At 36.0% G+C, this 144179-nt stretch overlaps 7 protein-coding genes and 1 non-coding gene across 12 annotated transcripts; 2 read left to right on the plus strand and 6 right to left on the minus strand.

Annotated features, from left to right (window-relative positions):
• Positions 1-27859: 27859 nt before the first annotated feature.
• On the plus strand, positions 27860-28534 carry LOC141688227 (uncharacterized). Its single transcript, XM_074492878.1, has one exon. It carries the CDS (start codon positions 27860-27862, stop codon positions 28532-28534), a length of 675 nt encoding a protein of 224 aa, XP_074348979.1.
• Positions 28535-36130: 7596 nt separating this feature from the next.
• On the minus strand, positions 36131-41712 carry LOC141707289 (protein CLP1 homolog). The gene is made up of 11 exons (XM_074510364.1): positions 41560-41712; positions 41253-41458; positions 40539-40607; positions 40373-40465; positions 39420-39661; positions 39192-39330; positions 39039-39095; positions 37695-37829; positions 37354-37589; positions 36787-36831; positions 36131-36708 (listed from the first exon to the last, which is right to left on the minus strand). The coding sequence occupies exons 2-11, from the start codon at positions 41427-41429 to the stop codon at positions 36621-36623; spliced, it is 1281 nt and encodes a 426-aa protein (XP_074366465.1). The 5' UTR covers positions 41430-41458; positions 41560-41712; the 3' UTR covers positions 36131-36620.
• A 1345-nt stretch (positions 41713-43057) lies between these two features.
• LOC141688243 (uncharacterized) lies at positions 43058-43789 on the minus strand. Its single transcript, XM_074492879.1, has 2 exons — positions 43347-43789; positions 43058-43247 (listed from the first exon to the last, which is right to left on the minus strand). Exons 1-2 carry the CDS (start codon positions 43787-43789, stop codon positions 43058-43060), a joined length of 633 nt encoding a protein of 210 aa, XP_074348980.1.
• Positions 43790-45966: 2177 nt separating this feature from the next.
• LOC141688274 (uncharacterized) lies at positions 45967-47127 on the minus strand. The gene has a single exon (XM_074492880.1). The coding sequence runs from the start codon at positions 47125-47127 to the stop codon at positions 45967-45969; it is 1161 nt and encodes a 386-aa protein (XP_074348981.1).
• A 4819-nt stretch (positions 47128-51946) lies between these two features.
• On the minus strand, positions 51947-55796 carry LOC141707290 (scarecrow-like protein 14). Of its 5 annotated transcripts, none has more exons than XM_074510370.1 (3): positions 55571-55796; positions 52540-55162; positions 51947-52382 (listed from the first exon to the last, which is right to left on the minus strand). In XM_074510370.1, the coding sequence occupies exon 2, from the start codon at positions 55160-55162 to the stop codon at positions 52733-52735; it is 2430 nt and encodes an 809-aa protein (XP_074366471.1). In that variant the 5' UTR covers positions 55571-55796; the 3' UTR covers positions 51947-52382; positions 52540-52732. The 5 variants fall into 5 exon arrangements, with proteins under 5 accessions (XP_074366471.1, XP_074366467.1, XP_074366466.1 ...); XM_074510366.1 differs by having other exon boundaries at positions 52662-55194; XM_074510365.1 differs by having other exon boundaries at positions 52662-55162; positions 55571-55795.
• A 2197-nt stretch (positions 55797-57993) lies between these two features.
• Positions 57994-61968, minus strand: LOC141707291 (scarecrow-like protein 14). The gene is made up of 2 exons (XM_074510371.1): positions 61799-61968; positions 57994-61054 (listed from the first exon to the last, which is right to left on the minus strand). The coding sequence occupies exon 2, from the start codon at positions 61043-61045 to the stop codon at positions 58778-58780; it is 2268 nt and encodes a 755-aa protein (XP_074366472.1). The 5' UTR covers positions 61046-61054; positions 61799-61968; the 3' UTR covers positions 57994-58777.
• Positions 61969-84855: 22887 nt separating this feature from the next.
• LOC141709434 (small nucleolar RNA R71) lies at positions 84856-84962 on the minus strand. The gene has a single exon (XR_012570010.1). It is a non-coding gene; the product is annotated as a small nucleolar RNA R71 (small nucleolar RNA).
• Positions 84963-95760: 10798 nt separating this feature from the next.
• LOC141688290 (uncharacterized) lies at positions 95761-96645 on the plus strand. Its single transcript, XM_074492881.1, has 2 exons — positions 95761-95796; positions 96193-96645. Exons 1-2 carry the CDS (start codon positions 95761-95763, stop codon positions 96643-96645), a joined length of 489 nt encoding a protein of 162 aa, XP_074348982.1.
• The last annotated feature ends 47534 nt before the right edge of the window (positions 96646-144179 follow it).

Genomic DNA, 144179 nt, shown 5'->3' on the forward strand with positions numbered 1-144179 from the left:
CTAGTTCTGGACAGTGGATGTTCAGGACATATGACTGGAAATAAAGCCCTGTTATCAGACTTTGTGGAGAAAGCTGACCCAAGTGTTTCTTATAGAGATGGAAACATTGGAAGAACCTTGGGATATGGCAATATCAATCTGGGGAATGTCATCATTGAAAAAGTAGCTCTGGTCTCAGGACTTAAACACAATATGCTGAGTGTTAGTCAAATCTGTGACAGAGGTTATCATGTGGATTTCTTTGAAGATTACTGTGAAGTTGTAAGCAAATCTACAGGCAAAGTTGTTCTGAAAGGATATAGGCATGGTAACATTTATGAAGCCAAGCTTTCAACAAGTACTGATGGTTCTGCAATCTGTCTGTTAAGTAGAGCATCAATTGAAGAAAGTTGGAATCGGCACAAGAAACTCTTTCATTTAAATTTCAACAATATAAATGAACTAGTCAAGAAAGATCTTGTAAGAGGACTGCCAAAGTCAGTATTTGCTCCTGATGGGCTTTGTGATTCATGTCAGAAGGCTAAACAAAGAAAATATTCACTCAAGAGCAAGACTGAATCATCAATTCTTGAGCCTTATCACCTACTACATATTGATCTATTTGGTCTAGTGAATGTCATGTCTATTGCAAAGAAGAAATATGCTATGGTCATAGTGGATGAGTTCACCAGATACACATGGGTATATTTCTTGCACACAAAAAGTGAAGCTGCATCTATTCTGATTGATCATGTCAAGCAACTGGATAAATTGGTCAAAGATTATGTGAAGATTATAAGAAGTGATAATGGCACTGAGTTCAAGAATTTGATCATGGAATAGTTCTGCAAAGACCATGGAATAAAGCAGGAATTTTCTGCTCCTGGAACTCCACAACAAAATGGAGTTGTTGAAAGAAAGAATAGAACTCTTATTGAAGCTGCACGAACTATGCATGATAACGCAAAGCTACCAACCTATTTTTGGGCTGAAGCTGTGCAGACTGCCTGTTTCACTCAGAATGCAACACTCATTAACAAGCATGAAAAGACACCATATGAGATAGTGAAGAAAAAGAAGCCAAATCTGAAGTATTTTCATGTATTTGGATGCAAGTGTTTTGTTCTTAAGACTCATCCTAAACAGCTATCCAAATTTGATTTAAAAGCTGATGAAGGAATTTTTGTTGGATATCCACTTTCCACAAAAGCCTTTAGAGTCTACAATTTAAGAACAAGGGTTGTCATGGAATCTATCAATGTCTCCTTTGATGATAAGAAGATTACTGGACTTGAAGATTTCAATGATCATGATAAGTTGAGATTTGAAAATGAAAATTTAAATTCTGATACTTAGGGCTGAGCATTCGGTCGGTTCGGTCCAAAACCGGACCGAACCGAATAGACCGAAAAACCGAATTACCATTTTTTCTTGGACAGAACCGAACCGAAATTATAATATAGACCGAACCGAACCGAAATAATTCGGTTCGGTCCGGTTTTGGACCGAATGGACCGAATTTTTAAAAAAAAATAAGTTTTTATTGAAATTTTAAACCAAAAATTATAAAATCTAAAATATAATTAAAGTAAGGTGATTTATAGAGTACTAAGAGTGTACTCAAAATATAATTCTTAGTATAAACATCTCAAGAAGCATCAGAACCTACAACTGGCTCTTCAAGTTCTGATTCATCAAGTTCTGATGAGCAAGTTCTGATAATTCTGGAAACTCAAATTCTGAAGAATCCAACTCAGAGAGCATAATTTTAGGGGGAGCATCAGAAAATGTCGATGAAGACAGCATGGATCATGGGGGAGCATCCAGTTCTAGAGAAAACCTTCTATCTGCAAGGAAGTGGACTAAATCACATACACCTGACTTAATTATTGGAAATCCTGATGCAGGTGTCAGAACTAGAACAACTACATCAAATGAATATTTTTATAATTCTTTTCTTTCTCAGACTGAACCAAAGAAAGTGGAAGAAGCTCTTTAAGATGCTGATTGGGTGCAAGCAATGCAGGAGGAGTTAAATGAATCTGAAAGAAACAAAGTCTGGACCCTAGTGCCAAGACCAAAGAACAGATCTGTTGTTGGTATAAAGTGGGTGTTCAGAAACAAAACTGATAGTGATGGCATAATTACAAGGAATAAAGCAAGGCTGGTTGCAAAAGGATATTCTCAATAGGAGGGAATTGATTATGATGAAATATTTGTACCAGTTGCTAGATTGGAAGTCATAAGGATATTTTTGGCTTATGCTGCTCACAAAAAGTTTATTGTCTTTCAAATGGATGTGAAAAATGTTTTTCTCAATGGAGAATTGGAAGAGGAAGTATATGTTGAACAACCTCCAGGCTTTGTAGATTCCAAACTTCCAAATCATGTCTACAGGCTTGATAAAGCACTTTATGGCCTTAAGCAAGCTCCAAGAGCATGGTATGAGACTTTAGCTCAGTTTCTTCTGGAAAGTGGATTTAACAGAGGAACTATTGACAAAACACTGTTCTACCTCAACAATGGAAAGGACTTACTTTTGGTGCAGATATATGTTGATGATATCATTTTTGGTTCTACAAATGACAGACTTTGCAAGAAGTTTGCCAAACTAATGCAATCAAGATATCAAATGAGTATGATGGGGGAACTTAGCTATTTTCTGGGCCTTCAAGTCAAGCAGAATGAAGAAGGCACTTTTATTTGTCAATCCAAGTACACCAGAAATTTGCTGAAGAAATTTGGAATGCAAGATTGTTCAAGTGCATCCACTCCCATGGCCACTGCAACAAAATTGGATAAGGATACTGGTACATCAGTAGATATTACTGATTACAGAGGTATGATTGGCTCCTTACTCTATCTAACTGCAAGTAGACCTGATATCATGTATGCTACCTGTCTTTATACAAGATTTCAAGCAGATCCAAGAGAACCTTACTTAACAGCTGTAAAAAGAATTTTCAAGTACCTTAAGGGTACAGCTGATCTGGGATTGTGGTATCCTAGAGAATCAGACTTTAAGCTAATAGGTTACTCAGATGCAGATTTTGTAGGATGCAAAATTGACTGGAAAAGCACAAGTGGAAGCTGCCAATTTCTTGGAGGCAGATTAGTTTCTTGGTTTAGCAAGAAACAAAAGTCAATTTTCACATCAACTGCAGAAGCAGAGTACATTGCTGCAGGAAGCTGTTGTGCACAGATTCAAGAGTACATTGCTGCAGGAAGCTGTTGTGCACAGATTCTTTGGATGAAGAATCAGTTATTGGATTATGGGTTAACATACTTTAAAATCCCTATTTACTGTGATAATCAAAGTGCTATTGCTATGATAGGTAATCCAGTTCAACACTCAATGAAAAAGTACATCAGCATTAGGTACCACTTCATAAGGGAACATGTGGATGAAGGTACAGTGGAATTGCACTTTGTTCCAACAGATCAACAACTAGCAGATATCTTCACAAAACCACTGTGTGAAGCTACTTTTACAAGATTGGTAAATGAACTTGGAATGGTTTCAGGTTCTTTCTCTAAATCTGCTTAGTTTATGTTCTGATACATCAGACTTTATGATCAGTATTTACAGATATTACTATCTTTGTGTATTCTGTGCTTAAATTAAAAATTGCTTAAGTGTTGATTAATCTCTGATGTGAATTTCTAAACTCTGATAGTGATATGAATGTTTCTGTGAGTATTCAATTCAATGAGGATAACTGTGCTAGATGCTGACCTGGTAGTCTTTAATATACTAAAGTCCCATGTTTGAAGTAATTATTTATGTGGAAATCTTTTAAACACAAGCAAATTCTGATATTGAGCTTAGTTAAGTTTACTTTGTGTATCTTATTACTAAGTCAAAAACTAGAATAGTGCTTCTTATCTGTTAAGTTCTGATGTTAGTAAATCTGATGGATGTACTAAGTGCTGATAAACCTCACTTATCAAAAGAAAAAGGAAAAGAGAAAGAATTAAAAATCAGGTACTACTTTGAGATCTAGAGTAAAAATGTGGAAGGGACGACCCAAGTGCATTGCTGGTATTAAGTAATATGCATCAGAAAAGTAAAATAAATATTTTCTTGGTGACTTTTCACACTCTATGAATACTGCAGAAATACTCTGATAATAGCATAAATTCTGATAAGCAGTCGTGACTCACTTACACTGAGAAGCCACTATAAAATGGAATTTCAAAAGATGCATAAAATGAGCACAAAACAGTTGAGGTGGACTCATGCATAAACTCATTCTTTAGTAGACTTCAGAATAATGACAGATTTTGAGCAAAGTTCTTAGTTATGCCTTATTTCTAAGATGTACTGTAGTGAAACAGACTTTAATCTTTATCTGATATTTGTCTTACTGCACACACATACACTCCATATGAATGATGAAAATTACTGTGGTGATAAATGTTCCTTGAGATGAACAGTTTAAGTGTCAGTTTCATAAATTTTGAGGACAAGTTATGATGGAAGTTCTGATGATTAAGTTCTGAAGAAATGAAATCAGAATTTGTGTGAAGAATTACAGAAATAGGCATTCACCTTTTGAGTTAAGGAATCATGTTCTGATATTAAATCCTGATTCTTTCCTTGACTTATTTGTGGTTAAAAATCTGAAACAGTCATATTTAAAATCAGAATATGTTTGGGTGAGATATTAACAGTCAACATAATTTGGGTTAGTGGTACTCGTAAATGAATAGTAATTTTTACTGGTTTCGTGTGCTCATTAACTCCTGTTCTAAGCTTCCAATGGCTGTCATTATTACTCATCAGTCTAGGGAGACGAGGTATCATTACTTTTACCTGTAACTAATTTAATATTCCTTGCGTCTCTTGGTATTCTATTGGTTATTTAAACCAATGATTCATTCCAGCAAAACATCCTTCACTTTCTCACAAACTCACTCTCTTTTTATTCATATCACCAAAAATGGTTCGTTTCAACATGTTCTTGAACTATGAAACTTTCATTATTGAGTTGAGTTATGCTGACTGACAGCAGGAGTTGCATGTCACTGCCATTCCTGATAAACTCTGGGATTCCTTTCCACAAGAGGTTCACATCGAACTCTTGTTTTTATCAATGGAGTATCATCTCCATCTTGATAGATTGGAAGAAGAAAGGAGAGAAGCTCTCTGTCAGCAAGAACGGATCATTCATCTTGCAGTGCTTTTCGTCTCCAGCAACAGGAACTAGTCGATAGGATCTTCTTAGACTAGGACTAAAGTTGTTGATGTTAGGAATCGTAGCTTAGGACTGTCTTGCAACTTTTTCATGTAATTGCTAAATTTTATCGAATGTATTTGCTTGATATATTAATGAAATTTTATCTTTTTGTAAGATTTTGTCTCTGAGTCGTTTCATATTCTGATGACCTTTTAAATCCTGATACTAACCATATTCTGATGACCTTTTAAATTCTGATCATAATCAAGTTCTGATGTTGACGTGGCAGTATTTATTTACTTGGTTTATTTTTGGTCATTACCTCATTGGTCATATTTTTCCAGAATATTGGTAAAGCAGTAATATCATTTATTTAGTGGGAACAGTTTTTTTTAAAAATTTAAAATAGAACTGAACGTCCTTGATTAATGGGATTACTTGGTAAGTGGAACGGTTTTTCTCCTTGAAAAACTGCATGTGATAAGTAATCATTACTGAATACCCGTGCCCATTAATTATCTTTTACTGCTGCATGTCTGACAGGTGTCACAACGGCTATTTTTTTACCGTGTACAAGTAAAAGAGAGAAAAGATTGTAAAATCTTTTATTCACTTTCATATTTTATCTCTCTCTTTTATTCTCTCTCACATCTACTGACGATTTATCATACAGCCATTTTATCAAACACCTTACAGGCAACTTCATTTCTCACTTATTTCTCATGGCACCCAAGGATTTAATTGTAGATGGAGCCAAGTTTGTACCTTACAACTATGTTGCAATCTTGAACAAGGATGAAGCTCCATCTGATTTGCACTTTGTGCAAGATTTTCTAGCCCATAGTAAGATTGGGTATGCTTTGACCCAACCTCAATATATTTCAAGCCAACAAGTTCTGACGTTTTGACGGACTGGGATTTTTGATGATGGTGGTGCTACTGGTACTCCAAGCATCATTTTTGAAGTGAATGATATTGAGCACGTGGTTACTCCTGGAGCAGTTCGTAAAGCTCTCCAATTACCAGAAGGCTGTACTTTTTCAACAGTGGAGGACCCTGTTCTACAGCAGCTCATGGCCACTTTGGGTTATGAGAAGAGTTTGGGCAAGCTTGGACAGTTGAAAAGGGCAAATATCATGAATGAATGGAGCTTTTTCTTCGATTGTATCACTAAGGCATTCGCCAATAAGTGCTCAAACTTTGATGCCATTCCAATTATGAGTCAGCAAATAGGGTATGCTCTTATTCATCAAACTCACTTTGATTTTGCAAGTGTTGTGCTAGGTTTCATAGGGGATAGGATGACAGAGGATAGGAATGTAGTATACTTTGCTAGATTCTGTCAGCTTATATATAATTTTTGTTGTGCTGATGAACCCCAACCTACCACTGATTTAATTCCACCCTTTAGGCTTGCAAAAACGGCTTTTAATGACTTGTTAAATGCTGACCTTAAGAAGAAAGTGGTTAGACCCTTACAGATACCTCAGTCTGTAAAACATATCCTGGTAAATGCTGATCCTCACACCTACAGATATGTTTACCCTGATGTTCAACCCACCAGCACATCCCAGCCACCACAACAACCATCAGAACATACCACACTTACACCTTAAACTTCTCAACCTCAACCTACTCAACCCTTCATCAGAACATATTTCAAACCATCACAGACATCTCAACCTTCACCATCAGCACATCCTGTGAGGCCTTCATCTTCCAAACCTAAGAGGGTAAAGACTGTACCTCAGACACAATAGAAGAGAAGGAGGATTGTTCTGAGAGATTAGTCAGACAGTGAGGAACAGGTTCCAGTGTCAGAACCTGTTGTAAAAGAAGCTGAGAAGATTTCCTCTCAAAAGGATGTTAAAACTGGGAGTTCTAAGCTTCTCAAAAGACTTAGAAGGATGTATTCTGATAAAACTCCCAAAGTCTCTCCACCTTCAAAAAGACATAAAAAGCAAAGAGCCAGGAGGCCTGTCAGTGTATCATCACATTCTGGAGAAACTCTGGAAGAAGGAGCTAAGGAAGGGGTCAGGAATCTCTGATCCCAACAGAACCAATTGTTGTTGATTTTCTTCCTTCAGCACACCCAGAACCTACTCAAGATAGACTTCCTACTCCTCTTGTGTCTCTGTAATTCATCCAGTACCTACTGAAGACCCAGGAACAAGTGCTGAGATTGATATTCACAACCTGATTGTGCCTGAGGTTCTGTACTTAGAAGCTCCACCAGCTCCAATCACTCCACCACCAACACCACTTCTTGATGCTGATTTTAATCCAGAATTGCCTACAACACCTTCTCTGCATCTAGATACTGAAGATCAGATTTTAGGTGAGCATCAAAATATGGCTGTTGATCAGAACTTAGTTGGAGATCAGCACTTAGAGGATGATGTTGAAGCCTCCATAGCCTCTCATACTATTCTTTTATCAGAGGATGCTGCTGATGCTGATTCTATAAGTTATGATGCTAATGATGAAGTTATTGGTGAAGCTGCTGTTACAAATGTAGATGCTGATGCAGCTAGTCCATCAGGACATGTACCTCAACAAACTGATCATAAAGCTGAGATAGTCAAGAAGTTTGTTACAGGGGAAGCACCAGTACCTTGGAGTGAAACTCCTAGGGGACAGGAGTGGACTAAGGAGTGGAACACAGTTACCTTTGTTCCTTCTGAAAAGATTCTTGCTGAGCATCTTGCAAAAACTGATGAAATGCTGATAAATGATGATTTCAAGACACAGCTGTGAGTCACTGCATTGAGTACAAGAAAAGGTTTTTCCAACCTACCTTTGACAGAATTGCCTACATTGAGAAAACCCAAGAGAAGCAACAGTCTCAGATTGATGAAATTTTGAAGAATCAAGCTTCTCATCAAAATCAACTCAATGAGATTCAATCCTCAGTGGAATTGCTTGTCTCTCTTCTATTACCTGCTGATGCCAAAAAGGGGGAGAAAGTAATTAAGTCCAAATGCAAACCTATTAAGACACTGAAAGGAAAGGATGATGGAAAAGATGACCCGGGAAACTCTAGAATGGGTGGAGGTCATGGTCAAGGTAAAGGTCTTTCATCAAGTAAAGCTGGAACTACAAGTCAAAGAACAAGTTCTGATACTGGGAGAAGAATAACTTCTGATACTGGTAAAAGGATAAGTCTGATGAACATCTGGAAGTTGATAAGGAGATTTCAAGATAGTTATTTCTGAAAGAAAATCCAGGAATGGACTTTGAGAGTCTAAAGGAAGAAGAAGCTAGACTTAAGTTAGAAAAAGTCAACTCCAAATCTGAAGCTTCTGTTGTTGAAAAGAAAATTCCTAAGGCTAAAGGCATTGTGATAAAAGAAAGGGTAAATCCTGAGGCAACCCAGGTCAAATCACAAATACAGATAGATCCAAGGTCCAAGGGCAAAGAAAAAGTTGGTGAACCTGTAAAGGTTTATGTGCCTCCTATGGATGAATAAATATATGTTGAAGATGTTAATCCTACTCTGATTTCAAAGAAGATTTCTCAAACAACCTTTGACATGGCTCAAGTTGTTCAGAGTCAAGATATAGTAAGTTCTGATATGACAATGAAGCAAGCAACCTCTGACATAGCTCAAGTTAACTTGATATCAGAAGATAAGTTAAAGGAAACCTCTGACATTGCTCATGTTAAATCCTCAAGGTTACTCCTACCAGGATTCACTAAAGCTAAAAAACTCAACATTTGAAGACTGCAGCAAGTGGTTTTGAAGCAAGAGTTGTTACAGGAAAGGAAGCAAGGGATAAATCTGGATTGGGTAGTGCTGATGAAAGAAGAGTGCAGAACACAACCAATGATCCAACTTCCTTAAGTAAACCAGGTGTTAGAGCAACTCCTGAAAGATTGAATTAGCTTGAATCTGTACAGATGGTTTACCATACCTTCTTGAAAGAACACATCTTATTATATTTCATGACAGATGGAAGGATTTACCACATAAGGGAGAATGTTATACCACTGAAGTATTTTGAGGAACTAGAACATGTTTTATTCTTACTTCAAGTGAAGAACAGATTAACAGAAAATGCTGCAAATTATTTGAAAACTCAAATTCAGAAATAGAAGAAGCTTTATTCTGTAAAGTCTGACATTACATACTGTCCCAAGTACAGAGATCACAAGGGTGATATTATTGAGATGAAGCCTAACTCTGCTAAGATAATAACTACCTTTCTGGGTTATAAGGCTGTGGAATTCAATCTTGAGTCTGACAAGGCATATTTTATCAGATTGGATCAGGACATAAGGAAAGCCAGAATAAATGATCTCAGGGCTGCTATCTTTCAAATTGGTGAAGATACAGTTGAATTGAAGAATGCTAAAAGGAGGATGATTGATGAACTTAAATATGCTGAGAGATGTTTGTTAAAGAACTATCTCAGAACAAATCCTGATATCAAAGAGATCAGTAATTGAAGCCAAGTCAAGATTTACAACTGCTCAAATTCTGATATGTATACAGACTGAAGCTGTTATCAGAAATTAAAGTTGGTAAAGCTTTAAGGACTATAAGTTGTAGTTATCTAGTCAAATTCTCATGCATTTGTACTTAATGTTTTTGACATCATCAAATATCTGTTAAACTTGTATATTATGCTAATTTAAAAGTTGGGGGAGTTTGTTAGATATATTTGATAATGTCATATCTAATATGATTTGTGTTTAGTTTTCAGATCTTACTTAAACAGGACAAATCAGTACTTAACTGGGAATCAGCACTTATACTGAAGTCAGAACTTAAGTTATCAGGAGATAATATCAGAACTTAAGGGGACTTTCAGATAAAGAAGGCAGCTAATTGAAAGGAAAGAAGATCAAGACAAACGCAAGAAGAGATATGCATGAAGAAGGAATTCTATGAAGAAAAGAAAACTTGGAAGAAAAGATAACTGATTGATATATTTTAGGAAGCAGAATTATATTCCATATCAATTAGCGATTATCTTGTAACTGTGTAGTATATAAACACAGACATAGGGTTTACACTATGTGTGTTATAATTATCGAGAATAATATTCATTGTAACCCTAGCAGCTCTCGTGATATTTGTTCATCACTGAGAGAGGACAGTTCCATATTGTAACAAAGTTTATTATACTGAATAAAGTCTGTTTTCTGTTACTTGAGTTCTTTAATTCGATTTGATTGTGATAAACACTGTATTCAACCCCCTTCTACAGTGTGTGTGAGCTAACACTGTATGTCAGAAACTCTCCACTTGATTAGGCAATGCAAGGTCATGGTAGTGGAGCGAATACAAGTGCTATTTTTAATATTGGTAGCGTTGAATCATTTGAGGAGAAGTTACGGGATGCCCAAGAAGATTTAGTTAGGGATAAACCCCCATGATCATGTTCCAGTTATATACAGCTCCGAAATTGGTTTGATTTTGATATTATTTGCAACAACAGTAGCACTCTTGATTCTGGGGACTATGTACTTGATGCGAAAAATCTCTAGTGGACTTAGTATTGGTGGAAATGATGTTCCTGGATTATCTAGTATGAAGAAGGATCATATTATAAAGGCAGACAAGCATGCAAAAAACAAGGTTAGTCTACCCCGCCCTACGCCAAATAACTAAAGATTGAAGGAAACAGATTCATCAAAAGGCCTGATATTTTAGACAAAGCTTTGTTGGCCTGGTAGGTTTGATAGATAAATTTCTCTCGATAAACCTGATATTAAAGGCCTGGACCAGAGCAGATATTACAGATTCATCTGAAAAAATTAAAACTTGATCACGAGCCTTCATACTACTCTCAAAGACTTGCCGCCCTTATTCTGAGGTTCTCTAGAGTAGATATTGCAAATGTTGTTAATGAAGCTGCTTTAATTGCTGCAAGGAGCGAAGAAACAGTGGTCACACTGGAGCACTTTGATGGAGCTATAGATAGGATCATTGGTGGGCTGGAAAAGAAGAACAAGATAAATCCATCTCTGCATACTCGTGAACATGCAATTATAATTTTAAGTATATTATATGATGCTAAAAATAAGTTAACACCTAATGAATAATATACTTCAACTCCAGCTCAGCACTCTGGGACAGCTCAGCTACTACACATTGCTGCACATTACGGCCATCTTATTTAACGGTTCTGCCTTGCTGGCATAACATAATGATCCACTTGCATTACTTGTATATATATATTCAGTGAGCCTACTAGTTAGAGTAGTAAGAATGTAATAATAGATTTTATAAAGACTGCTAAATACTTACCTTGAATGATAGCCTATATTAGTACATGCCCAATAATAGAGGCCCAGGGCCCAATAAGAAGAGCCCAGGAAAGACTCAGCTTTAACCTTGGAGAGGCCAGGATGCGTGGCAACATCACCACCATCCAGGTACCCCGGATCCATAACATTCCTACGGTCTGGATTCAATAGTACTTCGGCGCATCCTAGGCGTCCACACGCCCTACAGTCCAAAAGACACGCCTACGGTCCAGATTAAAAGGTACAAACCCCTAAACCCTAGTAGGAGGCCTATAAAAGGCAGGACAAAAGGAAGGTTACAGGTTACACTCTCTCACACATATACTTACATATACGCACACGCATACACACCATAAAACACTCGCATAATTCCCGTTGTGCCCCTTTTCTCCTTTAAAACCCTCTCTCATTCTCACACCGAAGGTGCCGCGGGGACGCCACCCCCCTCCTTCTAGCGCCAATGATAATCCCAATTCACCCCGAGTAAAAATTAACTCCCCACCCAACGTGGCACCCTCCGATCGGTCCCATAAAATAACTGCACAACAGTTATTACACGACTTGTCACGTAATCATTATGTGTGCACAACTTTTTAGGAGAAAAAGGGGGGAAATTAAAAACTGGTACACTCAAAAGATACATATATATATATACGTGTGTATCTTTTACCCCGGCTGGAATCCCAACAGTCTTCTGCCGCTCCGGATTTTCAGCATCAGCTTTTCAGAATCCGGTCAAATCAAATGTCAGGATTGTCCTTATCCACCAAACCTTGCCCAAAATTCAAATTTCAAAATCAAATGACTAGTCAAGTCAACACCGGTATCTCATCCCCATTTGACCCCGGGGTTAGAGGCAACAAATCAAATAAACCCCCAAAATTTTTTTAAGTACTTCAAGGAAGCCCACCTTGGAGTAACATCAAGTGACTAGCCAAGTTAACCCCGGAGTCTCATTCCCATTGGACCCCGGGGTTAGGGGCAACAAATCAAATAAACCCCCAAAAATTTCCTAAGTACTTCAAGGAATCCCACCTTGGAGTAACATCAAGTGACTAGCCAAGTCAACCCCGGTGTCTCATTCCAATTTGACCCCGGGGTTAGGGGGCAACAAATCAAATAAACCCCCAAAAATTTTCCTAAGGCGTAGCGGCACGATAATAAATAATCTACTCCCCCATCCGGGTAAACCCGCATAAGGGAGTGGGGGCAAATGATAGCCTATATTAGTACAGGCCCAATAACAGAGGTCTAGGGCCCAATAAGAAGAGCCCATGAAAGACTCAGCTTCAACCTTGGAGAGCCCAGGACGCGTGGCAACATCACCACCGTCCAGGTACCCCGGATCCAGAACATTCCTACGGTCCGGATTCGATAGTAATTCGGCGCATCCCAGGCGTCCACACGCCCTACAGTCCAAAAGACACGCCTACGGTCCAGATTAAAAGGTACAAACCCCTAAACCCTAGTAGGAGGCCTATAAAAGGCAGGATAAAAGGAAGGTTACAGGTTACACTCTCACACATATACTTACATATACACACACGCATACACACCATAAAATACTCGCATATTTCCTGTTTTGCCCCTTTTCTCCTTCAAAACCCTCTCTCATTCTCACACCAGAGGTGCCGCGGGGACACCACCCCCATCCGGTTCTGTTTTGTAGGCTACACCGCACGTCGCCGTCATTTCTACCAAAACGGAGCTTAAATCCGGGCCCAGCAAGGAGAGTACTCAAGGTGAATTGGGATTATCACTGAAAATACAGTTGATTGTTCATCTTGGTAAATACACAATGATCGTCTTTTATGTTCATTAGTTTTGTGTTGTTCTTGATTCAATTTGATGGAACTAACATGGTATCATAGCAAGATTGATTGATCTTTCGATGTGATTCACGACATGATCTTTTCAAACAGCTCCGATCAGATTTTCTAACTGAATCGTTCATCATCAAATCAGGTGCTCTTGTTCTAATCATCTTGATGTTACTATAATCTCATGAAAGTGTTATTGTCAAATTCTTATCAAACACTTGTTATTGTGATCTCTAAAACTTGTTGAAACCTAATCTCTGAATTGATTTGTTGAAACTTTGTACGGATCTTACTTGATTTGCTAAGGTTCATCTTGATGCGTATCATTTACTTGATCTAATCGAACTCATTTGAATCTCTTGATTTGTATAATCTCTCTGATCTGCATAATTTCTCTCGATCTCTTTGTTTCGTTTCAATTTTTGTTGTCAAATCTATCATTGGTTATCAATCTGATCAATTAATCATGACTACTTCATCATCTACACAACATAATCAAAACATTCAAACTAATCAAGATCCTTCAAGTATCTAAAACATCCATCCGTATGATTCTTGCACAAATCAATTTGTTTCCGTTAAATTCAATGGCGAGGGATTTAATAATTGGAAACGGAGTATGATGTTAACTTTGTCTGAGAAAATTAATGCAGGCTTTGTTAATGGCACTTTTGTTGCACCTGCTACTAATTCAGATGAGTATAAAGCTTGGAAGCATTGTAATGATTTGGTAACCACATGACTGTTGTTTAATTTGGATGAAAGCATAGCTACAAATGTTCTGATTCTTAAAACAACCAGGGCAATATTGAGAGATTTTAGAAGAAAGGTTTGGTTATGCTTCAATGCCTCAGATTTCTTCACTGGAACAGAAATTGGTTGAATTGCATCAGGGAAACCTAATTTTGTGTTTGGTTGGGGAGATTGGAATGGAATGAAAAAATCAATAAGAAATAATAGAAGTTGGAGGGATGATCTCAGAAAAAATGAGTGATTGCAAATTTTTTATGATAGAAATTGGGAATAGAATAGGTTGGATAAGGAATGGAGCATTCTTTCTCAAAATGGGGTGTTTGAACTTTAGTTTAGGGTGTTAGGAAATGATTGGAGGAAAGAATGAAAAATGTGAACAATCATGCATATTATAGTCCAAATTTCATTCCATTCCCTCCCTTTTCATTTATCCCAACCAAACACAACCTAAGTGTTTCTGTGTTTTACATAAAACTTAAAACTCTTTGGGATAGCTTGGATGATGCATATCCTTTGCCAAACTGCACCTGTGGAATATGTACTTGTAATTTGACTGGTCGTATCTAAAAAAATTGCAAGAGGAACAGAGGGTACTCCGGTTCCTTATGAAGTTAAATGACAGTTTCTCGACTGTAAGAGAAAACAATTTGATGATGACACCTATGTTGAATATCACACAGGCCTACAGACTAGTGGCACAAGAGAAGAATCGCAAGGAGATTTCTCGCACTAATCAAAATGATGCAATGGCGTTTGTTTCTGATAGAAGGAGGTTTACAGATAATTACTCAGGGGCTAACTTTCAACAATTCCAACATAACTCTAATGTTTTTCAGCGACCACAGAATCAAAGGTTTATCAATAAAAAACCAGGAGACTCATACTACGGTACACATTGCAAAATCAGCAGGCAAGAGTTGAAAGATGTTTCAGAACTGGTTTCAAGAATAACAGAGATAAGAAGGTTGCAGCGTTTTCTCGGAATGTTATTATGTTTGAACAACCTGATGATAATAATGATGATATCAATAAGTCAAATAACTCATTATCTTCAAACTTAATAGAGCAGTATAATCACTTGATTGACTTGCTTAGCAACCAAAAACTCCTTGACAAAGATCAGGATTTTCAATCTAGACATGTTCTTCTTGCAGGTAAAATGTGTCTAATGTCCTTTTTCACTAAGATTTTTTTTGGTTGGTGGTGTGACTTATCACATCAGTCCTTTTTCAGATGATTATTCTGATATTAAACCTATGATAGAAGGAAATAGTTTTATAACAATCCCAGATGGCAGTCAGATTAAAGTTACACACATTGGAACTGTGGTTTTAAATGATAAAATCACATTGACAAACGTTTTACTAGTTCCAACATTTAATTATAGATTGTTGTCTGTTCATAAGTTGTGTGAGGATATGAACTCTAATGTCATGTTTTTCTGCCACACAATGCCATCTTCAGGACCTCTCTCAAAGGCAACCACCACTTCTGTTGGGGTTAAACCCAATAGGTATTATGGGCTTGTTGATAGAAAATATAATTGGATTGGGTAATAATTGTATTGGAGAGACAATTATTATTATAATAGGATTAGGTTATTAGGTTTGGTGGTCAAGTTTGTGATGGCTATATATATAGTCATGTTATTGTTTTGATGTATGCTTAAGTATTGTTTGACTTAAGTGTCTTTTGAGTGAATACCGTTTGGAGAGATTGATTGTATTATTGATAATTGTTTAGATTAGTAATACAAGTTGGGACGTGAGTTTTTCCGCGTTTATATTGTGTGTATTTTGTATTGTATGTTTGTGTGTATTCCCCCTAACAAGTGGTATCAAGAGCCAAGATTAATGATGGAAAAGGTTGGGGGATTTGAGATTGAATTGTTTAATGGAAGAAATAATTTTACCTAATGGCAAAACACGGGGAAAGATCTGTTAATTCAATGATAGTTATATGTGACTCTCGGAGAGAAGAAGCCTACTGAAGTTGATGATACAAAGTGGGGAGACATGAAGTTACGTGCAGCATCCCTGATCCGGTTGGCCCTTACACTGGAAATCAAGTATGATGTTCTTGAAGAGGATAATCCCAAGAATTTGTGGGAGAAGTTAACGAAGACTTATCACTCAAAGTCTTTGGCCAACAGGTTGTTTCTCAAGAAAGATTTATTCGGGCTCAAGATGGAAGAATATGGAGATTTAAGAGATCATTTGAATCGTTTTAATGGCTTAATCAACCAGCTAAATAATTTGGATGAAAAATTAAAGGATGAGGACAAAGTTGTTTTTCTACTACCAAAGAAGTATAATACTGTGATGATTTCTTTATTGGTTGGGAAAACGAAATTAGGTTTGGAGAGACTATTGTTGTTCTTCTGGAGGCCGAAAGATTGATGAAACAAGAATCGAGTGACACATCTGATGGAAGTGCATTTGTGGTACGTGCGCGTGACACGAAAAAGGAGTATGTTAAGAAACATAATCCTAATATCAGGTTTTTTATTGTTAGAAATTGGGTCATATACAATTTATATGTCCAAAGGCAAGAGAAGACTTGAGAGGGTTGAAGAAAAATCAAGGAGGGGGTAGTGTTTCGCTTGTAGAAACTGATGAAGATGTTCTTTTGGTTCAAGAAGAGAAGGGATCAAAAGATGAATAGGTGCTTGACTTAGGATGTTCTCATCACATATGTGCTAGGAGAGAGTGGTTCTCGTCCTACAAAAAATGTGATGAAAAGATGGTAACTTTACCGAACGATAAAAGGGTAAAGGTTGATGGCATTGGTGAGGTAACAATAAAATATCACAATGGTCGTGTTCAGAAGTTAACTCAAGTAAGATACATACCGAAGTTAAATCGAAATCTAATTTCATTGGGTAAATTAGTTGATTTGGGATATACTATTATGATGAAGAAAAGTATGTTGGAAGTCACTAAAGGGGATTTAGCGATACTCAAAGGTCTAAAAGATAAGAGAAATTTTATGTGCTAGAAGGAGGGGTTATTGTTCAAGGGGAGGCATTGGCGAATCGACGTCGATGGCTTGATGGTGACCGTTAATTCGGTTGTGCATGAAACCATATTGGGTTGAAGGGGAGGATTGTTGGGGTTAAACCCAATAGGTAGTATGGGCTTGGTGATAGAAAACATAATTGGATTGGGTAATAATTGTATTGGGTAGACAATTATTATTTAATGGGATTAGGTTATTAGGTTTGGTGGTCAAGTTTGTGATGGCTATATATACATAGTCATGTTATTGTTTTGATGTATGCTTGAGTATTGTTTGACTTAAGTATCGCTTGAGTGAATACCGTTTGGAGAGATTGATTATATTATTGATAATTGTTTGGATTAATAATACAAGTTGGGACGTGGGTTTTTTCGCGTCATATATTGTGTGTATTTTGCATTGTTTGTTTGGTTTTATATTTGTGTGTATTCCCCCTAACAACTTCTTTTTGGTGAGCTCCATACTGGACTTTACACTGTTGCCCTTCATCAACCAGCTTTCGCTCAGTTCTTCACAAATCAAGCTGCACATCCCGGCATCTCAGATGATACTAAATTGTGGCATCTTCGCTTAGGCCATATATCTTTTTCTCAACTAAAGACAATCAGACCCTCTTGTCTTGTTTCACAAGCTGTTGAAAATTCCTTTTGTCAAATATGTTCTAAGGATAAACAAACTCGAAGTCCTTTTTTTCATAGTAGTATTAAAAGTAATGCTAGTTTAGAATTATTACATGTAGACGTGTGGGGGCTTATAAGGTCAATCATAATGCTTGTAACCAGTTTGTTACTATTTTAGACGACTACAGTCGTTTCCCATGGGTACAGTTAATCAAATACAATTCTGATGTTGAATCTATTTTATCTTCATTGTTTATGTTGAGACCCAATTTTCTGGCAAAGTGCTTGCAATTCGTCCGGACAATACCAAAGAATTCATTGAAGGACATCTTAAAATATTTCTACAATCCAAGGGAATTTTACAGCAGAATAGTTGTAGCTATACACCTCAACAAAATAGTGTTTTTGAGCGAAAACATTCTCATCTCTTGGAAACAGCTTGAGCTCTCCAATTATAGTCCAATCTCCCATCTCATTTTTGGGGTGAGTCAATACTTTGTGCTACCTATCGAATGTCCCTTGAGAGTATAGATTATCACACACCTTACTTAAAATTGTAGCTCCTTCTCTAGATAATCTCCGTGTTAATGGTTGTTTATGTTTTGTTTCTACTCTTAAACATAATTGTACCAAGTTTTCTCCTCGTGCTCAACCTTGTGTATTTTTTGATTACCCATCTCAACACATGAGTTACAAAGTCTTAGATTTGTCTACCTCTGAAATCTTTGTGACTAGAGACGTTATTTTTCACGAACGTCATTTTCCATATCATATGTTTACTACCATTTCCAAATCACAATATCTTACTTCTGCATTTCTTCCCACTGTTGCTCGTATTTCTGAGCACACTTTGATACTGATTATATCACTCTTGTTTTAGTTCCCACTGATACATTTAAAACTCCATCTAGTCCTAGTCGTTTGATCAATGTTCCTACTGATTCTAGTGATAATATTGACTCTAATCCTAGTTCCATTTTTAATCTTAATATTTCTCAAGCCACCACTTCTCTTGTTGATCTTATTCCAGTTCCTATTACTCGTCAGTCCACTCAATTAAAAAGGCTACATCTTATCTTCATTCTTATCACTGTAATCTTGCCACTTTACATCACCCATCTCATTGGTGTAATTTGGTAAGTTACAAGGATATGCCTTCTTATCATAAAGCTTTTATGGTTTACCACGAGTATTTACTCGAACCCACTAGTTATATAGAGGCTTCCAGTCAACCATTATGGGTGGAAGCTATGGCCAAAGAGATTCATGAACTTAATGATAATCATACATGGGATCTCATTGATCTACCTATGGGCAAGAAGCCAATAGGCTATAAGTGGGTCTATAAGACCAAATTACATGTTGATGGTTCCCTTGAGCGTTGCAAGTAGACCTGGATAACCGGATCGGTTTCGGATCAGATCTACTTCGGATCGGTTCCACTTTCGGATAATAATATAACTGGAGGTCATTCGGATCGGATCAGATGTGATCCAGTTCGGGTCTAATTCAGATTAAAAGAGGATGAAATTCGGATAAAAATTAGACAAAATTCGGTTCAGATATTTCAGATCATAACTTATTTATTTTTTCATGTTGTGAGACTTAAAAAATATCTTTTTATTAAATGTAGTACTTTTAATATAATTTAATGTATTTCTATATTAATTTATGATTAAATAATTAAATTATCACGAATATAAGATACATTTAAGTATAAATTTTGCTTATTTCAGATCATATTCGGTTCAGATATTATATGAATCGGTTTTGTTCGATTTCAGTGTATAATCGGATCTAGTATTTCGGATCATTTATAGTTAAATTTTCGGTTCGGGTAATTTTTGGATCGATTTAATTTGGTTTTCGGATAATTATCGATTTATAAAATTCGGATATCGGATCCATTGATTTCGGTTCTTCGGATTCAGGCCCATTTTTCCAAGTCTAGTTGCAAGGCACGCTTAGTTGCCAAAAGATTTACTCAACAACATTGCATCGACTATGAGGAGACGATCTCTCCTATCATAAAAATAAGTTCAGTTCGTTGTTTAATAGCCATTACAACAAGCAAAAAAATGGCCTTTATATCAGCTCGACATGAACAATGATTTTCTTCATGGGGATATTAGTGAGGAGGTTTACATGAAAGTGCCCTCGGGTTTTCCTCATCAAGTCAATCAAGTGTGCAGATTAAGGAAGTAACTATACGGGTTAAAGCAGGCCTCCGGTAAGTGGTTTGAGAAATTGGCTAGAGAATTGTTTTTTTTTGGATTACACTCGGTCTAAAAGACTACATTATATTTATCAAACGTTCTACTGCTACCATCACTGTAGTTGCTATTTATGTTGATGATATAATAGTAACAGGAGATAACGACTCTGAAATCACAGAACTCAAATCACATTTACATCATGTATTCAATATAAAAAACTTGGGTATTCTTCATTATTTCCTGGGTATCGAGGTAGGATATGTCATTGATGGTATTTTGCTTAGCGACCGCAAGTTTACCATGGATATTTAGCAGGACTGTGACATTGATATTTCCAAAATTGATGTTACACCATTTACCCTCCACTTGAATTTGTCAGATGCCTGTGGATCTCTTTACTCCCATCCAGAACATTTTCGTTCCTCGGTTGGAAAACTGAATTATCTAACAAACACCCTACCAAACTTATCATATGATGTTCAAATGTTGAGTCAGTATATGCAGTAACCTCGTGTGCCTCATTTTGAAGATTTATGTCACACTTTACGTTATGTAGCTCATACAATTGAGCAGGGTATATTGTTAAAGGTTGTTGATACTCTTACTCTTCAGGCATTTTCAAACTCGGACTGGGCCTCATGTGTGGACTCCAGGAAGTCAATTACTGTTTATATTATGCTTTTTGGTAATTCAACAGTTTCTTGGAAATCCAAGAAATAGTCCACTGTTTCACGTTCTTCTGCAGAGGCCGAGTATCGAGCCATGGCCTCTGTTGTTTCCTAAGTAACCTGGCTAGTTCGTCTTCTAGAGGAACTCGATGTTACCAACTTAAAGCCTATCACTCTCCATTGTGATCATCAATCCGCGTTATACATTACAAAGAATCCAGTTTTTCATGAGCGTACTAAACATATCGAACTCGATTGTCACTTCACTCGTGACAAAGTGCTCGAAGGACTTTTACAACTCTCTTATTCACCAACCCAACATCAACTTGCAGATATCTTAACCAAGATTCTACCTTTGCCGCAGCTTAATGAGTTATTTTCCAAGTTGGGTCCGTCTCAGCCTTTCTAACCTCAGGCTTCTCCACTCCCACCTCGAGGGGGGCATTGGATATATAATTCAACTCCAACTCAGCACTCAACTAGTGCACATTACTGCCATCTTATTTAACGGTTCTGCCTTGCTGTCATAATAAAGTAATCCACTTACATTACTTATATATCTATATTCAGTGAGCTTACTAGTTAGAGTAGTAAGAATGTAATCATAGACAGAAGCCGTTCCTCTGAGGGGTAAGGAGGTCATCTGACCCCCCTTAAATTTTTAATTTAGTTAAATATGTATATACAAATCATATAAAAATTAAAAATGACCCTCTTAATTTTTGCAAAAAAAAAATTGCCCCATACTTAAAGTTTTTATATGTCAAAAGTCTTTTTATTGGGGCAACATTTATGAGTAAAAGTTATATATTTTTTGTTTTAAAAATTTATGAGTTATAACTAAAATTATAAGTTAGGAATATATGAAAAAAAGGATAGGAATAGATATTGAACAAACATTTCTAGTTAAACCACTTTAACACCATTAATTTTGATTTTAATAAAATTATAATGAAGTTAATATGAAATTTATTTATTACCTATCTTGCCTTATTCCACATAATTCTTTATCAGCTTTTGATTAAAATTCTATCCTTTAAAATTTGATCAAATATGTCTTCAAAGCACTTGAAGGTCAGCTTTTTAACTATATAGTTGACACAGGAACCAAAGTTTATTTTTAAAATTCGAATAGTATTTTTGACCTCGTTTAAAAAATGGTTCAAAAATAAAAAGATAGGGTGTAATTTGGTCTGGACGAGTCGGGTTTTGAGCCGGGTGTAATTCGAGTCGGGTTTAATTGAGTCGAGCCGGTTTGTTTAGTTAAATGAGCCTAAACCTCTGCCCAAACCCGACTCTTTAATTTTCACGAGTCGAGTCGAGCCGGCTCGATTAGCTAAACAAGTCGGTTTTAACGAGCAGGATGAGCCGACTCGTTCAATTTTACACTAAATCGAGGTCCGATTTTGTGGGTTTATATGTTGATAAAATTGTCGGTGATTCTAATGGTTGCAACAATTATGAGAATATTCTCAATAATCTAATATATAAGATCGTATTTTTGAATTTGTTTCGAGCCGAGCTCGAACTTATTTCGAGCCGAGCGCTCGGCTCAAGATGGTTAAAAAAAATTAATTCGACCTCCCTTGTATTCGAAACTGGACTGCAAAATACTTACAGTGAAAATACAGTTGATTGTTCATCTTGGTAAATACACAATGATCGTCTTTTACGTTCATTAGTTTTGTGTTGTTCTCGATTCAATTCGATGAAACTAACAACACTCAAAAACTTATTAATTAGAAATGAAATTATCGAATCCTACACTTGTTTCTTCTAGTGATTTTAGTTGCAATATATTTAAAAATACAACATACACATATAAATGTTAGTATTGATACAAGAAGTTTACGAAGAACTAATAATATTTGGGTTTTTTGACGTACTGGTAGTGGAGTGAGTGTTGACAAGGAGTTTAGGACTCCGGAATATATCGACATCCTACACTCTGTCTTTGGTCCTCCGGAATATATCGACATCCTACACTCTGTCTTTGTCTTAACTCTTCTCTTTTTTTCGACTCAGATAATAAGCGAACTTGAACGTCAAACTGTAGCATATCATGAATCAGGGCATGCTGTAGTAGGATGGCTTTTGGAACACAGGGAGCCATTGCTGAAGGTGTCTATTGTTCCCCGTGGTACTACTGCAGCACTCGACTTTGCGCAATTTGTGCCCAATGAGAACCTTCTCATGACCAAGGAACGGCTCTTAGTGATAATACATACAGCTCCTACAGGACCTTGCCCCGGACCCCTAACTCTACATAGCTCCTGGAAGGACTAGTCCTAGAATCCTAACTCTATATAGCTCCTGGAAGGAATACTCCTAGACTCCCAACTCCACACAGCTCCTGGAAGGACTAGTCCTGCACACTACCAATCCTGACTGACCAAGTCCCGCAAGCCCAACCTTGATAAATCCCAGCACGTGAGCCACTGGCCCAAGCACATGATGGGGACAACTGTCACACATCAATCATGGGAATAATCAGGATACGTGTCAGAGGATCCTCAGAATATTCCTTAGACAGTCCCGCACTGACACGTGTAAAGCATCCACTCCAGCCAGGTGTCCTCCGCTCCCAGAACCAATGGCTATGATCTAAAGGTACCAACCCCAAAATCCTACCATTGGGCGATAAATAGTCCAAGAAGGTGAGGTTTTGGGGTTAATCACTCTCTCATACTCATATACATACAAAGCCACCCTGCATTCATATATATCTTCATCTTCTACAAAAGCGAGTTTTTACTCTCACGTCGGAGGCGCCGCGGGACTCAAACCCCCCTTCTGATGTTGTTTTGTAGGAACCCCACCACAGCTACACCTCCACAGCGGCGAAGGATCCAGGCACGGTGTCGAAGGAGCGGCCCCGCCACCAGGAGTTATCATTTGGCGTTAGAAGGAGGGGGTCTCCATCCTTGGGTCTCGGTGCCCCTGGATTCACCTTCATCAGCAAGCTCTTTAAAGAGTCCATTTATTTAACTTGTAAGAACCCAAGTAACCAACCTCTTCCATAATCATGAATGTCATTTTTTTAAGCCACGTTTGTGTGTGCTCGTTATTTTAGGCCACGTTAGTGTGAGCCCGTTTCGTTGATTTAAGCCACGTTTGTATGAGCTATTGTTAGTTTTAATCATTTTCGCTCTAGCTTGAATATTGCATTTGTTTTCTACCACATTGTTGAGTAGTCCTAGGAGATTGTTTAAACTACTCCTAGGAAGCTATTTGTTGGTGTTTGTTGTTATTCTGGGTAGTTTTTGTAATTTACAAAAAGTAACCTTAGATCGATATTTTATGTAGCATATTGTTGTTAGTTGTTATTGGAATTGTTGAAAAATGGCAAGATCATGGAAGCATACCTCTGGGAGACCATCTACTAGTACTCAGGTCCAGGAGCCGGACCACTCCCAGGCCCTTGATCCGGGAGCCGAGAGAAAAATATTCCAGGAGCAACCATTGCACACTCCCGTCGTGGAAAGAATTGTAAACACCAGGGATGCCAGAAGCCTTATTGAGCTTAACCAATACAAATACACCAATATCCCGGTAGCCGAAGAGCACATGGTCAACCTTACAAGTGATGAACTAGCAGAAGCAATCAAATTATACAGGCAGGAGCAGACCCGGCTCCAAGAAGAAGCAGAACTCGAGGAGGAACCGGAGGAGTCCGGGGACTCCCAGCAATCGAAGAGATCTGTGTTTGACCGAATTGGAGCCAAGGGGAAGAAAAGCAAAAAGGATCAAAGCCAGAAAGAAGCAGAAGCTGCTAAGCAGAGAAAGTTGGAAGAGGTCCGGGAGCAAATCAGGAAAGAAGAAGAAGCAAAGCTTGAGCTAAAGATCCAAAAGAGAATGCAGCTAGAAGGAGAAAAGCTACTGGCCAAGTCCAGGAGTACGAGAACCCGGAGAGACCCTACTCCGGAGCTGATCTCTGATGATGAAGAAGAAGAGAGGCAGAAGGACTTGAAAGATATGATCTATGAATTACAGAGAAAGATGGACAGAGACTCAGGAGTAGAGATTGGAGAAACATTAACTCCTTTCAGCCACTCCTTGGAAGCCATCCCCCGGCAGCGGAACTTGAAGCATTACAACGTTGACTCCTTTGATGGTCTAGGAGACCCGGAGGAGCACCTGAACTACTTTGAGCAAATAGCGCAGATATATTACTATAATGACTTGACGAAATCAAGGTTCTTTGCTTCAACTCTTAAGGGAGGGGCCCAGTATGGTTCAGCAGGATCCCCTCCCGAAGCATCCATACTTGGAAGGAATTCTGAGCCTCCTTCCTTCGAAGATTTCGGGCAAATAAAACGCACGAAATGCACATGTGTCACCTGGAGACAATTCGGCAACATGACAACGAGTCCCTCTCTGCATATATGCGCCGGTTCCAGGAAGCAATCAACAAAGTTTCAAGCTTGGATGAGAGGGAAGCTTTGAGCATTTTCAGGAGAAACTTGGACCCAGAGCACAATGAGAGATATATAGTGGAGCTAATCAATAAGGAGCCGCAAAGTCTAGCAGCAGCTTACTCCATGGCTGCCAGATTCATAAAGGAAATAGATGTGCTCCAGGCAATGAGGATGACCCGAAATGGGGGGTCCAGGAGTAAAAACACCGATGACCGACCGAAAGGGGGTTACCATCAGGATAAGAAGTTCAAGCAAAGCAACCAAAGCCAAGAAAAACAAACTACTCCAGTTTTCCAGAGACTTGGTCCTAAGCAGGAGTCAAACAGCGATCCAGGACCCGCGAAGCAGCCCCGGGAGCCGAAGCAGGAGCCAAAATGGATTCCTCTCAACACAACCCGCGAGGAAATCTTGAAAGAGGTAAAAGACAAGCCTTTCTATTATCCTCCGAAACCAATGCAAACTCCTCCGGAGAGCAGGCCTTACAATAGGCAGTGTGATTATCATGAGACCCATGGCCACAAGACTGAGAACTGCTTATCACTCAAGTACTTCATTAAGGACCAAGTGAAGAAGGGGAATATGAACAAGTACTTAGTTCGGGACACCAACAACAGGGGGAGGTACAGAAGAGAGGAAAGAATGTAGTCAATGTAGTCCTAAGAGGCTCCCACTCCCCACCTCGGAGCCCGGACTTCGGCGAAGAAGTGCTCTCAATCCAGTCGCTCCCAGACCTAGCGATATCCTTCAGCAACAAAGACTACGAAGGAGTCAACCCACATCACAATGCAGCTTTGGTTGTCACTCCGGACATCTTTGATAATGAAGTAAGGAGAATGCTTGTAGACAATGGTTCCTCGGTAAATATTCTCTTCAAGCACACAGTGAATCGAATACAGTTAGGAAGCGTCCGCTCAAATGAGTATTGGGAGGACCCACTCAATGGGTTCGGCCACAAGTTAGTCCCGATCCAAGGAACTTTATACCTGCCAGTTATTTTTGGAACTGCTCCTAACCAAGTGACCCATGTCATCAAGTTTTATATGATCAACGCTCCTTCGTCATACAACGGGATCATTGGCAGATCAGCTCTAATAATGATGCAAGCAATAACTTCAATCTCCCATCTCAAAATCAAGTTCCCAATCCCGACAGGATTCGGGGAGATAAAAGGAGATTATGGAGTTGTTGAAACATGCTACACCCAGGGGTTAGTCATGGCAGAAACCCATCAAGACAACAAAAGGAAGGCAATAGTTCTTCGCAAGCAAAAAAGCATGAAAAAGCACCGACCCCGAACAAGGGAAGAAGCAACAAAGGAAGTACAACTCATTGAATCAAGTCCGGAGCAAGAAGGAAATATAACAAGTCCGGAAGGACCGGCAAGCAACCAATTCATGGTAGTCGACAAAGCAAATCAGATCCCAGACCAAGCTAGTCCTACCATGCAAGCAACCAAAATTCTGAACAAGCAAACTTCTATCTGAAGAAGAACTCCGAAGCCCGAATTCATCAAATGGTTTCAAACAAAGAGCAAGCAAAAATTGAAGTTGCAGTAGAAATAGAAGAAGTCCAGATTGATTAGAGCAATCCTAACAAAAAAGTGAAAGTCGGGTCAGGACTCGAGGAGTCCTTCAAGGAGAGATTAACGTCCCTGCTCCGGGAGTACAAAGATGTTTTTGCTTGGAGCTCAAGAGACATGCCAGGACTACATGAGTCCATAGCAATGCACAGCTTGGATGTCAACCCCAACAGAAAACCAGTCAAACAGAAGAGAAGAAATTTTGCCCCGGAGAGGCAAAGAGCCATTGACGAAGAAGTGGAGAAGCTACTCAAAGCAGGAACCATCAAAGAAATCAAATATCCGGAGTGGCTAGCTAATATTGTTATTATAAAGAAGTCCAACAGCAAATGGAGAATGTGTGTGGACTACACTGATCTGATGATGCATGCCCGAAGGACCCATACCCTCTCCCAAATATTGATCAACTGATAGATGCCACCTCCGGACACATCATGCTTAGTTTCATGGACGCCTTCTCTGGATACAACCAGATCAAAAATGAACCCGAAGGACATACCTAAGACAACATTCATAACTCACAGAGCATTCTATGCTTATGTGATGCTACCTTTCGGACTCACAAGTGCAGGATCCACTTACCAAAGAGCCATGAATAAGATATTCAAGTCCCAGATTGGAAGGAACTTGGAGTGCTATGTCGATGACATGATTTCAAAATCAACAACTATATCAGGGCATATGGAAGATCTGAAGGAATGCTTTGACAACCTAAGGAAGAACCAACTCAAGCTGAATCCGGAGAAATGCACCTTCAGAGTAGGAGCAGGTAAATTTTTAGGATTCATGATCAGCAACAGAGGCATAGAAGCCAATCCGGAGAAGATAAAATCAATCCAGGACATGAAGGCTCCCAGGACCCAAAAGGACGTGCAGAAGCTAGCAGGATCCCTAGCAGCACTCAGGAGATTTGTCTCAAAACTAGCAGAGAGGTGCCTACCATTCTTTGATTTACTCAAAGGAGCGAGCAACAAGAAAGAGATGAACTGGAATCCGGAGTGCCAAAAGGCATTTGAGGAAATTAAGTCCTACCTCTCTCAGCCACCAGTCCTAACCAAAGCTCAACCAGAAGAGCCTCTCTACTTATACTTGTCAGCAGGAGCACAAGCCGTAGGAGCTGCCCTAATCAGGGAAGATAATGGAAAACAGCAACCAGTTTACTATGTAAGCCAAGTCCTCAAAGACGCAGATTCAAGATATCCAAGATTGGAGAAGTTTGCCTTTGCCTAAGTCACAACTTCAAAAAAACTCAGGCACTACTTCCAAGGAAGAGAAATCAGAGTGGTGACAAATCAGCCCCTAAGGAAAATAATTCACAAGCCAGATGTCTCGGGAAGACTCGTCAATTGGGCTATGGAGTTGAGCCAGTTCAGTTTAAGCTTCATTCCCAGGACTGCCATTAAAGCTCAAGCACTTGCAGATTTCATAATCGAATGCAACTTCCCAGAAGAAGAGCCAGAACCAATGGACATCGATCCGGAGCCAGAAAAAGATGCAAGTACGGGAGCCTGGACCTTGAAAGTAGATGGTTCTTCAACAAGTGAAAGGTCGGGAGCCGGACTCATACTCAAAAGTCCTGAAGGATTCACGATTCAAACAGCCGTATCTTTCGGTTTCCCCGCAACAAACAATCAAGCAGAATATCAGGCGTTGATCGTAGGACTAAAGCTCTTCAGGACTCTGAGGGTCCAGGACTTAAAAATTTACAGCGACTCCCATATAGTGGTCAAGCAAACAAATGGAGAGTACGTAGCAAAGGACCCTACTATGGCGAAGTACCAAGCACTGGTTCAGAGCTACTTAACCTCAATATCAAAACATCAAGTCCTTCAGATATGTCGAGAAGAAAATGAAGAAGCGGATATCCTATCCAAATTAGTCCAGAACTCATCAGATCTGAACTACTCAGTTTACTTCGAAGAGCTCCACAAACCATCTATTGAATCCGGAGAGGTCTTGGAGATCGAAAGCAACCAAAATTGGATGACTCCCTTCATCAACTACTTGGAGAAAGGAGAGCTCCCATAAGATAAAGGAAAAGCTCAAAGATTGAAAGCAAAAGCAGCCAAGTTCTTCCTCGAAGAAGGACTACTCTACCGCAGGACTTTCTCATCTCCTATCCTGAAGTGTATTGGCCCAGAAGAAGCAAAGTACTGTCTGACGGAAGTGCATGAAGGGATATGCGGAGATCACATGTCGGCAAAGGCCCTAGCTCATAAGATCATAAGACAAGGCTACTACTGGCCAACTGTTCATCAGGATGCAATAGAATTCGTGAAGAAGTGCAAGGAATGCCAGCTTTTCAGCAATGTGTCCCGGATCAGCCCTGTCCTACCATCCTTAGTCCTGTCACCTATCCCCTTTGTTATCTGGGGTATTGACATAATGGGAGATTCAGGTACATGTTAGTCTCTATTGATTACATGACAAAATGGATTGAGGCGAAAGCAATGTGGACAATCAATCAACAAGACTGCATAAAGTTTATGGACAACATTTTGATGAGGTTCGGGATACCACGAGTCTTATTATCAGACAATGGACCCCAATTCATCGGATCAGAGTTCGAGTCCTACCTCCAGGAGCGCGGGATCAAGCACAAAAAATCATCAGTGGCATATCCCCAAGGAAATGGCCAAGTAGAAGTAACCAACAGAATCCTGCTCCGAGAAATTGAAAAAAGACTCAAAGAAAGCAAAAGCAAATGGCCAGAAGAACTACCAAGTGTACTTTGGTCCTACAGGACAAGCCCCAGAACAAGCACAGGGGAAACTCCATTCAAACTAGATTATGGAACAGAAGCAATGCAATCTATTGAAGTGGGATCTCCTTCTCACAGAGCAATAAACTTTGAAAAAAAAGCAAATGAAGAAGGACTCAGAACAAACATGGAGCTAATTGATGAGGTCCAGGACCAAGCTGTAGAAAAGATGGAAAAATACAAGGAGAAAACAAGAGAGCTCTTCAGTATAAAGTCTAGAGTCAAAAACTTCCAAGTTGGAGACTTAGTACTTTGAGACACAGAAGCACCAGATCCCACAAATACTGGAAAGCTAATGCCCAAATGGGAAGGACCATACAAGGTCAAAGAGGTCCTGAGGCCAGGAACCTACAAGCTCCTAGACATGGATGGCTCAGAAGTCCCAAATACTTGGCATGGACTAAGGCTTAGAAAATTCTACCAGTAGAAGAACAAACAAAGCAACCAAAAATCTTGTAGCCAATATGGCAAGCAACCAATTTGTTTCTCCTTACATTTTGTATGAATGATTAATGAAAAGCATTTCCCCTTTATATTTATCAAAGCTGACCACTAGTCCGGACAAACCATTAGTCAGGACTAGTGCAACCATGTTTACTTAGAATTAATTTTCTAACTAAAAACCCACCACTAGTCCAGACAAGCTATTAGTCAGGACTAGAGCAACCATTTTTACTTAGAATTAATTTTCTAACTAAAAAGCAACCACTAGTCCGGACAACCTATTAGTCAGGACTAGAGCAACCATTTTTACTTAGAATTAGTTTTCTAACTAAAAAGCAACCACTAGTCCAGATATTAGTCAGGACTAGAGCAACCATTTTTACTTAGAATTAATTTTCTAACTAAAAAGCAACCACTAGTCCGGACAACCCATTAGTCAGGACTAGAGCAACCATTTTTTATTTAGAATTAATTTTCTAGCTAAAAAACCACCACTAGTCCGGACAAGCTATTAGTCAGGACTAGAGCAACCATTTTTACTTAGAATTAATTTTCTAACTAAAAAGCAAATACTAGTCCGGACAAACTATTAATCAGGACTAGAGCACCCATTTTTACTTAGAATTAATTTTCTAATCAAAAAGCCACCACTAGTCCGGACAAGCTATTAGTCAGGACTAGTGCAACCATTTTACTTAGAATTAATTTTCCAAATAAAAACCCACCACTAGTCTGGACAATCTATTAGTCAGGACTAGTGCAACCATTTTACTTAGAATTAATTTTCCAAGTAAAAAACCACCACTAGTCCGGACAAGCTATCAGTCAAGACTCGTGCAACCATTTTACTTAAAATTAATTTTCCGAGTGAAAAAGCTAACCACTAATCCGTACAAGCTATTAGTCAGGACTAGTACAATAATTTTTACTTGGAAAAATTTTCTAAGGCAAAAACTACCAACAACAGCCAAGAAAAATAACAATAATAAAAGCAAACATTAAAAAGTAACCGGACCAGAACAAGCCCGGAGCAAAGTACGAATATTACAAATATCAAAGTCATCAAAAGTCTTAAAGCAAAACCAAATTACAGTTTAAAGAAAATCAAGACTCCGGAGCATTAGCAGGCAGGAAACTCGGGCAAGGACTATCGTACGGCTCCGGCTCCCCCAATCCAAGCTCTATATCCTCCTTTACCTTGATAAACTCGCTAACAAAGATGTCCCAGCTGGCCTCCGGATCGGTCTTAATATGTCTCTCCGCGACCACCCAGCAACGAGCAATCTCCGGAGCACCAGCATTGGCCATCGCCTTATCATATTCTTCGGATCTCTTAAACTCTTCTATGACTTCAGCTTCCGGCCTCACAGCGGACATTTGCCTCCGGAGCTCAGCCAGTTCGGATTTCAGATCTGAAGCCTCCTTTTCAGCATTCTCAGCCCGGGTAGTGACATCAGAAAGGTGTTTGTTCAATCCGGACAGAGAAGTATCCTTCACAATGATCTGATCCCGGAGCTGACTAATCTCACTGTCCTTATCAGCAATAGCAGTCCGGTAATCCTTGAGCTCATGATAAGCCAGGGAAGCAGAGTCGTCCATATAACAACCAAGCTAAAAAGCGATAAAAGTACTTCTTAAAAATATTCTAAGGCAAAGGAACAAATGCAAAACAAAAGCAGAAGAAAAGTGTACCTGGCCCCAGACCCGGGAGCACTCCTTCATATTTGCATAGAAACCGGCCTGGTTCATCCTCCTCCAGTCAGCTTGAGTAGGAATCCCAGCCATGAAACGAGCAATTTTATCCTCAAGCTCCGGACTACCTGCATCCGGACTCTCATCATCCACAGCTTTTCCTTTACCATCTCCGGACCCAGAACCAACTTCCAAATTTTGAGCCCGGGGAGGCTTCGACCCAAGAGTCCGGAGTCTTTTCTTCTTTCTTCCGGACTCAACATCCGGAACTTCCCCTAGAGGCCCCAAATCCTCCAAATTAGCGTACTCATCACCAATCTCCACATCAACATTCTGCTCCGGAGCAGTCTCATATACATCAGCCCCGGGCCTTGAAACCGCGTTGCTCTGCGAGACCTCCTCCACCGAAGCATTTGATCCGGACCCCCAGCAGTGGCTTTCTTCGGCAGCTTAAAGGCCTTGCCCAAACCCTTAAGTGCATCACTATATGCTAAAGATAACATATCCGGATTATAATGCGGCAAACCTGCCAAAAAGAAAGACAAAAACACAAGTCAGAAACTACAAATAGCTACAACAGAAGAAAGAATACTAGAACCAAAAACAGTCCTGACAGAAAACAAATAAACAGTTCAGAGATAGGAAATAAATAACTTACATGCTATCCTATGCATAGTCCTATACATCATAAAGGTATCCCTGGTCATCTGAAAACCCAAGCATTCACAAAAGGCAAAAATCATCTGGATGGCCTCTCCCCGGAGAACATCCCTTCGGAACCTAGTCCGAACTCCTTCAGCAGCAATATACGGAAGATAAAACAAGTCCAAGCCCCTCAGCATGATAAGCTCACCATTCCAATGCTTCAAGGAAGACTGCTGAATCACTGGCCTATAGGAGCCCCCGTAACCGCACTTAGCAGCCCGGAACCGAAGCTCATAAAGAGGAGTCTGGCTGGACTGGACCAAGTGAAAAATATGATGCCACAATTTGAAAGTCGGCTGAACTTTGAACTGGTTGCAGGAATCAATAAACCAGGTCATCCATTTTATGCCATTAGGAGTTATCTGCATCGAAGAGATCTTGTATACATATTTGCACAGGTGCTTCGGGAACAAGTGCCAATGCAGGTTCCACCTGGACCGGAGATGCTCCAACCACACTGGAACAAACCCATCAGCCGACCTGTGATATATTCTCTCTCCGGGCTCAGGCGACCTCCACTCTATCCGAGGATCAAGCTAGAAAGCAGCTCGGACTGAAGAATCCTGCGCCGCATGATCCAAAGCAGCATACTCTTCCTTCAACTCATAGGGCTCCTTAGCCACTATGCTACCCACGAACTTCCTATCAAACTCATCCTTATTGTAAGGCACCGGAGCCGCGTTCGGCTGCCTAGCGTACCCGGACCTGATACTCCTATAATAGAAGCTATTGTCGATCTCATCACTCTTGGTAATGAAGTACCCCGGAGTCTCAACCCATAGACCCTCCGGACTGCAAGGTACCTTCCTGGAAGAAATCTTAGCTACAGAAAGCTTGGTTATAGCTTTAGAGTCCGAGGTGGAAGCCTTCTTCCCCATCTCAACCCGCTCATATTCGCTGGAAGAATCCAAATCTAAACCTGACGGCCCCGGGTAGCAAGTTATATATGCATTGGCACGAGCTTTAGTCCGGAACATAAACCTAAAACAAGTGATAAAGGTTAGTCTAAATCCATACAGTTTATTTATCTTGAAAGCTAAATGGTCTGAACTATCATATGTTCAATTTTATTTTAAACCCAAAACAAAACATAAAACATAGCAACCACCCCGGACTACAAACCCTAAAACTAGCCTATTACTCCGGACCTAATTCACAACAACACAAAAATAACAAAAAAACAAATATATCAGTCCGGACTAACCAACCATGTCCGGACTCAACCAAAAAACCCTAGCTCCAGAAACACTTAAAAAACAAAATCAAACACCAAAATATAACACAACCACATATACATACAGATATATATACACGCATTCAAGCAAACAAACACAAAACGAACCAACAACTGCAAACCAAAATAAAAGCAAACAAAACTATCCCGCAAAATATATACAAAAGAAAAAGTGCAAAGAAGCGAAAGGAAAGCTTACAAAATAGAGATTAAGGAGCGGTTGGGGACGACCAAGCAAAAATAAAGAACCTCCAAGAACTCTCCTGACCAAACGGCGACGACGGCAAGAAAAAGAAGAAAACACGAAGAAAAAGCAAGAGAAGAAAAGAAGAGAAAGTAAAAAAGAAGTAGGAGGGGAGTAGTGCCTTTTATAAGCACGGTGAAATCTCAACAGGCAGTGCCACGTGGCAAAATCTAGAGCGTCCATCAAAAAAGTAATTAACACAGTTAATGATGAGGCGCTCCAATCCACAATTCTTACAGCCGTAATAATTCAAATCATTGGGGGGAATCCCCAAAACCGTTTCAACTTCCAAGTCCGGACTACACCACTCAATTCAATCCAGACTGGGAGCAAGAAAAGCTCAACTCCTGCTAAAGACAACCACCTTAGTTCTGATTTGCCGAACCCACCGCAATCCGGACTGGGGGGCAAGAAAAGCTCAACTCCTGCTAAAGACAACCACCTTAGTCCGGATTCGCCGAACTCACCGCAATCCGGACTGGGGGGCAAGAAAAGCGCAACTCCTTCCAAACACAAACACTTTAGTCCTGATTCGCCGAACTAATGGCAATCCGGACTGGCTGGCAAGAAAAGCTCAACTCCTAAAGACAACCACCTTAGTCCTGATTCTCCGAACTCAGCACAATCTGAACTGGAGGACAAGAAAAGCTCAACTCCTTCTAAAGACAACCACTTTAGTCCTGATTCGCCGAACTCAGCGCAATCCGAACTGGGGGGCAAGAAAAGCTCAACTTCTTCTAAAGACAATCACCTTAGTCCTGATTCTCCGAACTCAGCACAATCCGGACTAGGGGCCAAGAAAAGCTCATCTCCTTCTAAAGACAACCAATTTAGTCCAGATTCGCCGAACTCAGCGCAATCCGGACTGGGGGTAAGAAAAGCTCAACTTCTTCCAAAAACAACCACCTTAGTCCTGATTCGCCGAAGTCAGCGCAATCCGGACTAGGGGGCAAGAAAAGCGCAAATTCTTCTAAACAAAAAAACCAAAAGCTCAAGTTCTACAAACAAGCCCAGGTTTACTCCCCCATCCAGAAAATCTGCATAAGGGAGTGGGGGGCACATGATATTACATACAGCTCCTACAGGGCTTTGCCCCGGATCCCTAACTCTATATAGCTCCTGGAAGGACTAGTCCTAGACTCCTAACTCTATATAGCTCCTGGAAGGAATACTCCTAACTCCACGCAGCTCCTGGAAGGACTAGTCCTACACACTACCAATCCTGACTGACCAAGTCCCTCAAGCCCAACCTTGATAAATCCCAGCACGTGAGACACTGGCCCAAGCACATGATGGGGACAACTGTCACACATCAATCATGGGAATAATCAGGTAACGTGTCAGAGGATCCTCAGAACATTCCTCAGTCAGTCCTACACTGACACGTGTAAAGCATCCACTCCAGCCAGGTGTCCTCCGCTCCCAGAACCAATGGCTATGATCTAAAGGTACCAACCCCAAAACCCTACCCTTGGGCTATAAATAGCCCAAGAAGGTGAGATTTTGGGGTTAATCACTCTCTCACACTCATATACACACACAGCCACACTGCATTTATATATATCTTCATCTTTTCCAAAAGCGAGTTTTTATTCTCACGCCGGAGGCGCCGCAGGACTCAAACCCCCTTTCCGGTGTTGTTTTGTAGGAACCCGCCACAGCTATACCTCCACAGCGGCGAAGGATCCAAACACGGCGTCGAAGAAGCGGCCCCGCCTACAGGAGTTATGACTTAGTCTATGGTGCTATGCATTAGAATTTTTCTAGAAACACGTGGTATTTGCTACTCTAAATATTGGCATAGAATTCCTACAAGTATGAAATTTTCAAGAAGATTACAGAATTAGTAATAATTAAGATGTGGATGATTACTTCCGAGTGAAAAAGCTTTTTTGAAAAGAGCAGGGGGCAGAGAGTGAATATCATACAACAGTTCTCTAAATATTGGTTGGTGATACTGATAGAGGTTTTCTTTTAGTTCAGGTTTTATTAGGTAAAATATCAACACGAGCACAGAATGACTTGGAAAAGATGACGATTATGCACAAGTAGCAATCTATGGCTTTAGTGAAAAGGTGGGACTCCTGTTATAAATTGTTGAAGCCCTACAGTATCAAGACAGGGGCAATTATTGACACCGGAGTGCGAGAATGGATAGCCAAGGCATATGAAATGACCGTCACTGTAATAGAGCAGCACAAAGTGCAGGTGGCTCAGATTGCAGAGCTCTTACTTGAAAAAGTACTTCACCAAGAAGATTTAGGCTCATCGTCACCCATTGCACTAGACGTCACACACGGACATAGAACCAATAAAAACCAAATCTTAGGACTAGATATGTCTCTATTGCCAGTAATGATTTTTAGAATTATCCTTTTACTACTTGATATAGTAAGTTAGAAACGGTGACCAAGTAATCAAGTATAGGCTTCTTCGAGTAGAATGAAAAATAATCACAAGGGTGTAGGTGTCTCCTTTAAGCAACTCAAAAAACAAGTTCAAAGTACAGAACTAAGTTTACATAAGTCTCAGGAAATGACAATGTGCAAAATAACTAGGAGAACTGCAATTCCCAAATGCAACACGCCACCAAGGCACCAACAACATACAAGTTCAATAATATACATGAATTGTTTTAAGGAATTAAAAATAACACAGAGTCTGAACAGACTTCTTTTTTGTACTTCAAATAAAGCTTTGTAGAGTAATAAAATAGATGACCAAGTCTATATCCTTCTAAGCTCTTTCCGTATATCAAACAAGTCAGTCACGACACTTCTCCTTACGGAACTTCGGATTTCTATATATATTGGGATAGCTGACCATCAGACGTACCACTAATATTTACACAACCTGTTATAGGATAGTCCTGAAGTCAGCTAATTTGTTTCCACTTCCCCCTTCCAGTAAAGCTCAAACACATGGTTTAAAGACAAGTCTTTTGCATTCATCAATTATATGGCCGTCGATGTCTAGCTGTATTAATTTAAAAACTATGGGAAACCTGAATCACACACAATGTTGTTAAACACGCTCAATTTTCGATCCAAGTCAAGGAACCCATAATCAGAAACCTACTAGGAAGTTCTCCAGCAGACGGTGCAAGGTACGTGATTTTATTCCTGAAATGACAATCGAAAACGACTATTAAAGTCATCTAGATAGAAATGATTAGCTGGAGGTGGTTTCAAGATTAAAACCTCTGAGTGTCGACTTCTGTCACATAGATGTACCCAGCAACATTACTGCATCACAGAAAATTCGCGCTTATCACAGAAGGTAATGGTTTTTATAAATGCATAAGCAATCCGTAAAAACTTGTGCAAGTTGATTTAACAAACATCCCTCCCGGTTCAGTGACTTCTAAAACTAATAATTTTTTGTAAGTGTTTTTTACATGATCAACATTCAATGGAAAACAAGTGAAAGGCAATAACTCTGTTTATTATCTTATCTGTCGTCAATCAAGCAATCAAAAAGTTTAGGCTGACATGGTAAAATCTCTATAGTGAATTGTTACTCTTGTTACCGTACAATATCCTGACCTGAATTCATATGTTACAAAAAGAAAGTTGTTGCATCTTATTACAGTCTATTCTGTTCTAAAAACACAGCACAAATAATATAACTAGTCACACATCATTTGACGTAAACAGACCTAGGGAATTTACCTGTCATGTACATACTTGACCTAATACAGGTAGCTTCTCTGTTCATACATAAATTATAAGAAACCAACCCAAGTAACAAAGAAATATTTCCCATACCTTGAAATTATTTCATTTGGTTCCTTAGCGAATGAAACAGCTAGGACTAAATGCAAAAAGTTGCTGTCAATTTTCACTTGAACTAATCTTATTGGATCTGCAGCAGGCTCTGCACCAATTGGCAGAGCAGAACGAGGGGCCTGTGGCCCACCACCAAATTTGTAGACAGTTAAATCACTAAAACTAGCAACATTAGAGTGCGGGGACAGATCATTTGAAAGGCCGTAAAAGTATTCCTGAAATCAATAATTAAGCAAACATAATATATAAACAAATAAATGATTAAATAACTATCATAATTTATGGCAGAACCCAGAGTTAAATTAAAGAATTTCTTTTACCCTTATTCTGTGCCCTCTTGCCCTCTGACGCACTTTCGCGTTCCTAGATACTACACCACCTGACTTTTGAAGCTTCACGACATCTACATTAGGCTTGCTTTTCAGAACATCTCTGAGCATGCTACAAAGTTTTTCCTGAACAAAATTTCAGATTTATTAATAAGACATTGACACTTAGCGAGAGTTAAGGAAGTTCTTCTCTTTTCATTCTTCATTGAAGAATTAAGTGATTAACTATATCACCCAAACGCAAAATCTTCGTGATTGGCCCATGCTGAGCAGACAGATATATAAGTGTTCTTTACGGAGTAATGACCTATGTATGTATAAATATAAATATATATATATAAGAGATACAATGCAATCATAATAGGACCTCTAACATAAATAAAGCAAGCTATATAGATTTTTTTGCCTAAACCAGCAGTGCGGTGACAATAGCCTAAATCTAGACATGCTTTTTGTTTTTTAACAAAAGTGTTCTTTACAGAGTAATGACCTATGTATATATACATATTGATACATAAGAGATACAACAAAAATCATAACAGGACCTCTAACATAAATCAAACAAACAATATAGATTTTTTTGGCTAAACCAGCATGGCGGTGCCAATTGCCTAAATCTGGACAACTTTAAGGCTAGGAGCACAATCTCTATGGCCTGACAACTATTTGCACAACTTTGCACAACCATGAGGCAAGATTCTACACAAGTAGGGTTTCATATGAAGCAATCAGCAGAGTCCTCATTTATAATCCGATATCTTATACTTGAATTCAACTTAGTTCTATTCAATTGTCTAACAAGAAATATAATGTTAGATAGTTGACGCGTATTTCTCTGAAAAAGTTTTTACTTTGTTTCTGTTACATAATGATTCGTATTCTGGTCGATCGTCAATAAAAATACTACAGAAATAAAGATTGTAACATAACTGCATATCAAGCACATAGCTGATTTCTAAGTGTGAAGTTGATGCAGAAAGACTACAAATGATGAGCTGTAGATATATAATAACTCAAAATATCTCTCTAATTTAATACACAATACTCTTAGGTACAACTATACAAATTAATAAAGCTTTAACACATAGGAGCTGCACAAATTTAATCGTTGCATAATAGTTTCAACATACCTCCCTATTTCAATATACAATATTCTTAGGCACAAGTTCTGGTCTAAAACTTTAAACTTAAGCATTTTCTTTCAACTGTCATAGTCAAGTATCTAAACACAACTAATCAAACAAGCACATTAAAGTACAAAATATGATGAAACCACAGTAGAAAGAGCTGCATTCACACAAACTAGGTCTCAATTATTAACGAAATAAAGCTAACCTGTCCCAGAACAAGAACAACTGTTGCATTAAACACATCAATCGCATGTAGAAGTAGCTGAAACAGATACAAGATACGGATAAGTAAGAATATATAATTCATGCATTAACGTTACTCGAAACCTAAAGATATATATTTAGTGACCTCAAGTACCTCATAACCAAGACCATCTACCCAGCCCATGGTATTGATCACCATCCCTGCAGCTCGAGATTCAGTGTTCCCAGCTAACTGTCTCTCCAAAATTTTTGAAAGTTCCGTTGCCAGTATCTTGTAAAGATCAGCATTAGCACTGAAGCAAGTATGGGAGACCAGAAGGATTAGAAAGGCAATATAGATTGCAACATCCAAACAACATAAATGGGCTGCAAATTTTAGAACCTAGGTGTTGGGTGTCCATAAAAGTAAACCATAGGCATTTCAAGAGGAATTCCTTCCACAGGATCAATAGGCGCTTCAATTGGAGTAGCTGCTATGCACCCAGGAATCGTTATAGATCCTTGGCCAATGTCCAAATCCACAAATGTAGGTTTCCAACCTTGCTTTGCTGCCCAACTAAGAAGCATCCTTGACAGGGTACTCTTTCCTGAATCTGTAGGTCCCACGACAATCACCCTTGGACCCTAGATAACAGACTGAAACTTTAGAAAGACAAGAAAAAGTGGAACTGTTTGCAAGTAATGTGTATTTAGATACAACTAAAAGCAACAATTCGTATAGGGGAGTTTATACTGGCTAGAAACTGTTTACGATATACACTACATATCAACAGGAAATTTCTACAAGATTTCAAGGACTGTTATACTTCATTAGATAATTATTCTACAACAGTTCAATGTACATAAGGAGGATCACAGGGTACTAGATGCCATAATTTTGCATTTTTTTCATTCATAGATCAATAGATATACCTAAAAAATTGACAACCAAGTCTCATACAAAATCAATCGAAATAAGAAGAATGTGGCTAAAAAATCAGTTGCTAGGCGGGCACTAGTGCACATAGAGCCCTACAATTAAAAGATGACACTACTCTCACAAACTAGCAGAAATTAACAGAAGCCTACTAAGATATTTTGCGGACAACACTTGGACAGACTAGAAAAGAATCAAGGTTATTATCATAAACTTCATAAGCTAATGCATAAGAACCTAACATTACTTCTTAAAAGGAAAAGGCACAATGCATATACGATGGTTTTACAATAAAAAATAAAAGACTGGGGAATATTTAAATAAGAAGGGACTGCACATGCAAAAAGAATTAAATTTCCTACTTGCAAGAAAAGGAATTTTATTCTTATATTCCACACAAACAGTAATTGATAAAGTACCTGAGAAGACTCAGAATCGCTCGGGGATGCTTTAGCGCGGTTTCTCCGTGCATCCAGTACAGCATGCACATTTACATAACTAACCATTGGTGTCTGGCTTCAGAATAACAAAATATTAGTTGCTAATACTAATTTAACAGACGGTCTTCAAAACAGAATAATGTACCTCATCTGCTGTGTAATAAGTTTCAGTGGCACCGTCCATTTCAATAGTAGCTCCGTACCATGTAAAAACCTGACATTGTCACATGAAAGATAACATAGACATCATATTGAAAATCAAGTAGGTGACTAGCACTAAGCAACAATAGGAAATGATGACACCTAACCTTTAACTGTAAATTAATCCGCTCTTTCCTTGTGCCTATTTCGCTTTAGGAGGTAGGAAAGAGATCTAATATGCTTCTCCTATTAGGGATAATAACGTGTCCATTTTCTTTCTCTATATATCTGATGAAGCAAGGATAATACAAGGCACTTACGAACTTCTGACTTGTCGAGCAGCATAAGTAACCAAGTTGGATTAAATTATTCTAATTGTAATTGTAATTGTGTTCTAACTTTGTTCTGCTTAACCTAACTATATATTAGAATCCAACATTACATACCCTGCGAGTTAGCCTGTATAATGAACATTAGTAAGACTTGAAGAATGTCGACAATTGCCTTATTTATTCAGAAATCAAGGTCCATTATTCATTCTCTAACAACATGAGAAGGAAAAACACAAACTAATCCTATACGTGTGTAAACTAGTTTGTATTCACAAATTTCCGCAACAATAATCTACTACGTTATCGAATTGTTAGAAGCTCCACATATAAAATTTAAGCAACATTCAGTTATCCAGGGGGGGCAGCATTAAACAAGACTTGCTTACAGCAAATTTTACGAAAGGCGGAAATGATAGCCAAACTTGAGGAGGCATCTCAGAGCCAAAGATTTCAGCAGTTCCGTTGAGAAGTCGAATGCGAAGTGGAGAATCAGGACTCACTTCCACGCGTAACTCGCATTCCTTATCTAACTTCACCTGCTTTGCTGTTGTTGCTGCCGCCATTACACCTAATTCACAACTCTGCACACAACCTAAATAAAAAATAAAAAGTAACTGCTTAATTTGGCATTGTATATGTAAACTGTAGATAAGCGCAACAATCATTATTTTACATGAAATAATTTTGACCTACCAATTGAAATGATAGGCAAAATTAGTTAGATAAAGGAGAATTCAAAAGAATGTAGGGGATAAATTATATTATAGGGTAAATATAAAGTTCAGTGAGACATTCTATCAAACAGGAAGAGCAACAGTTCAGTTCTGACTTCTGACGTCCAAATGTTTGACTTCAGAAATATTATTTCATGGTCTCAATATTATAAAAATCGGTAATCACAATAAATCTGTAATATTACCGATTTAGAGTTAATCATTAGTAGCAATGATTAATTGGATAAATCAAATGTATTTTAATATTTTAATTATATTTATTCTTATTTTACTATTAATTCATAAATTTAAAATATATATATATATTTATCATATTACATATATTATAGTCATTACAGTTATTTAAACTTAACAAAAAATTTATTATATATTGAAACATTTATTTTCAAATATAACTATCAGAAATATACATAGAGATTAATAGAATTTTATGGATCGGTTACAATCACGTACCTTTTAATATATATATATATAATTGATAAATTCATGAATTTTTACAGACATACCTCGTCTTACTAATATTTTTAGTTTTTATTGTGAAAAATAAAGTTTTTTTTAATTGGAAAAATTAGGATATATATTTGAAAAATAAGTATGTGAGATATCAAAAAAAGGAGGGCTTGGTCCGAATAATTATAGGTCTAATAATGTTGTAACTAATGTGAGATACTCAATTGTAATATATATAAGTATAACTATTTTGTTGAAAAAAATATATAATTATTCAAAAAAGAGAGACAAGACGTATATGTCAAATAATTACATTTTCTATGTATATTGTAAATCGCATCGAAAAAATGTTCCAAATACTGATATTTCAGTAATAATGACACAAAATATTTATTTGCGCGAGTAACAGTCCAAAATATCAACTAGACGCGCATCTATCATGGGCGTGTTTAAAATACGAAAGACATATTTTATGCAAATGCATATCATGATATGCATTTTCTGAATACGTGTACACATTTTATTTTTTTAAATTTTTTAACGAGGAACAAGCATTCTGCAAATAAATATTTCATGTACTTACTTTTTTCTTTTTAATGGGAAAAATGTGTTGGGTTTTGCACATTGAAGATGCGTATCTCCGGGAGTCCGTGACTTGTGAGTCCATAAATGTGTTGGGTTCGTCTTTTTGGATTTAGGCATTTTAGATCATTATTTTCAGCATTTTATGGGCATTTGGGACCATCCCTGTGATATCCTCTATTGTACCATCAATATATAAATTTAATTATAAATGTGTTAATGGAAGCAGACACCCTAAAAAAGATAGTATTTTTATTAAATATATGAAAAAAATTATTGTTTCTAATTTTCTTCTAAAATTTTCATATACATTCAAAAGTTATATTTATTCTTGAAAGAAATAATGTAAATTGTTATGAGATTTAAACTTGCACATAACTAAAATAATATAATGATTTTTTTTTTGCCAGAAAAGAAATACGATTTCATTGAATTCTTAAATCATCAGACAAGACATGGAAATAATGAGGCAAAACATCGCCTTTAACCCAACTACGTTCAGCTATAGAACTAGAGTTTCTCGCAAGAATGTGAGCAACCTTGTTCGCGGAACGCTTTACAAAATTCACTCTAACATCATAGCTATGAAGATCCTTCAACAATCCTTGGCATTCACTGATTATGCAACCCAAATAAGACAGGTGAATCGAAGAACACCTGAGCACTTGTACCACTGCAAGACAATCTGTTTCGACGATTACCTTCCTTCAGGACTTGAGTTTAATCCAGCTCAATGCTTCACGAATACTGAGCGCTTCTGCCATCATTGGATCAATGTGTCCGTGCTTACTAGTTGTTTTCGCCTCCAACAAACTCCCTGTGTGATCCCTTTCAACCATAGCATAAGCATAAGTGTTAGACTCTGCAAAACAAGTCGCGTCAGTGTTAACCTTAATCGTGCCCTCCGGTGGTAGTTGCCAATGCTCATTTCCGTCTGCTAGGGTCATAAACCCTAGATAGTTATCAAATATTTTGTCTTGAGCAATTCTCCATTGATTAAGGGATAAAGTAGCTGACTTAACAAGTTCCTCAGGATCCAAACCTTTCTGATGCCATACAACGCTGTTTCTATTGTTCCACAGCACCCAGCTGATCATACAGATCCTTGCAAGTTGATCATTTGTGTCGTTGTGAGTACTAAAATGCATCCATTCCATTAAAGTTTGATCAGACCTTCTATGAACCCAAGAACATTGGTTCCAACAGCATGAGGCTATAGGACATGTGACAAGTATATGTTCCACCGTTTCCAAGGCTGAGTTACATACCGGACAAAGATAGCTGACATTTACTCTCCTTAATAACAGTTGATCCTTTGTTGGAATGCAGTTTGACAATTCTCGTCACATGAAAATCTTTACTTTTTGGGGAATTTTCAAATTCCAGATTTGACTCCAAGCTATAGTATTGCTGTTGTTTATTGCACTGTGATCTTTATCTTCATGGATACATTTATATGCACTTCTGACACTATAATGGCCCATCTTTTCTCTGTTCCAAGACCATGTATCCTCGTACATAGATCGAACCGGGATTGAAATAATAAGGTTAATTTCTCTGCTTTCAAATATGTCCCTTAATAAATCTATATCCCAGTCAGTACCTTCTACATTCATCAAAGAAGAGACTTTCTTACCAACCAAAGCTTCGTGATTAGTCTCAACGTATGGATTGTTGATACACGGTAGCCATGGATCGTCTAAAATGCTGACATTGTTACCATTCCACACAGTGCGAACTGCACCTTTTTTGAGTAACACCTGGGCTTCCAGAATACTCCTCCAAACATACGAAGGATTGTTACCCAGCTTAGCTTGAAGAAAAGAACCCTCAGGATAATATCGAGCTTTGAAAAGCTTGCTAGCAATTGTGTCTTGATGTGTTATGAGCCTCCAAGCTTGACGTCCAAGAAGGGCTATGTTAAAATCATACAGGTGTCTGAAACCCATCCCACCATTCCCCTTACTTTTGCACATACGTTCCTACCGCATCCACCTTATACCTCCTTCCCTACTTGAAGAACTTTTCCACCAAAACTTCGCCATCATATTCTCAATATTCACACACAACTGTTTTGGTAATAAGAACATCCCCATAGCATAGTTAGGGATCGATTGAGCCACAATCTTCAATAATAGTTCCTTACCTCCTTTAGATAACCCAACCCTCAATTTTGTTTTTGATTCTTTCCTTTAAGTACCCTAAGACTGCAGATTTGTTCCTGTCCAACATGTTTGGTAGCCCCAGATACTTGGTACCCTCCCCTGCTTCTTAAAATTGTAGCAAACTGATAATATCAGTTTTTGTTTCTGTCTCAGTTTATTACTAAAGAAGATTAAGGACTTTCCTAAGTTTATTTGATGGCCTGAAGCTTTTGCAAAAGTCTGGAGTAAACTTACTACTTGGACTGCTTCTTCTGTCTTTGCTTGACAATAGATATAACTGTCATCTGCGAAGAACATATGGGAGAGTGATGGAGCACTTCTCGCCACCTTGATGCCAGTTAAAAGACGACGCCTTTCTTAGTTCTGAAGCAATGCTGTAAAACCCTCCATACAAATTAAAAACAGGTAAGACGACAGTGGGTCTCCCTGCCTGATCCCACGCTCTGGGACAATATTGCCAAAAACTAGACCTTCATGACTTATTTGATATCTAGCAGATTTGACACACTCCAAGAACAAATCTACCAGTTTACGCTGAAATCCCAACTTAAGCAAAACAGCCTCCAAATAACCCCATTCCACTCGATCGTAGGTTTTGCTCATATCGAGCTTTAAAGCCATCCAGCCTTTCTTACCTTTTTCTTCCTTTTCAGATAGTGCATGACCTCGTAGGAGATCATGATATTATTTGTAATTAATCGACTAGGGACGAAAGCGCTTTGAGTGGGAGATATAATATCGTCCAATACTTCCCTGAGCCTATTCGCTAGCACTTTTGAAACAATCTTATAGCTAACATTACACAACGATATAGGCCTCTGATCAGACATTCTAGAAGGGTTACTCGTCTTAGGAATCAGCACAATGTTGGTGTCCGTTACTTGACGATCAAATTTGCAGGACGTAAAGAAATCCTGCACTAACTTTACCACATCTGCAGAGATAATATCTCAGTGCTTTTGGTAGAATCCCGGGCTCATTCCATCCGGGCAAGGAGATTTATCAGGATGCATACAAAACAGAGCTTTTTTCACTTCATTAGCCTCAACTGGAGCCAACAAATTGATATTTTGATCCTGAGTAACTTTCGGTTCAACACAATCAATAACTGTAGACCACTCCGTGTCTGAAGCTTTGAAAAGATCATCAAAATAATCAACCATAACTTCCTATAGACCATTCTCCCAACCTGTCATACAATCATTTTTGTCAAACAATACATCAATATGATTAATTTTTCTCCGTGCTTTAGTGGAAGCATAAAAGAATTTACTGTTTTGGTCTCCTTCTCTTAGCCATAGCTGTTTACATCTTTGTCTCCAAAATACTTCTTGTTGGCTATATATTTCTGTTAACTCCTTAGAGTTATGAGAATACAGCCTTTTAGAATCAGCATCTCGCCTTCCTTTCAATGATTGCATGACTGTCTTGCATTCCCTAATACGTTTTTTGAAACTTCCAGTGAACTCCTCTCCCCATCTTGATAAAACTTCTGAGCATGTTCCTATCTTGTCGTAGAACGATTTGTCGCTTTGATCCCTCCAAACATCTCGAACAATTTCTTTGCACATTGGCTCTCTCAGCCAAGCATTCTCAAATTTGAATCTTTTAATGAAATTTCTGCTGGATTGATGGATTGGTTCCAAATATATTGGACTATGATCACTAGTTGAAATGCCCAGATTAATGAGTTTGACTTCAGTGAAAATATGCAGAAAACTATGAGAAGCAACTGCACGATCCAGCCTAACTTCAATCATCTCAGTGGTGTCCCGTCCCCTTTCCCATGTATACTTGTAACCATTTAGTTCCAAATTATTTAGATCACAATCCTCCAACGTTCTTTGAAACCCCTGAATCAGCCAGCTAGGATACAATCTACCTCCTTTTTTGTCCTCTTGACTCAAAATGTTGTTAAAGTCACCGATAAGAACCCATGGCAAATTAACTTGATTATTTAACATTCTGATCAAGTCCCAAGTTTCTCTTCGTCTCGTACGATCCGGTTCCCCATATAAACAAGTCATCCTATAAGTATGCCATCCTTGTATATCCACCATTACATCAATGTGGTTTTTGCTGTAAGATAACACCCTTAGATCACTATTATTCCTCCAAAACAAAGCTAGGCCACCTGTATGACCCTGCGAGTCGACTGCTAAAGCTCCTTCATACTTTAAAACAACTCTAACTTTCTCTACAATGTCACTTTTGCATAATGTTTCACTAAGAAAAATGAATTTGGGCTGCTTTTGGAGCACAGACTCCTTTAGGAACTGAGTTGCCCATGGGGTCCCAAGCCCACGACAGTTCCAGCTGTAGGTACTCATTTTCCTAGGCGAGTCCCTTTTGCAGAACTCGCCTCTGGTCCGTTTTTTGGGTTTGTAGAAAAGTTTGTGTCATGATCCATCTCCTGTGTATCCTCCTCTTCATGGCCTGTTAAGAGCTCAGTTGTTTGGCCCATTACATCATCAACATCCAGCCCATAATTAGTACGTCTTTTTTTATTTTCCACAACAGTAATCCCATCATTATCGGTTGTTGATATATTTCCAAATTCCACAGGATTCTGTTTTTTCAAAACAACATGATTCCCTCCACTCCCTTTATTTTGAATATCATTATCCCCTTGAATTACTCCATGCGTTGTAACAACTTCCTGATTTCTTGGGGGTTGACATGTCGTCTCTGTAGGAATACCAGCGTTGTTTTCCACCGGATTCTGGGAATCTGCAATACCATCTCTTAACCATCGAGAACCTATCAACCTGGCTTGCCTCCTGGGGGGTGCACGATCCATACACCGTAAGGTTTAGTTATTTCTTCCTCTGAAAGATCAAATAACTTTCCGCAGAATTTCTCTGAATATCCCAGAAGACCACAAATGAAACAAAATGTGGGTACATTTTCGTATTTGAAATTAACCCAAAACCAATCTGCACCAGTTCTCCTTATTTTCATCCTCCTTTTTAAAGGTTTATCCAGGTCAATAGTGACTCTGATACGCATATAATCTCGCCATGTTCCTGTAAAATTTGATGAACAAGAATCTATGTACGTACCAACATAGTTGCCTATTTCTTTCAGCACCTTTTCCGTCATGAATCCCACCCTTAGCTCGTATATTTGAACCCACAAATCAATAGCATTGAGTTTAACTTCTGTGGGAACTTCAACTTGTTTCATACGTGCAATAATCAGAGCTTTACGGTTAAAGGACCATGGGCTTCCTTCCACAACTCTTTTCAAATCAATCTCATGAAAAAATTGAAAAACATACAGATTTGTTTCGATCTCCTTAATGTGTACTCCTTTGCCCGGTTTCCACAAAGATGCTAGAGTATGCTGCATTGCCTGAAAATCCACGACTCCTTCGATAATGAATCTTCCCACCAGGCATAGCTTATTGTTAAATCCATGAGATATAACAACATCTTCATTTACATCTGTCCCTCCTAAAACAATACCTCCTTCCTCCTCATCTTCAAAGGTGATGTCATTCATCGCTTGAATGAGTTCACTCGTAGATGCCATAATTTCTAACAGGAAGCTTAACTTTTAAAACAAAAGATGGATAACAGATAGAACAGGATTGTGAAAAGGTTACAGACTTTGGATTTCTGGACTGCTTAACAAACTAACATTTCACACCATGTCAAAAGACAAGACATAAATCATTATTTAGAAGGAATTATAAGGGAGAAGGGTTTATGGATGATAATAATATAATGATTTAAGTAAATAGATATGTAGAGAAAATTTTTATGAAGATCACAATTTTATCGAAAATCTCGGAAATCACTTATGTTTTGCAAGCAAAATATTATAAAATATATTATTTTGTGAATCACGTTTTACGAATATCATTAATTCATTAAATTGTTGAAAATCCTATAAGTTTCATAAGTAAAATGTGTATATTCTGAATTGAACAAATTTTGTGCAAACTAAACATGTTTCGTAAAATAAAATATTTTGTAATGTTTTACATGAGTTACATATATGATATTCAAAATTTTGAATCAAATAATAATTTTTGAATAATATAATTTGCAAAATAATACGTTTTACAAAATATTTTTATGAAAATTTTAGTTACAGGATATTAGAGGTCTGCAAGGTATCAAAAAATTGATCTTGTTAGAACTTATCTATAAAACTTAACTCTACATATATAATCAAATAGCATATTATAAAGGTTTTTTTTAACAAAAGCATACTAAAACGTTACAAGAATATCTACAATTTTGTAATTAAAATAGCTAAATTCAATTTAAATTAATGAAATGATATTTCTCAAATGATACCGAAACAATGTCCAAAACCAAATCATCCTGCAAATACGCTTGACTATGATGCATATTATTAATTTTTTAAAATTTACACAAAATATGAATTTATTATTTTTAAAAAATTATAAAGAACATGCTATGAAATACGTGTTTCAATTTTCAATTTAAAGGAATAGGCACCGGAAAGATTGTAATGCTGACAAAAAATGAGCGCCTTCTTTTTGTAAATTTTGAAAAATTGAAATACACATTCTTATCATACGTATTCAATACATACTTAAGACATAATTTACAAATTTAAAAAATTTAGATATTTTGGATATTGCGTACAAAAAAGTTGTTCTTTTGATTATTTACCCAACATTGAAAATATTTTGAACGCATTACATCTTAAAATTAAAAATATATAAAATAAAAAATGATTGAAAAGAAGATAGTAAGAATAATATGAATATTATTAGTGGTACCAAATGGAATTTGTCACTATATTCATTTTAAAATATGTGATGTTAACTAATCAAAACAAACAAGCATTATAACCCGTCCAAATTATGGACCACATTTTACTTCATATATTTCAAAGTCGGTTCATTTTTCATATTAATTAACTCAATTTGTCTTGATTTATTTAAAAGGTAATAATTTATAATAACTCAATTATATTTTCGACCCTAAAATATGGATTACATTTTAGTAAAATAATGTGCATATGTGTTTCTAAAACATCAAATGATTGTTATTACAACTCTTATATAGTAATTTCTTTGTTTTTTATGGAAGATATGTAGTATAGTATTACTGCATTGTATATATGTACATATCATCCATCCATTTAGTTTGCACGTATTTTCTAAATGATCCTAATTATAATTTTTATTTTTAATTTCAATCGCATTCTTACAATATACGAAAGCTCATTGGATCAACATAGTATTTTTGGAGTACTATACCGTTTGTACTTAGCTGATTAAAAGTAAGATCTAGACAAAATAAATATTTGTAAAGAAGATTTGCTAACATTTGTTAATGTCTGGTTGAGCGCATATTTTGAGATTATAAAATTTACAAAGAAATTTCTTCATGACAATCTCTCATACTCGTTTAGTATGATATAAGTTTTTTATATATATGTTAAACATATGTTGAATTTCTGAAAAAGAAGATAATTTAGAATTATTTTTTTACTAAACTCGTTTTTAAAATAATTTAAAAACCATATCGATGCTTTCCTTTTAATTAAGATTACTTAATTAGAATTGAAATATCCTATAATTATAAATATATTATGTGTCACATAAATTACAAAACTGTGTTTGTGTGTGTATATATATATATATATATGTATGTTCTCAAATGAGAATTTACCTTGAAATGAAAACTAAACTCAATATAAACCCTCGTAGTTTAATTATTTCGATTTGTAGTCACAATTTTAATAGAGGTATTATCACTTTTCTCATCTAATGCATCATATTTTCTTCAACTTATTTCAAAGATCTTCTAACCCAGAGTTTTGCCACTCCACGATTATCCCCGACTATAATTATGCCACTTTCCTATTTTTCAAATCACCTCCTCCATCGATCACATCACATATGGACATTTATCTTTTCATTGGCCACCTTCTTCCATCTTTGACAACTTTATATATACATATCCTTCCTTCTTCCGATTATCTCTCATTCATATTTGATCATCTTTCATTCACTATTATTTTCAAAATTACTTCACAAAATTGCTTTCAAATTATGGTGATTATAAAGATAATGGTAAAAAGAACAACAATGAAGATTTTGATTCAGAAGACGTTCCACACTTATATTCAAGTTATCCCTACATATTCATATTTTTTTAAATCTCGGGAATAAGAAAATTTGCATTGTATTAATTTTTTTCTTAATTTGTATTATAACTGTGATGTTCATGGATGTAATTTAGTGATTCTGTAATTAGTAGTATTATTAAATTATTACTATTATGTACAAGTTAAAATCTTATGTTAGATATAGCCCCTATATTTTAATTTTGTAATCCAGTGGCCCATATAATATTTATATTTAAAAAAAAATCTAAATTAAATAGGATGAAAAGCTAGTTCAATCCAATGAACAACATTATTAGTCAATATTAATATGAATATAAGGATATATAAGTAATTTACTAAAGAGATTTAAAAGTAATGTCCAAGTAATCTAGTTAATAATTTTAAGAATTGTATCAAATATTGTGCGGGTGTGAATATGCAAATTAATATTATGTATATCTTGCATTCAATTTCCATGAAAAACAATTTTTTAATATTGATATGTTTAAGAGGATAAATAAGTAATTTACTAAATAGGATGAAAACTCGTGTTCGCATATAATATAAGTAATAAAATAGATGATCTAATAGCGAAAATACAATAATGAAATTAGAAGTTGGTGTATTATTAATAATAAGACAAAAATACCTGGCAACAAAAAAAAGGTGACAAAAATAGGAAATGATATTAAAAAAAAAAGTCAATCCCGTAACTGAGAATATCCTTATGATTGAAAAAGATGAAGTCTTCTGACAAAAAGGAAAAAGAGGAAGTCCGTTTTAATTAAAATTTATTATTAGAACGATTCGATTACTCTATATAAAATCCCTATCCCTATAACAAAAATACGATAACTTTTGTTTGAATTCACATTCATAAATAGGACGTTATATATTCAAATTTTTAACATGATACATTTTAAAAGACCTGTATTTATATTATATTTTATCAGCACGGTAGAGTCAGGTGACCGACTGATAAATCATCTTCTATTTGACTATAAAATAATAGTAGTGTATATAAATACATTTCATTTCTTTGAAGTACGAAAATTAAAAAACGTAGAACGGGAAGTTGTTGCATACACAATAACAAAAATAATTACAGTACACTAGGCATGCCTATATTTAATTTAGATTTCAGTTCACAAGCAAATATTTAATTAAGATTTCCTCTGTAGGAGTATATAAACATCACACTTGGGATTAACATAATTTTACCGAAATTATATCAACTGGTGGTTAGGAAAAAATACATAGTTTGCAAGTTGCAACTGTGGTTGTGTTGGGGATACTCAAATTATCTTTCATACCAAGCCCTTGCTGAGTGGTGTCATTCTACGATTGGGCTTAACAGAACGATGCGCCAATCCTACCATTCGCATCTACGATATGCTTGATTTTCGAAGATGCTTGTTCATACACCCCCAAGTACATGTTATTATCTTCTTAATCTTGGAAGATGTATTGCTAGGCAACAGAAGATCATCTGAAAAAACAGATTGATTAAGGTTAGACTGTGTTAATAGCTACGATTTTAAATACTTTTTTCAACAGACTACATAAAAAGTTTATATTAGCAAATGTAAAATCCAGACATAAATGTCAAATAAACTTACAAAACACCGCTGGATCAAATGACTAACCTAAATACCCAGCACTCAAACTTTAACACATAAATTTTCATGTCTGAAGTTCATATATATTAGATGTGTTTGGACTTTGGAGGTACCAAATCGTATAAGAAGATTTCCAGGAACATTAGTACCTCATGTCTATAGCTTGGCGACCTCCATATTGAACTCTTATTTTCCATTATTGCATCTAATTAAAGTACTTTTATGCGGGTACCCAAGCAGAAACAGCATGGAGAATTCGACCCTTCCACCCAACCAATATCCATTCACAATCTTCATTAAAATTGAAATCTTTGTGGAAATCCAACTCAACCTTATGCTTCAGCTTTTTTACGAGTTCTTTGTTCAATGAATGAAGCTTGAAACCAGCCTTCGTATTGCGGATATGCCACTGCTTATATGTCTCAGGCCTTTCAACCCTTTCCAAACCCTCACATGCAATAATATTCATAACCTCACGGCCACAGAACTCTCTCTCAAAATTTAATCTCTGCTGATTGTCCCTGGGTATAGTAGTATCAAGTAAATCAAGGAAAGAAGAATAATGGTACAGAGCCTCACGGAACCGAGTAACAAAATAAGATGCCCCGTACGATCCATTAATAACAGCCTGCACAAATATAGCCGGATTTACTTTCCTGATCAATTTAAGAACAGCATCCCTTGGGCTGTTCACTGCAACAGTCTCATCAAGTAGATTTTCAAACCGTAAAAAGCAATTTACAGCAACAACTTCATTTCTCTCAACCTTGAGGTCCTCCACGGTTATTGTTTCCCATTTTTGTCTTGCTATGGGATTGTACTCAAATGGAACTTTAAAACGCTCACAATAACTTTGTAATCGACGACCTGTTGCTTCCATATATTCTGCTGGTCTGAAACCAGACTGGGGCAAATCTATTCCAGTAATCCGAAGCTTAGGTGGTCCCCCAGGTCTCTTTGAGAGAAGTTGGATAAGAACTGGCCACTGGAAACCATATTGTATGCCGAAATCGATAATATGAAGTGTTGTGGCATTCGACGCTTTCTCCAGAATCATTTTATTGGCAAAGAGAACTGACGTCTTTTTAAATGGACAGGCTGATAGATATGCTTGATATGCTTTTAACTTTTCGGTAGCCGAGATCTTCGTCTTCCTCTTTGATGCTAAGGCTGCATATAACTGAGTGCCTGTGCCAGCCATACGTGCCTCAAGGCCATTAGCAAAGATAACAGCCAATCTCTGTGATGCATCTCCTGAGGCAGACGAATGCTGCCTAATCAGCTTCAATTGTTCATGTGCGGTCTTGCGATCCTCAGAGGCAACTGATTGTGCACAACTGATCAGAAGAGTCCTTAGATCTACCGCTTCACTACCACTTCCGTTAGTTGTAGGACTCCAGCTGCCAGTAGATCCGTGTGCTAGACCATTTTCATGGTCAGAGACCGGGCTCCATTCAGTAGGTTCTTCCTTGTCGCAGCCTGGCTCATGGAGCAGAACTTTGTCGAACATTTCTGATAACTCAACGTCTTCCTCGTAAACTGCCGAATGTTTGCTACTCCTCTCATCTTCAATCACACTATCCTGTCGAAGATAATGCTTCCGTCTCCTTGAGCTTCCAGGTGATGTCTCCACATCCTTTTCTATCTTCACATGAACTGCAGGAGGACCTTGTTTTGTGTTTGTTGGTAATGCATAGTTATTCATGCTACCGAGCAACTGAGCAATGTTAGGAAGAAATTTACTAGCTTCCTCCATTCCTCTCTTGAACTGCAAAATAGACTCACTTTCACTGAGCATGTTTGGAATGACCTGCATACTAACAGGGGAGTCCATTACACCAATGATATTATTACGAAAGCTGTTTTGAGGCATTGCTGACCACTGTGTTCCGCACCCAGAGTTGGAAGAAGAAAAGTCTTCTTGAGGTTGATTTTGAACTTCAGATGAATTCGGACCTACACAATCAGAAACTAATTGAGGAGGGTCATAGTAGTTTCCACTACTAGTACCACCACTGCTGGTACTGTTCTCACTTGGGCTTCTGGTAAAATAGTCATTCGGGCTTTCAACACCTTGGTAGACATCCACTGGTCCATAGGATGGAGGATAGTTCTTGCCAAGTACTTCATCCAAAGACTTCTCTGCCGCTTGCTCTGCCAATGGATCATGAAACATGGAAGGATTCTCGTCAATTTTCTCTTCCATTAAAATGTGGTCAAGAAACTTCAACAAACCATCAGATAAGTCATTATCATCAGGAGAGTACAGTTCCGAACTACCAGTAGGTGAAATAGTAGTAGCATAACCAGATTCCGTCTGATAGTCAGGAATATCCAAGAGACTAAAGTCAAGGTCATCTCTAAACTTAAACCCCGGAGCAGTATTAAAACCAGGTAAAACAATCTCATCGTTAAACTTGAACCCATCATCACTTGGAGCTGAATCAAAACCAGGTAAAATGGTCTCATCGTTAAACAACCCATTTCCAACATTTGGAGCATAATCAAAACCAGGTAAAACAATCTCATGGCTAAACAAGCCATTACCAACATTAGGAGCCGAATCAAAACCAGGTAAAACAACCTCATCCCCAAATTCGAAACCATTTAGTAAATCAGAAAAATCAGCATATCCCGAATCCATGACCATCTAGCAAAGGAGCAATTACAAAATTACAAACCCTAATAACCAAAATTCAATAATAAATAAGCATTCAGTTATAGTAACAACATGAAATAAACTTCCAATTATCAACATACTACATATACGAAAAACAATAAGTACCTAAAAATCCTCTTAAGCATGAACAATTAGCTGGTTTTGCAAAGGGAAAGAAGATGTTGTTTCTAATTAGGGATTTACTTACTAGAGAGAGAGAGAGAGAGATGAAATAAATGACCCACATAGATACATGATGCAACAAATTAAGGAATCATACAATAAAACCCTAAAATTAAAACGATAACATAGAAATGAAATGAATCTGGAAACAAAATCAAATTTAGAAACAAAATTGTGTGTGAGAGAGGGTCAACTGAAAGTTGAAACGTAGCGTACCAGAGGGGAGTGGATTGGACTTGAGAGAGAGACGGATCGGGGAAGAATGATTATAACAAAGTGTGTGAAAAGTGACAATAAAGCAAATAAAACCCACTATGTGCGTGTACGTATATTATGTTATGCGTCCCCAAAAGTTAAAAAGAGAGAATGAGAAAGTTCGACGAATCAAGAGCAAGGTAGCTGCTAGCAGCTCCACTATCTCCCCCACACGTCTACAAATTCTCGAGGACACTCAACTCAAAATTTTTAACGAATTTAAGTTATGCATATTAAAATTAAATTATTTTACAAAAACATATTAGCTATAAACTGCATGCAAAACATTTAATGTACCAGACGAGGAGCTGTCTGCATCATACATCTCATTAAATTAATTAATAGTACTCCAACCGTGCACTAAAAATTTAAATTTGGGACAATTTTATGATTTAAATTTAGAATGCTGCTCCAAAATTGGATCACTACTAACGCTGTAATCTGAGTCGGGCGGCTTGCGAGCTTGCCCGGCTCAAACTCGTTTAAGTGGGCTCGACTCGGCTCGTTTATTTAAACGAGTCGAGTTAGGGCCGAGGTTTCGGCTTGTTTAATTACTCGAGCCGGCTCGGCTCGACTAGTGAAATTAAACGAGTTGAGTTCGGACAGAGATTTAGACTAGATTATGTGTAAAATTTAACGAACCGACTCGCCTGACACTTTAAAACCGACTCGTTTAGCTAAACGAGCAGGCTCGACTCGACTCGTGAAATTAAACGAGTCAATTTCGGGCAGAGGTTTAGACTCGTTTAACTAAACGAGTCGGCTCGACTCGATTAATTTCGGCTCGAATTACGCTCGGCCCGAATTACAGTCGTAATCACTACTATTCACGTATCCAAATCTTTTTTAATATTTAAATATTCATACTTTTTATAATTTAATGATTTTGTTAATGTTATAATATATAAATTAATTGAAATTAGAATATATTAAAACAATGACAAATTATAAAATAAAATTCTAAAATACAAGAAAATTGAAAATCATACAATAATTAGTATTTTATATAATATTTTAATTTTAATATTTTTAAAAACCCCGCTTTACCTTTGTAACATTTTCTCTTTATCTAATTGTTATATATAATTCATAATCAAATTAACTAATCTTTTTTAAAGTAATAAAAAATAAAATATGCAAATATAGTATTGACGATTGAATTAATTTATATTTGAATTACATAATTGGAATAGAATTTTGATACCGTCCCAAATTTAGATCGCTTGATCATTCGAATTTGAATACATGCTTGGAGTGGGCTAAACAATTGTAATATTACCGTAAGAATATGTAAGCCGGCAGATGAACGAAGAGCAATAAAGTAAATTGGAGAGCGTGAGCGGTGAAGAGAACATAAGACATGGTACAATAATTGAATGAGTTGATACGAGGTGTGACGGAGGATGAGGCACGAATGAGACCCGGAGAAGATTTTATTTTCTTGGATTTTAAACGGTCCAACATAGTAGTAGTCCTGAGTTACAAAGATTCGACGCAGAGATCAATCATTGACCGTGAATGTGTGGTTACAGCTCTAACCACCTCATCAAATGTTACTGTATTTATTTACAAAATTTTATATTAGAATCTCATATTAACTAACTTTACAATATGGTACTTCCAATTTAGTATTATGAGGTTAATATTTTACGATTTTCTATTTTAAAATTATAAATTTCATTACTTCTAACAAAGATGATATAAATCTAATTAATACAAAAACAAACAAACAAACATGAAATTAAATAAGTTTCGAGGGTAAAAAAAATAAAGTAGAATTTCTGAGCTGACATATAGGCTGACACGTGAGCTGACATACTGCCTGACGCACCCTCGCACTTCCCCTCTGATATTTCATTTTACTAAAATAATTACTTAAATCACTCCAACGAGTAATATATAACCTATGCGGCTATACCCATGCAAACGTTCTACTCTTGTTACAATATGCAATTTAAAATTACTGAAAATACAAATTAATAAGATCCCAGTTCACATGATTGTATTTTCTTTGACCGATTTATCACCGGCTGAAAAAAACGTCTGGATTGTGTTAGGTATGCTCGACATAGTAGTACATATTTCATGTATAGCATCAATAAGAATGAACATAAGAACATTCATACTCTTTAATTTTTTTAAAAAAAAACATAATGATATGTATATGTTGTAATCTAATGGTCACTGTCCAAATCGGGGGAGAGCGAGGAGAACTTTGACTAGTCATGTTCACACTTCACATCATTCTCCGGTGATGTTTGTTTGGCTGTGTCCCCGTCTTCGACTCACCCCTCTATTTTTGCCCGCCGGACCACTCGTTTAGTGTCCTAATATTCATCAAATGTTGCACTTTCGTTGAAGCAACAGATTTGCAACCACTCTAGTGTCGTAATAAGTATTCATAACATTGTATCTACCAAGTAGGCTACAAAAGCAAAACAAATATCATAACACAGGGGCGGTTGAAGAAGACTACAAAAGCAGATGCATTTTGGTCGAATAGCTGGAATCATTCTGAAACTAGGCATAAAATCTATGGAATCAAAATATTTACAAATGAAGATGACATTCTACACTATTGCTATTACCTGTCTAATAGTACATCACTAAAATATATAGAAATCAAATATGGAGAGAGTATTATAACTTGGAAACAAAATTGCAGGCAAAGCATTAAGCAGAGGGGAACTTATTTTAGCAGGAGTATCTTCAACTCATCTCAATTAAGAGAGTTGCATCTGATTTGGAGTTCCAGATATAATGTCACACCGGGAGAAATGGACTTAACTATGGTTCAAGTTCACTTCACTCCGACTGGAAAAAAGGGCCTGACATTTTATGTTGTAAACTAAAAAACCAAGTGGATCACCAGCCTGTCCAGCACCAAGATTGGGATCTGCTAAGTTTCATATAATTTATAATCATCATTCTTCTGTAAGGATTCATAATCAATCCATACACCATGTCTAGTCTTACATAGTTGTGCCTGATTTGTCATCTGAGGAGAGTGAAAATTTGGCGATACAATATACTCTGCGGTATAAAGGACAAATCAAGCAACCACGAGTCTTTCATTCAACTAAAAAGTGTTTGACATGTCGGATTTTGATAAGAGATCAAGAACCCCGTGGCAAACTCTTCCTTGTTTTGATATGCATTACAAGTACTTTATGCAGGTACCCAGGCTGAAGTAGCATAAAGAATTCGACCTTTCCACCCTACCATCAACCACTTACCATCATCATCAAAAACAAAATCTTTGTGGTATTCTGACCTTACCTTATGACTAAGCTTTTGAAGGAGTTTCCGATCTAATGGAAGAAGTTTAAAGCCTGCCTCTGTATTGCGGACCTGCCACTTCTTATGTGTCTCAGGCCTTTCAACCCTTTCTACACCCTCACATGCAACAACATTCATGACCTCACGCCCACAAAACTCTCCCTCAAAGTTCAATCTCTGTGGATCGTCACGAGGAATAGTAGTATCAAATATATCAAACAAAGCAGAATAGTGGAAGAGTGCCTCTCGGAACCGAGTTTTAAAGAATGATGCACTGTAGGATCCATTGACAACAGCCTGCACAAATATTTTTGGGTTTATCTTCCTGACTAATTTAAGAACCGCATCTCTTGGATTATTTGCCACAACAGTCTCATCAAGAAGGTTTCTAAACCGTAAACAACAATTAACAGCAACAACTTCGTCGCTGTCAATCTTCAGATCATTCACAGTTATTGTCTCCCACTTTTGAGTCGCTACGGCATTGTATTCAAATGGAACATCAAAACGCTCACAATAACTTCGCAAACGACGTCCTGTCGCCTCCATATATTCTGCTGGCCTGAAACCAGGTTGGGGCAATTCTATTCCAGTAATACGAAGCTTAGGTGGTCCACCAGGCCTCCTTGAGAGATGTTGGATAAGAACAGGCCACTGAAATCCATACTGGATACCAAAATCAATTATGTGAAGTGTTGCAGCATTTGATGCCATGTCCAGAATCATATGATTTGCAAAGAAAACTGATATCTTTGTAAATGGACATGCTGAAAGGTATACTTGGTATGCTTTTATCTTCTCTATTGCTGAAATCCTCTTGGATGATAAGGCTGCATATAACTGAGTGCCTGTGCCAGCCAATCGCGCCTCAAGGCCATTTGCAAAGATAACAGCCAATCTCTGAGATGCATCCCCAGAGGCAGATGCGTGCTGTCTAATCAGCTTTAATTGTTCAAATGCAGTATTGCGATCGTCAGCAGCAACAGATTGTGCACAACTGATCAGAAGAGTCCTCAGATCTACACCTTCAGTATCACTGTCTTTTCTCACAGAACGACTCTTGCCCCCTTTTACTCCACGTGTTGTAACATTTTCAAGATGAGCGACTGGGCTTGCTTCGATTGGTTCTTCCTTGTCACATGATGGTCCGCATAACAAAACTTTATCAAACATTTCTGATAACTCAACTTCTTCCTCATAAACTGCCAACTGTTTGCTACTCCTCTCATCTTCTTCAGACAAACTATCCTGACGGTGATACTGTTTCCGTCCCCTTGAGCTGCCAGGTGAGATCTCATCAACTTCGACCTTCACTTGAATAGCAGGGGGGCCTTCTTTAGCATTCGAAGGTAATGCATAGTTATTGAGGTCATCAACTAACTGAGGAATGCTAGGGAGGAATTTACTAGCTTCCTCCATTCCTTTCTTGAACTGCAACATAGAATTCTTGTCATTAAATATATTTGGGATGACATGGGTACTCATTGAATAGTCCATCGAGCCATTGGTATTATTACTAAAGCTGTTTTCTGAGGCTACTGTCCCATTTGGCCGGCTCTCCACGTTAGAAGAAAATAAGTATTCTGTTGGTTGATTGTGCTGATTAGATGATCTCAAATCTAGGGAATCACCAGTCCACTGAGGAGGCTCATATTGATTTCCAACACTATTACCACTGCTGGTACTGACCTCACTCGAGCTTCCAGCAAAGTAATCACTCCTAATTTCAACACTTTGATTGATGTAATCTGGGGGCTGATTAATCGGATGAGGGTATTCCTTGCCGAGAACTTCATAAAAAGACTTCTCAGCTGCTTGTAGGGCCAAAGGATCATGAAACATAGAAGGTTTTTCATCAATCTTTTCTTCCAATAGTATCTGGTTAAGAAACTTGAGCACACCGTCAGAAAAGTCATCCGGAGAGTTTGCTTCGGAACTACCAGACGAAGAATTATTTGTGCCAGTGGCATAACCCGGGTGCGGAACAATTGGTCGGTCAGGAATATCCAAGAAACCAAGATCTACATAATCATCGTTCAACTTGAAGCCACTAACAATGCTAGTGTACTGATCAAAACCGGGTAAAATCATGTCATCTCCAAAATCAAAACCATTTATTGCATCAGACGTATCATTGTAGCTGGGGTCCATGACCATTTATATAAACTGAAACCCAAATTCAGTAAAATATTAATTGTCAAATAAATTACAACTCAATTCTTACCATATAAAACAGCTACTTAATCCAAACCCTAAAGCCGCAAAAAAAGTATTAATTGTCAAATAAATCACAACTCAATTCTTACCGAATAATAAACAACTACTTAATCCAGATTCTAAAGCCGCAAGAAGAAAAGAGAGTAAATTCATTCACATCACATTTTACCACACTTATAAACCTAACTTGTTTAAATAAAAGAAATAAAGGAAAACAATTAAGAGTGAGGCCTCCCAAAAATTTCCCCAAATGACACATGAACTGTTTTGATTTGGGACACATATGAATGCACGCTCAATCTCATATATTTATTAGAAATGCGAGCAATCATCGTGCAGCACATAATCATTACCTGGGTAGCTAGAATTTTCCAACAGATAAACAAACCCCTAATTACGTACATAGTTCAAATTAAACCAACTAAGATTTCTGAATAAGAACACACAAAAGACACAAGTAGCTAAAAATATGCACTACAAAAAAAAAATAGGGAAAGTAAACATAAACAAACCCTAATAATTACAAACTTGAAGTTGAACATAAAAAATGAAATTCAATAAAAAAAAATGAAACTCATAAATTTAACAACTAAGAGGAGACAGATACATAGACAAACATGTATGTAAGTATGTATGTATGTATAAAAGACAGATCTGAAAGAAATAAAAAAAAAAAAGAGTTGAAACTAAAACCTGAATGATTGAAGAGAGGCTGCTAAGGAGGAAAAGAAAGAAAATAACTAGGAAAAGGAGTAGATGAAGTAAAAACAACTTGGCGTGTAGAAAGAAACCCGCGTATTTGAATATCTGTTATATTTAGTACTAGTATATTTACAACAGAAATGGATAAACAATGTAGAAGAAGAAGAAGATGGAAGATTATGTAGTTTCCAGGAAAGGGGTTTTCGCCACCGCCTATAGCCGGTCACGCTTTCTTCCCTTTCCTTTGTTGGGCTTTCTTTCTTTTTCTTCAACTTCCGATTGTCAACTTTACCATTTTACCGTTCATAACTTTACTAACGGGATCCTTGTATTTAAATATCATAGTTTCTCAATAACTTTACAGTTCATAACTCTACCATTTCTCAATGCAGGTCAAGATTACAAAATACAATTCAAGTATATTACCCAAATGACCGTCCTAATTTTCTACAAACACTTGGACACTTAATCAATTAAGTTCTAGATTTTTGTTAATCATCTTCTAGTTTTTTTGCATACGGATCACTTGAAATATATACATGTATATATTATAATATTTTAGCCGTTAATTCATTTAACTTGTATTTACGGTACAATTAATAATACATTAAACTTATATTTTACACATAATACATTTAACCTGATATAATTTTCATTTTGACTTATATTTACAATATACCTATTAAACTTATATTTTACACATAATACATATAATCTGATATAATTTTCATATTAATTTATATTTACAATGCACTTAATAATTCAATGAACTTATATCTTACACATTATACAATTAATCTCATATAATTTTCATATTCTATCTCACCAATAAATATGTGACTAACTCTTACTTTTTTTATTTATATCTCTTTTTAAAATATCTTAGTATAATCTGCTCATTTTCGATCTATCATCTGACCTGGAGTAAGAAGAAAGCTTCATCATCATCTTCAATTCATCATTTAACCGCGAGTAAAAAGAGAGTTTCATCATCCTTAACTAAGTTGACTTAAAGATTTTGTCCATTTTTTTCCAAGTCTTGTCCATTTTTTCAATACGCAAAAACTTCATATTTTTTTGCTCTTTTGATGATATTGTTGTTTTTAAATTGAGAAATCTATATAATATGTGTTAAATTAATAAATAACTTTATCTTTATGTACATTTTTAATCATTAATTGTAAATATGTGTTCTAATTAATTTTTAACTAACTTATGCTCTTTTGATGGTAATATCTTTTTCTTGGAAAATTTGTATAGTATTGCTAAAATTAATAGATAACTTTACATTTATATCCTTTGCTAGTCACTGATTATAAATATATATATTGTAATATCCGGGATATATCGTGTAATTATTTTGTTAATAAATAATTAATATATGTGTTCAGTATCCATTCCGTGAATTAATTGTTAAGTGTTAAATGTGTTTGGATGTTTAAAAATATTATTAATTGAGTATTTTAATTTTTATATGTCCAAAATAAAATATAGATAATTTTCATATCTTCCTAATTATTTTTATGTTGATTTATGGATTTATAAGGATCATATGAAATTTATAAAATCTTTTTCCGAGTATTTAAAATCTATTTTATAAAAACGGGAACCAACCGACGTCATCCGTTGTTACATTTTTGGAACCCGAAACTTTTCCGAGAACTCCTTCCTAACCTAATTGTAATATTCCGAGCATATTCCATGTTTTGATTTTTTCGATCCGGTGTACGGTTTGTCCTGCGCGAGTCCCGGCGCAACATTTTCGATACAATATTCATTTCGGTAAATCAATAAAACTCGTATTTTCGATAAACGAGAGTTTTTTATTAAACTATCCCAATTATCACCTCGTAGTATGTAATATCCGGGATATATCGTGTAATTATGTTGTTAATAAATGATTAATATATGTGCACAGTATCCATTATGTGAATTAATTGTTAAGTGTTATCTATGTTTGGATATTTAAAAATAATATTAATTGAGTATTTTAACTTTTATATGTCCAAAATAAAATATAGATAATTGTTATATCTTCCTAATTATTTTTATGTTGATTTATGGATTTAGAAGGATCATATGAAATTTATAAAAAAAAATTCCGAGTATTTAAAATCTATTTTATAAAAACGGGAACCAACCGACGTTATTCGTTGTTACGTTTTTGGAACCCGAAACTCTTCCAAGAATTCCTTCTTAACCTAATTGTAATATTCCGAGCATATTCCATATTTTGACTTTTTCGATCCGGTGTACGGTTTGTTCTGCGCGGGTCCCGGCGCAACATTTTCGATACAATATTCGTTTCGGTAAATCAATAAAACCCGTATTTTCGATAAACGGAAGCTTTTTATTAAACTATCCCAATTATCACCTCGTAGTACGTGTAACCAGGCGCTGAGACCAAGACCGCAGTACAAATTGTACTGGTTTGGATAATTATCCCGAAAACCGATAACGTTTGGATCAATTTTTATAAATAAACGTACCGTTTTATATCCGGAATGATCCAACGGGATACTAATTTTTCGTAATTATAAATATCCTTTTCCCGTATTTTATTTTGTATCAAAATCATTTGCAGATAGTAATTATAAAATTTTCCAGAGAAAAACCCTAATTACATAAACTGTTCTAAGAATCAAACCGCAAAACGAAGGCGTTACCGATCTCTGTTTTCAAAGCTTGAGTACTCAATCCAAAGGTTTTGAAGTGTTCTACCAGATTCTGAGCTTCGTTTTACAGCAGAAATCAAGGGTATTTTTCTATATTTTTATTTATTTTCGAATTAATTTTATTAAAAATATGAATTTTTGTTCGCATACAATTGTTTGTATGATTTGATGATTGCATGTTGTAGAGCTTGTTTTCCTGATGATTTTGATATAATATACGTCTGATTTGGAGTTCAATAACATGTTCAAATTTGAGTTTGATTTTCGAATTTTTAAAATTAGGGTTTATAACCCGTATGAATGTTCTTAATTAATATTTGGGGGTTTCTTATTTTGGAATAGATTGATGTTGTGGTATAGTGGGTTGTGTTCTCTGTAAAATTTGCAATCCAGTCGTATAAGTTTCATGAATCAACGAGGTCTGTAGAGAAGGGAGTTGTGTTTTGAAGTTTACGTCGAGCTCGCCGGAAACAGGCGAACTTCTCGGCCAAATTCCGGCCAACTCAGGGATTGTTAGGTTGATTTGATGGTATGGTTAAATTCCTGGTGAATTATAGATTAAATCTGGAGTTGGTGGTGGTGGAAGGATGCCGGAGTTGAGTTCTCCGGCGAACCCGACTGTTTTCCGACGAAAGGCTGGAAAATTGCAGTTTAGTACCCCAACTTTTGAAAACGATGAAGTTCAGTCCCTGAACTTTCCAGAGTTTGCAAAAGTTGGATTCCTGTTTTAAAAATATTTAAAAATCATATTTCCTATTTATTTTTATTATAAAAATTCGTTTTAATTTCTGAAAATTCCAAAAATTATTATTTTAATTCCGAAAATTATTTTTAATTCAAAAATAAATCTGAATTAATTAGTTAATTAATTTCAGTTAATTTTTAATTGATTAATTAGTCAATTAATTCGAAAATTAATTGATTTAATTAATTATTAATTGATTTTAATTAATTATTTAATTAGATTTAATTATTTAAAAATGATTTAAAAATTCCGAAAAATAGTTTCGAGGTTAAAAATATTATTCTAAATTACTTCCAAGGCTCGATAATTATTATAAAATTGTTCCGGAGCCAGAATTGGCCAATCGAACCTTGTTTATTACCCCGAAATTAATCCAACGACCCGTTTTGATTCCGAAAAATGTTTTAAAAATCATTTTAAATACCTGAAAACCTGTTTACGACCCGAGACTTATGTATAAATGATATATCATTGATTATGTGACGTGTTATGTGTTATATGTGACTTGTTGTTTGACTGTCAGTCTGTACATTCGATGTTTACTTGTTTATTACGTAACTTTCAGTCCGATAATCGGATTTAGGTGAAACGAAGGGTAGATAGAAGTATGTGTTGAATAGAATCCTATGAGTTAAATATTGATAGATGCTTATGATATGTGAGCAGAAGAGGCAAGGCGTAGGAAAGGGAAACAGGTAGTTGAGGAGTAAGACGGTTGAGATTGGAAACGAGTGCAGTGTAGTAAGCAAATACCAGACAAGTGTTCTGAACTTTCTCGAGATATTGTCGTGATTGATATTCCTGTTTTATATTGCAAGTGCTTTGAAACACTGAACCCTAAACCTTGATTCCAGTTATTGATCTTGAGCCGTAACCTGATTCTTTCTAGACCATTGATTGTTGTATACCCAAACACGAACCTCAAATATACGATACTACTCCACAAATACATACAAACTAAATACTATACACTGAATCGAGTTACCTACATACTCAAACCATTATATTTTATGCTTTGAAAGACCAAATCCTTGAAACCCTGAAACATTGATTCATTGTTATCCAATTCTTTCATTACCTAGCATCCAAACTTTAAAAATACTCTTTTGATCCTTATGCAAATTAAAACCATTTCATTATGGAACATCAAATGTTGTTAATGATTCTGGTTATTGTTTATTATTGTTTATTCTGTTATTATGTTAGAATTGGATTGTTTTTATAAAATTGTGGACCAGATTTGTGGTCAGACCATATAATGGTCAAGTTAGGCCAATATGTGCCTTGGATCCAGTAGTTAGAGCAGTGCTGTGTGCTTTGCTCGGGGTTAGTGTGTGACTGATCAGCAGCCTAATCTTGGTTTTTAACATGAAAATATAATATCCAATTCTAAATCATAATCCATTGTTCACTTGATATCATAACCATGTTCACCTGATGATCATTATTCTCAGTTTTGTCATTGTGACTTGCTGAGCTAGTTAGCTCATTTGTGCGATATTGTTTATGTTCTTTTCCAGTTAAGAAGGAACCGGTTGGTACCGAGGATCCCCAGTCCAGCGCGAGAGCTAGGGGTTCAGGTTGATTGAGCTGAGCTAGTAGGCTTCTTTTGGGATAAATTAAGTCTGTAAAAGTTTGTAATAATGTTTAATACTCAGTTTTGAGTTTAGAATAGTTGAGATTTGAACGTTTGTAATATAATAGTATGTTTGGCTTGTGTGCATACTTTAACCTGTTGCGGTCCGTGGTGGTTGGTAAGTAGGGTCACTGCATATTATTATTATCTTTATTATTGTTATAAGCAGGTTATAAATAAGGTGTGTCTGTGGACCCCAAACTTCTGACCCGGGTTTGGAGGGCGCCACAGGTTTGGTATCAGAGCTACAGGTTATAAGTCACTGACACTAGCCTAGGTTGACGGGAATGGGTAGAGGGTTAGGATTAGAAGTAAGGAATATGATGATAAGACGTTGAGAGGTTGAGTGCTTCGGTATAACAGGTATTAGTGTAATTCGCGTTATGGTTCGAGATTCTTATATTGCGATATGATTTCAGATAGCAGCGATGGCCGACTCTTTCATTCCCATATCAGCTGATCACTCAGAGCCTTCAGTTGGAGTGCCATCTTTGGATCCACGTCCTGTTGTTCCACCAGTATTGGCTATACTACCTCCACCTGTGTTGCAGCCCGTACCACTGCAGGCTATTCCACCCCCAGGCATGAGGCCACCTGTCAGAGGACCCCCACCTGCTGATTCAGGCTTTACTAGTCATTCAGTTACAGGAGTACCTTTCCAGTTCTCTTCCTATCCTGTCCCATATTATCAGTTTGAGGCTTGCCTTATGGAGCAGCGATTCCTACAGGGTCAGATCCAGGAGTTATTGCATATCATGCGTACCAGAGAGGTTGGGAGTGGTGAGAGGCGACTTAGAGAGAGGCTCCGGGCATTTTGTAGAGCAGCTGCTGTGAGGATTGCTGAGGCTACACATGAGGACATCACTCTTGATTTCCTAGTGGAGTGGGCTAAGTGGGTTCTAGAGGAGCTTGAGGAGATCGGAGGTCCAGACTTGCCATGAGCCAGAGATTCAGAGATGGAGATACTGAGCAGTGTTATTATGGTTGTGTAGTATGTGCAATAGTGTGTATTAGTAGACTTTTGAGTTGTATTTATAGACTAGCTATGCTGACTAGTGAGTAGGCTGTTGTACCCTTTTGCTTTTACTTCCGAAGCGTCTTTACGCTTGTACTACCTAAAACTTTTGATCTATATATATCAGTTGCTTTTTCCTTTCCAGCACTGTCATTTACTTTATTGCACATATTTTACCTTACCTTATTTATTGCACCAGTTATACCCCTGTGATACCATGTACCCTGTTTTTCATAACTGTTTCCATTCTGTAAAGAAGCATGCAATTTACTTAGTTATAACTGTTTTCAAAAAGGAGATATTTTTGTTTTATAAAACTTTTCTTTTCTACAAGGAATTTGGTTTAAAAGCTAAATAAGTTGTTTGATTCTTTACAGAAAAATGCCTCCTAGAAGAAATACCCGCACCAACACCCAGAATGAAGAAACCAACAACAATAACAACCAAGATGATATAAATCCAAATGTGAACCCAGGACCCATGGACCCAGCAATAGCCCAGATTCTTCAAATCTTGGCCCAACAAACAGTTCACCTGGTACAACAACAACAAAGACAGACCAATCCCCAGGTAACTTTTAAAACTTTTCAGGCAGTAAACCCACCAGAATTCAAGGGTTCCCTAGAGCCGATCGAAGCAAATATTTGGTTAAAGGAAATAGAGAAGGCATTTGCCTTCGTGAAAGTAAAGGAAGAACAAAAGGTTGAGTTTGCAAGTTACTATCTGAAGAACGAGGCCACCTATTGGTGGGAGATGGTGAAGATATTGGAAGGTACAGATGTTATTACTTGGGAGAGGTTTAAGGAATTGTTTTTAGAAAAGTATTTTCCCTAGTTTGTTCAGGGTCAAATGAAGCTGAAGTTTTTAGAATTAAAGCAAGGGAACATGTCGGTAACAGATTATGAGGGTAAGTTTGAGGAATTGTCAAGGTATGTGCCGTCGTATGTGGATACTGACAGGAAGAAGGCTAAAAGATTCCAGCAAGGTTGAAGGTAGCCATTTTTGAATTGGATAACTATGCAGGAGTGGTACAGAAGGCTATGATCGCAGAGACAGAGAGTGAGATGTTCCAGAAGGAAAAGGAAAGCAAGAAAAGGAAATTTGAAGGGAATGAGGGCCAGTCACAACCAGGGAGTTTCCAAATTTTAAGAAGGGCAAGTTTCAGCCAGGGAGGAATTTTAATTTCAGGAGACAAAATGCAAGCGACGGAGGCCAGGGCAACCGTCCAGTTAATGCGAATCAGCCGAATCAGTTGAGATTAACTTTTCCAGATTGTCAAGTATGTGGGAAGAAGCATGGGGGAGTTTGTAATAAGTTGAATGTAGTTTGTTTCAAGTGCAACCAGAAAGGGCACTATTCAAGGGAGTGCCGGAATCAGCCAGCAAGAGAACCAACAAATAAGGATCAGCCTATCCGGAATCCAGCAGTGAAGGTTCCAGCCATTGGATTTACGTGCTTTAAATGTGGGAAACCAGGACATATAGCCAGGGATTGCAAGACACCAGCCCCAGTCAGTAATGCATTGAGGATTATGGGATCTACCCAAGCAGTGAATGAGACTTCAAGGGCTAGAGTTTTTGACATGTCTGTGAAGGATGCTATCCAGGATACGGATGTCGTGGCAGGTACGCTTAATGTGAATTCTTTATGTGCCAAAGTGTTAATAGATTCGGGAGCAACCCGATCATTTATTTCACAAGATTTTGTTAGCAAGTTAAATTGTCCAGTTGAGTGTTTAAATGAAATGATGACTGTTGAATTAACAAATCAAGAATGTGTATCTGTTAATCAAGTTTGTGGGAAATGTGAGATTGAGATTTCTGGTAGTAAGTTTTGCATAGATTTGATACCATTTAAGTTAGGGGAGTTTGACGTTATATTAGGGATGGATTGGTTATCTAAGCACGATGCCCAGATAGATTGTCAAAATAAGAAGGTAATGGTGAAGACACCAGACGAAAGAATAATAACGTTCAAGGGCCAGAAGCAAGTAAAGAAGTTCTTAACAATGATTCAAGACAAGAAGTTATTACAGCAAGGATGCGAGCATTTCGTAGCATATGTGATCGACAGAAGTCAGGAGCCAGCAGAACTTGAAGATATTTCAGTAGTGAATGAATTTCCAGATGTGTTTCCCGACGAGTTACCAGGACTTCCTCCAGATAGAGAAATTGAATTTGCGATCGACTTAGCACCTAGAACAGAACCAGTATCCAAGGCCTCGTACAGAATGGCGCCTGTTGAGATGAAAGAGCTAGCAAAGCAATTGCAGGAGTTGTTAGAGAAAGGAGTAATCAGACCCAGCATATCCCCGTGGGGAGCCCCGGTATTATTTGTCAAGAAGAAAGATGGAAGCATGAGACTGTGCATCGACTGTAGAGAACTCAATAAGCTTACAATCAAGAACAAGTATCCGTTACCTAGGATAGACGATTTGTTTGACCAATTGAAGGGAGCCAAGTACTTCTCCAAAATTGATTTAAGATCAGGATATCATCAACTGAAGATCAAGCCAGAAGATATACCAAAGACAGCTTTTAGAACAAGGTATGGACATTACGAATTTCTAATGATGTCTTTTGGATTGACCAATGCCCCGACAGGGTTTATGGACCTGATGAATAGAATTTTCAAGGAGTATTTGGACAAGTTCGTTATTGTGTTTATAGATGATATTTTAATTTATTCAAAAACGGAAGAGGATCATGCGGAACATTTGAGAACAGCTTTGGAGATTTTAAGGAAAAAGAAGTTATATGCTAAATTCTCGAAGTGTGAGTTTTGGCTACAGGAAGTTCAGTTCTTAGGACACATAGTCAGTAACGAAGGGATCAAAGTAGACCCGGCAAAGATCGAAGCAATTACGAATTGGGAGAAACCGAGAACACCCACCGAGGTAAGAAGTTTCTTGGGATTGGCGGGATATTATCGTCGATTCGTCCATAATTTCTCAAGGATTGCAACACCACTGACAAAGCTTACACGAAAGAATGAAAAGTTTATATGGAACGACAAGTGCGAAGGAAGTTTTCAGGAATTGAAGCAAAGATTAATCACGACACCTGTTTTATCACTTCCAGACGATCAAGGGAATTTTGTAATTTATAGTGACGCTTCTCACAAAGGACTAGGATGTGTTTTAATGCAACACGAAAAGGTGATTGCGTATGCGTTAAGGCAATTGAAACCACACGAACAAAAGTATCCTACTCATGATCTGGAGCTAGCAGCCATAGTTTTTGATTTGAAGATTTGGAGACATTATCTGTATGGAAAAAAGTGCGAGATTTTCACGGATCACAAAAGCTTAAAGTACATATTCACACAGAAGGAACTTAATATGAGGCAAAGAAGATGGTTGGAATTGATCAAGGATTACGATTGCTCGATTAATTATCATCCTGGTAAAGCGAACATTGTAGCAGACGCGTTAAGTCGGAAGGAAAGGTTAAATGAGTTATCAGTACCTGAAGAGATATATAAGGAATTTCAGAAATTGGAATTGGAGATTAGAGTTTGCAAGCCTGAGGAAGCGAAAGTGTACAGTATGACTTTCCAACCAGAGTTATTGGAGAAAATAAAGAAATGTCAGGAAGATGTAATGGATCAAGATATAAATCGTTTGGTAGATGAAGAATTATGCACGTAAAAGGATGATCAAGATATTCTGAGGTTTTTATCTAGAATTTGGATTCCACCGGTGACGGAGTTAAATAATGAAATTTTACAAGAGGCACATAGTTCAAGATATTCCATCCATCCAGGGAGTACCAAAATGTACAGGGATTTAAAGAAGAATTATTGGTGGCCAGATATGAAGAGGGAAATTGCGGAATGGGTTAACAAATGTTATACATGTCAGAGAGTTAAAATAGAGCATCAGAGACCAAGTGGATTGTTACAGCCATTGGAAATTCCAGAGTGGAAGTGGGAACATATTACCATGGATTTTATAGTTGGATTACCAAGGACAAGGGCTAATTATGATGTCATTTGGGTTATAGTGGATAGACTTACCAAGTCAGCTCATTTTCTACCTATAAATGAAAGATTTTCGCTCGACAAGTTAGTCCATATGTACCTGAAGGAAATCGTAGTTCGTCATGGAGTTCCAGTGTCTATTGTATCTGATCGAGATCCAAGGTTTAATTCAAGATTTTGGAAGAGTTTTCAAGAATGTTTGGGAACAAGACTGAATATGAGTACGACCTATCACCCCCAGACGGATGGCCAAAGTGAAAGAACGATCCAGACAATCGAGGACATGTTGCGTGTTTGTGCTATTGATTTTAAAGGAAGTTGGGACGAGCATTTACCTCTGGTAGAGTTTGCTTATAACAACAGTTATCATGCCAGTATTGGGATGCCACCCTATGAAGCCCTTTATGGACGCAAATGTAGATCTCCAGTATATTGGGATGAAGTAAGAGAACATAAAATACTTGGACCTGAATTGGTGCAGCAGACAAAGGAAGTTGTTGAAATAATCCAGAAAAGATTGATAGCAGCACAAGACCGTCAAATGAAATATGTAGTACAGTCAAGAAAAGACATGGAATTTAAAGAAGGAAGCTTGGTATTACTGAAAGTATCACCATGGAAAGGAATAACGAGGTTTGGGAAGAAATGGAAGCTAAGCCCAAGATATGTCGGACCTTTTGAGATCCTAAAGCGCGTTGGCAAAGTAGCTTATGAGTTTGTGTTACCCCCGCACATGGAGCACATTAACAATGTTTTTCACGTATCGATGCTCAAGAAATATAATCCAGACTCCAGGCATGTAATAGAATATGAGCCAATAGAGCTTCAGGCAGATTTGTCATATGTACAGAGTCCGATAGAAATTCTAGAGGAAAGAGAAAGTATTGAGGAATAAAGTGGTAAAGCTAGTAAGGGTATTGTGGAGAAACCCAAAGGTTGAAGAGTCAACCTGGGAGTTAGAAAGTGATATGAGAGAAAAGTATCCTCATTTGTTTTCTTAGGAGATTCTGAGGACAAAATCCTTTTAAGGGGGGAAGGATGTAATATCCAGGATATATCGTGTAATTATGTTGTTAATAAATGATTAATATATGTGCACAATATCCATTATGTGAATTAATTGTTAAGTGTTATCTATGTTTGGATATTTAAAAATAATATTAATTGAGTATTTTAACTTTTATATGTCAAAAATAAAATATAGATAATTGTCATATCTTCCGAATTATTTTTATATTGATTTATGGATTTATAAGGATCATATGAAATTTATAAAATCTTTTTCCGAGTATTTAAAATCTATTTTATAAAAACGGGAACCAACCGACATTATCCGTTGTTATGTTTTTGGAACCCGAAACTCTTCCAAGAATTCCTTCCTAACCTAATTGTAATATTCCGAGCATATTCCATGTTTCGACTTTTTCGATCCGGCGTACGGTTTGTTCTGCGCGGGTCCCTGCGCAACATTTTCGATACAATATTCGTTTCGGTAAATCAATAAAACCAGTATTTTCGATAAACGGGAGTTTTTTATTAAACTATCTCAATTATCACCTCGTAGTACGTATAACCAGGCGCCGAGACCAAGACCGCAGTATAAATTGTACTTGTTTGGATAACTATCCCGAAAACCGATACCGTTTGGATCAGTTTTTATAAATAAACGTACCGTTTTATATCCGGAATGATCCAACGGGATCCTAATTTTCCGTAATTATAAATAGCCTTTTCCCGTATTTTATTTCGTATCAAAATCATTTGCAGATAGTAATTATAAAATTTTCCAGAGAAAAACCCTAATTACATAAACTGTTCTAAGAATCAAACCGCAAAACGAAGGCGTTAGCGATCTCTGTTTTCAAAGCTTGAGTACTCAATCCAAAGGTTTTGAAGTGTTCTACCAGATTCTGAGCTTCGTTTTACTGCAGAAATCAAGGGTATTTTTCTATATTTTTATTTATTTTCGAATTAATTTTATTAAAAATATGAATTTTTGTTCAGATGATTGTTTGTATGATTTGATGATTGCATGTTGTAGAGCTTGTTTTCCTGATGATTTTGATATATTATACGGCTGATTTGGAGTTCAATAACATGTTCAAATTTGAGTTTGATTTTCGAATTTTAAAATTAGGGTTTATAACCCGTATGAATGTTCTTAATTGAAATTTGGGGGTTTCTTATTTTGGAATAGATTGATGTTGTGGTATAGTGGGTTGTGTTCTCTGTGAAATTTGCAATCCAGTTGTATAAGTTTCATGAATCAACGAGGTCTGTAGAGAAGGGAGTTGTGTTTTGAAGTTTACGTCGAGCTCGCCGGAAACTGGCGAACTTCTCGGCCAAATTCCGGCCAACTCAGGGATTGTTAGGTTGATTTGATGGTATGGTTAGATTCCTGGTGAATTATAGATTGAATCTGGAGTTGGTGGTGGTGGAAGGATGCCGGAGTTGAGTTCTCCGGCGAACCCGACTGTTTTCCGGCGAAAGGTTGGAAAATTGCAGTTTAGTACCCCAACTTTTGAAAACGATGAAGTTCAGTCCCTGAACTTTCCAGAGTTTGCAAAAGTTGGAATCCTGTTTTAAAAATATTTAAAAATCATATTTCCTATTTATTTTTATTATAAAAATTCGTTTTAATTTCTGAAAATTCCAAAAATTATTATTTTAATTTCGAAAATTATTTTTAATTCAAAAATAAATCTTAATTAATTAGTTAATTAATTTCAGTTAATTTTTAATTGATTAATTGATCAATTAATTCAAAAATTAATTGATTTAATTAATTATTAATTGATTTTAATTAATTATTTAATTAGATTTAATTATTTAAAAATGATTTAAAAATTCTGAAAGATAGTAATGAGCTTTAAAATATTATTCTAAATTACTTCCAAGGCTCGATAATTATTATAAAATTGTTTCGGAGCCAGAATTGGCCAATCGAACCTTGTTCAATACCCCAAAATTAATCCAACGACTCGTTTTAATTACGAAAAATGTTTTAGAAATCATTTTAAATACCTGAAAGACTGTTTACGACCCGAGACTTATGTATAAATGATATATCATTGATTATGTGACGTGTTATGTGTTATATGTGACTTGTTGGTTGACTGTCAGTCTGTACATTCGATGTTTACTTGTTTATTACGTAACTTTCAGTCCGATAATCAGATTTGGGTGAAACGAAGGGTAGATAGAAGTATGTGTTGAATAGAATCCTATGAGTTAAATATTGATAGATGCTTATGATATGTGAGCAGAAGAGGCAAGGCGTAGGAAAGGGAAACAGGTAGTTGAGGAGTAAGACGGTTGAGATTGGAAACGAGTGCAGTGTAGTAAGCTAATACCAGGCAAGTGTTCTGAACTTTCTCGAGATATTGTCGTGATTGATATTCCTGTTTTATATTGCAAGTGCTTTGAAGCACTGAACCCTAACCTTGATTCCAGTTATTGATCTTGAGCCGTAACCTGATTCTTTCTAGACCATTGATTGTTGTATACCCAAACACGAATCTCAAATATACGATACTACTCCACAAATACATACAAACTAAATACTATACACTGAATCGAGTTACCTACATACTCAAACCATTATATTTTATGCTTTGAAAGACCAAATCCTTGAAACCCTGAAACATTGATTCATTGTTATCCAATTCTTTCATTACCTAGCATCCAAACTTTGAAAAATACTCTTTTGATCCTTATGCAGATTAAAACCATTTCATTATGGAACATCAAATGTTGTTAATGATTCTGGTTATTGTTTATTATTGTTTATTCTGTTATTATGTTAGAATTGGATTGTTTTTATAAAATTGTGGACCAGATTCGTGGTCAGACCATATAATGGTCAAGTTAGTCCAATGTGTGCCTTGGATCCAGTAGTTAGAGCAGTGCTGTGTGCTTTGCTCGGGGTTAGTGCGTGACTGATCAGCAGCCTAACCTTGGTTATTAACATGAAAATATAATATCCAATTCTAAATCATAATCCATTGTTCACTTGATATCATAACCATTTTCACCTGATGATCATTATTCTCAGTTTTGTCATTGTGACTTGCTGAGCTAGTTAGCTCATTTGTGCGATATTGTTTCTGTTCTTTTCCAGTTAAGAAGAAACCGGTTGGTACCGAGGATCCCCAGTCCAGCACGAGAGCTAGGGGTTCAGGTTGATTGAGCTGAGCTAGTAGGCTTCTTTTGGGATAAATTAAGTCTGTAAAAGTTTATAATAATGTTTAATACTCAATTTTGAGTTTGGAATAGTTGGGATTTGAACGTTTATAATATAATAGTGTGTTTGGCTTGTGTGCATACTTTAACCAGTTGCGGTCCGTGGTGGTTGGTAAGTAGGGTCACTGCATATTATTATTATCTTTATTATTGTTATAAGCAGGTTATAAATAAGGTGTGTGTGTGGACCCCAAACTTCTGACCCGGGTTTGGAAGGCGCCACATAGTACGTGTAACCAGGCGCTGAGACCAAGACCGCAGTACAAATTGTACTGATTTGGATAACTGTCCCGAAAACCGATACCGGTTGGATCAGTTTTTATAAATAAACGTACCATTTTATATCTGGAATGATCCAACGTGATACTAATTTTCCGTAATTATAAATAGCCTTTTCCCGTATTTTATTTCGTATCAAAATCATTTGCAGACAGATAATTATATAATTTTCCAGAGAAAAACCCTATATTCATATAATCTTCCAAGAATCAAACATCAAAACGAAGGTGTTATTGATCTCTGTTTTCAAAGCTCGAGTACTCAATCCAAAGGTCTTGAGGTGTTCTATCAGATTCTGTGTTCCGAATCACTGCAGAAATCAAGGTTTATTTTCTGAAAATTTAATTATTTTCGAATTATTTTTATTAAAAATATGAATTTTTATTCGGATGATTGTTTGTATGATTTGATGATTGCATGTTGTAGAGCTTGTTTTCCTGATTATTTTCATATGTCATACGTCTGATTTGGAGTTCAATAACATGCTCAAAAGTGGGTTTAATTCTCGAATTTTAAAATTAGGGTTTATAACCCGTATGAATGTTTTCAATTGAAATTTGGGGCCTTTTGATTTAAGGGTTATTAGCTGTTGATTTATAGTGGATTATGTTCCTTATGAAATTTGTAATCGATTGGTATATAGCTCTTTAACAAAGGATGCTTGAATCGTAGGGAGTTGTCTTTTTAAGTTTTCGTTGTTTCGCCGGAAACCGGTGATGTTCTTGGCCAATTTCCGGTCAAGTCTGGGGTTATTGATATGTTTTGATTGCATGAATCGATTCCTGGTTGTCTGTAGATGTGATCTGGAGCTTGTGGTGGGGTGAGGATGTCGGGAACGTGTTCTCCGGCCACCCCGACGTTTTCCCGGCGACCCTGTCAAAATTGCAGTTTAGTACCTTATTTTTTTAAAACGAAAAAGTTCAGTCCCTGAACTTTCCAGAGTTTTCAAAAATAGGATTCCTGTTTTAAAATTATTCAAAAATCATATTTCCTATTTATTTTATTATAAAAAAATTTGATTTTAATATCTGAAAATTCCAAAAATTATTATTTTAATTCCAAAAATTATTTTAAATTTAAAAATAAATCTGAAAAAATTAGTTAATTAATTTCAGTTAATTTTTAATCGATTAATTGATCAATTAATTCGAAAATTAATTGATTAATTGATTTAATTAATTATTAATTGATTTTAATTAATTATTTAATTAGATTTAATTATTTAAAAATGATTTAAAAATTCCGAAAAATAGTTTCGAGCTTTAAAATACTATTTTAAATTATTTTCAAGACTCGATAATTATTATGAAATTATTTTGAAGCCAGAATTGGCCAACCGAACCCTGTTTATTATTCCGAAATTGATCCAACTTACACACCGCCCGTCACACTATGGGAGTTGGCCATGCCCGAAGTCGTTACCTTAACCGCAAGGAGGGGGATGCCGAAGGCAGGACCCGTTTTAATTCCGAAAAATGTTTTAAAAATCATTTTAAATACCAGAAAGCTTGTTTATGACCCGAGATTTATTTATAAATAATGTATTATTGATTATGTGACGTGTTACGTGTTATATGTGACTTGTTGGTGGACTGTCGGTCGGTGTATTCGATATTTACCTGTTTATTGCGTAACTTTCAATCCGTTAATCAGATTTGGGTGAAACGAAGGGTAGATAGAAGTATGTGTCGAATAGAATCGTATGAGTTAAATATTGATAGATGTTTATGATATGTGAGCAGAAGAGGCAAGGCGTAGGAAAGGAATACAGATAGTCAAGGAGTAAGACAGTGGTGATTGAGAGCAAGTGCAGTGTAGTACGCTAGTACCAGGAAAGTGTTCTGAACTTTCTCGAGATATTGTCGTGATTGATATTCCTGTTTTATATTGCAAGTGCTTTGAAGCATTGAACCCTAAACCTTGATTCTAAGTTATTGATCTTGAGCCATAAACCTGATTCTTTTTATACCATCAATTGTTGTATACCCAAATATGAACCTCAAATATACGATACTACTCCACAAATACATACAAACTACATATCAAACACTGAACCAGATTGCTTACACATTCAAACCATTGTATCTTTTGCTTTGAAAGACCAAATCCTTGAAACCCTGAAATATTGATTCATTATTATCCAATTCTTTCATTACCTAGCATCCAAACTTTGAAAATGCTCTTTTGATCCTTATGTAGATTAAAACCATTTCATTATTGAACGTCCAATATTGTTAATGATTCTGTTTATTGTTCATTATTGCTTATTCTGTTATTATGTTAGAATTGGATTGTTTTTATAAAATTGTGGGCCAGATTCGTGGTCAGACCATATAATGGTCAAGTTAGGCCAATGTGTTCCTTGGATCCAGTAGTTAGAGCAGTATTGTGTGCTTTGCTCGGGGTTAGTGCGTGACTGATCAGCAGCCTAACCTTGGTTTTTAACATGAAAATATAATATCCAATTCTAAATCATAATCCATTATTCCCTTGATATCATAACCATACTTGATGATCATTATTCTCAGTTTTGTCATTGTGACTTGCTGAGCTAGTTAGCTCATTTGTGCGATATTGTTTATGTTCTTTTCCAGTTAAGAAGGAACCGGTTGGTACCGAGGATCCCCAGTCCAGCGCGAGAGCTAGGGGTTCAGGTTGATCGAGCTAAGCTAGTAGGCTTCTTTTGGGATAATTTGAGTTTGTAAAAGTTTGTAATAATGTTTAATACTCAGTTCTAAGTTTGGAATAGTTGGGATTTGAACGTTTGTAATATAAGTAGGTGTGTTTGGCTTGTGTGCATACTTTAATGTAACACCCCCAAATCCGGGGTCGGGGATCCGGGTTGTCACGAGTTCCATTTCCCTTAATAACACTTAATCTTAATAAACAAGCAACTACTACATACTGTGACCCCACAATATACACACACACAAGTTATAGTCTCAGAGATGAATACCAAAAAAAAAAATACAAGTCACTTTATTCCACAATTATATGCCATTACACCTTAAAAGGGTTTCTGAATAAATTTACATTTTCTTGCCATTATTATAATTCATAAATATACATAAGTCTGGTACATCAAGAGTTGAAAGCCTAGCCTATTGGTAGATCCTACCTCGGCTATAACGGCATCAACGCCTACAGGAAACTGCGGAACGTTTCCTAACCGCTTGCGAATCGGGAGCTTGGTCCTGTTCATCTTTTCTATCTGTTGTTGTGTGATGAAGAAGAAAGCAAGGGTGAGCAACAAGCCCACCGAAATAATATGTATAATAATTAACAATATATGAGCATTCTCATAGTACTCATGAAAGTCTTGGTCAAGAAGAAATGAACCAAGTTTGATATCTTAATGCGACGAAGTCGCAAAATATTCAGTATATATACTTATATACTTTTCAAAATCTTGGAAGTCCTCTTCCATGCCTAATATACACAGAGTTCCAGTTTATAACTGTATAAAAATATCGTTGTAAGGTGATCTCATATATCTAACCTTGTCTCAACGTTTTTTGTGAAAATCTTTGTCATGCATAAGATAATCATTAACGAGATATAAGTTTAAAAGATGAAGTTACAAGTTACAAGATACTCCAATATACTTATATCTTTTCCAAGTACTACTTGAACTACCACCGTTCAAGTTATAATCAGTTTCAAAAGTTCATCACACTGATGAGACTACAAGACAAGATTTGAATGAATTCAATCTTTGAATATCATTATAAATAATGAAGTTACGAGGTACTTCATTAAGTCTCGATATATATATACACTTGTATATATATATATATTTCATACACTCCTTAAAAACCTCTGTTATGAAAATTATAAACAGAGTTGTAATATCCAATGAATTTGGAAAGGAGAAAACCTTGGCATAAACCTGATATCTTGCTGATCAGGCAAAGATACCAATAAGTAACCTTTTCTACTAGTAGATGGACGTATTCCCCACTGGTCATCACCCTGGTCGCAATAGGACCTTATGCTGGACTGTCACTCAGCCACTTACGCATTTGATGGACTCCCACTGAGCCACTTACACTTTCATGGACGCCCACTGAGCCCATGTTGCTTATGCCGACTCAATAGATGGACTTACTTCCCGAACATTGGGTAAGTAATCAATTCATTTATCAAAACAGCAACCTCGTTGCGAATATAAAATATACCCCAGAGCCGGATCCCTCTGGTTTTGGGCGAGTATTTAAATCCCCTTTAAAAAGGAAGATCTTCAATATATAAAAAAAATTGAGTTTTGGGATCCGCTCTAACTTTTGAAAATCATTTTAAGGACTCGAAAACACTTTAAAGAGTGTTTGGAGTAATGCTGATTTAATAAAGTAAATCATTCCCAATATATTAGAAAATATCTGAATATTATTATTTAAATAATATTCCCATAAAGAATAATCTTTATACAAATAATTGAAGTAGAAGTTGTAAAACTTATACTTGAAACGAGTATTAAATAACCAAAGATATACTTGTACGAAAGTACTATCTTTATTTGAATAATCAAAAAAATAAGTTTGATTATCGACACCTTATTCTTTAATAAAATAAAGAATATATCTCAGCAAATAATCGGAGTCATAGGTCCTTAAATGAATGTTCAAATAATATTCATTAAATAATATAAACTGAGTCATAAGCCCTCGAATGAATATTCGAAATAATATTCATAAATAAAATAAAAGGAGTCATAAGTCCTCGAATGAATATTCAAGTAATATTCATTAAATAATATAAAGTTATCGAATAAACCTTATTCGATTAATAGTTTTAAAAACTAATCATATATATATATATTTAAATATATATGTATATAATATACTCGGGAACATCGACTCCCGGTTTTAGAAAATGTTCGCCTTTGGGTCCCCTATACTAAGGGTATACACAACTACTGCTTATCTCTAGCATAAGTATTATGCAACTAATAAGCATTTGAACCAACAGATATATAAATCAAGAATACGGAACAGGCATGCATATATACCATATCACATGCTACAATATATCGCAAGAATTTGCTAATAACAAATATGCATTTATCACAAGATCATGCATATACACATATACATCACAACAACAGTTATACGGGTAGAAAACTTGCCTGAGCGACTGGGGGTTACAAATGGCTTGGGACGAGTCTGGTAACCTATAAACAACATATAAGTTGGAATTAAACCAAAGTCACTTATAAATATATATTTTAACCAATTTAGACTCTAATGCTCGCTTTGCGCTTAACGATTCACTTAAGTCGCTCGAGTACCCTCGGCTCCAACATTTTTAATAAATTAACCATTACAAGTTTTAAGGCGATTCTTTCGCGAGTGTCTTACCAACTTCCTATTACACTTTACATAAATGTTTCATACTCCGATTAGTCCTTTAAGGTCTTTAACCTATGTTTCAAAGTAAGGCGAGGGGTAATGGTTCGTTCGCGAAACGTCGTTACTTAAAACGACCGTTTCTCCTAAACCGTACATCGGAATCAAACGAACCACATATCAAAACGAAGCTCGTAACATGAACTATCTAATAATTGCAATGGTCAAAACTTAGCAGGGAGTTATCGGGTCCTAATGTTAAGAACAAAACAGCCTAAAGTAAATCGGACATTACGACGGCTATGTTAACGCGATTTCCCAAATTTATTGCATTCCAAATCAACCACCAATCAATCCCAATTCATTCACACAACCAAAATCCATCCATATCACACTACAACAGCCCCAACACCTCAAGTTCTCCAATTCATGTTATTCTCAACATGAATTTAAAACTATACTTAAGTCCTTTACTAATCAAGAAGATTCAACATTCAATTCACTACAACTCCAACCCAAACTCTAAACCTACAAGCATCAAGCTACTCTTTTACCATAAAAATCAAAATCATCCTAATATACAAAGTAAAGCTAGGGTTTGGAGATGTTATACCTTCCTTGAAGTGATTGGAGTAGCTAGGAAGCCTTAAGAAGCCTTGAGATGTCTTAGGGATGCTTGGATCTTAAAGAAAAAACAAGAAAAATCAAGTTAAAAATCTTGAAATCACTATTCATTATCTTCTTCATTGATTTCTTGGAGAAGATTGTGAATGATTTGGAGGCTTAAACTTATAGGATAGCTATATCTATGCATAAGGAGTACTAGATAATAATTTTACCAATTAAGGAAGCTTGGAACTTGAATTTTGAAATTCTTCTTCTTGAAATGGAGAGAAAAGCCGAGAGCAAGGGTTGAAGAAATGAAATGATTTTATGTTTGTGATTTGTTTAGCTTAGCTTGGTTGTTTTTTGATTAGATTTTGGTTAATTACCTTATTAACTGATAAGTGGCATTTTATACCACTTAGAACGTCTTAAAATGGCTTAAATTGGTGTCTTGAAATCAAGTATTTTGTGTATTTGATGCGTTTTTCTAGTGTTTATGCATTTCAGGGTATTAGTTGCATTTCGGAGAAGGAATCATCAAGAATAAGCCTTGGCATGTGTTCACCATTGCGAGAGGAAAAGAACGGGCAGATTACGGCGAAGAAACGGAGCAAACCTGGAAATTTTCCAGTAGGGTCCTGCGCGCCCGCGCAGCAATGCTGAGCGGCCGCGCAGCAGCTTTGCGCGCCCGCGCAGAAATGCTGAGCGGCCGCACAGGGTCGGGGAAAAAGATATATTATTTTAGACTTCTACTTCTGTTTGGCTTCCAACTTCTATGTAATCTGAGTTTTATGGGACTATTATATAAGTAGATTTGAGACGTTTTTCACAGAGTATTAAGAGGAGATTATGTTTTAGATTGTGTTTTGCAAGAAGCGAAGGAGATAAGGAAGAAGACCGATTTAGCACACAGCAACGAAGAGGAAGCATATATTCTTGTGATTCTTGTTTCGTTGTAACGTTGGATGCTAGTTTTCTTGCTTTGACTTATTTACTCTTGTGACGTACTCTGTTTTAATATAATCAGTTTAGTTGTTATTTTCTTGTGTTTGTTATCATGATTTCATATGAACCCATAATGGCGATAAGTTCTATTATGGGCTAATCGTGATCATGGGGTTGCAACGGATTTATTATGGAATTCTTTAGTTAATTGTTTAATACTTTAGTATGTGATGATTACATGATATCTAGTATTGGTTGTGCGTATTCGTCTTATGTGCGTCGCGAACGTATAAGATAGGGTGTTAATCTCTTGTGAAGCGACGGTGGATCTTGAGATTTAGAACTTGCCATGCTAGCATAGGTTCATGTATATTGTGCATGATTAGTGGGTAACTCTAACAGTTTTATTTGCCCTATGTAATCAAAAAGGAATAACTTGTGCTTAAACCGTTGTGTTGTCAATTTCTGTAGACATATAGGAACTCAACATAATTGATGACTATTCAACTTCTATCTTAATTGTGGATGTTTGGTAGAATGGTATTAGTACAATGAAAGTAGGCTTTTATCAGTTTCGTGTTATTCGATTAATATCATCACTGTCACATGCTAAAGGTAATAACTATGGCTATAGAAGGAAGTAATAATGAAGTTGTGATCTCATGAGTGTTTTATTATTGATAAATTGAAGTGTTAGTTAAGTGGTTAATTAAGTAGTTAATTATAGTTAATATTTAATCAACAATTTTAAGTGTTATTATCTTAACATTGAGAAGTAATCATACATTGGTGAGTGAGTTAAATTAGACAATAAATTAGTCTGAGTCTCTGAGGGAACGAACTAGAAAGTATTCTATATTACTTGCGAACGCGTATACTTGCATGAATATTAGTGTGTGATTTCGCCCTAACAAGTTTTTGGCGCCGCTGCCGGGGACTCGGCGTATTTGTTTAGTTTATGTACTTACCATCATTGGTCATTAGGACTCAGTGATTAGGACGTAGTAGTTAATTACTCTTTTCGGTTGTGTTTCAGGTACTTTAGCAAGCGTTTATGCAAACTCGTTCTCGTGCTCGCAAGAGGACCTTAGATACAGCTGAAGGAAAAGACGAAGTTATTGATACTCCGGAGAAGTTAGATTTTGAGGATTCGGATTCAGGAACTGAGCAGAAAGAACCAGTAAACATGGGAGATCGTATTGTTCAAGCTGATCCAGCTCTTATGGATTTTTCTCGGCCTAAAATTGATGACATTCAGTCAAGCATCCTTCATCCGGCTATTCAAGCTAACACCTTTGAGATCAAGCCGGGCACTATTCAGATGGTGCAGAATTCTGTTTCTTTTGGAGGAGCGGCAACTGAAGACCCCAACATGCACATAAGGAATTTTGTCGAGATCTGCAGCACTTTTAAGTATAATGGCGTGACTGATGAGGCTATCAAGTTGAGGCTTTTCCCATTCTCACTGAGGGATAAAGCTAAAGACTGGTTACATTCTGAACCAGCTGGGTCCATCACTACGTGGCAAGATCTTGCGCAAAAGTTTCTGGTGAAGTTTTATCCAATGGCAAAGACTGCTGCTATGAGGAGTGCTCTTACTCAGTTTGTGCAGCAACCTACAGAATCTATGTGCGAGGCTTGGGAACGCTACAAGGAAATGTTGAGAAAATGTCCACATCATGGAATGCCGGATTGGATGGTAATCACTGGTTTTTATAATGGTTTGGGGGCCCAATCTCGGCCCATGCTCGATGCAGCAGCTGGAGGCGCCTTATGGGCTAAAAGCTATACTGAGGCGTATAATCTTATCGAGACGATGGCTGCAAATGAGCATCAAAACCCAACTCAGAGGATGACGTCAGGCAAGGTAGCAGGTATTCTGGAAGTTGATGCAGCCACCGCTATTGCAGCCCAGCTCCAAGCGCTATCAATGAAGGTTGATTCTCTGGCTACGTATGGAGTTAATCAAATAGCTATGGTTTGTGAGCTTTGTGTAGGTTCTCATGCTACGGATCAGTGTTCTCTTGTCAATGAATCTGTTCAGTATGTGAATAATTATCAGCGACAACAGCAGCCTGTGCCAGCGACCTATCATCCTAACATTAACCTTGAACTTTGTGTGGTTATCATTCATCCACACCTCCTTCCCCCCTATGTCATGCTTATGTCACCTTGTGATGTCATCATCCCTTACTTGCCCTCTTATTATTGGTTGGATGACCTCATCATCCCTAACCTCCTTGATTAACTTCCTAATTGTTTGCCTAATGACCGCTGATCTGTTATACGGTTCGCTTAACTTTCGTTCTCGTTTCTCGTTTGAGGGATCATACCCGAGATCTTATTACTTGGGTTTCCTTAACCTTTCTCAATACATTATAATACTTTTATGATCCTCTCTTATAATCCTTTAATTTAAATCCTTTTTATCCTGTTGCCTTATACTCAATTCTTTCCGTATCTAGTGGATTTCTGGGAAAAATCAAAGTGTTCGGATTTGGATTCTGGCGATCTTTACATACACTTATATACCACATAGAGTACTAATAATATCCCAGAAGATCAATAAAAGAACCCCTATATAGTGTGGCATGAAAAGTTTTCTTATTCAGCAAAACACTATTCATAAGGGTTTCAAAAATTCCAAAAATTGGGGTTATTACAGTCTCCCCTCCTTAAAAGGATTTCGTCCCGGAATCAGATAGAAAAAGAGTAGGGATACTTTCTTAGCATTGCACTTTCTAACTCTTACGTAATTTTCCCATATTGTGGTTCTACCATCAAACTCTGACTAGTTTGATAACTCTTCTCCTAAGCATTTGTCCATTTTTGATCTATAACCCTTCCTGGTTGTTCCATGTAGGTTACGTCTGGTTGCATGTCTATGCACTCATATGCCCCTATTTGTCCGGCATCCGAATTACACTTCCTTAACATTGATATGTGGAACACGTTATGAACTTACTACATGTTCGGGGGTAGGGCTAGCTCATATGCTAACTTCCCAATATGTCTTAATACCTCAAAGGGTCCAACAATTCGTAGGCTTAGCTTTCTTTTCTTTTTGAACCTCATCAATCCTTTCCAAGGGATACCTTTAACATTACTAGGTCCCCTATTTCCTATTCTTTGTCCTTTCGTGTCAAATTAACATATTTCTCATGTCCATCTTGGGCTACTACCAGCCGTCCTCTGATTAGATCTATCATATCCTTGGTCCTTTGGACCACTGCTGGTCCGAGCATCTTGCGCTCTACAACTTCATCCTAACATAAGGGAGATCGACATTTTCTTCCCTCAAAGATCTCATAAGACGACATCTAGATACCTGACATACGATCTATTATCGTGAGAAAACTCAATCCGCGTTAAGTGATCATTCCAAATTCTCTCAAGTCTATTACACAGACTCTCATTATAGCTTTTAGCATTAGAGCTTTTGCTTCTCAATACCCATTCTTTTCCAGTTCGTAATCGCTACTACCTTCCGTTCCTAATATTATACTGGTTATACTTTTGCTCGTTAATGTTCTATAACCTTTTAATAACCACATCAACCTTAGTATCACTAACGCGTTAGAATCGGAATACCATCGTACTGATACTATTTCCTTTAGCTGCTTCCATCTTCGAAAGCTTGATCCATCATATAGAAGTAAAGGAATTTGTTGAGAGATCACTATGATCATGAACACTTGTTCTATTGCATAGTTAGTACAGAAGGTGGCCAGCCTTTAACACTTGACAAGTAATTAAACGACATGTGGTATCCTACTAGGCTTCTATCACAAAGATAGATAGTCATTCGGCAATACCTCCCCTTCTGGAAGGGTTGTTCTTCTCAGCTTACATGAAATGAAAAGAAGAGAAAAGAACGAACTGAAGAGAATTGTATATATGTAAAAAAATATTGCCATAAAATATCTGGCTTGGAATCTACCTCTGAACTATAGAGGTTTGTCATAGGAGAACAAAACATATATGTATTTATATCAACATCAAGTATTATAGCATCGTATTTCACATGCCTAAATATTTTTTCTATTCCGTCCATCATTCTATGGACCCATGCTCTTCCTCGAGCTTATACATAATCACCTTTGAAACTCCCTCGACATCGAAAATCAAATCTGGGATCTCATTCTAGACACCATCGTTACTAGAATTATATGCTTGCATCGCAACCTTCCTCGTATAGTAATACGACTCTCTATTGATAAGAAGGAATAAATATTCAATAGGTAGATAATCTACTTAACCAGTCTATTCAACGACAACTTATACATCACCACAACCCGATTAGGGGTCCCAAACTCAACATCCATTACACTACAACTCTCACGGTTGTAATCGGCTCATTATTCAAAGAATCGTTGCTGCATTACTATGGTCCACCACTGACCTACTGCCGTCATTCATTTTCCTTGGAATCTTAATAGCTAACCATACGGAGTACATACCTGTCGTATCAAATTCTTCTAAGGAGTTAACATAATTACCATTCATAATTCATGAAGAACACTCCAGATCCTGACGTACTTTCATGACATGAAGCAGATAAAATTACAGAAGAGTTTCAATCAAAGCAACGATAACAGGTTAATACCATTCTTAATCATATGCCTTCAATAGAAGACTTAACTCAAAGGTTCGTCTAGTCCTTTTTGAAATATGGTCCTGGCTTATCTCAAGATAGTACCTTCTGAGATAGATAGCCTGCTCATGGCGATTACACGAATTAAACCTTTACCAACTACTATTACGGTTAGGTATTGCACAGTCATCAGAAGGAATGTCAATCTTCCAAACCATAATACAACCTTCACAGCTTTAACCATCATCACTATATTCCTTTGGCACAAGCGCCTATAATTGTCCTCTTACCTTTAAAGTGTCGGCCACCTCTTTGGCCTTTCCTGATAGTAAAATTTCCTTACAGTCAATGTCATTTTAACCACCTCCAAATAAATTTTCTACCTCATTTCAATCACTACTTATGTGAAGATGTTTTCCTTAAAATCTGATGAGTAAAAAAAAATATCACCATTTTTCCATAAGTTATTGCCTCAGTCTTTAGAGGTTAATCACTGTCACGACTGACTCTCAATCATACTTAGAACATTTTTTATCTTAGGTCCTAATTTCCTTGAACAATTTCGACCTTTACTGGTTCGATCCATACTTTCTCGTGGTTTAACACGTGCCCCACTTGGCATCATTATAATTATGTCATATTTCCTTTATCAATATTTCTATTCTTGAGAATTTTGAATATTACCTTTCTCCTTGTAAAACCTCTAAGGTTATCCTTGAATCGTTCCTCCTGTATTCCCTGGATACAGGGCATATCAAAATATCATTTACTAATACTAGAACCATTGTCTATGTACTTCTGAAAAATTTCTTTACTGATCTTTAAAGGTTGTTGTTACCTTGATCCTTTCCAATTCATACTTGTCAAAACTCATGCTGTCCCTATTAAGGGTGAAATGCCAACCTTTATGCATTCCCCTAGGATTCATTTTAAGTTACCGATGTTCTATCCTTAATTCCACCTTTAAAAAGGTACATGCATCCTTCCATGGATAAATCAAGTCATATATCCCTGATGAGGATGTCTTTATTCAATCATTCCCACCTCGATAGTATATGCCTAATTTCATAATAATATCCTTATCCAAAATGAGGTCAATCCATATGGCCTCAAAAGACAATAACGGTTATCCACTTTTCTTGCCTGATTCGGTAATGATAACAAGGATGTTCTGGAAGATATTGGTCGTGTTCAACGTGAACTCCTTCTTAATAATTCCGTATTTACTTTTGTTGTTTATCTCAACAGTCATCTCAATGTTGGGATATCTCTCATTCCTGGCGTCTTCTTTCCTGGGTATCAAGCCACCGGTCTCACACTCCACATTCTTGAACGTCACTTCCTTCATCAAATTTTCCTAATTTCTTACTTTCTTGTCTCCTCGGTCTATCCGCGTCTCATTATTTATCCTTCGAACTATCTCAAGGTTTCCCGAATCCTTCCAACTTGAAGGGGGTACAACCTATATGTATCTCTTATGCCTTCAACCATCAATTTAACTCATGGTGAATCACCCTCATCCTGACGATTACTTACTTTTCTATTTCTATTGCTACGAGTCTTTAGGGTTTCCTCATACCCAAATTCCTTATTATTCCTCAAACTCTATTGCCTTTATATTCCTTTCCACTTCAGTTTCTTTTTATTTTCCTTTCTCTTATCATTATTTCCTGAACTAACACAACATAAGCATTGATTTCAAACATCCCGTCATTCTGGATTCGTGTCCTCAGAACGAATCTTGACAACTTTTACAACTTAGATTCATAATTCATCATACTCGTCTGCCTTGTTCTGGCTCTAAAGCTTTTAAACTATCTCCATAACCTTGGGAAGTACTTTCCTGAAAATAATTGACTGAACTGTAATCAGTTTATCATAACCTCTTGCTCCGTGCCTTTCTTGGTCTTTCACCAGCGGGTGGTCTCTCTCTTAGGAGGGTAAGTGATAAAAACAGTCTTTTGCGCTTCATCAATCATTTAGAATATAAAATCATTTCTCTATTTCCTTTGTCCAGGCTCTTTCCTCGGCTAGGTCAGCTTGTTCCTTGGAACTCTGAGAGCTTAGTGACTTAAAGGTCCTGAAAGAATTTCCCACTGCATTGTTTCCTCAGGGTGGTGTTTGGGAATAAAAGTATAATTTTTGTTTAGGCAGGTCCATGAATTGCCCCATAGGAGTACCATCCCGGTTCTCCCTAACTTGATCGACTTCTGTTTTCTCAGTATGAAATGTTTTCTCATCCTCCCCATAATCGGGGTCATCTTACATGTTTTAAATCCTCATTTTCCACTGCATTATGTTATGGGTTCCTTCTATCTTGATGGCGTCCTCCCTGACTATCACATTCAGGGTTTGCCCTAAATCTTATTCCTCGAACTATGACTTTCATCTAAGATCCAGTCCTTAAGCTCTTGAACATTTGGAACCCAAATTCTGTAGGGATACCTCATTATTCCCTCATCATCTTTCTAGGTATTAATCTTTTCTTCGGTCATTGGTTCTCTGCCTCTATTCATCACTTTTTTTTTCTTGGCACAATATGATCTTCTCCAATAATTCAGGCTGTATTGCAATCTCAAACAACTTTTCGGTACCGGCTCCGGTTACCTTCACTTCTATTTCCATTTTCTCAAAATCTCTTGTCAACTCTCCCAAAGACATTTTCATTTTGAGTCTCTCTTTTATACTAAGGGCATTAGCCACTATTTTTGCTTTCCCTGGATGATAAAGAATCTCATAATCGAAATCCTTGATTAGCTCTAACCACCTCCTCTGGCGCATGTTGAGCTCTTTCTGCGTGAAAATGTACTAGAGAACTTATGTTTATGTAAATCTCGCAATTTTCTCCATACAAGTAATGCCTCCAACCTAAATGGCAAAACTATTTCCACGAGCCCAAGCTCATGGGTGGGGATATCGAATTTTATATTCCCTTAGTTGTCTTGACGCGTACGTGATTACCTTGTTGTGCTGTATAAGAAGCACCCTAATTCCTTATACGAAGCATCACTACAAATCAAAAAAAATCTCCTTTTCCATCCGGCAACGCCAACATAGAGGCCGTCACCAACCTTTGCTTCAGTTCTTAAGAGCTGTTCTCGCATTTCTCTGTCCATTCGAACTTCTCAGTCTTACAAGTAAGCCGCGTTAAAGGGGCTACTATCTTTACAAACTTAAACGAACCTCCGGTAGTGACCGACCAATCCTACCTCTGGTAGTCGCCCTAACCATGGTCATCAATTCCTCAGTGGTCCTTTATTCATTCTTGTCAATATCCTTCACGACATCCTTCTCAGCAATAATCCCTTCTAGGACAACATCCTCAACCGCTACATCCTCAATATGAACATCGTCCGGTCCCATGTTAGGACGCTCTATCGGATCCACAATCTGATCTCCAATACCTAATAAAATATCATCGCGTTGTTGCTCCTCAACCTCAGGGTTCGGAATCCCGCTACCATATATGATAACGAACTACGCCTCTATAACGATATTTATAAGGGTTCCCCTAAGGGTTTTAACTGTCAGTACTACATTAGGTAGTCCGACTATGAACTTGGCAAGAGTTCTTATTTATCTTAGTGAAATTATTTTAACGTCACTTCATCTATGAGGTTTATAACGCTTAGCTCTGATACCATTTCTGTAACACCCCCAAATCCGGGGTCGGGGATCCGGGTTGTCACGAGTTCCATTTCCCTTAATAACACTTAATCTTAATAAACAACTAACTACTACATACTGTGACCCCACAATATACACACACACAAGTTATAGTCTCAGAGATGAATACCAAAAAAAAATAATACAAGTCACTTTATTCCACAATTATATGCCATTACACCTTAAAAGGGTTTCTGAATAAATTTACATTTTCTTGCCATTATTACAATTCATAAATATACATAAGTCTGGTACATCAAGAGTTGAAAGCCTAGCCTATTGGTAGATCCCACCTCGGCTATAACGGCATCAACGCCTATAGGAAACTGCGGAACGTTTCCTAACCGCTTGCGAATCGGGAGCTTGGTCCTGTTCATCTTTTCTATCTGTTGTTGTGTGATGAAGAAGAAAGCAAGGGTGAGCAACAAGCCCACCGAAATAATATGTATAATAATTAACAATATATGAGCATTCTCATAGTACTCATGAAAGTCCTGGTCAAGAAGAAATGAACCAAGTTTGATATCTTAATGCGACGAAGTCACAAAATATTCAGTATATATACTTATATACTTTTCAAAATCTTGGAAGTCCTCTTCCATGCCTAATATACACAGAGTTCCAGTTTATAACTGTATAAAAATATCGTTGCAAGGTGATCTCATATATCTAACCTTGTCTCAACGTTTTTTGTGAAAATCTTTGTCATGCATAAGATAATCATTAACCAGATATAAGTTTAAAAGATGAAGTTACAAGATACTCCCCTTTAAAAAGGAAGATCTTAAATATATAAAAAAATTGAGTTTTGGGATCCGCTCTAACTTTTGAAAATCATTTTAAGGACTCGAAAACACTTTAAAGAGTGTTTGGAGTATTGCTGATTTAATAAAGTAAATCAGTCCCAATATATTAGAAAATATCTGAATATTATTATTTAAATAATATTCCCATAAAGAATAATCTTTATACAAATAATTGAAGTAGAAGTTGTAAAACTTATACTTGAAACGAGTATTAAATAACCAAAGATATACTTGTACGAAAGTACTATCTTTATTTGAATAATCAAAAAAATAAGTTTGATTATCGACACCTTATTCTTTAATAAAATAAAGAATATATCTCAGCAAATAATCGGAGTCATAGGTCCTTAAATGAATGTTCAAATAATATTAATTAAATAATATAAACTGAGTCATAAGCCCTCGAATGAATATTCGAAATAATATTCATAAATAAAATAAAAGGAGTCATAAGTCCTCGAATGAATATTCAAGTAATATTCATTAAATAATATAAAGTTATCGAACAAACCTTACTCGATTAATAGTTTTAAAAACTAATCATATATATATATATATTTAAATATATATGTATATAATATACTCGAGAACATCGACTCCCGGTTTTAGAAAATGTTCGCCTTTTGGTCCCCTATACTAAGGGTATACACAACTACTGCTTATCTCTAGCATAAGTATTATGCAACTAATAAGCATTTGAACCAACAGATATATAAATCAAGAATACGGAACATGCATGCATATATACCATATCACATGCTACAATATATCGCAAGAATTTGCTAATAACAAATATGCATTTATCACAAGATCATGCATATACACATATACATCACAACAACAGTTATACGGGTAGAAAACTTGCCTGAGCGACTGGGGGTTACAAATGGCTTGGGACGAGTCTGGTAACCTATAAACAACATATAAGTTGGAATTAAACCAAAGTCACTTATAAATCTATACTTTAACCAATTTAGACTCTAACGCTCGCTTTGCGCTTAACGATTCACTTAAGTCGCTCGAGTACCCTCGGCTCCACCATTTTTAATAAATTAACCATTACAAGTTTTAAGGCGATTCTTTCGCGAGTGTCTTACCAACTGCCTATTACACTTTAAATAAATGTTTCATACTCCAATTAGTCCTTTAAGGTCTTTAACCTATGTTTCAAAGTAAGGCGAGGGGTAATGGTTTGTTCGCGAAACGTCGTTACTTAAAACGACCGTTTCTCCTAAACCGTACATCAGAATCAAATGAACCACATATCAAAATGAAGCTCGTAACATGAACTATCTAATCATGGCAATGGTCAAAACCTAGAAGGGAGTTCTTGGGTCCTAATGTTAAGAACAAAACAGCCTAAAGTAAATCGGACATTACGACGACTATATTTACGCGATTTCCCAAATTTATACCATTCCAAATCAACCACCAATCAATACCAATTCATTGATACAACCAAAATCCATCCATATCACACTACAACAGCCCCAACACCTCAAGTTCTCCAATTTATGTTATTCTCAACATGAATTCAAAACTATACTTAAGTCCTTTACTAATCAATAAGATTCAACATTCAATTCACTACAACTCCAACCCAAACTCTAAACCTACAAGCATCAAGCTACTCTTTTACCATAACAATCAAAATCATCCTAATATACAAAGTAAATCTAGGGTTTGGAGATGTTATACCTTCCTTGAAGTGATTGGAGTAGCTAGGAAGCCTTAAAAAGCCTTGAGATGTCTTAGGGATGCTTGGATCTTAAAGGAAAAACAAGAAAAATCAAGTTAAAAATCTTGGAATCACTATTCATTATCTTCTTCATTGATTTCTTGGAGAAGATTGTGAATGATTTGGAGGCTTAAACTTATAGGATAGCTATATCTATGCATAAGGAGTACTAGATAATTATCTTACCAATTAAGGAAGCTTGGAACTTGAATTTTGAAATTCTTCTTCTTGAAATGGAGAGAAAAGCCGAGAGCAATGGTTGAAGGAATGAAATGATTTTGTGTTTGTGATTTGTTTACCTTAGCTTGGTTGTTTTTTGATTAGATTTTGGTTAATTACCTTATTAACCTTGAACTTTGTGTGGTTATCATTCATCCACACCTCCTTCCCCCTATGTCATGCTTATATCACCTTGTGATGTCATCATCCCTTACTTGCCCTCTTATTATTGGTTGGATGACATCATCATCCCTAACCTCCTTGATTAACTTCGTAATTGTTTGCCTAATGACTGCTGATCTGTTATACGGTTCGCTTAACTTTCGTTCTCGTTTCTCGTTTGAGGGATCATACCCGGGATCTTATTACTTGGGTTTCCTTAACCTTTCTCAATACATTATAATCCTTTTATGATCCTCTCTTATAATCCTTTAATTTAAATCATTTTTTTCCTGTTACCTTATACTCAATTCTTTCCGTATCTAGTGGATTTCCGGGAAAAATCAAAGTGTTCGGATTTGGATTCTGGCGATCTTTACATACACTTATATACCACATAGAGTACTAATAATATCCCAGAAGATCAATAAAAGAACCCCTACATAGTATGGCATGAAAAATTTTCTTATTCAACAAAACACTATTCATAAGGGTTTCAAAAATTCCAAAAATTGGGGTTATTACATTTAACCTGTTGCGGTCCGTGGTAGTTGGTAAGTAGGGTCACTGCATATTATTATTATTTTTATCATTGTTATAAGTAGATTATTAATAAGGTGTGTGTATGGACCCCAAACTTCTTACCCGGGTTTGGAGGGCGCCACATATATTGTAGTTAAATTTTTAGCTAATTTATGCCCTTTTGATGGTACTCTTTTTTTCTTGGAAAATTTGTATAATATGTGCTAAATTAATATATAACTTTATTTTTATGTCATCTTTTAGTCACTAGTTATAAATATGTGTTGTAGTTAATTTTTAACTAATTTAAAAATAAATAAATATATATATATATATATATATATATATGAATACTAAATAACTACTAATACATGCATGTAATGTAAGATAAAATAGTGTTTTCACACTATTTGTTTTATGTTTTTTCAACTAATTTATAATAAGTGTAGTGTTTTCACACCATTTGTTTTATCTTTTTTTTTTAAAAAAATTAAATTTTAGTTTTCTGCATTTTTTGTAATCTATGCAATCCCCATTAAATATAAAATAATTTTTCAAAATACATATATGTTTTGGCACCATTTTTTTTGCCCGAGTAGAATTAAGATACAACATTAAATTAATATATATATATATGAATATTGTAAATTAATTAAATTATGTAATGTATTCAGTCTTAATTAATAAATTTAATTACTAATTAATAACATAATAACTAAAAAGGTATATAACATATATATTGGTCAGCTTATAAATGAATCTAAAATAAATATTATTTTAATGAGTAAAGTAAATATAGTTGAAAAATTGGTAAAAGTGAGTAGGGAAAATACATGGCCTAACTTGACATTGACATATTCATCTTAGTGTGCATTAGATATCTTAGATAAAATTATATGTAAGCTAGACTATCATTTATGTATTAGCTTGCAATTAATCTATATATTATATTGATATTATTTTTTTGTCTCACATAAATAATAATTTCACATGAAACAATATTTTCTAGTTATTGCATTAACTCTTTGGATTGTTGGTCTTTTTTCACAGGAAAAAATTTATTTATCTATGGATGGAAAATAAGAGTCTGAGGTGAGTTTTTTATAATTATTTTTTGTTCCAAATTTTCTTATATTTCTTTTGCTAAATTATTTATATGCATCTAATAGTATTTATGTTAATTTATATTTATTTTCATGTTGAGTATTGCAGGATGTATATTTTGATGTTGCTTCCAATGAATTAGTGAATGTTGGTCACTTATTCGAGACAGATAAGATATTTTTTAGTCGACGTGACTTAGAAGCATTTGTCAGAGACGTTGGGAAGAAAAATAATATCTGCATAACTGTGCTTTCTTCTAAAGGAGGGGAAGGAAAAGGCTTGGGAACTGCTTTTGTATATCTCGGATGTGAAAGATCATTAGGTTACCGTAGAAATAAAGATAAGGGGAGTGTGCCTCAAGTTAATAATAAGCGTTACAGTGGAACCAAAAGATGTTACTGTCCATTTCGTTTCAAAGGAAAAGAAATTTCTGCAGCAACATGGAAATTATTTGTGATTAACGGGAATCACAATCACAACTTTCCGACATATAATGTGGGTCGTTCAATAATAAGCAGGTTGTCTGAGGATGAGAAAATTAAAGCAAAGGAATTGACATGAGCTCATGTGCCTCCATCTCAACTTTTGATTTCTATCAAGAATGAAAATAAGGATAATTTAACGACGATGAAGCAGGTGTACTACTACAGATAGAAGTTGAGAAAAGAAGAAATGGAAGGCCATTCAGTCATTCAGCAACTTTTGATGGATCAGTGCAAGGAGTCCTATTTTTTTCAATACCAAGTTTCACTAATCGATAACATGGTCACTGATTTGTTTTTTGCTAATAAAAAGGTCATAAAGTTGTTGCATCAGTTCTATCACGTGCTAATAATGGATTGCACATATAAGACCAATAAATATAAAATGACGTTACTTGAAATTATCGGCGTCGTTCCAACTGGGAAATTTTTGTCGTTGGATTGGCATTCTTACAAGATGAGAAAAAAAGTAGTTTTGAATGGGCTCTTCAATGCACGAAAGATCTCTTCAGCCCAAATCAGATTCCAGAAGTCATTTTTACGGATAGAGAATTTGATTTAATAAATGCAATCAGTGTGATATTCCAGGATAGTTATCATATGTTGTGCACAAGACATATTGCAAAAAATGTGGAAGCCAAGGCAAAAAAGGTGACTGTCAGTATGGTATTTTCACATGCATTTGTTGGTAACTGGAATAAGATTGTATATGCTCAAACAGAAGCAGATTATGAAGAAAAAGTACAACATTTTCAAAAGAAATTTGCTGGTCATCCCAACCTAGTAACATATGTGCAAGATACGTGGCTGATTCATGCAAAAAAATTTGTGCATGCTTACACAAATAAGCTGTTACATTTTGGAAATTGTACCACAAACAGGTATTAGTTGTTCATCATTTTTTTCTTTTTGTTAGTTTTAATAGTTTATTATATTATTTTAATATTATCCTTTCTTAATAATAGGGTTGAAAGCGCTCATAATTCACTAAAGAGATTTTTGAGGACTTCAACGGGGAGTCTAGACACAATTTGGTCGAGGGTGCATTCATATTTATAACTTCAAGAAAATGAAATTAAAGCTAGTTTCGTCAAGTCCACGAACAAGGATCTTCATGTCATTGTTTTGCATCTCTTGACTGAATTGATTGGTAAAATTTCTCATACAGCTATTAAAAAATTTATTAAGGAATATAGTCGTCACGGAGTAAGCATTGACCCTGCTACATGTGGTTGTTACTTGAGAACAACTCATGGTCTTCCATGTGCGCATGAGATGAGGATATTAGATAATGAAGGAAAGAGCATCGAGTTGAATAGTATTCATATTTTTTGGGTGATACTTTTTTTTGATGATAACCACGAACAATTTCAAGATGATGATGAGATTTTATGGAATTACTTTAACATTATGCTGAAACAATCACTGGAGGTGAAGAAAATGTATATATCTAAACTGGAGAAAATGATGCACCCAGAGACAGTGATAGTGGAAGAGCCTTTTAGTGAATGACAAAGTAAGGGGCGCCCGAAAAGTAGGAGTTCCACAAAAAGAGATCCTTCATACTTTGAGAATGTTGACAAAGAAACTTCTACATCTAAATCAGGTAAAAAGTTCAAAGGGCCCGTAACGGAAGAATCCATTCCTTTAGAAATTCCAAAATTTGTTGTTCCATATATTCATGAATATGTAAATGTTTCCGCTAACGGTAATTATGGTTATAGATTAGTAGCCCATCAGATTTATGGGTCAGAAGATCAATGGAGAAGGGTGCGTACAGATTTGCATGATTTCATAGAGACGCGTTTGGATTATTGGATGAAAGTATGGCATAAAAATTTAGATGAAGCAAGAATGACGTTAAGAAGAGTTAACCATTGTGAAAGTCCTTGTTTTTATGAGTATTGGATGTCTTTGGATGAAATGGGACCAGTAATTGTGACTATTTACAATGTGATTTTAGTTGCTTTGAACCCGATATAAATGGGTACTTTGACATATTTGCCGCTATATATTCCAGAAGGCATTAGTAGTCCGGAGAAACTCATCTGCATAGCATTTATAAGAAGCTCTAATCACTTTGTTTCAGTATGTATGCTTTACTGGTTTGTCAATGTTTATTAACTCATATCATATTGTGTTGATATTATGATTATATTTACAGGCCCCTATGATCAATAATTGTCCTGTTCCAGAGATTTATAGATTTTGGTTCAAATTTCATGAAGATTATGTACATGGATGGGATGCTCCTCTGATGACTAGAATTGAGAAATGGAAATCTTTACGTACCTGAATGTTAATATGTAATTTAATAATGTGTATGTACCTTTTGAATATATCTTTTATACATCTAAGAGATGTACAAATAAATATTTGTGAATTAGTTAGCATGGTCGTGCTCCAGCTGATCCACTAGAGGGTAACACCTCCGTCACCTGAGACCCTAATGTTAGTGTTTGTACCCTAGAGACAACACTATAATATTTTAGTTTAAGACATTAGGATTATTAATGTTAATGTTCAATCGATTATTCTCTTTATAATTTATTAATTCTTAATTTCCAGCGATATAAATGTTAGATTAATAAATGTCCTTGAAATATGATATTCTATATCTCTAAGTACATGACTTAGAAATGAGATTATGAGAATAGTATCAATATTCCTAAAGGTCCCTAGTCGAGTATTATTATTAAGGGACAATAATAATGCATTAAGACTGGTGTGTTTGTTGACTGACGATCACATCCCATTGATCATAGGTATAGTGATACTAAAGAAAAAACACAGGCAGATGTATATGTACATGGTGCTGGACAGACCCACTGTGAGATTTTACATGTCTGTTGTGTCAATAGTAATTCTCACAGTGATAATGATGTAATGGTCCTTAGACCTGAAGTCATTATATTTCTATACGAGAATTAATATACATTGATTCTGTTAAAAGTTATCCTTGACCGGGTAATGATAAAAGTGGACATTGGGTATATTATAAATCGTATGAGAAATATGAATGATCTAGATGAGATTTAACCCTCCTATTTCAGGAGTAATATTATTAGCCTCTTGTGTGAGCTAGACTATGAAATGCGTGGCCACGCTCAAATATTGATTTGATATGATAGTCTACCCATTGATCAAGGAAACTTGGATTAAACTATGATGAGGATGACACATTACATGCCTATAGTTTAATCTATAATATATGGTTAAAGGGATTATATTACATTGTACATTATTCACAAAAGGTTTAATCGATCACCGATTCAATTATTATTACTTGGGTAGCAATGATGTATTACTAGATGCCGCTCATTGTTTACGATTTTAAATTAGATTTAAAATCCGTTGCCAACGTAATAATAACATATAGGGTCACACACTAAGAATGCTTGAAGGAGTATTTAATTTAAATAGGATTTAAATTATATTAAAGTAATTCGAATTATTTATAATATTAATTAAGTATGACTTAATTAATTAGATAAATATTGATATTCGAATTTACTAATACTAATTATGAAATTTATTTGTTAAATAATTAAGTGAGACTTAATTATAATACAAATAGGAATTTCGAATTAATAATAACTCCTAATTAGTTAAGAGTTATAATTCATTTTTCTACCCTCTATATAATATCTCTTGTGTGGCTGATTTTGGAAGCAAGACTTTTACTAAAACCCTAACCACCAAGAGAGAAGATGGAGAGAGCAAGAAGAAACGAGTTTGTGCTAGTACACATCCAATCCTTGAGTTCAAGCATTCGTGGTGACAACTTTACAGTATTATGTATAGTGAGACGAAAATCATAATTTATTAAGCGAATTTTATAGTAATTTACTATTTGTGGCTTATATGAAACAGTGTAATTAGCTATTCAAGTTCGCTTATATGTCAGTGTTTTAGATTGCACAGAGAAGAAAGTGGCATATATATTTCTTTGTCCTTTCCTGACTTGTTCATCCTAAACAATGAAGTATATGAAGTACCACAAAAATATCACAGGATCACAAAGTTTGATAAAATAAGTTTTACCCAAATTTAAACATCTTCCAAGAATTTCCAATCTTAGTTTCTTACTTCTACAGGTTCTCTCATATTATCGATATTTCTCAATGCTAGATATCCTGTTCCACTCCATTGCTGCTTGAGTAACAAAAGAAAATGAGCTGCACAAATTAAAAGTAGATGATGTGAGTATATTTAGAAAAATGAGATTGGCTAAGACTTGTGCTACAAGTGGTTAGTTATAAACATTGTTTATATGATATGTTTTTGTTTTGATTTTTGAATATGAAATGTTTGTAAAGAAAAGAAACGACTTGAACTAAACATGTACTCCTTTTATTTTAACCACTGGTTCTTATTTGTTTAGATGATCTTAAATTAATTTTCTAAGATTAAATCCAACATATTACATATTTAGTTTGAATTTGTAGTTAGATTTTTGGTGTTCTCAAGCTATAAGATTACGAGGCATTGTAGAGCTAAGCTGGAATCGTAGTACTGGAAAATATGAAAGAGCAACCTTCAAATTAACTTTGCAGATACATAAGGTTGGGTTCAACAAGTGTGGATCTCAACTATGGAGATCATCTAAGAAAGTACGCACTAGCTGCAGTTCAACATGGATTAGCGGTAGAAGCAGATGTTAATATGGGTTGTCAAGAACAACTTTGCTATCTTGATGTTAATAGAAATGTATAATGTATTATACATTCCTATGATCATGTTAGAGCTTACATTTGGACTTGCACTTCGGTTGAATGTCATCCTCCTTGACGCATGAACATTGTTTACTATCATTTATATCTTTCACTATCGAGTATTTCAATATTTTTGCTCTTTTGAAGTTAGAATTTATGTACCATGATAGTTAGAACCAAAGCATGTATTCAATTTAATTTATGCTTGTTGATAAGACTTTAGAAACGGTTTAGTAAGTTTTAAATTCTGTTCGATGCTTGTTATATTGAATGTTGGATGCCTTGTTTGGCAGGAATAATGTAAAAGGAGAACAATTATGTCAAAATTTTTTATTTTTGAAGTGTTGCATTTGACTCTATACGGTGTTACCTAATACTAAACATGATGTTGTATATTAATAAAAATGGTGTTGCAAATGACTAAAATCAGTGTTGCATTAGGCATTGTGGGACCCACCGCTGATGTGGCAAAGTGGGTCTTATTGCTGACGTGGCAAAGTGGAGCCCACTGTTGAAGTGGAAAAATGGAGCCCACTATTGACATGGCAAAATGATGTGTCACTTGCCACGTAGGACACAGTGGTGATGTGGCTTCATTTTATGCAACACTAAATATTGTTGTCATTGTATACTTTTACTGTTGCAAAAGACGCATAATGCAACGCTTTTTGGTGTTGCATAATGTTAGTGTAGGTGCCCTAGAGGCAATACATTATTCTTTTATCTTTATGTCAGTTGATCATTCAATAAATGTATTTATTATGACCTTAATTACTGTGATATTTTGTTAGCATAATAAATGTCCTTAGAATCATGATACAAATTGTATAGTTTAAGTACATGACTTGAACTTGAGATTATATAATATATCATATTCTTAAAGGTCCCTAGTCGAGTATTATTATATAGGACAATAATAATACATAGACAGACTAGTATGTTGTTTGACAAGATAACCACATCTCATTGGTTATAAGTATGGGGATACTAAAGTCAATACATAGGTACATGTGAGAGTACATGGTACTGGACAGACCCACAGTGAGATTCTTCATGTTTAATAAAGTCATAAGAAAGACTCACAGTGATAATGGTGTAACGATCCTTTGACTTGAAATCATTATATTTCTATACTAGGATTAATATACTTTGACTACATTAAAAGTTACTTTTGATCGGGTGATGATAAAAGTGGACATCGGGTATATCATGAGTCATATGAGAAATATGAATGATAGATAAAGGATTTAACCCTCCTATAATTAGGAGAGATATTATTGGCCTCTTGATTGAGTGAGATTATAAAAGCATGGCCATGCTCAAATAATGATTTGTCTCGATAATCTACTCATGGATCAAGTAAACCCGGATTAAATGTTGAAGAGGATGACTAAATACATGCCTCGAGTTTAATCTATAATATGTATGGTTAAAGGGATTATATTACACGAAAAACATTAATCACGAAACGTTTTATCTAATCACAATTTAATTATTGTTTAATTGGGTAACAATGATGTATTACTAGATACCGCTCATTGTTTATAATTTTATTAGAGAATAAAATTATTGCCAATTAAATAATAGCCTATAGGGTCGCACAAATAGAGCACTTAATGGAATAGTTAATTTAAATTATGGATTTAAATTAATTGATGATTATTTGAATTTTATTATAATTAAGTAAGACTTAATTGAGATAATATAAATTCGAATTAAAAGGAATGTTTTTGCCCATAATAATTAAGTATGACTTAGTTATTAATTAAATAATAGAAATTCGTTTTTATTATTTAATCCAATACCTACTAGGGTTGGGCTTTGCTATTATGGGCCTTTTTAATCAGTCATTATAAATAGATAATGAGAGGTTAAAGAGGCTTGTACGTTTTTAAGAAAACCCTAGCAACAAAGAGAGGCAGAGGTAATTCAGATCGTCAAGAAGGAGGCTAGTACATCCATTCCGTAGTCAAGTTCGTGAGACATTCTGGAAGGTGCTCGTGTGGATACCATAGAGGTGTTTCTCCGAGAGGTAGACACAAAGCGTGATAGCTAGGATCTCCGTTGAGTTCGTGAAAGTTAATCTCTTGAAAGGTATGATTCGTTATCTCCATAATCTGCCCATAATTATACATGGATCCTGTTTTTGGGTTTCGAAATTTTTGTTTTATTTACGTTTATCCGCTGCGTTTTATGCCTTCGGAACCCAACACATAATTCGTTGCCTTAGGGCTCTACGGCCACGTCCATATTGACAACCCCTGCCTGGTGTTGCCTATTACCTTATGCAATACCATTTAGGCCTTATGCAACTGTATAGTAGGGGTTGCCTATGTGCACTTATGGCGTAGTGTAAAACGTTTAGCCTCTGACAAGCTTGGACCAAAATTAGATAGATGTTATTTTGTAGGATACCCAAGTGAGACTAGGGTATAGTTTTATAATCCTTCCGGAAACAAAGTGTTTATTGCTCGGGCCACTGTATTTCTTGAGGGAGAACTACTTTCTAAGAAAATCAGTGGGAGGATAATACATCTCGATGAAGATCGAGAACCACATGATAACATTGAACCAGATTTAGAATAAGATCAGGATGTACATCAAAATGTTGAAAGTAATCCTGTCCAAGAAACACAGGTTATTCGTAGATCTAGTAGGATTCACCATGAGCCCGGGAGAAATTATGAATTTCTTTTGACTCAAGATGGTGATGTGATGCTTACGGATAATGATAAGCCTCTCACCTACCAAGATACTATGAACAGTTCAGACTCCGAGAGATGGCTTGAGGCCATGAAATCCGAGATGGAATCTATGTATCAAAATAAAGTATTGACTTTAGTTGATCCACTCAAAGGGGTAAAACCTATAGGGTGCAAGTGGGTTTTTAAGAAGAAAACTGACATGGATGGTAAAGTACAGACCTATAAGACGCGACTAGTGGCAAAAGTTTCAAACTAATTCATAGTATAGACTATGATGAGACTTTTTTACCAGTTACTATGGTCAAGTCTATCAGGATTTTGTTAACAATAGTTACTTACTTTGACTATGAGATTTGGAAAATGGATGTCAAAACTGCTTTTTTATATGGGAGCCTTGAAGAGGATGTATATATGATACAACCTGAGGGTTTTGTCGATCCAAAGTTTTCTAAGATAATTTGTAAGTTGCTTCTATCCATTTATAGATTGAAGCAAGCCTCAAGGAGAATGAATATTCATTTTGATGAAATGGTCACAGAGTTTGGCTTTATTCAAAATGAAGATGAACCATGTGTTTGCAAGAAGGTTAGTGAGAGCCATGTGACATTCCAAGTATTATATGTAGATGATATATAAAAGATAAGGAATGACATACCTTCTCTACAGGCTGTTAAGAGTTCGTTGAGAAATAGTTTATCGATGAAAGACTTAGGTGATGTTACCTATATATTAGGGATCAAGATCTATAGAGATAGATTGAAAAGATTAATCGACCTAGTCGGAGTACATACATTGATAAAATATTGCATCATTTTAGGATGCAGGAGATAAAGAAAGAATATGTTTCGATGTCTTATGGGATAGTGATCTCAAAAGATAACTGCCCCCTAAATCATTAGATGATAAGGGTCGTTTGAGAAAGTTCCAGATGCGTCAGCAATTGGATCTATAATGTGTACAATGATATGTATTTATCCTGATATTTTCTTTGAGCATGACGATCAGATACCAGTCTAATCCAGGTGATGGTCACTTGATAGTTTTCAAGAATATTCTTAAGTACTTAAAGAGGACTAAAGATTTATTTTTGGTATATGGAGAAGATAGGGAACTGGTTGTAAAGGGTTACACTGATACTAGTTTCTGAACCTAATTTTTGGATAGACAAGGATGATTACGAGTTTATGTCTGTTTTGTGTTTTGTCTAAATATAATTGATGTTAGCTTGAATAGTTCACAGCAAGAACTTTGATGATTCTATGAAAGCCGAATATATTGATATTTTTTTGAAACAGCCATGGAGACTGTTTAGGCATGTCCTTAGGCAATATCGCCTTATTAATGAGATTAATGATTAAGGAGATATAAATGTAAAGTGCATAGTAATGATAGTGTTGCAGACCCACTGACTAAGGCTTTGTCGCAGCAGAAGTACGATGGTCATACTAGTTCCATGAGTATTAGATACATGGGTGATTGGCTCTAGTGCAAGTGGGAGACTATTAGTGTTTGTGCCCTAGAGACATCACTATGATGTTTTAGTTTAAGACGTTAGGATTATTAATGTTTATGTTCAATCGATTATTCTCTTTATAATTTATTAATTCTTAATTTACTGCGATATAAATGTTAGATTACTAAATGTCCTTGGAATATGATATGCAATTCTATATCTCTAAGTACGTGACTTATAAATGAGATTATGAGAATAGTATCAATATTTCTAAAGGTCCCTAGTCGAGTATTATTATTATTGTACAATAATAATGCATTAAGACTGGTGTATTTGTTGACTGATGATCACATCTCATTGATTGTGGCGCCCTCCAAACCCGGGTCAGAAGTTTCGGGTCCACACACACACCTTATTTATAACCTGCTTATAACAATAATAAAGATAATAATCATATGCAGTGACCCTGCTTACCAACTACCACGGACCGCAACAGGTTAAAGTATGCACACAAGCCAAACACATCTACTTATATTACAAACCGTTCAAATCCCAACTATCCAACTCATAACTGAGTATTAAACATTATTACAAACTTTTACAAATTTAAATTATTCCAAAATAAGCCTACTAGCTTAGCTCGATCAACCTGAACCCCTAGCTCTCACGCTGGACTGGGGATCCTCGGTACCAACCGGTTCCTTCTTAACTGGAAAAGAACAGAAACAATATCGCACAAATGAGCTAACTAGCTCAACAAGTCACAATGACAAAACTGAGAATAATGATCATCAGGTGAACATGGTTATGATATCAAGTGAACAATGGATTATGATTTAGAATTGGATAATTATATTTTCATGTTAAAAACCAAGGTTAGGCTGCTGATCAGTCACGCACTAACCCCGAGCAAAGTATACAACACTGCTCTAACTACTGGATCCAAGGCACACATTGGCCTAACTTGACCATTATATGGTCTGACCACGAATCTGGTCCAAAATTTTATAAAAACAATCCAATTATAACATAATAACAGAATAAGCAATAATAAACAATAACCAGAATCATTAACAACATTTGACGTTCAATAATGAAATGGTTTTAATCTGTATAAGGATCAAAAGAACATTTTCAAATTTTGGATGCTAGGTAATAAAAGAATTGGATAACAATGAATCAATATTTCAGGGTTTCAAGGATTTGGTCTTTCAAAGCATAAAATACAATGGTTTGAGTATGTAGGTAACTCGATTCAGTGTATGGTATTTAGTTTATATGTATTTGTGGAGTAGTATCGTATATCTGTGGTTCATATCTGGGTATATAACAATCAATGGTCTAGAAAGAATTAGGTTACGGCTCAAGATCAATAACTGGAATCAAGGTTTAGGGTTCAGTGCTTCAAAGCACTTACAATATAAAATAGGAATATCAATCACGACAATATCTCGAGAAAGTTCAGAACACTTGCCTGGTATTAGCTTACTACACTGCACTCACTTCCAATCACAATCGTCTTACTCCTCAACTACCTGTTTTCCTTTCCTACGTCTTGCCTCTTCTGCTCACATATCATAAGCATCTATCAATATTCAACTCATATGATTCTATTCAACACATACTCCTATCTACCCTTCGTTTTACCCAAATCTGATTAACAGATTGAAAGTTACGCAATAAACCAGTAAATATTGAATACACAGACCGACAGTCAACCAACAAGTCACATATAACACATAACACGTCACATAATCAATGATATATCATTTATAACTAAGTCTCGGGTCATAAACAAGCTTTCAGGTATTTAAAATGATTTTTAAAACATTTTTTGGAATTAAAACGGGTCGTTGGATCAATTTCGGGGTAATAAACAGGGTTCAGTTGGCCAATTCTGGCTCCGAAACAATTTTATAATAATTATCGAGCCTTGGAAATAATTTAGAATAATATTTTAAAGCTCGAAACTATTTTTCGGAATTTTTAAATCATTTTTAAATAATTAAATCTAATTAAATAATTAATTAAAATCAATTAATAATTAATTAAATCAATTAATCAATTAATTTTCGAATTATTTGACCAATTAATCAATTATAAATTAACTGAAATTAATTAACTAATTAATTTAGATTTATTTTTGAATTAAAAATAATTTTCGGAATTAAAATAATAATTTTTAGAATTTTCCGAAATTAAAAATGAATTTTTATAATAAAAATAAATAGAAAATATGATTTTTGAATATTTTTAAAACAGGAATCCTATTTTTGCAAATTCTGGAAAGTTCAGGGACTGAACTTCACCATCTTCAAAAGTACAGGGACTAAACTGCAATTTTGCAGTTCTGTCGCCGGAAAACGACGGGCTCGCCGGAGAACTCATCTCCGGCACCGTCATACCTCCATTTTCTCCGGATACACTCTATACAACATCAGGAATCTGTTTATGTAATCAAAACACAACAATAATCCCTGTCCTGGCCGGAAAATGGCCAAGAACATCGCCGGATTCCGGCGAAATGACGAAAACTTAAAAAGACAACTCCCTGCGATTCAAGCATCCTCTGTTAACGAGCTATATACCAATCGATTGCAAATTTCATAAGGAACACAACCCACTATCAATCAACAGCTAATAACCCCTAAATCAAAACCCCCCAAATTTCAATTAAGAACATTCATACGGGTTATAAACCCTAATTTTAAAATTCAAAAATCAAACTCAAATTTGAACATGTTATTGAACTCCAAATCAGACGTATGACATATGAAATTCATCAGGAAAACAAGCTCTACAACATGAAATCATCAAATCATACAAACAATCATCCGAACAAAACTTCACATTTTTAATAAAATTAATTCGAAAATAGATAAAAATATAGAAAAATAACCTTGATTTCTGCAGTAAAACGAAGCTCAGAATCTGGTAGAACACTTCAAATCCTTCGTTTTGGTTACTCAAGCTTTGAAAACAGAGATCGATAACGCCTTCGTTTTGCTGTTTGATTCTTAGAGCAGTTTATGAAATTAGGGTTTTTCTCTGAAAATTATAAAATTAACTATCTGCAAATGATTTTGATACGAAATAAAATACGGGAAAATGCTATTTATAATTACGGAAAATTAGTATCCCGTTGGATCATTCCGGATATAAAACGGTACATTTATTTATAAAAACTGATCCAAACAGTATCGGTTTTCGGGATAATTATCCAAACCAGTACAATTTGTACTGCGGTCTTGGTCTCAGCGCCTGGTTACATGTACTACGAGGTGATAATTGGGATAGTTTAATAAAAAGCTCCCGTTTATCGAAAATACGGGTTTTATTGATTTACCGAAATGAATATTGTATCGAAAATGTTGCGCCGGGACCCGCGCAGAACAAACCGTACGCCGGATCGAAAAAGTCGAAACATGGAATATGCTCGGAATATTACAATTAGGTTAGGAAGGAGTTCTCGGAAGAGTTTCGGGTTCCAAAAACGTAACAACAGATGACGTCGTTTGGTTCACGTTTTTATAAAATAGATTTTAAAATACTCAGAAAAAGATTTTATAAATTTCATATGATTCTTATAAATTCATAAATCAACATAAAAATAATTAGGAAGATATGACAATTATCTATATTTTATTTTAGACATATAAAAATTAAAATACTCAATTAATATTATTTTTAAATATCCAAACACAGACAACACTTAACAATTAATTCATTGAATTGATACTGAACACAGATAATAATTATTTAATAGCAAAAATAATTACACGATATATCCCGGATATTACATTGATCATAGGTATAGTGATACTAAAGTCAAAAACACAGGCAGATGTATATGTACATGGTGCTGGACAAACCTAATGTGAGATTCTACATGTCTGTTGTGTCATAAGTAATTCTCACAGTGATAATGATGTAATGGTCCTTAGACCTAAAGTCATTACATTTCTATACGGGAATTAATATACATTGATTCTATTAAAAGTTATCCTTGACCGAGTAATGATAAAAGTGGATATTGGGTATATTATGAATCATATGAGAAATATGAATGATCTAGATGGGATTTAACCCTCCTATTTTAGGAGTGATATTCTTGGCCTCTTGTGTGAGCTAGACTATGAAATGCGTGGCCACGCTCAAATGTTGATTTGATATGATAGTCTACTCATTGATCAAGGAAACTTGGATTAAACTATGATGAGGATGACACATTACGTGCCTCTGGTTTAATCTATAATATATGGTTAAAGGGATTATATTACATTGTACATTATTCACAAAAGGTTTAATCGATCACCGATTCAATTATTATTACTTGGGTAGCAATGATGTATTACAAGATGCCGCTCATTGTTTACGATTTTAAATTAGATTTAAAATCCGTTGCCAACGTAATAATAACCTATAGGGTCACACACTAAGAATGCTTGAAGGATTATTTAATTTAAATTGGATTTAAATTATATTAAAGTAATTCGAATTATTTAAAATATTAATTAAGTATTACTTAATTAGATAAATATTGATATTCGAATTTACTAATATTAAATATGAAATTTATTTGTTAAATAATTAAGTTAGACTTAATTATAATACAAATAGGAATTTTGAATTAATAATAACTCCTAGTTAGTTAAGAGTTATAATTCATTTTTCTACTCTTTATATAATATCTCTTGTGTGGCTAATTTTGGAAGCAAGACTTTTACTAAAACCCTAACCACCAAGAGAGAAGATGGAGAGAGCAAGAATAAAATGAGTTTGTGTTAGTACACATCCAATCCTTGAGTTCAAGCATTCGTGTGGATACCGATAGAGCGTAGATCGCGAGAGCGGGATGCGTGGTGATTGAAAAAGCTTTGGATCTCCATTAGTCAACCATTTGGTAAAGCTTCTTAAGGTAAACAATCTGATCTACGAATTAAATATATGTTTTTCGCATGGATCATGCGGCGGGTTTCGAAAATTATGTTTTTTTATATTTTTAATTACTGTTTCCGTTGCGTTTTTGTGCTCGAAACCCTTCACTTTATGCATACTATTTAAAAGATTATAAATAAATACTTGCAAATTAGTTAACAAGTATATTTTAAATATTATTATTGTGTATTTAAAATAGAAACATAAATTATATAATTAATTAATTAGTATCTTAATTTAAAATATATTTTAATTTTTTAAAATAAGTATACTTTGAGAACAATTTCTATAAAAAAATCATATGTTATAATTGATATTATATAAGAAAAATGAAAATAAGTGATGTTAAATATAAAAAAATTTAATGATATTCAATGAATATTTTAAATTTGATGTGTTATATTTTCAATAAAAATTGGCATGATGAATTATTTTATAAAAAGTTAAATATTTATAAAATATAATATCACATATTGTTTTATATGAATATTAAGTCTAATTATTAATCTACTTAGCAATCAGCAACATTACGTAGTAATCAGGAAAAGTACACCTAAATACATTAACTAGGTTTGAATCATTTATTGAGCATGAGGGGCTTTAACGTAATCTAACCAAATTGCATTTGGCAAAAGTGACCTGCATTTGGCACCACCCAATATCATTAGGGTTAATTTACACATGTGCACCCTCCTATTTTGTTTCAAATAAAATTTCTACCAGAATTTTGTAAAACTCAATTTGTATCCTTATATTTTAATTTCTAGATTCATTGTACACATTTTTTTCTGATTTTTTTTGAATTGAACAGAGGTAAAACTGAAAATTTCAGTAATATACTTTATCAAAATACATTTTATTTTTTCAAATATTATTAAAAATTAAAATTTTCTTTATACCAACTATAAAATAATAAATTTTGATTTTTTAAATAATGCTATTAATTTCAGTTTTGATTTTCATTTTTATATTAATTTTAAAATTTTACAACCCTGCTACACTTAGATTTAAGTATATAATCAAAACTAATTAATAAAATTGTTTGTAGTAGAATTATAAAATATTAACATTAATACTATAGAATGAATATCAAAACTGAAATTTTTAGTATTATTTGAAAATTTAAAATTTACAATTTTGTAACAATATTTAATTTATAATATTATTTGACAGATGTAAAATTTAATTTACTTAATCTTTTGTTAAATTTTCAATTTTTCCACAGTTCAATTCAATGAAATTATGAAAAGTTGTGCATAATGAATGTCAAAATATAAGTTAAGCAGCTTTTCCCAAACTTCTAGTACACATTTGTTTTTCAATTAAGGGTGTAAAATGCAATTAACTCTAAATATTATTAAATAATTAATTAGATCGTTAATCGGTTGTATTTAATTAGTTTTTTATAATATTTAATTTTTATCTTAAAAGATATATCTTAAATTTAAATAAAATATAAATATCGAGTTAAGTTTTATGGAGTGTTCCATTTTATTAGAGTCTTGAAGTCCATGTTTGTTATACAAATAAAATATTATAGAACATAGTTTTGTGAATCATATTTTAAAAACATCGTTATTTTAATAGAAATTTTCTAAATCACGTAGATTTTATAAGTTATTTATTACAAAACATATTATTTTGTGCAACGTGAACATTAATATTCTGCAAACTAAGCATATGTTCTGTATAACAATATATTTTGTAATATTTTACTTTTACAATATATATGGGATTTGAAATATTATCTTTAAAATAATGATATTTACAGGACATTATTAGTAAAATAATATGTTTTGCATTGTTTTACGTAATATATAACTTGTAGAAAAACTCTAATAAAATAATGGATTTTATAGAACTTTACTCTTATTTTAGTATGAAATATAATAGTTAAATATTTCAATTTCATATATTAGCTTCATTTTCTATTAAAAATTATTATTATTTACAATTTTACCCTTAATTTGACCATTTTTTAATTTTTGACCGATTAATCCCGATTAATTTCGCCTAAATACTTATCGATTAATCCCAATTTTGACCGTCTAGACCATTTTTTTTACCAATTTTGATCGATTTTATAAAGAAATTACCCAATTGATCGCCTAGTGTTAGAAATATGTTGTGAACTTGATGACAAATTAAACAAAACACCTTAGTAGATTTAACTTAGTGAGTTTTGTAGTACTCGACGGATAATCAAATATAATCCCGACGGATGATTTAATATAGTCCCGACGGATGACAATTTTACATCCACCGGGTGAGTAGCTTATGTAATAATAAGTTTTGTAGCACATTTCTGCAAACAGCTTTGTGTAGATTCTGTAAGAGTATACGAGTCATGTTGACTACTAGTGGATGTGCAGAATAGGTTGATTAATTGTAAATATAAGATGTCTTGTAATTCTGTATAAATGAAATGGAGTCAAGTGACAAATAGCTACCGGACGGATGCTCAATAAAACTACCCGACGGATGACAAACATGTACCCGACGGATGATCATCAAAGCTACCCGTCAGATGACAAACATGTACCCGACGTATGATCAAATTCAAATATATGTGGACAGTGACAACACAGTCACATGTGTTGGGTGTTTGCAAAAGGAATGTGAAAGCCTGTTAAGCAGGAATTTGAGAACAAAGAAGCATTACCATTTCCATATAATTATGAAGATATTCAGAGATGCTGGAATAGAGTAGTGAAGTAGTATGGAGTTAGATTAGATATGTTTGGTGTTATTATCTTGTCTTATTATCATGTAAACTTGGTGATTATTAAACCAAGTATAGCTAGTAGAACATTCAACTAAGCAAACACATTTAAAAGAGAGATAGAAAAAGCTCTACCTGTCAAGAATTTCTCTGTAGTTTGTTTGTTCTACTTGTAAGCAGCTGTGATCTATTCAAGCTTCACAGAGTTCTCATTCAATATATATATTGTTAGGTCACACACACACTGTAGAGGGGGGTGAATACAGTGTATAGCACAATCAAATCGAACTTTAATAACTCAAGTAACAGAAAACAAACTTTATTCAAAACAATAAACTCTATTACAGTATGAAACTGTCCTCTCTCAGTGATGAACAAATATCACGAGAGCTGCTAGGGTTACAATGAATAATCTTCTCGATAATGATAACACTTATAGTGTAAACCCTATGTCTGTGTTTATATACTACACAGTTACAAGATAATTGCTAATTGATATTGAATATAATTCTGCTTCCTAAAATATATCAATCAGATATCTTTTCTTCCAAGTATTCTATTTTTCATAGAATTCCTTCTTCATGCATATCTCTTCTTACGTTTGTCTTGATCTTCTTTTCCTTTCAATCAGCCGCCTTCCTTATCTGAACGTTTCCTTTAAGTCCTGAAATTATCTTCTGATAAATATCTCCTGAACCTTAAGTACTGATGACTTAAGTTCTGACTTCAGTATAAGTGCTGATTTCAGTTAAGTACTGATTTATCCTGTTTAAGTAAGATCTGAAAACTAAACATAAATCATATTAGTGATGACATTATCAAATATATCTAACAATCTCCCCCAACTTGTAAATTAGCATAATATACAAGTTTAACAGATATTTGATGATGTCAAAAACAATAAGTACAAATGCATGAGAATTTAACTAGATAACTACAACTTACAGTCCTTAAAGCTTTACCAACTTTAACTTCTGATAACAACTTCAGTCTGTATTCATATCAGAATTTAAGCAGTTGTAGATCTTGACTTAGCTTCACTTTCTGATCTCTCTGATGTCAGGAGTTGTTCTGAGATAGTTCTTTAACAAACATCTCTCAGCATATCTGAGTTCATCAATCATCCTCCTTTTAGCATCTTTAAGTTCTGCAGAATCTTCACCAGTTTGAAAGATTGCAGCCCTGAGATCATTAATTTTAGCTTTCTTTATGTCCTGATCCAGTCTGATCAAATACGCCTTGTCAGACTCAAGATTGAATTCCAAAGCCTTGTAACCCAGAAAGGTAGTTAGAATATTAGCAGAGTTAGGCTTCATCTCAACAATATCACCTTTGTGATCTCTGTACTTTGGAAGATATATGCTGTCAGACTTAACAGAATAAAGCCTTTTCTATCTCTGAATTTGACTCTTCAAATAGTTTGCAGCACTTTCTGTTATTTTGTCATTCACTTGAAGTAAGAATAATACATGTTCCAATTCTTCAAAATACTTTAGTGGAATGGCATTTTCCCTTATATGATAAACCCTACCATCTATCATGAAGTACAACAAGATGTGTTCTTTCAAGTAGGTATGGTAAACCATCTGTACAGATTCTAGTTGATTCAATCTTTCAGGAGTTGCTCCAATACCTGGTTCACTTAAGGAAGTTGGATCATTGGTTGTGTTCTGTATTCTTCTTTCATCAGCACTACCCAATCCAGATTTATCTCTCGCTTCCTTTCCAGTAACCACTCTTGCTTCAAAACCACTTACAACAGTCTTCAAAGGTTGAGTCTGTTTGGCTTTGGTGAATCCTGGTAGGAGTATCTTTGAAGGTTTAACATGAGCAATGTCAGAGGTTTCCTTTGATTTATCTTCTGATATCAAGTTAACTTGAGCTATGTCAGAGGTTACTTGCTTCCTTGAAATATCAGAACTAACTACATCTTTACTCTGAACAACTTGAGCCATGTCAGAGGTTGTCTTAGAAATTTTTCTTGAAGTCAGAGCAAGATCAGAATCTTCAACAGTAATTTCTTCATTCACAAGAGGCACATAAACCTTAATAGGTTCTCCAACTTTCTCTTTGCCCTTGGACCTTGGATCTATCTGCAATTGTGATTTAGCCTTGGTTGCTTCCGGATTTGTTCTTTCCTTTATCACAATGCCTTTGGTCTTTGGAAGTTTCTTTTTACCAACAGAAGCTTCAGATTTAGTTTTGACTTTTTCTGACTTAAATCTAGCTTCTTCTTCCATCAGACTCTCAAAGTCCATTCCTGGATTCTCCTTAAGAAATAACTGTCTTGATAATTCTTCATCAAGATCCAAAAGTTCATCAGAACGTATCCTTTTACCAGTAGCAAAAGTAATTCTTTTTCCAGCATCAGAACTTGTCCTGTGACTTGTAATTTCAGCTCTTCTTGATGAGAAACTTCTACCTTGACCATGACCTCCACCCATTCCAGAGTTTCCCTGGTCATTTTTTTCATTATCCTTCCCCTTCAGTGTCTGATCAGTTTTGCATTTGGACTTAATTACTTTCTCCCCCTTTTTGGCATCAGCAGATAAGAGAAGAGAGACAAGCAATTCCACAGAAGCTTGGATTTCATCGAGTTGAGATTGCTGAGACACTTGATTTTTCAAAATATCATCAATTTGAGACTGTTGCTTCTCTTGGGTCTTCTCAATGTAAGCAACTCTGTCAAAGGTAGGTTGGAAGAATTTTTTTCTTTTCAATTTTCTTAACCGTTTCTTGCTTGAGCAATTCTTTCTGAATTTTATGTAACTCTGCATGAGTTGTTGAATGGAGACATTGCAGATTTCTAGTACTCAATGCAGTGACTCGAAGCTGTGTCTTGAAATCATCATTAATTAACATTTCATCAGCTTTTGCCAAGTGCTCAGCAAGAATCTTGTCAGATGGAACAAAGATAACTGAGTTCCATTCCTTAGTCCACTCCTGTCTTCTAGGAGTTTCACTCTAAGGTACTGGTGCTGCTCTTGTAGCAAACTTCTCAACTAGTTGAGATTTATGAACAGTTTGTTGAGATGCATGTCCTGAAGGACCAGCTTCATCAGTATTTGCATTAATAGTAGCATCATCAGTAGTATCAGCATTTGAAGCATCAGAACTGACATAATCAACATCTTCTGATAAAACAACAGTATGAGAAGCAATTGAGGCTTCAACATCATCCTCTAAGTGCTGATCTGTTTCCAAGTTCTGATCAACAACCATATCCTGATGCTCACCTATATTCTGATCATCAACATCTAGATGTAGAGAATGTGTTGTAGATAATTCTGGAGTTTGAGTAGCATCAGTAAAAGGTGTTGTTGATGGATTAATTGATGTTGGAGCTTCTAAGTAGAGAACATCAGGCACAACAAGGTTGTGAATATCAATTTCAGCACTTGTGCCTGGGTCTACAAGAGATACAGTTTCATGTATAGGAGACACAGATGGTGTGTTTGCCTTGTCTGTAGCAGCTTCCTGAGTTGGGGACAATGGAGAGGGAGATACAGTAGCTTCAGCAAATTCTGGTTCTTTTGAGATCATAGATTCCTGATCTCCTTCTTTAGCTGCTGCTTCCTCATCATCTGAAGCTGGCCTTTTAGCTCTCTGTTTCTTGTATCTCTTTGAAGGTGGGGATTCCTTGGGAGGTTCAGCATAAGTCATTCTTCTAAGCCTTTTGAGAAGCTTAGATCCCCCAATTCCAGAATCCTTCTGAGAAGGGACCTTCTCAGCTTCTTTAACAACAGGTTCTGATGCAGAAACCTGTTCCTCACTATCAGACTCATCTCTCAGAACAATCCTCCTTCTCTTCTGTGGTGTCGAGGAACAGTCTTTGTCCTCTTGGGCTTGGAAGATGAAGGCTTCACAGTAGGTGCTGAGGATGAAGGTTGAGCTGTCTGTGAAGGTGTGAGATAAGTTTTGAGATATGTTCTGAGAGAGGGTTGAGGTATAGATGTATGTGTGGTATGTTTTAATGGTTGGTGTGGTGTTTGGGATGTGGTGATAGGTTGAATATCAGGATAAACAGATCTATAGATTTGAGGATCAGCATTTACCAGGATCTGTTTTACAGACTGAGGAATCTGTAAAGGTCTAACCACTGTTTTCTTAAGGTCAACATTTACCAAGTCATTAAAGGCACGTTTCGCAAGTTTAAAGGGTGTAAATAAGTCAGTGGTAGGTTGGGGTTCATCAGCACAACAGAAATTATATATAAGCTGACAGAATCGAGCAAAGTAGACAACATTCCTATCTTCTGTCATCTTATCCCCTATAAAACCTAGCACAACACTTGCAAAATCAAAATGAGTTTGGTGTATAATAGCATACCCGATGTGCTGACTCATTATTGGAATGGCATCAAAGTTGGAACACTTATTCCCGAAGGCTTTAGTGATGCACTCGAAGAAAAAGCTCCATTCCTTTCTGATATGAGCTCGTTTCAACTGTCCAAGCTTAGCCAAACTCTTCTCATACCCTAAATTGGCCATGAGCTGCTGTTGAACTGGTTCCTTCGGTGTTGAGAAAATGCAGCCTTCTTGTAGACGTAGAGCTTAACGAACTGTTCCAGGAGTTACCACATGTTCAGAATCATCCACTTCAAAAATAATGCTGGGAGTACCATTAGCACCACCATTATCAAAATGCCCAGTCCGCCAGAATGTCAGAACTTGTTGGCTTGAAAAGACTGAAGGCTGGGTCAATGCATACCCAATTTCACCGTGTGTAAGAAGATTGTTAGGAATATGTGTATTAGTTTGATGATAAGTTAAGCAAAATACTTAAGTAGAAATCTAGTGTTTGTAGCCTCAACGGATAAGACCATCTTGGCTATCCGTTGAAGGAGTAGCTTTACTTAGCAATAAGTTTAGTATTGTAGCACATTTCACTCTCTGGTATCAAGCTGTAATTCTTAGATGTTGTTAGGAAATAATCAGTCATGTTGACTACTAATGGATGTACAAATAGGAGGGCTAATTGTAAATATTTCATGCCTTGTAATTTTGTATAAGTGAAGAAGTGTCAACGGATATTGAAGACCTTCAACGGATAAGAAACAATGCTTCAACGGATAATATCCATCAACGGATAAGTGCTTCAACGGATAAAGACTTCAACTGATAATGCATCAACAGATAAAGCTTCAACGGATAAAGCCTCAACGGATAAGGCATCAACAGATGAAAGCTTCAACGGATGCTTAGTTCATTAGCAGTTGATAGTGACAATTCACAAGCTGACAGAGGCACATGGATTGACAGAGACATACTGGAATGTGGAAGCCTCTAGGAGGAATCAAGAAAATGCAGCATTTCCATTCTGATGCAAACAAGGAAGTATTCAAAGATTTACAGATTACTCTAGATTGCATTGGATAGAGAAATGAAGAAAAAACATGTGAAGAATCTTTTCAATTGTATTTTACAGTTTGTCTTCACTTGTAAACTTGGTGATATATATATATATATATATACCAAGTAGCTGCTAGTAATAATACATGAATTTTCCTTGAGCTGTTTAGAAATATCAAAAGAGAAAATCATCTAGTTTATACTAGGAAGCAGCTGTGATTTAATTCTTTGAATCACAGATTTTTCTGAAATAACACATCTCTGGTGGAACAACAAATCCACCAGAAAAGTTTTTTTAAGTTCTTTGTGTTCATTACATTTGTGTTTGAATATATATCTGTCTGCATCAGCTTCAAGCAATTCACACACATTTGATCACTCAAACACTTAGCCTTAGAAACTACTCAAAACTTGAAAAAGTTTTGAGATTTACATTCAACCCCCCTTCTGTAAATCTCATTATTAGTCCACTGGGAATAACAATTGGTATCAGAGCAAGCTCTTAACATACAAAGAGTTTAAAGATCTATTCTGCTAACATCATGAGTGCACAGAAGAATCCTCCTGCTAACATCATGAATAGGAAGGATATTGGTGTAAAGATCCCAGTCCTGGAAAAAGATAATTATCATCACTGGAAAGTGAAGATGCATTTACATCTTCTTTCTCAAGATGAAAGCTACATCAACTGTATTGAAAATGGTCCTCACATCCCTCACAAAGTAGCCACAGCTGCTACTGCAACAGTTGCTGTTGGACAGTCCATTCCCAAGCCAAAAGCAGAATGGACTATTGAAGACATGGAAGAAATCCGCAAGGATAAGAGAGCCATGAACATTTTGTTTAATGGCTTAGATCAAGATATGTTTGACAATGTCATCAATAGCCAAACTGCAAAGGAAGTTTGGGATACTGTACAAATCATCTGTGAAGGTACTGAGCAGGTCAGAGAAAACAAGATGCAGCTTCTTATTCAACAGTATGAATATTTTCACTTTGAAGAAGGTGAATCACTAAATGATATCTTCAACAGGTTTCAGAAACTGTTGAATGGATTGAAGCTGTATGGTAGAGTGTACCAAGTCAAGGATTCCAACTTAAAATTTCTTAGGTCTCTGCCAAAGGAGTGGATGCCCATGACTGTCTCTTTGAGAAATTCTCAAGATTATAAGAACTTCACACTTGAAAGATTATATGGAATTCTGAAGACTTATGAACTTGAAATGGAGCAGGATGAGCTGTTGGAAAAGGGAAAGAGAAAAGGAGGAATAGTTGCTCTTGTAGTTGACAGTGAGAAGATGGAAGCCAGGAATGAGGAGAAGACAATGCCAAGTCTCAAAATTGGTACAAGCAAATCAGAATCAAGCAAGGGTAAAGAGCAAGTTGCTGAGGATGAAGACAATTCCAGTCAGGATGAATCTGATGATATTGAAGAACATTTGGCCTTTCTGTCCAGGAGGTTTGCAAAAATGAAGTTCAGAAAAAACACAAAGTTCACTAAGCCAAACAAAAACATGATGGACAAATCAAAGTTCAAATGTTACAACTGTGGCATTAGTGGACACTTTGCAAGTGAGTGTAGGAAGCCAAATTCTGAGAAAAAGAAATTTGAGCAAGTTGATTACAAAAAGAAGTATTTTGATTTGCTCAAACAAAAGGAAAGAGCTTTTCTCACTCAAGATGATTGGGCAGCAGATGGGGTAAATGAAGATGATGATGTGGAATATGTCAACCTAGCCCTGATGGCTAATTCTAATGAAAATGAAACTAGTTCATCAAGCAACCAGGTAATTACTACTGATCTCTCTCAGCTTTCTAAACATGAATGCAATAAAGCCATAAATGATATGACCAATGAATTATATCATTTGCGTGTTTCCCTTAAATCACTAGCAAAAGAAAACACTTGGATCAAGGAGAATAATGTGTTTTTAAGTGATAGGAATGCTGTGTTAGAGGATCAGGTAATTGAGCTTGAAAAGATAAAACTTAAATGTTTGACTGTTGAGAGTGAACTAGCAGAAGCTGTTAAGAAAGTAGAAATTCTTTCTACACAGTTAGAAAGTGAGCAAGAGGTAATCAAGGCCTGGAAAACATCTAGGGATGTTAGTGTTCAGATTGCAAAGGTTTAGGGAATTGAATCATTCTGTGAGGATGCCTGGAAGAAAAACAAAAAGGAGTTAGAATTAATTGATGGATTGTCAATGGATGTGGAATCAACGGATGATGAAAGTTATCCGTTGAAGGAAGAAAAGGAGCATCCGTTGAAGGCTCATCAATTAAAACAGGCAAGTTCTTTTAAAAATAAAAGTCTCAATAAAAAGAATGATTCAACTCTCAAGAACTTTGTCAAAGAAGGAGCTAGCACATCCAGAGATGTCAGTAAGGTGAATATAGGACACATGACTTTAGATCAGCTAAAAGATAGGCTCAAGTTGGTTGAGGATAAGAAGAAAACTAAAAGAAAATCTAAAAGAAATGGGAAGGTAGGGATTAATAAACATAACAATTACACACCTGATAGGTATGCTCCTAGAAAAAGCTGTGTGCATTGTAAAAGTGTTAATCACCTATCTGATAATTGCAAATCTGTTAAAAATGCTCCCATGCCTTCAAATCCCTCCATGCCTAAAATGTCTATATCACCTCTGCATGCTATGCCTGTTATGTCTCACCAGAATCCCCATGCACATTTTGCAAACATGCCATATATTAACAATCCTTATTTTACTGCATTTAGTATGCCTCAAATGCCATACAATATGCCTATGTGGAATAACATATTTGCACAACCTATGCCTTATCAAATTCAAACAAATGTGTTAAATGATTCTGTGGCTAACCCTACACTTCAACCAACCACATCTGAGACCAAGGGTGACCCAAAGTTACCTAAGTCAAAAGATGCAGGAGGAATGAAGTCTAGGAAAAAGACTAACAAGGCTGGACCCAAGGAAACTTGGGTACCAAAATCAACTTGATTGATTTTGTTGTGTGCAGGGACAAAGAAGAAATCTATGGTACTTGGACAGTGGTTGTTCAAGACACATGACAGGAGATTTCACCCTGCTCACAGAGTTTAAGGAAAGAGCTGGCCCTAGCATAACCTTTGGAGATGACAACAAAGGATTCACTAAGGGATATGGCTTGATTTCAAAAGAAAATATCATCATTGATGAAGTTGCATTGGTTGATGGTCTCAAACACAATTTATTGAGCATCAGTCAACTATGTGACAGAGGGAATACTGTTTCCTTCAATTCTGAAGCCTGTATTGTCACAAGTAAAAAGGACAATAAAGTGGTTCTAACTGGAGTTAGAAAAGGGAATGTGTACTTAGCTGATTTCAACTCTACAGATGCAGAATCCATAACTTGTCTTCTCTGCAAAGCAAGTCCAGTTGAAAGTTGGCTATGGCACAAGAAGCTGTCCCATTTAAATTTCAAGACAATGAATGATCTAGTCAAAAAGGACTTAGTTAGAGGAATGCCTCTAGTGGAATTCACAAGGGATGGGCTGTGTGATGCTTGTCAGAAAGGAAAGCAAAAGAAAGTATCATTCAGTAAGAAGCTTGAATCTGCAATTGATGAACCACTACAACTTCTACACATGGATCTTTTTGGACCAGTCAATGTATTGTCAATTTCAAGGAAAAGATACTGCCTAGTGGTTTTAGATGATTTCTCAAAGTTTTCATGGGTTTATTTTCTTAAATCAAAGGATGAAGCTAGTGAAATCATCATCAATCATATCAAGCAAGTCAACAATCATCCTGATTTCAAAGTAAGGAATATTAGGAGTGACAATGGAACTGAGTTCAAGAATTCAACCATGAAGTTGTTCTGTGAAGAAAGTGGGATCATGCATGAGTTCTCAGCTCCAAGAACTCCACAACAAAATGGTGTGGTGGAAAGGAAGAACAGATCACTAATTGAAGCTGCAAGGACAATGCTTGAAGAGTCAAAACTCCCAACTTATTTTTGGGCTGAGGCTGTCAACTGTGCATGTTACACTCAGAATATTTCTCTAATTAATCAGGCAAAATGCATGACTCCCTATCAATTATTCAAGAGAAGAAAACCAACTTTAAACTTTCTACATGTCTTTGGTTGCAAATGCTACATATTAAGGAATCAATCTGATCACAAAGGGAAGTTTGATGCAAAGGCTGATGAAGGAATATTTGTTGGTTATTCTGCTGGAAAATCATATAGGGTCTACAATCTAAGAACCAACATTGTCATGGAATCTGTACATGTTGTGTTTGATGATAAAAAGATTGATGGACTAACAGATGAGGGACATCATGAAGGACTCAAATTTGACAACATTGAGATATACTGTGATGATAGTGAAAGTGCGAAATAATGAAGAAGGCATCTCAAGAAGAATTCGGAATCTGCCTTTGGATAATGCACAGAATGCTGCATCCGTTGAAAGTCATAATTCAGCTTCCGTTGAAAGAAGCATTGCAGCATCCGTTGAAAGACAAAGTGCATCATCCGTTGAAGTTCATAATGAAGCATCCGTTGATCACAGTCTGTCAACGGATAATCAATTCACTTCATCAGTTGATAGAACTCCCAATTCCTTTCAAAGGACCAGCAACTCAGGGGGAGTTTCAACAAATCAATATTCTATCTCACATCATGACAATATTGAGGCAACCTCATCTAGGGCTAATCTACCACCTCAAAGGAAATGGACCAAGAATCACCCTTTTGAACTGATCATTGGTGATGCTACATGAAAAGTACAAACTAGAAGGACTACTCAAGATGAATGTCTGTATAGTAGCTTTCTATCACAGGAGGAACCTAAGAGAGTGGAAGAAGCTCAATTGGATCCAGATTGGATTTTAGCAATGCAAGAGGAGCTAAACCAATTTGAGAGGAACAAAGTATGGAAGCTGGTACCCAAGCCAAAGAACAAGAGTTCTATTGACACAAAATGGGTATTCAGAAACAAGATGGATGAAAATGGCATTGTCATAAGGAATAAAGCCAGATTGGTTGCTAAAGGCTATTCTCAACAAGAGGGAATAGATTTTGATGAAACATTTGCTCCAGTTGCCAGACTTGAAGCCATCAAAATCTTTCTAGCCTATGCAGCTAATGCCAATTTCAAAGTCTATCAGATGGATGTCAAGAGTGCATTTCTAAATGGGGAATTGGAGGAAGAAGTTTATGTAAGCCAACCTCCAGGTTTTGAAGATCAAAATTTTCCAGACCATGTGTATTATCTGTTGAAAGCACTCTATGGACTAAAGCAAGCACCTAGAGCCTGGTATGAGACTTTGTCAAAGTTTCTTCTAGATAATCATTTCATAAGAGGTACTGTTGACAAAACTCTCTTCTTTAGAAATGTTAATGGCTCTAAGATACTTGTACAAATTTATGTAGATGATATTATATTTGGATCTATAGATGATAAGCTTTGTAAAAAGTTTGCTAAATTAATGCAAAGTAAATATGAAATGAGCATGATGGGAGAGCTAACTTACTTTCTTGGTTTACAAGTTAAACAAGTTAGTGGTGGAATTTTCATTAGTCAAACTAAATATATTTATGATCTTTTAAAGAAGTTTGACTTAATGGATTGCTCACCTGCAAAAACTCCCATGGCCACTGCCACTAAGCTTGAATTAAACAAGGCTGAAAAGTCTGTGGATATTACAAGTTATAGAGGCATGGTTGGCTCACTTTTATATTTAACTGCTAGTAGACCTGAAATAATGTTTTCTACATGTCTCTGTGCTAGATTTCAAGCTGACCCTAAAGAATCTCACTTAGTGGCTATTAAAAGAATTTTCAGATATCTCAAGGGGACTCCAAATCTAGGAATTTGGTACCCTAGAGAGTCTGGTTTTGATCTAATTGGCAGATTATGCAGGTTGCAAAATAGACAGGAAAAGCACAACAGGCACCTGTCAGTTTCTAGGGAACAAGCTTGTATCATGGTTCAGCAAGAAGCAGAATTCTGTTTCCACATCAACAGCTGAAGCTGAGTACATTGCTGCTGGTAGTTGCTGTGCACAGATACTATGGATGAGGAATCAACTATTTGACTATGGTCTGACTGTTGACAAAATTCCAATATTCAGTGACAACACAAGTGCCATTGCCATTACTGAAAATCCAGTGCAGCACTCAAGAACCAAGCACATTGATATCAAGTACCACTTTATTAGGGAACATGTGATGAAAGGTACAGTGGAACTTCATTTTGTTCCAAGTGAAAAGCAGATTGTAGACATATTTACCAAGCCACTTGATGAATCAACATTCACAAGATTAGTAAGTGAGTTAGGAATGCTTAATTATTCATAATCTATGTCATCTATATAATCTGTCTTGAAGCCTGAAATGAAATTTGCTGCAAGAACAAAGTTGGCTTTAATTAAGACTTATCCTATCAACGGATGTTCTCTATCCGTTGAAAGCCAAAATTGTTATATCAACGGATATTCATTATCCGTTGAAAGACAAATACATTTCTGGTAATTTTATCCTTCAACGGATAAAATGGCGTTGTTCATCAACGGATAACTATTTCCCTTATCCGTTGAAGTGTCACGTCAGTTACTATAAGTGAGTCACAGCCGTTGATTCTTTTACTCAACCGTTGATACAGATATACAGTGTTGTATGTAATTGTATTTAAGGTAGTTTTCAGAATTTCTACAGTTTTCTTTATTCTTGAACGACTGTAACTTACTTAAAAGTATCATTTAATCATTTTATTTACGTTTTAATTCAAGAAAGTATAAAAGCCCAATTGAACTCTTATTCTCATTTTACGCTTTCTTGCAATTCTTATTCTCTTTCTCTCTAAATTTTCAAGTTTTTCTCTGCAACCTCTACTCACAACAATGGCACCAGTAGTCAAAATTATGTCTCAAACAGGATTTGTTTATGAAAAGAATAATTTCATAGCCTTGGTTGAAAAGAATGAAGCCCATTCTGATTATCACAAGATGATGGAATTCATCAAAAACTGCAAACTAAGCTATGCAATACTGGAAGCCCCAACCATCTACTGTGAGGTGATTGAGGAGCTTTGGACAACTTCAGAGTTCAACTCCACAGATATGACTATTGCCTTCTCTCTCAAAGGTAAGAACTATTGCATTAATTGTGATGATTTACAATCTTGCTTTAAGTTGCCTGAGAATAATGCCATGACACCACACACTGATAAAGATGTCTCTGCTATGCTAGATTCCATAGGCTATGCTTTTGATTCTGCTAGTTTAGGTAGTATTAGAAGGAAAGGCCTTAGGAAAGAATGGAGTTTTCTTGGAGATGACTTTATTAAGGTTTTCTCTGGGAAGATTAGCAATTTTGATGCTATCACTTCATCTCTTGTTAATATGCTCTACATGCTAGTTTCTGATAGGTACTTTAATTTTAGCAACTGTGTTATGCTAGAATTAGGTTCCAGATTAGGTAACAAAGCTAATAGACCACATAACATCTACTATGCTAGATTCTTTATGTTATTGGCTAACCATGTTGCTGAAGGTTTGGTTATATCCAATGAGAATAATAAACTCAAATGCTGGGCACAAGAGAAAAGGGTCCTTGCAGACCTTTTGGGAATGAACCTCAACAGCCAGGTGCCATTGGTATACTTGCCAATCATGAATGCACCACAGGTAAGTGAGGTAAATACTTCTATAACTCCTACTACTTCCAACCCCACTGTTTCTTTGCCTTCTAGTGTGGCTATGGAACCTGTGTCTTTGTCCAAATAGGCTCCTACCAAAGCCACCAAATCTAAAGTTTCCAAAGTCAAGTCAAAGAAACCTACCTCTGTTGTTTCTCAAAAGACAACAGTTGTAACAACTACCATAAACCCTGAAGGGAGTGAACAGGGTGTGAGTGGTGAGGGGAGGGGTGAACATCAAAAAGCCCCCCAGGATAAGGTGGGAGAGGTGAGTGGTACCCAAACCAGCCAAGCCACAGTCTCTCAAAAGACTGTGGTGGTTCAAAAGGAGTCCATCACATCCCTAGTTGTATCCTTCCAAAAGGATGTAACTATTGAAAATAGTCCCCAACCAGGGACACGGAACAAAAGAGGGAGGGACACTGAAGCCACACATTCACCATTTAAAGCCTTTTCAAGGAAGAAGAAGGCCAAAACCCTAGTTTCCACACAAGGGACACACACAGCACAGATACATCCACCAGTATCTGTGCCTTTTCAAATTCAGCTTAATGTGATTCCAACAAATGTGGAATCACAACCCCATTCTCTCAATATAGAAACACACCATTCATCAAACTCTCCAACACCCTCTCTGGATGTGGATATGATATTCACATCAATTCCTGATTCTCCCTCATTAAAACTCAGGGAGGAGCCCCACTCAAAACCTGATGATCAACATCTTTTAGATGATTTGTTGGATCATCAGCCAATTCTTTCAGATGTAGTTGAAGAATCTGTGTTACCTCACTTAAAATCAATCCACACAGATTCCACAATTATGTCACTTTCTATATCTACATCTTTTCCTTCCTCAACGAATATCTCTCATCCGTTGACAAGTGGTTGTTCTTCAACGGATAAGCTTAATAACAGTTATCCGTTGATACCATCAGTTTCTACTTCAACGGATACTCCCTATCCGTTGATGGTCTCTACACACTTAACAGAAACAATTCCAACTGTAGAGGACATGGCAACTGTACAATCACTTTTAGGTTTGAGGGAAGGGAGTGATCTTTTGAGTGAGAGGCTGGGTTGCTCCCAGGAAAAAGGAGAGGTTGAGAGTCACCAAATGCATGCTATTTCTTCCAGCATGGCAAAAGTGAGTGAGAGGAGTGCCACCTTAGAAGGTGAAGGTGAGGGTGTGAGGGTGTGTGTGAGCAAGGGGGAGCCCCTGATGCAAGAATAGAGAGAAATTGAGAGAAAGGCAGGTACATAAGCTATAAGGGTGGATCCAGCCATTGCTAGTGAGTTAATGAAAGTGGATGATGCAGATAAGGAAAGACAATTTCAGCAACATTACAAAGCTGTCATTGATAACATTTCCTTGGATGCTGACACTTTTACTCACCCTGTTTCAGCCTATCAATTATTGGCTGCACAGGGCAATGTGGAGGCAGAACAGACACTACACATTGTACACACTTCAGAATCTATTCTCAGAGACAAAGCTGCTGTCAACAGGCTGCCTTCTCAAGCTGGTGAGCCATCTGAAGAATTTGGAGTAAATTCTAATGATGATGACTCTAATTCTTTGAATGAGAGCATGAACTTAGGGGGAGTAGCAGTCCCAAGTTCTGTTCCTAATCTTCCTGCATGGGCATGGGCAAAACCATCAACACCAGGAGAGTTTGGTGTCACTTTGGTCAGACAAGTCATGACAATTCAGCAGGCCCTTCAGGAGACTCAGGATGCTGGTACCAAGGCAATTCTTCAAGCTCATCTGGACTCTCTGCATCTCTTGCAGTTGCAGCATTACCAGCAAAATCTAAGTGTGGATGATCTCAAGCTGGACATTGCTGATCTGAAATCCTACAATGCTGAGAAATTGGATTCACTTATACCCTATGGTACTATGCAAGATTTGTTGGGGAGACTGAGGAAAGCATCTGATGCTGACAAGAGGCTGGCCAGACTGGAAGATAGGGTTCAAATCATTGAAGACTCTATGGTCACCATTCTTCAGAATCAACAAACTCAAACAAATCTACTCATGCAGCTGGCACAAGCACAAGGCTTGACCCCTACCCTTGATGATAACAAAAAGGGGGAGAATAAAAGGGAAGGGGAAGGAGAGCCATCTACAACAGTTCAGATTTCTCAAGTGCTAGTTCCTGTCATCACAACTTCTCCAACTATTCAAGTCAAAGGAAAGCTAGATGGAATTGATCTAATCCAGATAGCAGCAGCTGAATTGCAAGTCAAAGAGCAAAGGAAGAAGATTGATGAAAAGATGCAACTAATATTTGGTTCTACAACTTCTCAATCACAATCTGTGAAGCATAGCACAAAAGTGGAATCAATTATTATGGAACTCAAGCCAGTAGGGAGGCATAAGGATGGAGAAACTTCTTCCAAAGATCTGCAACCTATGGTTCTCAAGCCCAACAACAGATCCAATAAGGACTCTACAAAGAATCCTCTAAAAGAGGTGGATTTTCCTCTTCCAAAAGCTGATGAGGACAAGCTTTTAGGTAGAAGTATTGCATATCTCAAAGAGACCATGGATGAGGCTGTAAGGAGAAACATGGCTATTATCTTCAGAGAGGGAAATAGCATATGTGTGATGCAAGGACATCCCAAATTCTCAATAGCCAAGAGGGAAGAAACCAAAAGGTTGAAGGAAGAAGCCAAACAGCTAAAGTCAAGTCAGGCTGAAGAAGAAAAAGAAATTGAAGACAAAGGTGAAGATAAAGCTATAGGGGACATGGTTGGTACTGAGATGGAGGAAAGAAGTAAGGAAGAATGGCAGAAAGGGAAAAGAAAGAAGGTCAATGCAAAGAGAAAGAAGGTAGATAAGACTGAAGAAACCCAATCAATATCCAAACCACTACCCTCTATTCCTGAACCAATTGTACCTGACCCCTTCATGAATATTCATGGTGAAACAATCATTCCTAAGGAGGAACCAATTGATTGGGACACCATCAAATTGCCCACCTTCCTAACCTCTTCTCCACCATCAAAGAAGCAGAAAAGAAGAATCAAATCAACACCCTCTAAAGCCTCAATCAAATTCACACAGAAGCCTAAGCCTAAACCTCAAACCTCTAAAGATGATTATGTTCACATCTGTGACATAAAAGAATTTTCAGACATTGAACTCTAGCTGGATAAGCTGGAGGATGTAAGGGGAATAGCTGCCTACAGACAGCTACCTGAGAGACTAGTGTTCAAATACAAAAGGAGCTGGGGAAAGAACATGGCCTCTTCACAGAATTCTGAATGAAGGCTACTCTACCTTGATTAAAGTCTACTCAGCCATACAGAAGGATTCTGGCTTTACCAGGACTGCCAAGACTGAGATTCTCAACAAGATTGCCAACATAAGGAAAACTTGGAGGGAGCCAAATGCCTTGCCTAGAAATTTACTCATTCAAGAAAGAGGAATTACAATTCACAAATCACCTCATTGGTTGATGGAGTTCAGAGACAACAAAGGAGTCAGAAGATTTTTCAGAATTGAAGATCAGCTAAAGATTGCCAGTAATGAAACTCTCAAGGATATGCAATCTAAGTTAGATATCAAGGAAGAGGATGAAGCTGAATTCTACAGACAACTTCAACTTCAAATAGAGGAGAATGACAGGAGGCTAGGAAAGAAAACCAGGGATCAAAGGAAAAGAAAGTAATTTGCTCAGGCTAAAGGAGCACCCTTGGAAACAATGTAATTCTTCAATTCCATCTCAGCATATACATTTTTGTAGCACTTTTGAATTTCTACTTTGGTACAGTTTATATATTTGTTAAGTGTTTTGTTATCATCAAGCTAAACCCAAATTTATGCCTACAGTTCTAGTAGACATAAATAGGGGGAGATTGTTAGGAATATGTGTATTAGTTTGATGATAAGTTAAGCAAAACACTTAAGTAGAAATCTAGTGTTTGTAGCCTCAACGGATAAGACCATCTTGGCTATCCGTTGAAGGAGTAGCTTTACTTAGCAATAAGTTTAGTATTGTAGCACATTTCACTCTCTGGTATCAAGCTGTAATTCTTAGATGTTGTTAGGAAATAATCAGTCATGTTGACTACTAATGGATGTACAAATAGGAGGGCTAATTGTAAATATTTCATGCCTTGTAATTTTGTATAAGTGAAGAAGTGTCAACGGATATTGAAGACCTTCAACGGATAAGAAACAATGCTTCAACGGATAATATCCATCAACGGATAAGTGCTTCAACGGATAAAGACTTCAACTGATAATGCATCAACGGATAAAGCTTTAATGGATAAAGCCTCAACGGATAAGGAATCAACGGATGAAAGCTTCAACGGATGCTTAGTTCATTAGCAGTTGATAGTGACAATTCACAAGCTGACAGAGGCACATGGATTGACAGAGACATACTGGAATGTGGAAGCCTCTAGGAGGAATCAAGAAAATGCAGCATTTCCATTCTGATGCAAACAAGGAAGTATTCAAAGATTTACAGATTACTCTAGATTGCATTGGATAGAGAAATGAAGAAGAAACATGTGAAGAATCTTTTCAATTGTATTTTACAGTTTGTCTTCACTTGTAAACTTGGTGATATATATATATACCAAGTAGCAGCTAGTAATAATACATGAATTTTCCTTGAGCTGTTTAGAAATATCAAAAGAGAAAATCATCTAGTTTGTACTAGGAAGCAGCTGTGATTTAATTCTTTGAATCACAGATTTTTCTGAAATAACACATCTCTGGTGGAACAACAAATCCACCAGAAAAGTTTTTTTAAGTTCTTTGTGTTCATTACATTTGTGTTTGAATATATATCTGTCTGTATCAGCTTCAAGCAATTCACACACATTTGATCACTCAAACACTTAGCCTTAGAAACTGCTCAAAACTTGAAAAAGTTTTGAGATTTACATTCAACCCCCCTTCTGTAAATCTCATTGTTAGTCCACTGGGAATAACAAAGATCTTGCACAAAGTGCAACTCAGACGGAGCTTCATCATGATTTAGGATTGCAGCATAGTTGTTAGGAACGAACTTGGCTCCATCGATGATCAAATCCTTAGGTGCCATGAGAAAAATTGAAAATTAAGATTGCTTGTAAGGTGTTTGATAAAATGTCTGTATGAAAAACCAATGTCAGGAGATGAGAGAGAGTAAAAGCAAAGAAAGAGAGATAAAGTGTAAAAGTAAATAAAGGATTATATAATCTTCTCTCTCTCTTACTTATACTTGGTTAAAAAAAAATAATCGTTGGACACCTGTCAGACATGCAGTAATAATGAATAGTTAATGGGCACGGGAAAACAGTAATCATTACTTATCACATGCAGTTTTTCAAGGAAAAATAGTTCCACTTACCAAGTAATCCCATTAATTGTGGTAATCAGTTTTAATTCAAAATTTAAACTGTTCCCACTTATTTAATCATTTTCACTGCAAAACCAATATTCTGTAAAAATTTTCAAGTGTGAGAATGACCAAAAAAAATAAATCAAGTAAACAAGTACTGATATTTTAAAATCAGAACTTAATTTAAATTAATAATTAAAATGGTCATCAGAATATGAATATATCAGTATTTAACAATGCAGTAGAATTGCAAAACATCTCAGAGACAAAATCTTGTAAAAATATAAAATTCCATTAATATATTAAGAGAATACATTCATGAAAATGGAAATTACATCAGAACATTACAAGACTGTCCTAAGCTACTAAACCTAACATCAACAGCTTTTGTCCTTGGCTAAGAAGCCGGACAAAGCTGACGATGAAGAAAAATAGGAAGAAGAAAACAAATTATTTCATCTTCCGACTCTCTACAAAAAGAATAGCGAGTCGAATGATTCGCTCTTGTTGGCGGAGAGCTTCCAACCTTTCTTCTTCCAATCGCTCCAGATGGCGATGGTAGTCCATGTAAAAGAACAGGAGGTGTGTGAGAACCTCCTGGGGAACCGAGTCCCAAATCTCATCAAGAATGACAGTTACGTGCCATTCCTGTTGCCAGTCCTCACAGCTCAACTCCATGTTGAAGGTCTCATAGTTCAAAAACATATTGTAGTTGACCACGTTTGTGTTGATATGAAGGAAAAGAGAGTGAGTATGTGAGAAAAGAAATGATGTGTAGGCTGATTTGAGGTGTTGGTTTATATAGGCAATAGAATGCCAGGAGACGCAAGGAAATTTAATGCTAACAGGTAGAAATAATTCTACCTCGTCTCCCTAGACTAGGAAGAATAAAAACAGTCATTGGAAGTGAAAAACAGGGTTTAATGCGCACAAGAAACAAGTAAATATTACTGTGCATGTACGTGTTCCACTAACCCTAATTGTATTGACTGTTAATATATCACCCGTACATATTCTGATTTAAAATAAGAATGTTTCAGATTTTAACCACAAATAAGTCAAATAGACGATCAGAATTTAATATCAGCATTTAGACTTATATCAGAACTTAACAGTCATCAGAATATGATTTCTTAACTCGAAAAATGAATGCCTATCTCTGTGATTCTTCACACAAATTCTGATTTCGGTTCGTCAGAACTTATGTATCAGAACTTCCATCAGAATTTGTAACACCCCCAAATCCGGGGTCGGGGATCCGGGTTGTCACGAGTTCCATTTCCCTTAATAACACCCAATATTAATAAACAATCAACTACTCCGTACTGTGACCCCACAATAAACACACACACACCACAAGTTATAGTCTCAGAGATGAATATCCAAAAATAACACGAGTCATTTTATTCCACAATTATATGCCATTACACCTTAAAAGGGTTTCTGAATAATTTACATATTCTTTGCCATTATTACAATTCATAAATATACATAGTCTGGTACATCAATAGTTGAAAGCCTAGCCTATTGGTAATTCCTACCTCAGCTACTGCGGCATCAACGCCTCCAGAAAACTGCGGAATGTTTCCTAACCGCTTGTGAATTGGGAGCTTGGTCCTGTTCATCTTGTCTATCTGATGTTGTGTGATGAAAGAAGAAAGCAAGGGTGAGCAACAAGCCCACCAAAATAATATGTATAATAATTAACAATATATGCGCATTCTCATAGTACTCATGAAAGTCTTGGTCAAGAAGAAATGAACCAAGCTGATATCTTAAGCGACCAAGTCGCAAAATATTTAGTATATATATATACATATATATACTTTTCACAATCTTTGAAATCCTCTGACATGTATAATATACACAGAGTTCCAGTTTATAACTGTATAAAAATATTGTTGCAAGGTGATCTCATATATCTAACCTTGTCTCAACATTTTTCTGAAAATCTTTGACATGCATAAGATAATCATTTACTAGATATAAGTTTAAAAGATGAAGTTACAAGATACTCCAATATACTTATATCTTTTCCAAATACTACTTGAACTACCACCGTTCAAGTTATAATAAGTTTCAAAAGTTCATCACACTGATGAGACTACAAGATAAGACTTGAATAGATTCAATCTTTGAAATATCATTTGAAAGAAATGAAGTTATGAGATACTTCATTAAGTCCCGATATATATATACACCTATATATATATACATTTCATACACTCCTTGAAAACCTCTGTTATGAAAATTATAAACAGAGTTGCAATATCCAATGAATTTGGAAAGGAGAAAACCTTGGCATAAACCTGATATCTTGCTGATCAGGTAAAGATACCAATAAGTAACCTTTTCTACTAGTAGATGGACGAATTCCCCACTGGTCATCACCCTGGCCGCAATAGGACCTTATGCTGGACTGCCACTCAGCAACTTACGCATTTGATGGACTCCCACTGAGCCACTTACACTTTCATGGACGCCCACTGAGCCCATGTTGCTTATGCCGACTCAATAGATGGACTTACTTCCCGAACGTTGGGTAAGTAATCAATTCATTTATCAAAACAGCAACCTCATTGCGAATGTAAAATACACCACTGAGCCGGATCCCTCAAGTTTTAAGCGAGTATTTAAATTCCCTTCGAAAGGAAGATCTTAAATATAAAAATGAGTTTTGGGATCCGCTCTAACTTTTAAAATCATTTTGAAGACTCGAAAACATTTTTAAGAATGTTTGGAGTAATGCTGATTTAATGAAATAAATCAGTCCCGATATATTAGAAAATATCTGAATATTATTATTTAAATAATATTTCCAAAAGGATAATCTCTATATAAACAATTTGAAGTAGAAGTTTTAAAACTCATACTTGAAATGTATATTAAATAACCAAAGATATACTTATACGAAAGTACTATCTTTATTTGAATAATCGAAAATAAGTTTGATTATCGAAACATTATTCTATAATAAAATAAAGAATAATATTTAGTAAATAAGCGGAGTCATAAGTCCTCAAATGAATATTCAAAAATAATATTCATTAAATAAAATAACGGAGTCATAAATCCTCGAATGAATATTCAAAAATAATATTCATTAAATAAAATAACGGAGTCATAAATCCTCGAATGAATATTCAAAATAATATTCATTAAATAAATAAAATAAAGTTATCGAATAAACCTTATTCGATTAATAGTTTTGAAAACTATATCAATATATATATATATATATATATATATATATATTATACTCGGGAACATCGACTCCCGGTTTAGAAAAATGTTCACCTTTGGGTCCCCTATACTAAGGGTATACTCAACTACTGCTTATCTCTAGCATAGGTATTATGCAACTATAAGCATTGAAATCAACAGATAGATAACCAGATTACGAAACAGACATGCATATATATACCATCTCAGCATGCTTCAATATATCGCAAAATTTGCTAATTAACCAACATGCATCTATCACAAGATAATGCATTTACATATATACATCACCACAACAGTATAACAGGTAGAAAACTTGCCTGAGTGCTCCCGGATAGACTTAAGCTTAGAGTGGGTTCGATAACCTATGAACAACAACATAAGTTGGAATTAAACCCCGGTCTCTTAAGAAACTAGACTTTAACCAATTGAACCCTAACGTTCGCTTATGGTCACTCCTACGCTTAACGAATCACCTAAGTCATTCGAGTACCCTCGGCTCCACCATTTTTAATAAATTAACCATTAAGAGTTTTAAGGCGATTCATTTGCGAGTACCTTACCAACTGCCTAATCCACTTAACATAATTGTTTCATATCCTAATTAGTCATTTAAAGTCCTTAACCAAGGTTTCAAAGTAAGGAGAGGGGTAATTGTTCGTTCACGAAACGCCGTTACTTAAAACAGTCGTTTCTCCTAAACCGTACATCGGATTCAAGCGAACCACATATCAAAACGAAGCTCGTAACACGAACTATCTAAAAATGGCAATGGTCAGACTCTTACAGTGAGTTCACGGGTCATGAAGTTAAGAACAAAAACAGTCTAAGGTAAATCGGGCATTACGACGACTATATTTACGCGATTTCCCAAAATTTTACCAAATCAATTCAATATTAAACCACCACCAATCAACACCATTCCACCATCATTCAACCACAAATCAACCATACAACCAAACTTCATCCAAATCCTATTAAATCAGTCCATTACTTCATGTTTTATCCATCTTATTCAATCACAACAAGAGCTACTAACTATACTTAAGGTTCATTAACCACTAACCAAGATTTACAACCCAAACTCATTACAAATCCAACACATCTCTAAATACACAATAATCAAGCTTCTCATGAACCATTCCAAACACAAAAACTCTAAATATATAAAAGTAGGGCTAGGGTATGAGATTATACCTTCCTTGGTGAGTAAAAGTAACTAAGGAGCTTGGAATCACCCTCGAAAATCCTTACCAAAGCTTAATCTAAACAAAAACTCAAGAACAAAATTTCAAGTTCTTGAAAAACACTATTCACCAAGAACTTTAATGAATTGATTAGCTATGTTAAACATGGAATCTTGAGGTTAAACTTATGGCTCATCTAAGTTATGAATTATGGAAGCTAAAGAAACAAACCTCTTGAATTATGAAGGTGTGTAGCTTGATTTTTGAAATTTTTCCTTTGCTTTTCATGGAAAAGCCGAGAGCAATAGATGGGGGAAGAAGAGAAATGAGTTTGTTTTGGTTGCTTTTGATTTTGGTGTTTGTGAAATAAATACTTGGTGGAGATTGCTTTGATAAAGTGATGACATCACTTGGATGACCTCACCTCCAAGCCACATGTCTTTCCCTTAAGGTTTGATGATGTCACCTTCTCTTTTAACCACTTGTTTTAGCTTTTCTTGGAAGCTTCCTTCCCATTCTACTTGTATGTGCTTGTCCATTGGTCGTTCATTTGTTTTACGGTTCGCTTAACTCTGTTCTCTTTCGTTGTTTGAGTGATCACATCCGGGATCTTATTACTTGGGTTCCCCTAAATCTTTCTCAATTTAATATAATCCTTTAATGATCCTCTCTTATAATCCTTGAATTTAAATCCCTTTAACCATGTTACCTTATACTCAATTCTTTCGGTATCTGGTGGATTTTCGGGAAAAATCAAAGTGTCCGGATTTGGATTCTGACGATCTTTACATACACTTATATACCACATAGAGTACTAATAATATCTCAGAAGATCAATAAAAGAACCCCTACATAGTGTGGTATGAAAAGTTTTCTTATTCAGCATAATCGGCAAAATCACTATTCATAAGGGTTTCAAAAATTCCAAAAATTGGGGTTGCTACAGAATTTGTCCTCAGAAGTTATGCAATCTGACACATAAACTGTTCATCTAAAACAACATTGAACACCACAGTAATTTTCATCATTCATATGAAGTGTAAGTATGTGCATTAAGCAAAATATCAGATAAGGAGTAAAGTCTGATTGACTTCAGTACATCTTAGAAATAAGGCATAACTAAGAACTTTACTAAAAATCTGTCATTATTCTGAAGTTTACTTTTGAATGAGTTCATGCACGAGTCCAGCTCAACTGTTTTGTGCTTATTTTATGCATCTTTTGAAATTCCATTTTACAGTGGCTTCTCAGTGTAAGTGAGTCACAACTGCTTATCAGAATTTATGTTATTATTAGAGTATTTCTCCAGTAATCATAGAGTGTGAAAAGTCACCAAGAAAAATAATTATTTGCTTTTCTGATGCATATTACTTAATACCAGCAATGCCCTTGGGTCGTCCCTTCCACATTTTTACTCTAGATCTCAAAGGAGTACCTGATTTTTATTCTCTTTTCTTTTATTATTTTCTTTTGATGAGTGAGGTTTATCATCACTTAGTACATCCATCAGATTTACTAACATCAGAACTTAACAGATGAGAAGCATTATTCTAGTTTTTGACTTAGTAATAAGATAGACAAAGTAAACGTCACTATACTCAATATCAGAATTTGCTTGTGTCAATAGATTTCCACATAAATAAGTACTTCTAACATGGGATCTCTAGTATGTTAAAGACTACTAGGTCAGCATCAAGCAAAGTTATCCTCATAGGATTGAATAGTCACATAAACAGTCATATCACTATCAGAGTTTAGAAATTCACATCAGACAACACTCAGTACTTAAGCAATTTTCAATTAAGCACAAAATACATAAAGAGAGTAATTTCTGTAAATACTGATCATAAAGTCTGATGCATCAGAACAAAAGCTAAGCAGATTTAGAGAAAGAACCTGAAACCATTCCAAGTTCATTTACCAATCTTGTAAAAGTAGCTTCACACAGTGATTTTGTGAAGATATCTGCTAGTTGTTGATCTGTTGGAACAAAGTGCAATTCCACTGTACCTTCATCCACATGTTCCCTTATAAAGTGGTACCTAATGCTGATGTGCTTTGTCATTAAGTGTTGAACTGGATTACCTGTCATAGCAATAGCACTTTGATTATCACAGTAAATAGGGATTTTAAAATATGTTAACCCATAATCCAGTAACTGATTCTTCATCCAAAGAATCTATGCACAACAGCTTCCTGCAGCAATGTATTCTGCTTCTGCAGTTGATGTGGAAATTGACTTTTGTTTCTTGCTAAACCAAGAAACCAATCCGCCTCCAAGAAATTGGCAGCTTCCACTTGTGCTTTTCCTGTCAATTTTGCAACCTGCAAAATCTGCATCTGAGTAACCTATTAGTTTAAAATCTGATTCTCTGGGATACCACAATCCCAGATCAGTTGTTCCCTTAAGATACTTGAAAATTCTTTTCACAGCTATTAAGTGAGGTTCTCTTGGATCTGCTTGAAATCTTGCACATAGACAGGTAGCATACATGATATCAGGTCTACTAGCAGTTAGATAGAGTAGAGAGCCAATCATACCTCTGTAATCAGTAATATCTACTGATTTACCAGTATCCTTATCCAGTTTTGTTGCAGTGGCCATGGGAGTGGATGCACTTGAACAATCTTGCATTCCAAATTTCTTCAGCAAATTTCTGGTGTACTTGGTTTGACAAATAAAAGTGCCTTCTTCATTTTGCTTGACTTGAAGGCCCAGAAAATAGCTAAGTTCCCCCATCATACTCATTTGATATCTAGACTGCATCAGTTTGGCAAACTTATTGCAAAGTCTGTCATTTGTAGAACCAAAGATGATATCATCAACATATATCTGAACCAGAAGTAAGTCCTTTCCATGGTTGAGGTAGAACAATGTTTTGTCTATAGTTCCTCTGTTAAATCCACTTTCCAGAAGAAACTGAGCTAAAGTCTCATACCATGCTCTTGGAGCTTGCTTAAGGCCATAAAGTGCTTTATCAAGCCTGTAGACATGATTAGGATATTTGGGATCTACAAAGCCTGGAGGTTGTTCAACATATACTTCCTCCTCTAATTCTCCATTGAGAAAAGCACTTTTCACATCCATTTGAAAGACAATAAACTTTTTGTGAGCAGCATAAGCCAAAAATATCCTTATGGCTTCCAATCTAGCAACTGGTGCAAATGTTTCATCATAATCAATTCCCTCCTGTTGAGAATATCCTTTTGCAACCAACCTTGCCTTATTCCTTGTAATAATGCCATCACCATCAGTTTTGTTTCTGAATACCCACTTTGTACCAACAACAGATCTGTTCTTTGGTCTTGGTACTAGGGTCCACACTTTGTTTCTTTCAAATTCATTTAACTCTTCCTGTATTGCTTGCACTCAATCAGCATCTTGAAGAGCTTCATCCACTTTCTTTGGTTCAGTCTGAGAAAGAAAAGAATTGTGAAGACATTCACTCGAAGTAGCTGTTCTAGTTCTGACACCTGCATCAGGATTTCCAATAATTAAGTCATGTGTATGTGATTTAGTCCACTTCCTTGTAGATGGAAGGTTTTCTCTAGAACTGGATGCTCCCCCATGATCCATGCTATCTTCATCAACATTTTCTGATGCTCCCCCTGAAACTATGCTCTCTGAGTTGGATTTTTCAGAATTTAAGTTTTCAGAATTATCAGAACTTGGCTTATCAGAACTTAATGAATCAGAACGTGAAGAGCCAGATGTATGTTCTGATGCTTCTTGAGATGTGGTTGTATCTTGAGTATGCTCCCCCTGCATAGGTGCATCTTCCTTTGGCGTAGTCACCACAGTTTCAATAATATCAGAGTTTAATCCATCAGAGTTTGCAGTATCAGGATTTAGACTGTCAGGATTTTCAGTATCAGAATTTAAGTCTTCATTTTCAAATCTCAGCTGATTCCATGACCATGACCACTCTTGTTCTCAAGTTATAGACTCTGAAGGCTTTTATGGAAAGTGGATATCCAACAAAGATTCCTTCATCAGCTTTTAGATCAAATTTGGATAGTTGTTCAGGATGAGTCTTAAGAACAAAACACTTGCATCCAAATACGTGAAAATACTTCAGATTTGGCTTCTTTTCCTTCACCATCTCATATGGTGTCTTTCCATGCTTGTTAATGAGTGTTGCATTCTGAGTAAAACAAGTAGTCTGCACAGCTTCAGCCCAGAAATAGGTTGGAAGCTTTGCTTCATCAAGCATTGTACGTGCAGCTTCAATGAGAGTTCTATTCTTTCTTTCAACAACTCCATTTTGCTGTGGAGTTCCAGGAGCAGAAAATTCCTGCTTGATTCCATGGTTTTTGAAGAACTCTTCCATTATCAAATTCTTGAACTCAGTACCATTATCATTTCTTATTATCTTCACAGAATCTTTTACCAATTTATCCAGTTGCCTGACATGATCAATCAAGATAGATGCAGTTTCACTTTTTATGTGCAAGAAATACACCCATGTGTATCTGGTGAACTCATCCACTATGACCATAACATATTTCTTTTTTGTAATAGACATGACATTTACTGGACCAAACAGATCAACATGTAGTAGGTGATAAGGCTCAAGAATTGATGATTCAGTCTTGCTCTTGAATGAGGATTTCCTTTGTTTAGCCTTCTGACAAGAATCACAAAGGCCATCAGGAGCAAATACTGACTTTGGCAGTCCTCTCACAAGATCTTTCTTGACCAGTTCATTTATATTGTTAAAATTTAAATGAGAGAGTTTCTTGTGCCAATTCCAGCTTTCTTCAATTGATGCTCTACTCATCAGACAGATTGCAGAACCATCAGTACTTGTTGAAAGCTTGGCTTCATAGATGTTACCATGCCTGTATCCTTTCAGAACAGCTTTGCCTATAGATTTTCTTACAACTTCACAGTGTTCTTCAAAGAAATCCACATGATAACCTCTGTCACAGATTTGACTAACACTCAGCAGATTGTGTTTAGGTCCCAAGACCAGAGCTACTTCTTTAATAATGACATTCCCAAGATTGATATTGCCATATCCCAATGTTTTTCCAATGTTGCCATCTCCATAAGAAACACTTGGGCCATCCTTCTCCACAAAGTCTGATAGCAGGGCTTTATTTCCAGTCATATGTCCTGAACATCCACTGTCCAGAACTAGGATGTTTTTCCTGTTGCCCTGCAATCACAAAGACCATTAATAATTAGTTTTAAGGACCCAAACTTGCTTGGATCCTTTGGCCTTATTAAGTTTGTTAACATTTGCAGCGGATTTTGCATCAGAGTTTATGTTAACATTTTTCTTATCAGAATTTACACTATCAGACTTTGAATCAGAACTTACACTAGAAGGAATAAAGCTAACTTTCTTTAAAGAAGGTTTTATTTGATAATAATCATAGTACAGACTATGATATTCCTTACAAGTATAAATGGAATGCCATAAACTACCACAATGAAAACAAGGATTTTGTGGCTTATATCTAACAGACTGACTCTTAACTCCTGATTTTGAAGGTAAGGAGTTTATGTTCTTATTCTTCCTGCAAAAAGAAGCCAGATGGTTAGAACTTCCACAGTTATGACATGTTTTTCTAGGAGCATTAGGAACAGACTTATAATCATTGCTTTTATTCACACCTTCCTTTCCATTCCTATTTTTACTAAGTGATTTTACCTTGTTTGCATTCTTAACATCTTTCAGCTTATGCTTAAGCTGCTTCTTTGTCATTAAGCCTACGTTTACTTCAGTTGTCTTTTCCTGTTTTAGTTTGTCAGAAGTTAATTCCTTTTTTAACTTCTGATTTCTCATTATCAGACTTTACAGCTACAAACTTAACAGGCTTTAACTTAGATTTTTGATTAACAACTATAGGCTTAATTTCTACAGTTCCTTTATCATTCTTATCATCTCCATAACCTAAGCCCTCTTTCCAGTTTTCACTACTTCACAAATTCTAAGTTGTTCTGCCAGAGTTAGTCCAAGTCCTGATAATGTCTCTTTCCTTTTCTAACTCAGCTTTTAGAGATTCATTCATTTTAAGCACTTCATCCCTAACATAGAAAGCATCATCTCTATCTTTCTGAGTTTGATGGAACATGACTAACTCTTTTTCTAAATAATCATTCCTTTTTTTGCAAGCAAGATTTTCAGAAGTTAATCTTTCACATGTTAAAGTTTGATCTCTATAGCTAATGAACATGGTTTTAAGATATCTTCTCAACTCATTAATATCATCAGTATGAAAGGCATAAGTAGTTTGAGGTACCTTTAACTTAGCAGCTTCAGAACTGCTTTCAGCACTTGCCATATCAGCATTTGCCATCAAGGCATAATTCTCCTCACTTTCAGAATCTGAGGTGTCTGTCCAGCTTTTGTTTTTTGTGACAAGAGCCTTGCCTTTGTCACTCTTTACTTTCTTGCAATCAGGAGATATGTGGCCTTTCTCACCACAGTTGTAGCATTTGACATTTGTATAATCCACTCTGTCAGACTTTCCTCCTTTGCCCTCAGATTTTCTGAAATTCTTCTTATCAGAACTTGCACCTTTCCGGGAAAACTTCTTTCCCTTCCTGAACTTCCTGTATGCAATCTTTGTGATTCCTTTCACCATAAGGGCACACCGCTTCATCATCTCTTCATCAGCATCCGTCTCAGGCAAACTTTCAGATTTTGAGTCATCATCACTATCAGAACTTGATGACTCAGTATCAGACTTTGTGAAGAGAGCTTTACCCTTGCCTTTCCTTGAGGTAGCTGCCTTGGGGGATTCTTCTTCAGCCTTAAGAGCAACTGTCCTTGACTTTCCTCCTTTCATCTTGCTTCTTTGTTCCATCTCAAGTTCATGAGTCTTGAGCATCCCATAAATTTCATCAAGAGTTGTTTCATCAAGATTATAGTTGTCTCTTATTGTTGTTGCCTTCAAATCCCAGCTTTCAGGAAGAGCCAACGGGAATTTAAGGTTTGAATCTTCAAGATCATACTCCTTATCAACCAGTGACAAATCATTCAAGAGTTTGACAAATCTATCATATAAATCAGTCAATGACTCATTAGCCTTTAAGTCAAAGTTTTCATACTCTTGAGTAAGTATTGTCTTCCTGTTCTTCTTAATCGTATCAGTTCCCTGACATCTTGTTTCCAAGGCATCCCATATCTCCTTTACAGTCTTGCAGTTTATTACCCTGTTTGACATTACATTATCAATGGTACTATGCAGTAAGTGTCGTACCTTAGCATCCTTAACAATTGATGCGATATCTTCAGCAGTGTAGTTACTCTTCTCCTTTGGTACTGACTTTGCTGCTTCACCTGCAACTGCAACAGCGAGCTTGGTTGGTTTGTGAGGTCCTTCCTTGATTCTATCAAGATATTCTGGATCTGTAGCTTCCAGAAACATAGTTATCCTCACCTTCCATATGAAATATTCAGATGGTGTGGCGTCCTCCAAACCATGGTCAGAAGTTTGGGGTCCACAACACATACACAATATATAAACCTGTATAAGAAATAATATTTTCAATGACCCTGCTTTACAGAACCACAGATCGCAACAGGTTAAAGTATGAAAACAAGCCATAACTTTAACTTTTATTACAATGTACCAAAACCCAACTAATTTAACTTACAACTGATAATAAAATTTATTATTATTTTTTTTACAATCGAACTATTTCTCTACCGTATGAAGATCCTTGCTAGCTCGATCCGACTCAAACTGGAACCTTAGCCCGAACTTTGGATTGAAGAACTTTACTATCATCCATAACCGTTTCAACTGTAAAATATATAAAAAGAATTGCAAGGGTGAACTAACTAGCTCAGCAAGTCACAATTACAATAATTGAAGCTAATCAATGATCAAACGAGATGATTCAGAAGAATCAAGTTTATTGCTAAACAATCATTAGAATTGGATATTCATTTTAAGTTTTAAAAACCAAGGTTAGGCTGCTGATCAGTCACGCACTAACCCCGAGCAAGCACACAGCACTGCTCTAATTACTGGATCCAAGGCACACATTGGCCTAACTTGACCATTGGTATGGTCTGACCACGAATCTGGTCCACATATATAAAACTATCCAATCCTAAAGTAGTTCAATATGATAAATAATATAATTCGATAAAACAAGATCATAATCAATGATGGTTAAAACTTTGAATAAAAACGTAAGGAAACTCATGGATATCTCAAGGGTATATTAAGGTATGTATAAGAAACGGTTTTCAGTTTGTAAAATGATCAGGTAGTGGACGAATACCCATTTTTCAATGTATAGTTCTTTGATGTTATAAAGAATTGTTGGAGTATAAAAGTTTC

The sequence above is a fragment of the Apium graveolens genome, chromosome 2 (genome assembly GCF_009905375.1).
Source record: "Apium graveolens cultivar Ventura chromosome 2, ASM990537v1, whole genome shotgun sequence".
NCBI classification, from domain to species: Eukaryota; Viridiplantae; Streptophyta; class Magnoliopsida; order Apiales; family Apiaceae; genus Apium; species Apium graveolens.

Excerpts from the sequence above, each read along its gene's own strand:
- LOC141688274 (XM_074492880.1), bottom strand. The coding sequence starts at position 47,127 with ATGAGTACCTACAGCTGGAACTGTCGTGGGCTTGGGACCCCATGGGCA.
- LOC141707289 (XM_074510364.1), bottom strand. The coding sequence starts at position 41,429 with ATGGCGGCAGCAACAACAGCAAAGCAGGTGAAGTTAGATAAGGAATGC. Across the intron at positions 40,608-41,252 it reads CGCCTTTCGTAAAATTTGCT|GTTTTTACATGGTACGGAGC; the intron begins GTAAGCAAGTCT and ends TGACAATGTCAG. Across the intron at positions 36,832-37,353 it reads CCAAATGAAATAATTTCAAG|TAATGTTGCTGGGTACATCT; the intron begins GTATGGGAAATA and ends TCTGTGATGCAG.
- LOC141688227 (XM_074492878.1), top strand. The coding sequence starts at position 27,860 with ATGGAGTTGAGCCAGTTCAGTTTAAGCTTCATTCCCAGGACTGCCATT.
- LOC141688243 (XM_074492879.1), bottom strand. The coding sequence starts at position 43,789 with ATGGAATGGATGCATTTTAGTACTCACAACGACACAAATGATCAACTT. Across the intron at positions 43,248-43,346 it reads TTGAGCTGGATTAAACTCAA|TGAATGCCAAGGATTGTTGA; the intron begins GTCCTGAAGGAA and ends TTGCATAATCAG.
- LOC141707290 (XM_074510370.1), bottom strand. The coding sequence starts at position 55,162 with ATGGTCATGGATTCGGGATATGCTGATTTTTCTGATTTACTAAATGGT.
- LOC141688290 (XM_074492881.1), top strand. The coding sequence starts at position 95,761 with ATGAGTAAAGTAAATATAGTTGAAAAATTGGTAAAA. Across the intron at positions 95,797-96,192 it reads TAGTTGAAAAATTGGTAAAA|GATGTATATTTTGATGTTGC; the intron begins GTGAGTAGGGAA and ends TGAGTATTGCAG.
- LOC141707291 (XM_074510371.1), bottom strand. The coding sequence starts at position 61,045 with ATGGTCATGGACCCCAGCTACAATGATACGTCTGATGCAATAAATGGT.